The sequence below is a fragment of the Zalophus californianus genome, chromosome 8 (assembly GCF_009762305.2).
Source record: "Zalophus californianus isolate mZalCal1 chromosome 8, mZalCal1.pri.v2, whole genome shotgun sequence".
NCBI lineage: Eukaryota > Metazoa > Chordata > Mammalia > Carnivora > Otariidae > Zalophus > Zalophus californianus.
Window position 1 is genome coordinate 111,132,027 of NC_045602.1, and position 144,179 is coordinate 111,276,205.

The 144,179-nt window shown below is 48.0% G+C and overlaps 1 protein-coding gene and 1 long non-coding RNA gene across 2 annotated transcripts; one reads left to right on the forward strand and one right to left on the reverse strand.

Moving 5' to 3' along the window:
• Window positions 1-35,711: 35,711 nt before the first annotated feature.
• Window positions 35,712-75,311, reverse strand: TGM3 (transglutaminase 3). The gene is made up of 13 exons (XM_027620412.1): window positions 75,155-75,311; window positions 64,453-64,626; window positions 63,849-64,091; window positions 63,105-63,223; window positions 61,605-61,733; window positions 58,733-58,910; window positions 58,500-58,635; window positions 49,210-49,313; window positions 46,597-46,842; window positions 42,999-43,307; window positions 40,762-40,919; window positions 36,665-36,798; window positions 35,712-36,290 (listed from the first exon to the last, which is right to left on the reverse strand). The coding sequence occupies exons 1-13, from the start codon at window positions 75,309-75,311 to the stop codon at window positions 36,143-36,145; spliced, it is 2,235 nt and encodes a 744-aa protein (XP_027476213.1). The 3' UTR covers window positions 35,712-36,142.
• A 2,073-nt stretch (window positions 75,312-77,384) lies between these two features.
• Window positions 77,385-85,835, forward strand: LOC113936907. Its single transcript, XR_003524411.2, has 3 exons — window positions 77,385-77,854; window positions 83,463-83,708; window positions 84,067-85,835. It is a non-coding gene; the product is annotated as an uncharacterized LOC113936907 (long non-coding RNA).
• The last annotated feature ends 58,344 nt before the right edge of the window (window positions 85,836-144,179 follow it).

Consider the following 144,179-nt stretch of genomic DNA (forward strand, 5'->3'; position numbering starts at 1 on the left):
AATTGTCTTGCGTCTTTGGGGTGCGGGCTGGAGAAAACGCAGGATTTGGAGCCTGACCCTCGTTGGGTCAGCTCTCGTGCGCCCTTGGGCACATCACCTCACCTTTCTGAGTCTCAGTGTCCTGATCTAAAAAGTGGAGGCCATGATAGCACCTACCCCACAGGGTTCTGGGAAGGATTCAGCCAAAAAGACTGCCCCTGCAGGAAATCCAGTGGTGCGGCATTTTGCATATGGTAGGCACTCAGCAAATGTCATGTTCTTTCCTGGGGGGAAGGTGGGACCTGTACTCTGATACCACACCACAGGCTTCTGTCCCTTTTCCTGCTTAACCCTCTGCCTCCTCCCATGGCCAAGGCCAAGTCCAAGTCCTCTGTGCAGCCTGGGAGCCCTGAGGCAGGCCCTGTAAGTAATTCTTCCCATCTGTCCACCATAGCTGGAATGGGCCTGGTCCCAGGATTACCCTTCACCAGCATCTAACGACTGTGGACCAGTGACAGGCAGTTGTGAACGGTGCAGATGTAGGCACTCTGCCCCCGACTTCCACGACTTCTTGGGGTGCTTCTCCTTCCCCAAGGAAGAGTCTCAGCTCCTCAGCCTGGTTCTGGAGACCTCCACTTGGAGGCTATGAACATCTTTCTTGGCTAGACTGCAAAAGTCTTTCACCTAGTGTCCACTTACGAGGAGCCAGGCTGGTGCTCCAGTCTCGATACCCAGGCCTGAGATTCCTGGAAAAGGCTGGTTCTAGCTAGCTCGAACTCGGCCGGAAGCCCTCGCGGGGCATCGTGATTTGGGGATAATGATTGAACAGGTGAACGGGAACTTAACACAGCGGACACTGAGTCCCAAGCTCGGCAGCGGGGCGGTGGGTGAGCAAGGACTGGTTCCAACAGCGACCCCGTCTGGCGGTAGCCGGAACAGCAGAGCCAGGGACCCTGCCCCCTGCCCCCACCTCGCGCGCTAATTCTCCCGCCTGAGAGTAGAATGGAACCCACCACCCGTTCAGCCCCGGTAGTTCTCGGTCAGGAACCTTCCTCTCAGGTCCCAGGAGTCTGAGCTCAGGTGGCCTCTGTTTTGTCTGCACAGGCAGGGACCCCAGTTACCTTGTACGTATGGGATTGTCTGATAGCAGGAGAGCTGCAAGGGCCGTTCCAAGTCCAGGGCTGTATTTTACTGACAAAAACTGAGACCCATAGATGGAAAGAAAGGGACTTCCTGCCTGAGGACACCAATCCAGCCACACCCTGTGTGGGGACAGGCCAGAACAGGATGCAATTGTTTTTTTGTGTTTCGTTTCCTTTTGTTTTGTAGGGGATGAGCGAGGAGCAGGGGATAAGGTATTGGGTGGTAATTTTCTCAGGGCTGGCTCACCCCAGGGATTCTTGCGAGGGGGCTGGTGAGGAGGTAAAAAGGGTCCTTGGGCTCTGGGTCATGGGTTCAAGTCCCAAGTGTCCCATCTTGGCTTCGCCGTACCCTGTCACAGCCCAAACTAGCTCCCACCGCCCTCTGGGCATCTGGAGCCGCACCGTGGTGGGGCAGGGGGGATGGAATGAGTCACAACTGCCATTATTATCATTATCCCCAAATCTCAGAGACCATCTCTCTCACAACTTCCTGCTGGAGTCAAAGTCCCTCCTCCGAATTCTTGGTGACCACAGGGTCATAATTCCAGCCTGCATACCTCTGAGAGGCGGCTCATCCACCGTCCCGATGTTAAAAAAGTTCTTCCTTCCGCTAACCAAAGACTTTTTTCTTGCAAACCCCACCCCCCCACACCCCGCATTTGTCCCTGCCCGGCCTTTCCCTTACCCTCACAGAACACAGCTGTTCCTTTTGGCCCTTGCCGGCTTTGCAGAGCTGTTACTGAGAAATCCTGAGCTGCCACCCTCCCCACGCCATACCTGCCCTGACCCCAGAGTCACTGCTCTGGTCCCCGCGCCATCTGTATTCGTGAGCATCACACCCTCGTGACCGGGCATTTGCGGGCTGATTGTGAGCGCTGGGGGTGGGGGGCAGGATCCCACAGGGAGAAAGCCACTTTTCTGGTGATTACAGCCCAACTGGGCCCTAACTGGTGTCCTCCTCAGCCCTCATGGGGACCACTGGGCACAGAGTGGAGGGGGGGCCTTCGTATGGGGCAGCCCAAGGCCAGGAGATAGATGTGCAATGCAGGATGGCTTCCAGAACCCCTATCAAAATAAACCCGACGTCGCCTCCTCCCTGTGCTCAGCTCCAATTCTGCCGAGACTAAGGCTGTGTCTCTAATCAGTCATCGAGGAAGCCCAGACATAATTGTTTGCTTACATGTCTCTCTCCTCTGCTGTGAGCGCCGTGAAGGCAAGGCCCGGGTCTCATTCTGTCTGGGTTGTCTGAGCCCTGCTCAGGGCCCAGGGCCCAGTTAGAGGTTCAGTGAATGTTGGTTGGATGAATGGATGTCCCTCCCTGTCCCTCAGCTGGGACAAGGGTGTGAAAAGGGGAGCTCCCCAGCTTCCCGGCACACCCTTGGGGATCAACACTGGTGCCCTGTCAGCTGCCCACACCCTGTGCCCCCCACCCACCCATAATCCCCTCTGTCACGCCACCGCATTCCCAAACCGGCCCTTCCTTCCTGTCTTCCTTCCTTCTGCAGTCCTGGGCCTAGATGGGGGCACCTGCCGCTGGCTCCCCACGGGATAAGGGTCAAGTCGTTTCCTCTCTCTGGGCCTCAGTTTCCTTATCTGTGAAATGAGTCCAGAAGAGCTTTTCCGGTTTGGGTTGTTGGTGGTTTGCTGAATCAAGTGCTTCGGACACCCCCGGGGTTCCTCTCAGCCCCTGCCCACAATATGCCCCCCCACCCCCAAGCCTGCACTGATGGAGGCTTGTCACACCGGCCCCGGGTGGGCCCCAGGGAAGGGATGGGGGAGGGCCTCTCTGATCGACATTGCACCTGAGGCCCTGAGCACTGACTGGAGGACGTGCTGTCAGCTCCTGGCCCCTGCCCTGGGGATATGCGGGGCGAGCTCCAGCCCTGAGCTCAAGGCCCACGGACGGACGCCAAACCTGAGGCTGTGCCCACCAGACACGAGGGAAGAGGGGTGCCGTAAGAGCATTCTCTCCGCCTGTCCCGCCACCGCGAAGCCTCGTGGCCCCCCCCCCCCCCCCCCCGCTGCTGTCCTTTCCTTCTCCCACCCACCTTCCTCTCTTAGCCTTCCCTTCCACGGCGATTTCAGAGGCACACACTTTAATTCAAATGCAGGCTTCACCCATCACCGGCTGGGTGATCTGAGGCAAGTGACCGAGCCTCTCTGAACCCCAGTCTGCTGGTGAAAATGGGCATTGTGATAGGAGCCGCCCCCTCAGGTTGTAACCCTGAAGTGGAACAAGTCACGTGGAGTACTTAGAGCAGTGCCTGGCACCTATGAGGTGCTCGGTACGTGTGCTGCTATGAATCCGATTTTCGTCCGCCCTTGCCCAAGAGCTGCTCACTGCCTGTCCAGTGTTCTGAATCTTCTGCTTACTGGCTGTGTAGCCCTGGATAAGTGAATGGACCTCTCTGAGGTTCAGATTGCCTTCCCTGGAAAGTGGCAATCATAATAATACTTTGCTCATAGATTTTCGGGAAGACGAGGTAAGGACCGTAAGTAGGGCGAGGAGAAAATGCGTCTCCTAAGCCTGGAAATCCAGAGAATGAGAGGAGCCATTTAATAAACACTCTCAGGCAACGAGTGTCAACCAGGGTGAGCGGTCTTCCTCTGCATGTGGTACTTAGCCTGGTGCCGGGTCCACGGTTCACTGGGTCCGTGCGGGGGGCGGGGGGCTCCTCCTCTCCCCACGTGTCCCCCACCGCTTCGGTCCGCCCCTTCCCTATTCCCACACGCACTGGTTTTCTTTGTACTCTCCCCTCTTCACCTCTTGCTGAAATTACCGCACAGCTCCAACAGCCTCTCAGCGTTTTCCAGCTCACGCTGTTCAGTCCATTCCGTTACTATGGAGAAACCCAGCTTCTGCGAGGAGAAGGGACTCTCCTTACCGCACGAGGTCAGCGTGTCATTTCCCCTGCTCCACAGCCATCAGACCCACAGCTGGGATGCTGCCATTCAAGGTCCTTCACCATCTGCCCCTCCTGCCACTCCCCTCCTGGCCAAGCGCATCTTTTCTCCAGCTCCCTTGCTCACCTGCTGGCCCCAGACGTGAGCCTAAGAACGGGTCCTACTTGGAGGAAAAGTTTGCCTCCTGCCCCCTGTCCCCACTCTTCACCGCCAGCCCACCCCTAGCCTTAGCTCACCCCCCAGCTCTTTCTCCTCCAGCCCTGGGGTGACACCAGTCAGCTGGTGATGCTCTCCTCCCCAGATCTCTGTCCTAGCCCCAGGGCTGGCACCCAGTGGGGCTGAGCCCAGGAGGCTCTGCTGACACCAGCAATCTCTCCCAGACTCTGGACTCCGCATAATTGGTTTTTAATGGCCCCATTATGACCCTATCCTTAGTGTGCATCATGAGCACCTGACCTCCACAGCTAAATGATTAATTGGGGCATTGCCTGGGGCCACTGTCCAATCTCCCTTTCCTTTCTGGTCCTGTTGGAAGCTGCTGGCCTCTCTCACCACTAGGCAATAGTGAGAACGTCCTGGCCAGAACCAACCTCTGCCCAGAGTACGTCCTTCGATTCTTAGAATTTCCAAGCTGAAAGCTTATTATAATCCAATAATGTCAAAAGGGTTTCTTCATTTGCTGGCACCGATCGACTGGTAGGACTACTTGAAGAACTATGTTGAGGAGAATCCCCGGGCCACATCCAGGTCCCATGGAGGGGCGGGGGGAGGAGGGAGGGAGTTCGGGGCTCAACTCGTGATGTCTGCCATGGACAGTGGGGAGAGGAGAATCAGCACGCAGGCCACGCACTTTGCTCTCAGAATCCGATGTCTTGGTCATTCACGCACTGATTCCATGGTGGGCAGGTGCTTACTGCTCAGAGGAGTAAGTCCCCAAGAAGCCAGGAAGACCCAGATGACCAAGGAACTGAATTCGACCTATCTGTCCCTTCTACTTGCTAGGTGTGATGGGTCTCCCCATTATTTTACAGGAGGAGAAACTGAGTTTCAGAGAGAGGAATGGCCACCCAGCAAGTTAGTAACAGATCTGACACTGGAAACCCCTGTCCCTGACTCTGCTCCCAGAAGGGTCTTTTCTCAGCCATTAAACTTTGTCAACTTTAAGTCTGATAGTGTATCAGATAATTAGGGAAGAAGGACCTCTAGGTGTGCCCCGAAATGTAGATCCCAAAGGAAGCAGAGCCAGTCCCCTGGAACCCAGGGCTAACAGGGCAGAAGCAGCCCCAGCTCTTGAAACAACAATCTGGGAGTGAGCTGCAGGGGCAAGGCCCTCAGGGAGCAGACCCAGCCCAAAAGCCAGGGCCCAGGATGCCCATAAATATTAGCAACTGCCAGGGTGGGGTGAGAAGAAGTTCAAATATGACAAGGAAATTAAACTACCTGACTTTGAAAGTCAAAAAATAAACAAGAGTTGACTCATATGATTGTCACATGATCCTGGACAATAGAAGATAGGAGGCATAGAATTAGGAAATTCCTTTAAAGACCTAGGACCCTTGTGTGGGCTGACTTGCTCACCCCGTGGACCCCAGCACCAAGCCAGGGGAGGCAAAAAATATGTAATTGTGAGCTAGCGGATGAGTTCCTGGGGTGGAAGTGAGTTTGCCCCTCACTATATTGGGCCCACAGAGGGTGGTGCATTTTCTGAGTCTGCTGCCTATGAGGCCCCACATGAAATATTGTGGGGTGTTTGGCACACTCGGTCTCATCAGTTCCTCACAGCGGGCCTGTGAGAAGATTTGTAATAATTCCCATTTTACAGATGGGAAAATGGAGGCACGAAAGGCAAATTCTCCTGCTCAAGGTCACGTAGCTCTTTTTACCTCAGACAGAGCTGCTCTTGCCCTCGAGTCTTTGGGGTGGGAATTTGAAGAGGACACAGCCCATGGGGCCTCTCTCTGCCCGCGCCGGGCGGGGAAGGCCTGGCTTCAGGCCAGGAAGGGCTCTGTCACGGCCTTGCCCGGCCGTCTGGTGATGGCTCTTTCTATCTCTGGGCCTCCATGTTTTCGGGAGCATGAGGAAACAGTGCATGGATTGTGCAGTTTCCTGAAGCTCCCCTTGGAGGCCCTGTGCCCCGAGGCCCCCAGGCCCTGCCCACTCACCTGCCATGCCGGGGCAGCCTGCTCTTGCTTGCTCGGGGCGCAGTGTGCAGACCGTGTGGACGGCGTGTAGGAGCAGCCAGCCAGCCCCGAGTTCACACGGCGGATCTCGGGGCGCTGCCGGGCAGGACAGTCAGAATCCTAGAGGGGGCGTGGCCTTTCTTACCCTGGCAGTGACACCTGATCACCCACTAATTTTCCTGGTTTGCACCTCAAGGGTGTCCAGCGTGGGAGTGGCTTTAGCCAAGAGGCTTTCTGCACACAGATTTGGGAGCTGGTCTGTGGGAGAAACTGAGGCCCAGAAAGGTCACAAGCCTGGAAAGAACAGAGGAGAGGGAGAGGAAAGCCGACAGGAACTGGGCTCGTGGTCTCCTGTTCTCACCCTCCCAGCAGCCCTCCGATGAGAAAACGGAGGCTCAGAGAGGGTGCCCTCAAGGTACGTGGTAATAAGCTGCAGAGCTGGGGCTGGGACCCCGGGGCTCACTGCAACTGGTCTGGGGCTGGCTTCTCCTATCCTGGGTGAGGGCAGGAGCCTCCTGGGCCAAGGTGCTCTCTTCTGTGCCGGGCTCCCAGAGGCATCTACAGGGGTAAGGCCCGCAGTGCTCCCCCCAACCATGCCACACCCTCTGCCTCCCACAGGCCCCACCGGCAGGCTCGACCTCCAGGAAGGAGCCCTGAGTTTCAGAGGGAGAAACTTCAGACCCACGTAGGCCTGGGGTTGAAGGCCAGCTCATCTCCTGGTCACAGGAGCAGTAAAATGAAGACAGGGGCCTCTCCTTACAGGGCGACCCTGGGGGTGACTGAGATAACTCATGGACAGGGTCTGGATGGATGCCCAGGGACCCTGACTCACCTGTCCCTCGGCTCTGGCAGTCGCTCATCCTGTGCGGGTTGGACCATTCCTGAGCTTGTCCACCTCTTCAAAGTCTGTGAACTTTCCAGTTTGGGACTTCTGAGCTTTGGGGTGGGACAATGGAGTTGGCATGCTGCCCTGCCGCTCTGCCTGAGTGAAATTTAGCCTGGAAATTGGAAGGAGAAACTGGGGGAGAAACTGAGGCCCCGTTTCTGTCTAGGCCCAGACAGCCCAATTCCTTGGACTTCTTGCAGGGTCTCCCTGTCCGGGAGTGACATCAACCTAGGCTTTTGGGAGGAGGTCAGTAAGAAAGAGGGGAGTGGTTCTTGGGTTCAAAGCCAAGGCTAATTCACCTGACTTTGTGAGCTGGCTCCAGCCTGAAGCTTAGAGATCTGGCAGCCACCCGTGCTGATGACCTTGAGCAAGACCTCTTCATCTCAGAACCCTGGCTTCTCCACCTGTGACCTAAAAGGACTGGCCTAAAGCATGAAGCATCATCTTAGCTCAAAGGTTAAGATCCCAAGGCTCCAAGATTCCAAACCTCAAAGCTTGTGAAGTCTTATCTCATTGAATGAAATAGAAGGAATTTTATCTTCCTGGGAGCTGGGAGGGAAGATTCTCTCTGTTGGTAAGTGCCTTGAGCAGATGACTTGGGGCCCACAGAGGCTGGGTGGGGCTGGGTCAGGGAGGAAAGGGGGAGTGTGTGTGTGGGGGGACTCTGGAAGACGGGGGGTGGGGGGGCGGGCAAGAAGGGGCAAGGTCAGCAAGCGCTGTGCACCATGGCTCCCTGTGATCACCTGAGCATGCAGGAAAGTGTATAAAATCCCCAAGTGTTTGATGTGGAAAGTGGCAGAAGGGTTGAGTTTGATGCAGGGCAAACATCTTTAATGGGCTGTTTGCAGGCCTGCATTGCCTTTAATTACAGCCTCCTGGCCCCGGGCCAGGCTCTTCCTACCCTCCTGCCCTGCAGCAGCGGACCCAGGCCCTACTGAAGCTGCTTTTCTGCCTGTGCGGGTCAGGCTCCTCCCCACTAATCACTGTCTCATCCAGGGCCCTTTATCTTTCATCTTGGGTTTGCCTGGACTTGGGCTCCCAGAAAATGGGGCATTTAAAAAGCACCCCCCCACCCCCCCGGCCATCCAGCCCCAAACAACCCCAGACGACAATTCATAGTCAAGCTTAGAGGAGAGCAATGTACTCTGGGATGACAGCAAGGAGACGGGGCTCTGTTATCTCGGGGCCAAACTGGCTGTGTGACCCTCGGCCAGTCACTTACCTTCTCTGGGCCGTGATGCCTAATAAGATTGCAGACTAGGTCTTATGAGTTCTGACCTTGTCTGATTCTACACGATCAGGCAGGAACCAAAGACTGGGACAACCCCAATGTTGCTTCACAAAATAAATCTGTGCCTATGGAATAAACACATGCTTTAAAAATAGTTTGCTTTTCCAGGACACCTGGGTGGCTCAGTCGGTTAAGTGTCTGCCTTTGGCTCAGGTCATGATCCTAGGGTCCTGGGATCGAGTCCCACATCAGGCTCCCTGCTCCGTGGGGAGTCTGCTTCTCCCTCTCCCTCTGCCCTTCCCGCCGGCTTGTGCTTTTTCTCTCTCTCTCAAATAAATAAAAAAAATTTTTTTAAAGATTTTATTCTTTTATTTGCGAGAGAGAGCATGCACAAGCAGGGGGAACAGCAGGGCAGAGGGAGAGGGAGAAGAAGGCTCTCTGCAGAGCAGGGAGCCCAATGCAAGGCTCGAACTCAGGACCCTGGGATCATGAACTGAGCCAAAGGCAGACACTTAACCGACTGAGTCACCCAGGTACCCCAAATAAATAAAAATCTTTAAAAATAGTTTGCTTTTCTGACTAAAAATAATATATACTCTACTCAATCAACGTAGAGAAAGAAGAAGGTATACATGCATGTCACTGCAAACATATGTAAATAAATTCACACACATCCCGCTGTACCGAGACGTGGATTTAGAGCCTAACTTTTTCACTTAACTGTATGACCTGCTCATGTCATGCTCCCTTTCCAGATCACGAATACACACGTGCACACTCATCACTAGTGGCATTTCTAGTGCCAGTTTATATAATTTTGCTTACTTTCCCTGAATTGATGGGAATGTCATTTTTTCCCAGGTTTTCGCCCTTAGGAAGAAATGTCATGCTCTTTGCGGAGCTGTTCTGGCATCCTTGCGTTTCCGTTTCCTTGACGACAGACATCTGGAGAGCTTCTCTGTCCTCTCACCTGCTCCCAGCACCGAGCCCTCTATCTGGTGGAGAGGGGGGTCACGCTAACGTCCTCTGTCCTTTTGGTGGGGGGAATACAGAAAAACAGGGGCCTCCTCGTGGGCAGCGGAGCACAGGGGAGAGGCTTTCTCAGAGCAGCAGAGACCTAGGTGGGACCTCCGCCCTTTGAACCGTACTGGATTACTCATAGGCTTCACACCAGCAAAGGGTGCACACCAAAAACAAGTTTTAAAAATAATTAAAAAAAGAAAATGAAGTGATCACTTTGGGAAAAAGAAGGATTTGGGGGCTTTATTTAATTTCAAATTTACTCTTTTAATTCTTAATTACAAAAATTTTTTTTAATTATGTGGATTGGAGGACACCATGACTTTTCCAAGATGCAGGGCATCTCTGTGGCCCTGCCTTGGAGAGTGTCAGAGGCCGAGTAGTGCATCTGTGAGTGTGTGGTCCTAGGACCAGCAGCATCAGCATCCTCCCTGCCCCTTCCCCCAAGGAAGCTGGGAGCTGGTTAGAAATGTAGACTCCTGGGCCCTTCCCCACACCCTCTGAAGCATAATCTGCATTTTAACAGTTCCTCCCATGATTCATATGCATAATACAATTTGAGAAACTCTACTGAGAGCTGCCATTCTCAACGGGAGGCCCAGGGCCACCAAGGTTCTTTTAGGGAATCTGTGAAGTCAATCCTATTTGCATAGCACTATGAAGGGTTTTATTTTAAATTTCATTTTTATTCTCTCATGAGTGTACAGTGAAGCGTGTGGTACATGACATTGCAAAAAACTGAATGGAAAAGCAGATATGAGACTATAGCTGTTTTTCTGTGAAGCCCTCTATTTATTTTTCCAAAAAAAAAAAAAAAAAAGAAAGAATGTAAAACAATGCCACTCTTACTAATATTATTTTTTGGGTTTGGAAAATACAGTTATTTGTCATAAGCACATGTTCTTTGTGTTAAGATGCAGTGGGTTTGTTAGTGTTTAAATGAGTTAATGAATAAATATTTTGTAAGTTTCTCAGTGTTAATTTCTAAGTCAGCAGATATCCAGAGCTATGACCCACATAAGCAAAAGCGTTCTTGGGAATTTTTTCAGAGTAAAAAGGTCCTAAAACTGAAATGTTTGAGAAATGCTGGTCTAGGGTGTACTTACCTTCTACGGAGTGGGGAGTGGGCATGAGACTGTGGCCTCAGGTGAAGACGAGGCCATGGGCCCGAAAAATCCCAGGGCAGCTGTGTTCTGCAGGGGCGTCCCACTGAGCCCTCTGGTGCTGGGTACCCTGCTTTCTAGCAGCTGCAAGCCTGGTGCTGTCTGTGGGCGAATCCCAAGGTCTGAGCTGCCAGCTGGACACATGATCCTCCGTGCGCTCAGGCTGGGAGTCATCTACATTGTCTTGGGAATTCATCTTCACAGGACAGTGAGTTAGAAGGACCCAGCTCAGGTAGACCTGGACTGGTCTGGGAGCAGGCTCTCCTCTCCCCTCTCTGGGCCTCCGTCAATCTGAGCTGTGACATGGGAGATGATTCTATTCCCTGGGTGAAGTCATTGGGTAACTAATAAAAGACCGGGAATCTCTAACTCATCTCTACATCATTTCGTCCTGACAGTAATAACCGCGGTGATATGGCTAGCCAGCGTCCAGGCTCCATGCTACCATCTTCAGTTATTGCCCCCTGCGTGAGGGCCAGAAGCTGTGGGCAAGCCAGGAGATCACAGACAGCCTGTCCCTGGTACCCAAGTGTTGCCCTGTTCATCCACCTGCCCGTCTGTCAGACATCATCAGGACCTAGAAGCTGCTACTAAGTTATGGAGCGTTCACAGCTTACTCTGTTTTTGCGATGGGCGCTCATGATCCCTTCATGTACTTAGACATTCTTCCTCATTCATCACTCCTTTCGAAATTCATTTCTACATAGACTTCGGACACTTTTTTTTTTATTATCAGTGTTTATATATCAACCTATATTAGATCCTCCCCTCGGTTCATAGGTGGTTCCCTCATTCTTCATGGAGGATAATGTGTTTGAAGTATTTTCAGCTGTATGTCTTATAAATTATGTTTATAATTATGTCCCCACCCACTGAAGTGGAGAATAAATATCAGGCATTGGCTGCCTGATTCAGTGTTCTGGTTTCTGTTTGCTTTGATTGGTGTCTAACAAGACAATGATCTTTAAAGCTAGGCCTTGCTGAGAAAAGGCTTAGTAAAGGCTAAACCTCCACTAACAATCAGGAGCCAGGCCTAATAGATGAGACCCTCAAGGTTATTGTAAGCCAGGGCCAGAGATCTCTGGATATCCCATTTAAATCCTTTCCATCCGGGAAGTGAAGGAAGCCCCCCTCTGCTGACTGCAGGAAAGAGAAGGGAGACCAAGGGAGGGGAAGTAGGAAGATTTCTTGACCTGATTTCACCTCTCCTGACCAAATTTCCAGAGAGGTAGGAGGACAGGCAGGGAGGTATTTGTAGCTACATAGTTTGAGGGAAAAGCCGAAATTAAAAGGATTATTGCCAACTAAACTGAGCTGGGAGATCAGAACTGTGGTTGTCTTTGGGGATGAGTTGGGGACAGGGATTGACTGGGAAGGGACATGAAGGAACTTTCTGGGATGATGGTTTGATTGGGTTAGTTGATTGGGATGTTTGTTACACAGGCATTGGTAAACTTCAACAAATGTACACTTAACATTTGTATATTTCGCGGCTCAGTTGGTAGAGCATGTGACCTGTGATCTCGGGGTTGTGAGTTCGAGCCCCACTCGAAGTTGGGTGAGTTGGGTGTGGAGATTATTTAATAAAAATCTTTAAGAAAAAAAATATTTGCATATTTCATTGTGAATTTAACAGTTAAGAAAAGGTAAGCTGGAAGCAAATTTCAAACTCTATTCAATGAGAGTCGTGCTGAATTATTTAGAGGGAGGTGTACTGATGTTTGCAATTTAATGATGGTGCAGTTGAAATGCAACAAAAATGAGATAGATGGATGGATGGATGGATGGATGGATGGATGTGTGACAAACCAAGTAGAGTCACGTGTTAATGGTGAAATCTATATGATGTTCACTATAAAATTCTTTGACAAAATATTTTTAAAAGATTTTATTTATTCATTTGAGACACAGAGATACAGAGAGAGAGAGAGAGAGCACGAGCAGGGGGAGAGGCAGAGGGAGAAGCAGGCTCCCCGCTGAGCCAGGAGGCGGACGGACGTGGGGCTTGATCCCAAGACCCTGGGATCACGACCTGAGCTGAAGGCAGATGCTTAACCATCTGAGCCACCCAGGCGCCCCGGCAAAATTTTATAAAAGGTATGTTTGACCATTTTCATAATAAAATGAAAAAGGGTTTTCTTTCCATGTTGCATCATCTCGTCCAGCTGCCCAACCCCCTTTGAATGCCCTTGCTGTGTTTGATGAATTTCCAGTCTCGGGAGTCCTGATACCCGGCCTCCCTTGTAGCTAGGATGCAGGCCTGTGACGTACACTCATCAGATCACACCCACACGCCAGCTCAGAGTGCGCAGTCCTTGTACATCGGCGTTTGCTGGTGTGAGCGGGAGCTGAGAGCAGCTGCTACGGCAGTTACGTTTTCCCAGGCATCGCAAGAATGAGCTCCTACCCCATAGGTGGTATTGGCAAGGCAGGGGCAGGAGCATCAGCAAGACCTGCTGTTTCCTCTGCAGGCCAGTTGTGAGGTTCCAGATATCATTCCTAGAAGCTGAGTGCTCCTGATGATTCTGGGGGTCCTCCTCATCCTTTTAATAAGCTCTTTTTTTTTTTTTTCCCGGAAACAGCATTTGCCAAGGAGAAGGCCTGAGAGGCGGGCCTGAAACAAGCCTCTTGTATGTAACAGGTGGGGATCCAGATGTTCTCACGTGCCCCTGGGGAACAGATGCTGAAAGGGCTAGTGGAGGAGGCTTTCCAGTTCCCAGTCCTGCACGTGAGGAGCTTGGATGTCCTCATGCTGTTCCAACAACAAGTAAGCAACGGGAAATCAACAACTCTTCTTAGATCTGTCGAAGAAGTGAGGTCACAGGGCAAGCTACTGATGCCCAAATTGGAGAGATAGACAGACAGAGAGATTGGCAATTGACTGGAGCAGAAACCTCCATGGGAACCAGCCCTGGGATTGGAAAACCTAGTGTGTTATTGACAAATTGCTGGACAAGTCTGAGAGAGAAAAACTCCAGGGGGGGCCCGTCCTAGAGGGGACCCCGCACCTTTGTGAGTTTTGTCTCCAGGAGTCCTACCAGATTCTCACAGTGAAGATCAGAGAAAACGCCCCCCATGCTTCAGTCAGGGGCAGGTGAAAAGGAACCATTTAGAAATAAGCCAGAGCATTCTGTTCTTAACATGGCCTGCCCTTAAGTGAGACTAACCTCAGCTGGGGTTTCGTAGAAGCCTAGTGGACTTGGGGCAAGGAAAATACCCAACTCCGTCCCCCTTTAGCCATCCTGTCCCACTGACGGGGGCTGAGGGGCTGAGAAACATTTGTGAAGGTCACAGCCCAGAGGCTCAGGCTTACTAAAAAACTGCAACCTGATCATAGAACCACAGAATGCTCCCCGCGTCCACCCCCCCCATCTCACCACCACATCACTAAAGGTCTATTTACTGGAGTTATTTTACCCAGTACATCATGTCCAGCTTTCAACAAAAAAAATCACAAGGCATACTAGCAGGCAAAAACACAGTTTAAAGAGAGAGAGAAAACATCACAACTGGGCTCAGAGACAGCAGGGATGGTTGGAATTACCAGACCGGGAATTTAAAATAACTATGACTAATATGCTAAGAGCTCTAATGGAAAAAAACGGACAATATGCTTGGGGTGGGCAATGTAAGCAGGAAGAAGAACATTCTAAGAAAGAATCGAAAGAAATGCTAGAAACACTGTAACAGAAATGAAGAATGCTTTTGATGGGTTCATTAGTAGACTGGAAATGGCTAATGAAAGAATCAGTGGCCTTGAGGATATGTCCATAGATACTTTCAAAAAAGAAAAGCAAAGAGAAAAGAATGAAAACAAAAACAAGCCAAGACAAAACCATACAACCCCCCAAACCAGAACAGGATATCCAGAACCGTGGGACAGCTACAAACAGTGTAATGTCTGCATCATGGGACTGCCAGAGTACAAGAAAGAGAGAAAGAAACAGAAGAAATATTCAAAGCAATCATGAGTGAGAATTTCTCCAAGTTGATGTCAGACACCGGATCACAGATCTAGTAGGTCAGAGAGCACCAAGTAAAAAGTGAAAGCTTGCCGCCCTTGGAGCCAGCCCCATTTCCAGAGGGCCACACGGGATCGGGCATGCATCACCTGTCACCAGTCAAGGAGCAGACGGGTAGCCTCTCTGTGATCAGAGGGCTCCATCATAAAAGCCCCAGATGAGGTCCTGGAGAGAAACAGGGAGAGAAGGAGATTTGAGAGGCTGGGCATTCATCCACTAGGGGCTGGTTCATCACTATGGACCACTTGGACTAAAAAAATAAGGAATGACTGACCCACCTTTAAAATCTGTTGTTTCTGGGCAGGACCAGGGCTCACGAAGATGAGATCATGATAGAACATTGACAAGCCATATTTTCTTTACCTTTTTGAGAAATTGTAATGGTTACCATTTACTACGGTGCTTCCTAGGTTGCCTCTGCTCTAACCTGCTTCCCGTGTGTGATTAGTCACCAGTGTTGTCCCCACTTCTCAGCGGAGAAAACTGAGGCTCAGAAAGGATCCATGTATGTCTCAAGGTCACACATTTGAATACTGATAGAACCAAACTTGAACCCGTGCAGCCTGAATTTGGAGCCCATATTTTCAACCACAGGGTTATGCAGTGAATAGATGTTCAGCCCCAAGGCAATTTTTTGTTTCTTCATTTTTTCAGTAGATAGCTGGTGCTATTTATTGGGCTAGGTTAGACACGGCAGGAATACAGCAGGGACACAAGGAGATTGCCGCGCTCCCGCTTCTCTGGTCCAGTTATCACTGTTGAAGGCTCTGCATATCCTCTTGCCAGCCCCCGAACGCGTATTAGCACCTATATGGGGCATCTGGGTAAGGCACTGTGGAAGATTAAGGAGTTAGACACACTCCGGCTACCGGATGTTATTTTGTTCAGAATCCCTCGATTCATTCATTCATTCTCTCCATCATTTATAAAATGTTTATTAACACCTGCTCTGGCAAAGTGACAGTAGGGGATGGGGAGAGAAAATAAAATGAATAAGACCAAGTCTCTAGCCTTAAAGAAATTCAACGTTTATAAGAGAGATAAAACCCATACCCCAAATAATCACAATACATGGTAGAAATGGATGATTCCCAAGAAATGCATAAATAGAGAATGGATTCGCTCCAAGCTGGGAGAGACCATTCCAGTAAGTTTCCCGGGAAATGAATTAAAAGTGATTTCATTCTGTTGGGAGAAGGATGTTCTTCCTGTGAATTCTGAGTGCCTTTTTTTTTTTTTAAATTAAATCTCAAATGGAACCAGTTGGGAAAAATACTCTCACAACCTAATTCCCAATCCCCCCCCGCCCCAAAACATTCTTCAAACTCTCAAGGGAGATGAAACAAAGAAAAAGATGAACAATGTCAGGTTCTGGCTGTGTCCAGGCCAGCACCACCTAAGATGGTTCTCAGGCTAGTCACCCCACAAAGCCAGCAGGGAATGTTCCCCCACAACTTTACTGAGAGCTTCGCAGAACAAGGAGAGGTGGGAGAGGGCTTCCAGGAATGGTGCTGGTGCAGACATTTCCTGAGACCTCACCAAAATGGCAGGAAGGAATTTCTATGCAAAATGCATACATGCACAAGGATGAGAGAGCCAGGGAAAAGGTAACAGCTGCAAAACTTGGAAATACGGAGAGCAGGGGCAAGAGTGCCAAATCACTAGCAGATCTGAAAAACACTTCCCAACCTGGAATCACCAATGGGGAGAGCCAGGCAGTGATGAAAACCAACTTGTCATATGGCAGAGTCCCCCCAAAGGCTCTGGAACTGACAGCAGCAGACCCCTCCATAACCGGAGGGCGGGGTGGAGGGGCTAACGGTAATAAAATAGGAATTGGTTGGAAGTCTGTTTATGAAGCAGTACACCTCCCCGCACCCATGTGAGCTGAATGACTTCCCCTTCCCCGGCCCAATAAAGCCTGGACTTCTATTCTTTGGGGAGAACGCAACAGAGGCGGACGCACAGCATGCACAGTTGAGGGCTGGGGCACCACACTGAACACAGGTGCATCAAGGAGGCACTCGAATATCATATGCCGAGGCACTGGCCCACCCTGCCTCCACCTCCCTCTTGACCTTCCCACTCATGATGCTGGCAGCTGGCAGGATACACCTGTCAGAAGGCTGACGAGCTCTGAAAGAAAGGCTTTAAGATGCCGAGTTGGAGTTTCTTAGCTAAACAACCCCAAGCTGTCACCGCACCATGACACTCCTATCCCCAGGCATCCCCAGGCCTCCTACCAACGCTTTGGGGACCCATCCTTAACCCTGAGCAGACAAGAATCATCAGACAACTGTAGAAAACTTCTAATCATGAGAGAGGGAAAAGAAATAAACATACTAAAACAAGAACCTTGGACGAAATGCCTATTTGAGGAGAAACATTTCAGGAAAGTAAACCACGTTTGGTATCCTCAGAACCGTGAGAAGATACTGTAGCCATGGGACAAAAACAAGGTGTGATAAAAAAAAAAAAGGAACATTCAAAACAAAGAGTTCTAGGAAACTACAAATTTGATAGCAGGAATGAAAAATTAGAATATAGGTCTTGGAAAAGAAAGTTGAAGATATTGCTCAGCGAGTCGTGTAAAAAGAAAAACAAGGAAATATGCATGATAAAGAAAAGATAAGAAAATTTCTAGGCCAGTCCATATGGTCCAATATCTGAGCCATGGGAATTTCATAAAGATATAGATGGAGACAGACATGAATTATCAATGAAATATTTATTTATTTATTTATTTTAAAGATTTTGTTTATTCATCTGACAGAGAGAGACACAGCAAGAGAGGGAACACAAGCAGGGGGAGCGGGAGAGGGAGAAGCAAGCAGGCTTCCCGCGGAGCAGGGAGCCCGATGTGGGGCTCGATCCCAGGACCCCGGGATCATGACCCGAGCTGAAGGCAGACACCTAATGACTGAGCCACCCAGGCGCCCCTCAATGAAACATTTAAAGAGAATTTCTCAGAACCAGAGGACATGCCTTTCCAGGGCGAAAGGACTTTCTGAATGACAAATTGAATGGACTACAGGTGAATAGGGACACCACCAGGTCTTGTGAAATTACAGAATAGTGGGTACGAAGAGAAGATCCTACAAGCCCTCAGGGGAAAGCAACAGATCATATACAAAGAATTGGGAATGGAAGTGGCTTTCGTTTTCTCAGTAACACTAGGATGAAGAAAATTCTGAGGGAAAATAATTTCTGCTTCAGAATTCTTGATCCAGCCAAACTGGAAACCAAGTATGAGGGTAAAATAAAGACATTTGTAGACGTGTAAGGTCTCAAAAGTTTTACCTCCAAGGACCTTTTCTTGGGAAATTACTGGAGCATATCTTGCAACATAAAAGAGGAAATAAGCCAGGTAAGAGGAAATGATAGGTGATACAGGAAATAGGAGCCCCAACGGAGAGGGACAAATTCCAGAATGATCCAGAAGGGAGACCCTAGGACTCCAGCTGGTCACTGGGCATAGGGACCAGCCAAGTCCAGGGTCCAGCAGGTCAGAAGGCTCTGAGAAGCTTCTCTAGCATGTTAAAATGGATGGAGTAGCTGAGGTGTCCACAAATCTTGAGAGGCTATTTCAACAATTGCCAGAGTGTTTGATTTTTGAAATAGTAATAAGTACATAGAAAATGAAGCAAACATAAAGCCTAGATTTTAAATCATTAACTCCAGAAAAAACCTATTTTGTGCAGGAAAGGAAGAGTCAGCACAGTGCGGGCCGCATGGTTGTTATAGTAATGTACGCACCACATAATAATCCTACCAAAGTTATGACGTAACCACCCTGGGAAGAGGAGGATGGGAAGACTGCCTGGGGGGGGGATGGGGGGTGGGAATTAAGAGGACCTGACCCTCATTTTTCATGGTGGGAAGTCAAGGGAGAGTCGTCATTATATTTCTGAAAAATAAAGAAGCAGCAATTAAATTATCCAGAACATGTTATTTGAAGACATGGATGTAGACTTTTATTTATTTTATTTATTTTTTAAAAAGATTTTATTTATTTACTTGTCAGGGAGAGAGAGAGAGCGCGAGCGAGCACAAGCAGGGGGAGCGGCAGGCAGAGGGAGGAACAGACTCCCTGCCGAGCAGGGAGCCTGAAGCGGGACTGGATCCCAGGACCCCGGGATCATGACCTGAGCCGAAGGCAGATGCTTAACCGACTGAGCCACCCAGGTGTCGCTGGATATAGACTTTTAAAAATCCTGCATAATAAATTACCACAAATAGCAGCTAAAACAAACATATATGAAGAAATGTTTGGTGGCTCCTCAAAAAGTTAAACATAAAATCACCCTATAAGCCCGTAATTCTACTCCAAGGTGTATATTCAGAATAATTGGGAACAGGTCCTCAAACAAGTGCATGTATACCATGTTCATGGCAGCATGATCCACAATGGCCAAAAGGGGGAAACAACGGATGCATGAATGAACACATCGTAGGGTATGCTTACAGAGGAATATTATTCAGCCATGAAGAGAACGAAGTACTAATGCCTGATATAACGTGAATGAGCCTTGGAAACATGCTAAGTGAAAGAAGCCAGACACAAAGGGCCACACACTGTATGATTCTTTGTCTATGGAATATCCAGAGTAAGTAAGACCAGAGAGACACAACTGATTGGTGGTTGCCAAGGGCTGAGGGGAAGGGAAATGGGGAGTGACTGCTTCATGGGTATGGAGTTCTTGTTTGGGGGATGAAACGGTTTTAGAAATATATAGAGGTGGTGGTTGCACAACACTATGAATGTACTAAATGCCACTGAATTGTTCGCTTTAAAGTGGTTAATTTTATGTCATGTGAATTTCATCACATTGAAAAAAGAAAACCCTATATAATCTAATTGTATGGTGTCATTCTGGGTTAGTGTGTATAGCAGCCCACTAACCTGATGAAGGGAAGCTATCATGAGGTAGAGATAACCATCTCCTTCTCCTCCTCCTTCATCCGCTGTTCCATTCTGTTTTCCGGTCTAATTCTATTCCCCAAAATGGAGTAGTACACTTCCCTTTAAAGAATGGAGTGAGGGGTGTGCTTATTAGTGTCTTTTGAAAATGTTCTGAGCCTCTTAAACTTGAGTAGTAATCAAATATAGCAAGTCTCTATTCTCCAGCGTGGGGAGGAATATCCAGAAATTATGACCTGGCATATGTGAAATAACACTCTGGTTTTGTTTTTTGTGTTTTTTTAAGATTTATTTATTTACTTGAGAGAGAGAGAGAGCATGAGTGGAGGGAGGGGCAGAGGAAGAGAGAGAATCTACAGGCAGACTCCCTGCTGAGCACGGAGCTTGACACAAGGCTCGGACCCAGGACCCCGAGATCATGACCTGAACCAAAACCAAGAATTGACCGCTTAACTGACTGAGCCACGCAGGCGCCCTTAAAATTCTGTTTTAGAAAAACCAACCAAACCAAAAAACCCAGACAACATTAATTTCACAGTTTCTGTAGGTCTAGGCTTAGTTTAACTGGATTCTCTGCGGAGGGCCTTACCTGCCTGAAATCAAGTTGTTGGCCAGTGCTGTTCTCTCATTGGAGGCTTGAGCTTCTCTTCCAAACTCATTCAGGTTGTTGACAGACCCTGCAGATGTCAGATCGTGGTCCTTGTTGTCTTGCTAACTGTCAGCTGGGGACCGCTCTCAGCTACTAGGAGCCATCTGCAGCTACTTGCCAAGTGGCCGGCCCCACAGACAGTTTGCAGCATGGTTGTTTGCTTTCTTGCAGGCCAGCCAGAGCAGGTCTTTCTGATTTCCTCTTTTGCAACCAGGCAGAGAAAATTTGCTTTTGAAGGACTCACCTGATTAGGCCAGGCCCACTCAGCATAATCTCCCTTTTGCCATGTAATGTAACACAATCATGGGGGTGATTCATAGTTTCTATCCACACTCAAAGGAGAGGGGATTTTTAAAAGGGCAAGGGTTATTGGTGGTTGTAATAGTCAGGGTCCTCCAGAGAACCAATAAAATATATATAAAGATATTTATTACAAGGAATTGGCTCATGCAGTTATGGAGGCTGATGAATCCCAAGATCAGCAGAGTGAGTTGCAAAGCCAGAGACCCAGGGGAGCTGATGGTGTAATTCTAGTTCAAATTCAAAAGCTTGAGAACTGGGAGAGCCAATGTTGTCATTCCAATCTGAAAGTCAGTGGCTGGAGACGCTAGAAGAGCCAGTGTTTCAGTTTGAGTCTAAAAGCAGAAAAAAACAAACAAACCAGTGTCCCAGCTTGAAGGCACCCAGGCAGGAGGATTTCCCTCTCACTCGCAGGAGACTCTGCCTTTTTGTTTTAGTCAGGCCTTCAACTGATTGTATAAGACCCACCCACATGAAGGAGAGCAATCTGCTTTATTCTATCAATTTAAATGTTAATCTCATCCAAAAAGATTCACAGAAACACTCAGAATAATGTTTGACCAAGTATCTGAGCACCCTGTGGCCCAGTCAGGTTGACATAAAATTAACCAACACACAAAATCAACCAAGCTCATAGATACAGATATCAGATTGGTGGGTGCCAGGGGTGTGTGTGTGTGGGGAGGTTGGTGAAATGGATAAAGGGGGTCAAAAGTTACAAATTTCCAGTTACAAGATAAATAAGTCCTGGGAATATAATGTACAGCATAGTGACTACAGTTAAGAATATTGTTTTGCACATTGGAAACTTGCTAAGAGAGCAACTCTTCAAAGTTCTCACAAGAAAAACATTTTGTAACTATGTATGGTGACAGATGTTAATGACTTGCGGTGATCATTTCACAATATATACAAATATAAAATCATTTCACTGTATACCCTGAAACTAATAAAATGTGGTCTGTCAATTATACTTTAGTAAAAAGAAAAAAAATGAACTGTCACAGTGGCCATCTTAGAATTCTGTTTACCACAAAAAGGGAAAGAAGTTGCCACAGGAGAGAGAGTGGTTAGGGGAAAGGAAGTGGGTGATTGATGCTTTTCATACAAACGTTGTAGAGTTACTGGATTTGATTTGTCATGCACCGTGTTCCCTCCCCCATCGCCTCCATGGAGAGAATTCCGGGAAGTCAAGAGGTCATGACCACGGGGAGGTTATGACCACAGGGAGCATGTGACGCCATCTTTAGTCTTGATCGAACAGCTCCACGCCTGCATCTAACTCCTTCCCCACATTGGTCTCCAAGAGATCTATTCCCCAGGTTGGTCCTCTTGTTGGTGGATTGGACAGTGCTGTGTGTACCCCTAGATCTGAGAAGTGGACCAGGGCTGACTATTGGTGGATGGTGCCGTGACACTGGAACACGTTGGCCCAGATGTCGCTTTTCAGTGAAACTTTTAATTTTGAGATAATGGCAGAATCATATGCAGTTCTAAGACATAACACAGAGAGATCCGAGGTACCATTTTTCCAGTTTCTTCCAGCACTAACATCTTATAAAACCATTGTAAAATATTAGAATCAAGATGCTGACTTTAATACAGTCCATGTGCTTTGTTTAGATCTCCAATTTTACTCATATTGATGTGCGTGTATTTAGTTTCATGCAGGTTTTTATCACCTGTGTCAGTTTGCGCATCACCCCACAGCCAAGATACAGAGCAGTTCCATGACTACAAGGACCCCTCATGTTGCTCTTTTATAATCACACCCATCTCCCTCCCGCACGCCCCCTTCCCATCTCCAGCCACTGGAAACCAGTAATCTGTTCTCCGTTTCTATCATTTTTGACTCTTGAAGAATGTTAGGTAAATAGGATCATAGTATGTAATCTCCTGGGATTGGCTTTTCCTCTCTTCCACATGGCATAATCCCCATGAAGCTCATCTAAATTGTGTTTATCAATAGTTTGTTCCAAATGCTGGTGAGGATGTGGAGACCCGGAATGACTCATCCGTTCCTGATGGGAGTGTAAAATGGTACAGCCACTCTGGAAACAGTCTGGCAATTTCTTATAAAACCAGACATGTGATTCCCAGACGACCCAGCAACTGCATTCTTTGGCATTTATCCAGAGAAATGAAAACTTATGTTCACGTAAAAACTTGGACACCAACGTCCATAGCAGCTTTATTTGTAAAATTCCGAAAGCTGAAAACAGCCAGCCCCTTCCCCTAAACCATGGGTGAATTGTTTACAAATGGCGGAAGAGCCACACCATGGAATTCTGCTCAGCAATAAAGAGGAATGAAATATTGAGACACACAACAGCTTGGAGGTCAATCTCACCCTGAGACCAAAACCAGGTACAGGCAGGACAAAACAAAACAAAACAAAACAAAACATTGAGAAGTGTTCTTTTTTTCTGTTTTCTGTAAGAGATTGCACAAACTTCTTGTTAATTCTTCTTTCATGTTTGGTAGAATTCTCCATCTGGGCTTGGAGATTTCTTGGTGGTCCTTGTGGCAGGATCTCCCTTGCCAATGCTGCCCAGTACCTGGCATCTCCGGGTGGGGAGGGAAGCCCTGGCTGCCTGTGGGATTTAGATGGGTCCCCCTTGCCAGAGCTGGGGTCTGCTTGGTGGTGTCAGAGTGACACCTGTTTGATCCAGGGAAGGAATGAGCCTAACTGGACCACCTTCAGTTGCTATGTTGGGGGTTGGCTGTAGGCTGCCTTCTTCGGTAGTGTGGTGGGTGTTAGATGCCCTGCTGTTGTGTTACTCCCCTAGTCCTGGGGTCTCTAACCAGCTCACCTTCATCTTACCACCTTTCTTCTGGAAGGTTCTCTCGTGGTTGTTGTTTGGCAGAAGCAGTACTTGTCAGGAAAATGTGAAAGTCATGAACATGGTTCACAGTTGACCCAAGTTTGGGATCTAGGGATGGATGACCTCTGGGGCCATCAAATCCCTCTGTTTGGGGGCAGGAGAGTCCTGATGACAGCAGTCAGAGTAATAAAAACAGTCCCTTGTCAGCATGTTCGGCACATGACAATTGGAAAAAAAATTTTAAATTTATCGCCTCATGTAATTTTGCTCAAAGAGGCTGAAAATGTGTCACTATTTCCGTTTTGCAGATGAGGAACCCAGGGCTCAGAGAGAGGCGACTTTGGCCAAGGATCACACTGCTGTTGGTTGTGGTAAGACAGGCGCTGTGTCTGCCCCTCTCCCACGCTGCCCCTGCTCTCCCCCATCTCTGTGTTCCGTGGCTCCCCACCGGGACCACGGGGAGGCCTCTCTTCCTGGACTTGAGTTGTTCCTGAGGGACTGAGTCTTTGGTGGAGCTGGCATCTCATTCTGAGTTTTATAGGTGGCACTCTTCAGCAGGAGAGCAGGCCGGTGCCTATCTTGGGGAACTGCCCTCTGAAACAGCCCAGGGGCACTTGGCATCTGTCAGATCAGGTGACTAGACACAGCAAATAAACCCGCTTTGCCTCCCTTGAGCAAATCCCATGGCATGCAGTGTTTGGGGTGCTGGGCAGGGCTGGCATGGTTAACACGCAGAAGATGGAACAAGCCTGCCTACCGGGCTGGGGCCTGTGTTGAGAGCCGGACCCCCTCCTATAGGTGGGAAGATGAGGTCCGGAAAGGCCTCCAGCGGTTACAACATGGGGGTCTTCATGATTCTGTCTTTGGTTCTCTTCTCTCATCCTCACCTACTACAGATAGGGTTGTCTAAAATAACAAATCAAAAGTGTATTATTATTATTTTTTTTTAAAGGGAACTCATAGAGACAGAGAGTAGAAAGGTGGTTGCCAGGGGCTGGGGGTTGGGTGGGGGAAACTGGGAGGGGTTGGCAAAAGCGTACAAACTTTCAGCTATCGGATGAGTAGGGTCTGAGGATCCAATGTACAGCATGGTGATTACTGTTGATAAATACTGGATTGTGTAACCGAAATTTGCTAGGAGAGTGGCATGCAAGTGTTCTCACCCCCCCCCAAAAAAAAAAAAAGAAGATAAATCTGTGAGGGGATGGATGTGTTAATTAACTAGATGGGGGGGGAATCGTTTCACAACGTGTACGTATATCAAATCGTCAGGGTGTCCATTTTAAATATCTTACAATTTTATTTGTCAATTTTACCTCCATAAAGCTGCAAAAGAGAGGTGTCTAAAGTTAAAATAGAAGTTCTTTCATAAAGAACGGAAGTTCTATTCAATAGCAGTTCATTCATTACCCTTAAAACCCCACCATTCAGAAACCACTCCTAACTGGAAAACAGTGATTCTTAAGCTTCTTTTCTCCTCTAAACATTCACCTTCAGTGACCTTGTCCATACCCATGACTTTGAGCATCGCTTATAGCTTGAGGTCTTTTGAATCTCTGTCTCCGGTTTTGAGAATTCCAGAATTCTAGAATTCTAGAATTTAGAAACCGATAACCAATGTCTACTGGAACCTCCACCAGGATACCCCTCAGGCACCAAAAACTCATGTCCAAGACCAATCTTTTTATCTCCCCTCAATCTGTTCTGAAAGCTTCATTTCCCACCCTCTGACCCCTGACAGAAGCCCAGGCTCTCTCCTCTGCTCCTCCTGACTGCCAACTCCTTCTTCCCGTCACCATGGCCTGTCTCCCATGCTTCCATTTTACCTGAAGTATTTTCAGTGTTGTATGAAGTTGAGTGCATCAATCGTTTCCTTTTGGCTACTTTTTCTTGAGTCCAGAGGGCTCCTTGGAGGTGAAGAAGGCAAGGCCACAGTAGTCAAGGAGTCCAGGGTCTAGAGATGCTTAAGGCAACGGTGATCACCCACCCAGGAGGGGCCCTGGCATGTGTCTTGGGGAGTCATGTTGGGGGCAGTGATGAACGGGGTCTTAGTTTGGTCTCCTCTGAAAGCAGAATTTAAGACAAGGGCTTGGGTGCACGTAGCTGATTTGGGAAGTGATCCAAGGAAGCAGAAGTGAAGGAGCATTATGAGTGACGTGGAAGGGAGGAATGGCAATACAGTGTTAGCCTTAATAAGTGTCCCACCCAAAATTCGTATGTTGAAATCCTAACCCACCGATGTGATGGTAATTGGGAGGTGGAGCTTCTGGGAGATCATTAGCTCACGGAGACCTGAGACTTCGTGGATGGGATTAGCGCCCTTATAAAAAAAGAGACCCCTCGGGGCGCCTGAGTGGCTCAGTTGGTTAAGCGACTGCCTTCAGCTCAGGTCATGATCCTGGAGTCCTGGGATCGAGTCCCGCATCGGACTCCCTGCTCAACAGGGAGTCTGCTTCTCCCTCGGACCATCCCCCCTCTCATGCTCTCTCTCTATCTCATTCTCTCTCTTAAATAAATAAATAAAATCTTAAAAAAAAAAAGAGAGACCCCAGAAAGCCCCCTGGCCCCTCCTGCCACGTGAGGATGTAATGGGAAGTCAGTAGTCTGCAATCTGAAAGAGGGCCCTTACCCGAACCTGGGCATACTGGTACCCTGATCTCGGACTTCAGTCTCCAGAACCGTGAGAAATGAATTTCTGCTGTTTATAAATCACCTGGTCTCTGGTACTTTGCTAGAGCGGCCTGAATGGACTAAGACAATTACTAGGGGCAACTGGGGTTTAATCCTGCTGGGCACTTTCTGAAGAACTGTATGGAATACACCTGAGGACTGTCCCTCCAAAAGATGGTAGGGCTGATCCCAAAGTACGGGCCAAATTAAATCCTTTATAGGCCTACTACAGACACCGGTGGTTCTTAAATGTTAGTGTTCAAGAGAAACTTCTAGAGTGAAGGTAAGTAAGTATGTCTATTTCTAGGCTTTGTCTACACAGATCCTGCACCAGAAGCAGGCATTACTCTGTTTCTAGTAAGAATGTTTGTCTTAAAGTCTATTTTGTCTAGGGGGCGCCTGGGTGGCTCAGTCGTTAAGCGTCTGCCTTCAGGTCATGATCTCAGGGTCCTGGGATCGAGCCCCGCATCGGGCTCCCTGCTCGACGGGAAGCCTGCTTCTCCCTCTCCCACTCCCGCTGCTTGTGTTCCCTCTCTCGCTGTGTCTCTCTGTGTCAAATAAATAAAATAAAATAAAATACAATAAAATCTTTTAAAAAAAGTCTATTTCGTCTAACATTAGTATAGCCACTCCGGCTCTCTTTTGGTGGCTGTTTGCATGGTATGTATTTGAGCATCCTTTGACCTTCAACATTTTTGTGTCTTTGAAGCTGAAGTGGTCTCTTGTAGACAGCATAGAGTTTGGTCATGTTCTTTTATTTACTTATTTTTTATCCATTCTGCCAACCTCTGCCTTTCTGTGGGGGGAAAATCTCAGGGATGGACACAGAGAATTTACTGCAATTACCATTAAGATAGGATTCACATCTGCCATTTGGCTATTTGTTTTCTGTTTTGTGTCTTCCTTCCTGTATTACTGATTTCTTCTGTGTTGAATAGGTGTTTTCTAGTATACCATTTCCATTCCCTTGTTGTTTCTTTCACTGTAATTTTTAACTTATTTTCTTCATGATTGCCTGGGGGTTACAATTAGTGTCTTAAAACAATCCTGTTTGGATTAATACTGACTTACTGTGAACGGCATATGGAAACTTTACTCTAGGATAAATAGCTTTCTTTCCTGCTCAGTCCTTTGTGTCATTATTTTTATACATCATGACATTTTTATACATTATGAACACATCAACATAGTTTTATAATTCTCTTTCTTCATCAATTTGCTAAAGGTTTGTCAGTTTTATTAATTTTTTTCAATAAACCAATATTTTGCTTTGTTCAGTCTTTCTACTGAGCGTTTTCTGTTTCATTTATTTTTGCTCTTTTTATTCTGTCCTTTATTCTAGGCAGCCTGGTATTGTTTTATGCTGTTGTCTTTTTTAAGAATCCATACTGGATTAATACATGCAGCTATAACAAGCTCCCCTGGTGCTTTTTTTTTTTTTTTTTAAGATTTTATTTATTTTTATTTGACACAGAGACAGAGATAGTGAGAGAGAGAGAGCACAAGCAGGGGCAGCGGCAGGCAGAGGGAGAGGGAGAGGGAGAGGGAGAGGGAGAAGCAGACTCCCCGCTGAGCAGGGAGCCCGATGTTGGACTTGATCCCAGGACTCTGGGAACATGACCCGAGCCAAAGGCGGCCGCTTACCAGACTGAGCCACCCGGGCGCCCCCCGCTGGTGCGTTTGATGCACTCACTCTCTGTGGTGCTGATTCTGTCTTGCTGCCATTGAAGTCACCTGGTTTCCTGGGTCCCTCCTTTCCCAGTTGCCGAATTTTGGAGGCCAGTTCCAGTCTAGGGCTCCCTCTGTTGGTTATCCTTAAGATTGCAGCAACCCATCCCCAGCCGTCATCACGCTTGGGTCTCGCCTTACTATTCAGGGCCCAGCTCTCAGTGTCTACCCCTGTGATCCCCCAGAGAAAGTGGGTCTCTGCTCTATTCTAGGCAAACCCTCAGGCTCTGAGCTGAGCCTCAGCCTGGCCACTCGGCCCTGATTAGACCACCCTGACCGGAGGGGAGGTCAAATCTCCTCTGCTTCAAGAGCCCTTCCGCTTACCTCTAGGCAGAACGATTGTGTCCTCCCTGGTACTCTCAAACCCTAGTGCTCGGATAGGGGTAGTGAAGCTTAGGCAAGGACGATGCTTGGACCAATGCTTGGCTCTGGCAATAATAATTAAAGCTGCCCTTTCCTGAACATTTACTCTGCCCGGCACCGACAGTTCTAAGAGCTCAGCATGATTAACTCAGCTCTGTGAGGCGGGGGACCAATATCATCCTCATTGTACAAATGAAGAAACTGAAGCACAGAGAGTTTAAGTAATTTGCCAAAGTCATATAGTCAGTGAAGAGGCAGAACTGGGATTCCCTAGGCAGTCTGATGCAATAAATAATAGTATGTATTATTTTAAATAATTTAAATAATTTTATTCATTTAATAATTTAAATAATTGGCTTGATGATTAATTTATTATTAATCATTTATTTTGTTGTTTCTGTGTTCCGGGCACTGTGAATTGCTTGATATTCATGACCACATTTAGTTTTGCAGATGAAAAGTCGGAACTCAGAGTGGGAGCCAGAGAATGGAATGGACTTGCATTTCCTGCCCCGAAGCTCCTCTGAGCCGGGTGTCTGTGTGGGCAGAATTCATCAAGGACTCTCAGTGCAGCACCTAAATCAGATCCATCTGGATGGCACAAAATGTGTATGCCTAACGATTGTGAGCCAGTGAGTTTGGAGGTTGAGCTGTGAGAATCTGTGTTCAACAAGCACTCCTAGTTGATCCTGATTTATTATGAAATGTGAGAAACCTTACTGCCCTGCCTCTTCCACCCACTAGAGCACATCCGACCGGTCATCTTAGGTGCAAGTGACTTGAGCATGTGTCTCTTTCCCTCGACAACAGTTAAAAGTGCGTTTGATGCAAGTAGTAGAATCTCTGGTAACAGTGGCTCAAGTTCTAAAGACCTTTATTGTCTGTTTAATAAAATGTCCAGAATTAGACATTCTCAAGGCTGGTGTAGCAGTTCAGTCAAAGCTTTCTCCTACATTATCTTTGGCTATTGGCTTTTCTTCTTCTTCACACTTGTTGCTTCATAGTGACAACATGGCTGCTGCAGATCCAGGTATCTTGTCCAAAGTCCACAGACTTTGATGCAGCATGAGCACAGTCATATGACTTAGGCTCAGCCAAGCCCATGTTCTCACTTGGAATTTTTAATTGGGAGCTGATGACGAGAAGTGGGGACAATGAGGACTCCATTCTGGGGGACGATGGTGATCAAATGTGGTTCTGGTGGTCAAAAAATGGATTCTAGTGCTACCTTATTCTCAGGTCACCACTCGTGTGCTCACTCCACGGGTTATGTGATGCAATTTTGTCTGTGATGTTCCCCCTGCTTTCTAAGCCTGGTCCTCTGTCTTCTTCACCCAGGTCTGTGAGTTCCCTGACGTCCTTTCGAGATTTCCTTCTCTCCTTGATCCAGCCAGAGTCGGTTTCCATTGCGTGCAGATGGGGCTACCAAGCTTGGCTCCTTCCGGTCTTAGCTGAAAGACAACTCCTCAGAGAGAGCTTTTCTGGCGCAGGGAGAAGGTAGCTTGTTATTCCCCAGGACAACACCATGTCTTTCCTTCATCAGACTCATCACAAACTGTATTTTACTTGTTCGTTTGTTCTGTCTGGCTCCGCATGAGGATGTAAACTCCACGAGGTCACGGACCATTGTGTTCTGTGTTTGTGGTGCGGTGCCAGACACATAGCAGGTGTTCAAGGGGGTTGTGATGGGCTGAGCAGATGCAGAGATGACAGATGGATGGTATATTTGGGATGAGGCTGATGTGGGAGGCACCTGATGGGCAGAGAAGTCCCTTACCTCGGATCTCATCCTTCAGCCCCCCACATCTTCCCCTTCGTGAGGAGCAGGCACCTCGTCGACTCTGAGAGAGCATCATGAAGAGAAATCCCTGCTCTTCAACAGAATCACAAGGGCTGTCCCTGCCCTGGGTGGGAAGGGTGCCTGCCTCCCCAACAAACAGGTACCGGTCAAGCACAATGGGGAACAAAAATAAAATAATATTTAGATAAAAGTCTATAATTAGCCCTAATTCCTGTGCCTAATGCCTACTTAGACATGGATAACCCAGGAAATGATAGGGAGACATAAATGACACTAGGAAATCATTCACCGGGCTGACATGTGTTGGAGCTTGTTCCGGTTACTACTGATGAACAACAAACTACCCCCAAACTCAGTGGCGTAAAACATCCATTAATCATTCTTATGAACGAGGATTTCGGACAGGGCATCGGGGGGATGGCTTGCCTCTGCTCCATAATGTCTGCGGCCTCAACTGGAAGTCAAGAGAGAGGGGTAACTCAATGTCTGGGGCTGAAACCACCCGAGGGTTCCTTGCCTCATACGGTTGGTGGTTGACACCGGCTGGTGGTAGGAACCTTAGCTGGCCTTTCGGCTGGCCCGCCTCGGGGGGGCCCCTCTGTGTGGCCCTGCCTCACACCAGAGAGGCTGGGTTCCAAAGATGAGTGCCCTGAGCGAGTGAGCCAGGCAAAAGCCATGCTGTCTTGTATGATTTATTAGAAGTCAAATAGCATCACTTCTACTGCAATCTGTTCGTCAAGATAGTCTCAAAGGACAACCCTTTGAAAGGGAGGAAATTAGACTCCACGTTTTGATTGAGTCTGGAAGAGCATATGGAATTCTAATTAGTATGTGGCCCTTTTTGGAAAATGGAAAATTTAATCTGGCACAGGGTTCCTCCGCCTGCTCGGTCCCCACCAAACTGAAATTGACTCTGGCCAGTCAGGGTCAGGTTCTCCCCAGTCCTTGTCATTCTCACGTTTAGCAACACAACCTCCTTCTCTTGTTTCCCCCTGCCGGGATCCCAGGCCCCCTGTCTGAACAAGAGAGAGTCCTAACATCCTTCCAGGCGAGCTCTCCTCTGAGAAGTCCTCCCTGATTGCCCCAGCCTCCCAGCTGGACCTCAAGCCTTCTTCCACCACCCCCCTTGCCCCCAACCCTGCTCCTCCTTCCAGGACTGGCATGGAGCTCTCAGCACCCGGGACCTCGACTGAAGAAGATGCTTCTTGAGCTTAGGAGGGAGTCTCAGCACAGTGGTTAGGGGGTTGGATGCAGAAGGGTGGCCGATGGGGGGGCAGGAGTGAGCCTGGAGGGGGTGGTAAAGAGCCTCCCACTTCACAGTTTCCCAGGGCTCACGTGGCGGAGGAAGAGCAAAACATCTGTGCTCCAGGAGGGTTGGAATCATTGAAAGGTTCAGGCTACCAGAGAACGTTGTTCATGCCTCCTTTCTCCATAGCCCACATCCAATCCCTGGGGACATCTGGTGGGCTCTGCCTTCTTCACCACTTCTCACCCCAGAGCCAGAGGGTTTCTTTAAAAACACAAGTCAGATGCTGTCGTTTCTCTGCTCAAAACCATCCTGGGCTCCCCATTCAGTGTAGGAGCCGAAATCCTTACAGTGGCCTTACAGTGTTACCTCTCCCCGCTCCTCCACCGCTCAGTTTCTGTCCTGATTCCTCCCAGCCTCCACTGCTCACTGCAGGAACATTGTTTCTTCTGTGCTCCAGGGATACTCCCCCCTCGGGGTTTTGCCCCACTGTTCCTGGAACTCACTCCTTTAGATCTTCACACGGCTCTCCCTCATAGTCCATGCTGGGTTTCTACCCATATATCACCTGTCAGAGGGCCTCCCCTACCCACACCCTCCCCAACACATACCCACATCCTGGATTTTATTCATCCACTACACTTTGTGTTTATTTGATTATTCCTTTGAATACCTATCTCCCCACATTCACCCCTGTACCTCTGCCTCCCCATGATGACAAACTTCCAGAAAGTACAGATCATCTGTGCTGAATTCCTAGAACCTCGTCACAGGAGGGGCTCATTAATCATCTGTGATTTGGTGAGATCTTGGCCATGGAATTTTTAATGGCTTGGTGACCCTGAGAGGTCACATCTTCCGGGATCAAGTGAGTCAGATTGCCAGTGTCATACACAAAAATATCAAAATCTCTCTGTAGAGTGATGCCCCCAGTTCCCACAGGCATTTCAAATTTAAACAGACGGGGGCACCTGGGTGGCTCAGTCGTTAAGCGTCTGCCTTCGGCTCAGGTCATGATCCCAGGGTCCTGGGATCGGGCCCCGCATTGGGCTCCCTGCCCCGCGGGAAGCCTGCTTCTCCCTCTCCCACTCCCCCTGCTTGTGTTCCCTCTCTCGCTGTGTCTCTCTCTGTCAAATAAAATCTTTAAAAAAAAAAAAATTTAAACAGAAGTCTAGGCCTTCAGCCATCAGATGTTTTTTTACAAAAGCCTGCAATTACACAGTGGGACACTAGGAGGCACCCCAATCTCATCCCTCAAGGGCTGAGAAAAATCTGGAAGGGCGCACTCCAATCTCAAAACTTGCCTGTCCTCTGGGGGAAAAAGTGGACGAGGAGTGGGGAAAGGGAACTGTTTTTTCATTCTTCTGTGCTTTTGCATTTAGGCAATTTTTTGGTGACTATATTTGTATAAAAATATTTTAATAAATGTGTCTGTATATATTTTAAATTTTTTTATTTTACAAGAGAGAAAGCTAACTTACTACACAGTGGCCATAAACTCAGAAGACATAAGTAATATTATTTTATTTTGTTCCAGATTGAACCCCCTTGATTACATCTCCTGAAGCATGCTGTGTGGGTTTATCCCATGAAAATCAAAGACATAGATCATCCAAGGCAGCATGAAGGATTAATGGAATCACGGCGTTAACACTCCAATTTTGTCTCAGTTTTGCACAGCACAACAAATTATGCTGTGCAATAATTCAAACACCTTGGATTGATCAGGTAATGTCATTGAACGTATCGTATATTCTAATGTGATATCAATACATCATTTTTATGCACATTTGCCTATGTTTCCACCCTGTAGATCGGCAACCATTGACAGATAAATGATTGCAATAAAATATTGTAGGTGATCATAAAGGCATATGAAGGCTAGAATGAGAGCAGAGAATGGAGAGAACTTGCTCTGGCCTCTGTTGGTACACAAGGGTGGGTAAATCATGTCCCTTTTTGAAGGTTGCCAGGAGGAGAAACAACATAACGGGGGAACCCTTCCTACTGGGCAGGCTCCGGGAGATGCTGGTTGAATCCATTGATCTAAGTCTGACTTCTGAGGCATGTATGATCAAGGTCGGGAGGAAGAATGGCTGAGAACCAGAAGTAGGGCAGATGAAGAGGCTGCTTCCGGGAAAGGGGCTCTCGGGGCCCCTGCTGATGGCACCTCCTCAGTATGGGAATGCCAGAGCTGGTAAATAAGCAGTTGTGGGAAAGTAGGTTGGGAGGAGGCATCCAAGAATGCCTCCCCAGGGCTGGGTGCCACGGCAGAGACACGCTTCCTTGAGTTTCTGTATCATTTACCTCCCTGTCTCTTTGCAAACCCGTGATAGAATTTATTGCTGGATACCTTTCGAGAATTTGTGTAGGTAACACTGCATAACACAGGGGCTAGGCCCTGGAGCCAGCCTGCCTGGGTACTGCCTTTACTAACTCTCCCATGACCTAATTAACTGTCTGAGTCTTAGTTGTGTCATCTGTAAAATGAAGGCAATATTAGTCTTTTCCTCAAAAGATTGTTGGAAGGAGTAAATCCACAAATACCAAAAAATGCTTAGAACAGGTTTCTGGCTTCTGGTCTGGCAAGTACAAAGCTTGAACATCGTCACTCCATCCTAACAGGTACAAAGCTGAACAAACCAACTCTTTTTAGAACCATGAGAGAAATGAGGTCACCGTGCAAACACCAAAACTGGAGACATGATGGGTGAATATAGAGTCATAACTTACAGGAGCAGAAACCCCCCGAGCAGAATCTTCTGTGGGAGCCAGTGTTGGGGTAGGGAAACCTGAACTGTGGTTGATGAATTGCTGGAGGCTCAGTGTGGACAAGTCTGAGCGTTAAAAACTCCAAGGGGTCCTCCAAGGGCACTCCACACCTTTGTGACTTTTACCCCCAGGAGCCCTACTAGATTCTCCCAGTGAAGATCAGAGAAAAATCCCCTCATGCTGCAGGAGGAGGAAGGGAACATGAAGAAGGGTTTTGAAATATTTTGAAATATGCCAGAATATTCTGGCATACTCTTCATAAGAAGAACAGAATATTCTTCTTAACAAGGTCTGCCCTAGGAGAAACTATTTAACCAGAACCTGATCTGTTGGGGTTTTGTCAGCATCTAACTGAGACCCAGAGGAAGGGAAATACCCAACCTTGACCCCCTCTCACCTTCCACGTGGGTGAAGGGAAATACACATCTCCAGTACACTCTCGCCATACAGTCTCCCCTGTGGAGGAGGGGCAGGAACTGAGAAGCATGTGTAAAGTTCACAGTTCAGGGGCACAGACTCACAAAAAAGCAGACCTAATCATAGGACTATAGGACATATAGGACATAGGACTATCTCTTCTTCCCACACCTGATCACCACATTACTAAAGGTTATTTTCAGCAGCTCATTTTATCCAGTGCATCATGTTTGGCTCTCGAGAAAAAATTACAAGGCTTACTACAAGGCAAAAACACAGTTTAAAGAGACAGAGGAAGCACTGAAACCAGACCCAGATACAGCAGGGATGTTGGCATTATCAGACCAAGATTTTAAAATAACTATGATTAATATGCTAAGAGCGCTAATGGATAAAGTAGACAGCATGCAAAAGCAGGTGGGCAATGTAAGCAGAGAGATGGAAAGCCTAAGAAAAAACAAAAAAAGAAATGCAAGAGATCAGACACAATGTAACAGAAGTTAAGAATGTCTTTGATGGGCTTATTAGTAGACTGGACATGGCTGAGGAGACAACCTCTGAGCTTGAAATAGCTCAATAGAAACCTCCAAAAGTGAAAAGCAAAGATTAAAAAAAAAAAAAAAAAGACTGGGGGGAAAAAAGCAGAACAGAGTATGCAAGAACTGTGGGACAACTCCATATGATGTAACATAGATGTAATGGGAACAACAGAAGGAGAAGAAAGAGAAAGGAATAGAAGAAATATCTGAAACAATAATGACTAAGAATTTCCCCAAGTTAATGTCAGACCCCAAGTCACAGATTCAGGAAGTACAGAGAACACCAGGCAGGATAAATGCCAAAAAACCCCTACACCTAGACATATCATTCTCAAGCCTGGACCAGTCCCTTAGATTCAGAAAGCGAGGCATGATTGCTAAAATGGGATTCATCGGCACAAGTGACAGGAAAGCTATGGACTCTGCTTGGGGTCCTTTCAAAGGGCGAAGATTGAGGAGCCATCAGAGCACGTGGGAAGGCAGAGAAGTTTCCAGCTGAGTTAGCAGGGCCGTGGCCTCCTGGCAGCAGGAGGGGCAGTGTGGCTTCAGGAGAGAAGAGCCCTATGGGAGCAGATGTGAGGCCACCATGGGAGCCTGCTCCGCAAAAGCGTTCCAGAAAAAACTCTGACGTCCCTTCTTTGCTACCTGCAGAATTTGGCCGGCAGCCACACAGAGAGTGCTCGAAGCCTGCCTGGGACAAGATGCTCCCTCTCCAGGCACCCTCCTCATCTATGTTTGGACATCCTATTAGAAAGGTTTCCTAAATTCACCTGAACTGTCTCTCTAGTTCTGCCCCTGGAGAAAAAGCCCGCTCCCTTTGGACGTTGCCATGTGGGGAACAAGGCTCCTTTGGGGTCCCCCTTCTCCCGAAGAACATGGCCCCCACCCCTCTTTCTCCTCCACCTCCTTAGGCAAAGCAGCAGTCTTGGAGAGCCTGTGCTGATTTTGTTCTTTTTAACCTTTATTTTGAGTGTAAAGACGTGAGCGCCAACCATCCCCCTCCCCCCATGGTGGCCCGAGGGAGACGTAGGAATGTCCCAGCTGCAGGCTTGGAGTAAGAGTCTGTCTTCTCCCCCATATCCATTCAGAGAGTCGCTGGGTCAGGGGCCCCTCTGTCCTGCAGCGCTGATGGGCTTGAGGGCCGAGCAGGGCCATGGGGCTCCTGGGAATGTGCAAAAGTGAGCAAGTCCCAGGCCGGGGTCGGGCCAGCCCAGCCTGGGAGTGAGGGAGAGGGTGTGTGCCCGAGGCTGGGGGCCCAATCCAGGCTGTCTTGGGGGGCGCTGTGGGTTTCCCAGGCTGGACAGCGTGGGCAGGGGGCTCACTTCACAGGTGAGCCCTGCCTGCTCCGTGTTACCCAAGTTTGTATGGGAGCCCCTCGGGCCCTTCACTCGGCCACGTCGATGGACAGCATGGCCTTGATCGCCGGGAACTTGTTGCAGGAGAAATCGGCGAGCAACTGTTTGGTGCCGCTCCGGGTGGGCAGGATCTCAAAACGCACTCGGGACCGCTCCTTGGGGCGCAGGGTTGGCACGCTGGTGGGGGAGGGCATGGGTCAGTGTTGATGGGGAGGCTCACGGGACCTCAGGCAAGGTGGGCCCTCTATGGCCCTCAAGTCCTGTGCTGGTGAGGTGGCGCCTTCTGGCCGCCTCCCTGGGTCATGGACCCCGCGAGCCCTGGGGCCCCTCAGCGGGGGGGGAGGGAGTTCCGTGATCTCCCACAGACGCTGAGCCCTGAGCACCAGCCCCAAGCTCTGGTGATCTCAACTTCCTGGGAGTTCGAGTCTGGCAAACCCCCAAACCAGAGGCAAATGTACAACCCCACATGCAGGTTCTCCCCGGGGCTGTGGGGAGGCCCCCTCGAACCCCCTCCCGCCATCCCCCACTGGCCCCTCAGGCCTGGGACTCACTCGATCCGGAGGCTGCCCAGCAGCAGACCACTGCCCTCCACCATCAGCACGCAGTCTTTCACCGGCTCGTCCAGCGGGTTGGAGAAGAGCATCTGGACGTTCACGGGCTTCCGCACCCGGGCCTGCTCCAGCACCTGCGGGGAGAGGGGTGACCGGGTCGGTGAGAGCCCACCCGGCTGGGCGGGCGACTTGGGGATGGGGAGACATCATGCAGGGGGTTCCTGGGAAACTGCTATCATCTCCATGCTTCGGACGGGACCCCCGGGCTCAGAGGGAGAGGCGGCACATCGTAGTGGCTGAAAGCACTTTAGCTTCCCCGCCGGGTTCACGGTCGTCCTGGGAAGGGCAGCCCCGCTTCCCAGGACAGCCAAGCTCCATGTGGGCTGCTCAGAGGGCTGGGGACTATTTCATTCTGAACTTAGTGACAGTACTTTCCTTGAGGCTCCTACTCATGGGTCCTGTTCCTCCCCTTCTGGCCTGGAAGTGCCCTCCCCAGGAGGCCTGAGCCTGCTCAGACACCCCCGTCTCCTCAGAGCCTCATGCTCTTCTCCACAGGCCATGGCATTGGGCCCCCACCTCAGCTCAGGCCACTCTCCTCCGATGACATCCCAGTCTATCGCTGTCCTTCGAAACTTCTGGTGCCCAAAGCTTCCCTGTGTGCCCTGTGGGGTCTGGACAGGGCTCCTGCACCCCACTGTCCTTGGTCAGAGGCTGGAGAAGCCTTGGGTTTCCCGTCAGAAAAGCCACCTGGACTGTATGTTTGCCGTCGAAGGGAAAGCTGTGCTTCTGCCAGGAAACAGCCGTGACTGAGCAGACACGTCATCTCTCTGGGCCTCAACTCCCTCATCTGGTAAAGAGGGCTAATCGTCCTTCCCTGCCTTGCATGGAAGGAACTGAACGAGATCATGGATGCAGAAGAACACGTCTGGGAAATAGAACCTGGATCGGTGTGGCTGCTGGATTTCTTTTCTCTTTCTTTGAGGGATCATCTATTGTTAGCGTGGTTTTCCTTTTCTAGCCCCTCATCCACACAGCTACCATTTGGTAGCAATAAAGCTTCAGTTCAGATAAATTCAACAACCAAGGCCTCTCTGGTTCCAGAGCCTTTGCCCTTCTTACCAGGCCCTGGGATATCTACCAGTACTTTATGCACAGCATGATCTCTACTGTAATTCTTCCCATGGAACTCACTTACGGCTGGGACGTAATGTGCAGCGTGAAGCATAATTTTATGCCATTGGGATACAACATGGCTACATAAACAGTGCCATATTTTTCACATTGATATTCACTTTGAGATTTTCATGTATTTGTTCTTCTTTCCTTATTGTTGCTTACCACCGTGGCCCATTGACCCATATCTGTAAAGGCACCCAAAAGAGAGGATAAGAGCCACCAGAAATCTGTGTCTGATCATCAGTGGTTCATGGGCCAACATGAAGGACATCACCCTTTGGAACAAAGTTCAGATTTCATGGTCTGATTCCAATAGAACATCGTCAATGTCTGCTGTCAATCCGTGCCAGATAAGATCATGGGATTTCACCCAAATTATTATCTTTTCATAGAGATTACCCTCATGAGTTTAAAAATCTGTGCCTTGCTCTGAGTGAGCTATGTGCTGATTCTTTCATCAAGACAAGAATGTGTTGATGCTCTGAAGGCTGAAGTAAAGGTGAGGTTGTGTTAGGAGGAAATTCACACAAAGATGTCCAAAAGAAGAATGATCAGATGCCTTTTTTTTAGAGGCGGGGAGAGGGGCAGAGGGTGAGGGAGAGAGAGCATCTTAAGCAGGTTCCACGCCAGCATGGAGCCCAGTCTCACAACCCTGAGATCATGACCTGAGCCGAAATCAAGAGTTGGATGCTTAACCAACTGAGCCACCCAGGCGCCCTCAGATGCCCTTTTTTTTTTTTTTAAAGATTAAGTAAGAAAGTTCTTGGTGGCACCTTTTCAGCCTGTTTATATTCTGATCTCCTTTCTAAAGATATTATAGACTCTTTAAAGACAGAGTTGACTTGATATGGAAATGCGAAAGATGTAGAGCAAAAGTATTGAATAAAAGATAAAGCTATAAGAATGTTTGAGGATAAAGGAGTATAATGGGGAAAATCTACCTTCCCTTAAACACTCATCATTTTAGCATGGAATGTTTTCCTAACTGAACTGGCTGCTATCTAGGGTCACCTCCCAGCCTCAGGGGGGCATCAGCCCTCGGCTGTCCATCACGTCTGCAGGGATGAGGCACAGTTCTTGGAACTGTCTTAGGAATCAGGAGAGGCTTCAGCATGCAGAGGACAAGCGCAGACTGAAAATGAAGACTCTTGTGGGTGGGGCAGAATGCACAAGGGCTCAGCTCCAGTTCTGGTTATTTTACAAATTTGGATTAGTTTCCAAGATACTGTACCAGGGATGACAGTGATGGGCCCAGAACGGGGTAGTGCCTCCCCTGTTGGAGCCGACCGTCTGGTAGCAGACCAAGACCAAACAAGTAGACGAATAAAGGTATGACTTCAACTAGAACAAAGTGAGAGGACAGAAGGCTCTCAAGCGTGTGTAACTGGAGACCATGCCTGATTGGGAGAGGGTGTGGGAGGGGGCATGTAAGGGAAAGGCTTCTCTGAGGACAGGACACCTGCAAGGGAAGTATTTTATTATCCCCATAACAGCGTTGGGGCACCTGAGACACAGAGATCAAGGGCTACTCAGTGTGGCTGTTGATTCATGGTGGTGATTCAAGGGCTGAACTCGTGCCCCTCTCTGCTTCCCCCCAAACTGCCTGTCCGGTCACTGGCTCCCCCTCTGAGGTGGGGGACTGATTCCCATTCTGAAGCACAGTCTGGACCAACTGGAACAGCGAAAGAGCTCAGTCCCAGGCCAGCCGCAATGGGAGCGTGTGCCCTTGGTCTCTGCCCTCTGAGGTCAAGAATCCCTGCAGCTAGGGTGCAGCTTAGGGAGAGGTGGGACCAGGGCAGCCACAATTAGCTGGCTTCTCTAGAAATCTGGGGCTTGGAATGCTGGTGGCATTGTGATGGGATGGAAAAGGCAAGCATTGTCTTGGCAGCCAGGGCAGACAGGAGATACAGCAGGTGTGGGTGGACCTGATCGTGAGGCTCTCCGTGGGACCCCCGCAGGAAGATCCATCTCCTCTGCGCATCCATCCTCCCGCCCTTGCCTGCCAGCACCTCACCCCTCAGATCCGTGCTGTCTGCCTCTGGTGGCCTCCGCCCTGGACCGGCGGGAGGAAAGGGTGGGTAGGTCCCAGGTAGGCTGGACAGGAAGGGATGGGCTTGGAGTCAGCACAAGTACTGGCCTGGTGCTGAGGAAGGGACAGAGTGGTCCCAGGTGCCTCAGTACACCTGCAAGCCCCCCCCCCCACACACACCTGGGCTCCTGGGAAGGACCCTGGGAGCCAAGTCACAGCCAAAAGCAAGCCCTAAAAGCAGAGACAGAGACATCCTCATCCTCAACCCGTGAAGATGCTGTTGCTGGCTGTGGACACAGCCAGACACCTAGAAAGGGCCCTGGGCTGGGAGTCCAAGGGCCTGAGGTCCAGCCCTGGCTCTGGGCAGGGATGACAGTTCTCTTCTCTTCTCTGGGCCTCAGTTTACTCATGTGTGACGTGGCAGGGTATGGGAGCATGAGAGTGGGCTCCTAAGAGTCCACGATTCTGTAACTCTGGCATCTTGAATGTGGACAGAGGCAAGCGAGTGGTGCTCCATTCTCCACCAACATGGCCAGGGGCTGGGCCTTGGGCTCCCTGCGGGCAGGACCCTCCCCTTGTGACTCTTTGTGATTCCTGAGCCTGGCAGAGCCCAGAACACAGCAGGTGCTCAGAGCTGAGTGCACCAGGGAGCCGAGGAGTCCCTCTAGCTGCTTCTTGGCAGATACCCCCAGTGCATCTGGGACCAGAACCAAAGAAGCCCATGGGCCAATGTGCCTATTTATCACAAGGAACAAGGACGCTGGTCTGAGCAAGAACTCTGGCCAATTCATGTGGCAGAGGCTGGACCTGAGCTAGGCCCAGTTCCCTGCCCCTCTCAACAGGGAAGGAGTTTCCTGGTGGCTCGGGTGTGCACCCCTTCACCCCCCGTTACCTCCAGGGTCAGGCTGGGGTTGTCCAGGATGATGTCCCTTTCTACCAACACCTCAGCCTCGTCAGACACCTGGCACACAGCTGTGGTCCGGATCATGTTATCTGACTTCAGGTACTTCTCATACTGAGCATATGTAATCTTCACGGGATGCTGTATTTCTGGAAGGAGAAGCCAGGGAGGGCAGAGTGAGAGGGAGGGTGGGCTGACTTCTGGAACTTTCAGAGCTGAGGTCCAGCCAAGTTGGTGGGGATCTGGCCGGGAAGGTCTGCAGCCCCGGGCTTGACTGAACCCTCCCTGCCTGTTCTGTGGGAAACATTCCTCCGTTCTGTGCAGCCTCCAGAGCAGAGGCTGGGGAGGCCCTGGGCCTCTGACTGGCTGGGCAGCTTCCCAGGAGAATAGGATGGTAGGGACCAAAGCTTCCTCCCGTCCTGGACAATGTCAGAGGGCAGGAAGAATACAGAGGCTTACCGATTGCCTCATGATGACAACAAATAATAACTAGGAAGGGAAGCCGGGGATTGGCTCCATACGTGCTTAGGATCCTCCCAGGCCAACTAATAGTCTGGAATTCTGTTGTGACAACACCCCAAGCCGCCTCCCCCCTCTGGTCCCTCCCGCTTCCCAGTCACCCCCACACACCTGGCAGACGCGGCTTCAGAAGATTCCCCCCACCCCAACATCATGCTCTTCCTCTTCCTTGTCACTTGAAATTTTCCACGACCCCTCGCTGCCTCAGAAATAAAGGTCAGACCCCTCGATCTGGCCCTGCGTCACTGCAACCTAACTCCCCTCTCCCTTGAAGAAGTCCTTGGTGCTTCCCATCGGTCCTTTGCCAACACAGATATATGGTCACTTCCGTGCTTGGACATGCATGGTTCCCTCACGTGGAAATGCCTTCCCCGGCTTCTGTCCCTTTACTTGGCTCCCCCCAGGCCTCAGGGCCCCTCTCCCTCCTCTGTGGTCTGGGTAACTCCCACCTCTCTCTCTCGGTGGTGATGCTTGGTGGCCTGGGGTGCCCCGGCACCCACAGGGTCATCTGCTCTTTGAGGAGGAAGTAGCCTCTGACATTCCCACTCGAGAAATTAGCCTGGCCTGCCCTGAGTAGGCAGACGAATGTGCTGAATGGATTTTTAAAAAATTTTTTAACCATTTCCCTCATGTGAACTATTTTTGGCCTGCAAAAAATAGCTCTCCCCTTGGGTTTTGAAGGTAGCTAGCAGCCTGGCGGTTGCTTCTGGTGTGGGGAAGATTTCTGCTACAACTCCGCCAGAAGCCAGGTTGCTAGGGATGCTGCCTTCTGACAGGTGTAAAACATCTCAGTTTCCCTACAGACAGAGCTCTTTCAAGATGGGCTGTACAATTAATCAGTTTTTATTTATATGAAGCAAAGAGTCACCCCACCCTTGTTAATCTGCTTTGTAAGGCTCAATTTTTCATAACAGCGTGGAGGATTTTGCCAGTGTGAGCACACCTGCATGCTAATCCTCCCAGAGTGCCAGGCTTTTGCTGCTCCACCTCGCTCCTTTCCCAGCAGCCACGGGTCTCTGTTCCTCCCAAATTCTCAGGCATCACTGCCCTGGGGAATCAGGAGACTCCCCACCTGGCAGCTATGAGGGGACGAACACTGGACAAGGGTGTAAGACCTTGCTGTATGTTGCAGCCCTTCTGGGGTCAAACCTGAAAAGTGATTCATTGTGGGGTGGGGGTGGGGAGTCCCTGGGGCAGGGGTGGCAGAAGTAGAATCTAGAAGATGAGGGGTGGGCCTGGATTTAGCATTAGGAAACCCAGGACCAAGACCCTGCTTTCGCCACTTACTAGCTATGACACTTAATCTCTTAAACAAGTCACCATCTCTCCAAGCCTCAGTTTCTGCCTCTGTAAAAGGTGATACTGAAATCTGCCTTTTTTAGTAGGTCAAACGAGAGAGGATCTAAGGAAGCACCCTGCGTGCTGAGTGAAGTGGTATATACCTCTAAGGGATATCGCAGTGGGGCTATTAACTGCCAAAGCCTCCCTCCTTCCTCCCCCCTGGTGTGGAAGGATTCTGGTCGGCGCCACCCTGATTAGCACTGTTCGCCATGACAACTTTCAAGCCTTCAAAACCCATGGCTTAACCACAGCGATGGTGCGCTGCTCCTCTCTTATCTGAATCCGTTCCAACAGGAACTCTCCAACCCCAAAAGAACATCAGCCATCTTGGATGCGTGGCGTCCCCCACAAACCACGGGATGAGTTACCTTCTTTGGGATCCAGGGCTATTGTGACGGAGTCTTTCCACACCTCGTGTACCAGCGTGCCGTTGTAGACAATGGTCCAGGCCGTCATGTTCACGGTCACCGTCTTCATGTCGCTTGTCAGGTTTTTGAGCAACAAGGCCATGTTGACTTCTTTGCCCACCTCCAATATGCCAGTGACCTTGAACTTCCCCAAGATGCTGGGCTCCCTTTCCTCTCCTGCCAAGTGTCTCGCAGACGTGGCGCTAAAGGACCCGTGGGGTTTAAGTTTCCCCAAGGCCTTTTCAAACACTTGTCTCTCCTGGCTGGAACCTGCATGGTGGGAAAAGAGGGAAGCTTCTCAGGGACGGAGTGGCAGCCTGGGACTCGTTGGCTCTGCAAGGATTCTGATCCAAGCAAGTGTCCCTGCTCTCCGGGTCTCTCCATTTCATCCTCCTTAGTGCGAGGCGCACGGACCAGCTGGTCCGTGCGCTCTCGCTGACAGCTCTGCATGTCCAAACGAGCTGTGGGGAAAACTTTATCAGCACCTGTACGAAGTTACCATATGGCCTGATATTTGGCTCAGGCTAACTAGGTTAGATTTCCTCTTCCTTTTCTTCGTTTTATGTATTTCTTTATTTTTGGAGAAAAGGTCTCTTGTGAGAACAAACAGCTCCTTTAAACACAAGTAAAAAAACTGAGTGGAAAAAAGGTTAGAATGAAATTATAAGCAAAAAAAAAAAAACGAAAACAAAAAAAGGTTATGGTTTAGAATTGGCTTCATTAAAAAATTTTTTTTTTCAAACCACTTTTCCATGTTATTCTGCTTTGTTTCTAAAGGTCCTTCGAGGTCACAGAGTGGAGCTTCTGCCCTTGTCAAAAAAGAACTCCCCACTGTTCGTTTGGTCCCAGTTATGACTGGTTTAAGTTGTCGAGAGACTTTAGGTTTTAAAAACACAAAGGACCGATTTTCTGACTCTGACTCAGATTGTGAGGGCTGTGGAATGTGAGCACGGCCATGGTGTACCCTCAAAGTCATGGCTTTTGGGCACTAAGGTGAGTAACCACTTCCAAGCCTCTGGGCCCATGGTGGCCACATGGTTCACATAAGGCTCCCTGCCTTGACCTGAAGACAGATCTACTATTAAGGAGAAGGTGTGTTGACCTTCCAGGAACATGGGCAGACATACACAGAGAAGAATTACCATGTTTATACCTGCAGACCATACTTAGGGCCCCCATCTTCCCCAACCACCGTGAAGTTTTGAAGACACCAGATGACTTATTATAAGCACTTTAAAACTTAGCGAAGCCTTTCCAGTAAGTTCCATGTAACAACTGGCTGAGACCTCAGAGGCCAACTCATCCAAGCCCATCATGTTAAAAGTAAGGTCCTAACGACAAGAAGCAACTGGTCCAAGCAACTGGTCTAATCTTGGGGTTAGAGGCAGAGAGGGGGCAGCCCCCAGGTGTCTACACCCATAGTCCAAGGTTCCCCGCCCCCCCCCCCCCCAACATCCTCCTGAAAAAGATGCAGGCAGCCAGATTACCCAAGCTGATAGCTCCTGGTGGGCTGGGTTCTTTTTGGTGCCTTCCCATCCTGCAGCAGAGTTGTAAGTCCACACCCAGGGCTGATGTCTGTGCAGGGAGCTGAGCCTTCTGTGCCCGGGAGAACTCAAAGTGGGCGTGTTTGCACAATGAGGCTCAGAGCCTAGATACCTATATAGGTCACCTGATGGGTTGACTCAAGACTAAGCTTCCTGCTGCTGTTTTCTCCTTTGGTGTTGCCATTGCGCAAATGCTTAGCAACCCACTTTATGAGCTTTTCCTCCCTGGGGCCCTCGCAGACAAGCTGGCATCACTAGGTAAGGAGAACGGGCAACAACAGGCAGGGTGACCAGCTCTGCTGTCATGCAGAGAGAGACTGGGGCATCGCCAAGAGTCCTGCCGGAACCACCCCCAACCTGGCCATGGCCTGGCCCCGCTCCGTGGCTTAGGAGATTTGCCTGGGACAGACAGAGCCCCTCAATAAGCACAATCAAGGTATATCACTAAGGGAAGGACCCCCACAAGACATCTATCCCAGTAAGCAGTGCACTTCAAAAGGCACCTCGGGAGGTCATTATTCCAGTGATGCCGCAGATGTCCGAGTTGATAAGCATCACCACTATTTCAGAAGTCCTCTCTCGGTGCCAGGCCCTGCACTTGGCACTCTCTGTACACCAGCTCATTTAAATCCTACTGAAGACAGGCATTGCTATTGTCATTTTACAGGTGAGGAAGCAAGGGGTCCGAGATCCTAAGACTCCTCCTTGGGGTCTCCTGATCAGTGTAGGACTGGAGTTGACTTCCAGCCCCTGGTTATTTGTTCCCTGGCTCCTACACTTGTTTCTCTATCGCAACAGTGTTGAAAATACTTCTCCTACATCTGTGAGCTTGGGGGGTGGGGCGGGCAGGGGACCCATCTGCTACGTCCCTCATTGCCTCCCCAGAGCTGAGCATGGAGTGGGCACTTGGGTGGGTCTCAGTATGTGTGTATTGACCTAGAGAAGGGCTGTCTGACCCTAGCCATGGGAGGGCCTACAGAGGCAGATTGGGGGCCACCCTGAAGCCACCAATCTCATGACCCTAGGCCCATGCCTCCAAATGTCCACATGTACCACTACCCGGAGGGGTTACCCACCTGGACCTGGAGTCAGACCTCATCTCCTGAGCTCTTTCTCCAGCTTTTCTCTTTCATGAACTGCAGCTGACACCAACAACCAGCAGTAGTGAGAGCTTTGGGGTTCACTTTAGGGTGTGTTCTGGGTGCCTTTAGGAGAGCACTTTGCTTGGCCCCTCAGAACCTGTGTTGTGTGAGGATCAACCAAAGTGTCTATTTCTAAATACACTAGAAAGAGACATGGGATGCGTTACGGAGTGACTGGCTTGCTAGAGCCAGTGTTCATTCACTTTTGGCTGTTTCTACAAATGGACGTCACCTTCATACGTGGAACTTTGTCATTCTGGAGAGTCCCCAGCGAGACAGGCTGCTGACTCTGAGAGCAGCTTCCAAACTAGAGTAGCTAATGTAATTTGCAGAGAGGCAGCTTTGTAGAAAAATGAGCCTTCCCGGTGACTCATGTGGGTGCTTCAGGCTTCTTGGGGAGCCTCTGATGCATGCAAGGCATGGGCCCACCTCTTCAGGGTCTTTGTCCATTTCTTTGTTCAGATAGTATTTCCTGCCTGTCTTCCTTGGAGGCTCAGAGAGCAGGACGACTGAGAAATTTCTCCTAGAGCCCTGGGCAGTCTCTCATGGGGGCCGTGTTTCTCCCTTTGATGTCCAATCACAGAGCTGTCATCCCAGTTGTGGGAAAGGGACACAGCTGGAGAAGAGCTGGGCTGACAGCTGCTGGGTCCTGTGGCAAAATTCCACTGGCACTGCATCTGCCTGTGACAGTTCTGTCCCCACTGGAAATAGTCTGCAGAGCTGGACGTTAGGTGCCAGGGAGCAGTCCTACCATTCAGGCAGAACGCGCAGAGAACACAGAAGGAGTATGAAGGATTTTCCCTTCTCCACCCTCAAAGCTGTCTTCCCATCATCAAGCCCCGGGTAGCACAGCCCCACCAGTGCCCTCCCTACCTTCTGGATACTTGTACTTCTCCGTGATGTCCATGCGAGAGTTGCTGCCCACCGCCTTGGTGCTGATGTACCTGCCAATGCTGTGAGTGTCCGAGGCATTCTGCTTCTGAGTGTTGTTGTAGACGTCATAGATCCAGGTGATGCGGTCGGCGTTTACCTCCGCAAAGATGAAGGGCATGTCGAAGTCCAGGTTCACATCGCCCTCTCGGACGGCAGCAACAGAAGCGGGGCCGCACTGGAACACCCCTGGTAGTGAGGTACAGAGACTGCGTGCATGCCAAAGCCAGGTGCCACAGCCCACCCTGGCACCTGTCCTCTAGGAGCCACCCCAGCGACACCACTTCCCTGCCTCTCCCCCCAGTACCCCTTCAGCCCCGGCTGCCTGCCCCCCTCATATGGCACTCAGCATGGACCCTCCTGTTATCTTCTGCATGGCACCCCGCACAGAGTGTTCTTCTGCAGAAGACTGGCCCCGTCCTGCCCTCCGCGGGTGCGTGGTGGATGCTGATCCACCACCCTTGGGCTGTCTCCTTTCTTACCTCTTGTGCTCATGGCTGCCTCTTTTCTACCCCTACAAATCATCCTTCCAAATCCCTCATTCCTTATTCCTGGAAGTATTCCCTAAACCCAGCCCATAGGAGTCTTGCTCCTCTGAGCTCCCAAGCCCTGTCTATCACCTTCCTCTTCTAGCACTTGGCACAGGTAGGTCAGATAGATGCATAGACATGTAGACAGATGTATAGATGTAGAAATAGATAGAGTTTCATTCACGAAGTGCCCAGCTGAAAAAAGTAAGGTGCAGCAGAATAGAAAGAAGGGGGTTATTCTGTTTGTGTTTACAAGACAAATAGACAAAAAAGACACATATGGGGCACCTGGGTGGCTCAGTCAGTTAAGCGTCCAACTCTTGATTTTGGTTTAGGTCATGATCTCGGGGTTGTGAGATCAAGCCTCATGTCAGGCTCCGCGCTGAACATAGAGCCTGCTTAAGATTCTCCCTTCCCCCTCCCCTAAAAACAAAACAAAACAAAACCCCAGAAAAACCCAAAAAACCACATACGTGCACTTTTATATGCCTGGAAGAGTGACTTTCAACCTTTTTTTTTTTTGCCACGATCTCTATATTATGGCACATAGATAGTCCTAAGACAAAAGTTTTACAGGACAATACTTGTTCTTATTGTGTCCAGTGCACCCTGAGATTTTTTCTTTTCCTCTAACCCCACTTTCCATGCCATTTCGCTTCATTTCTTTCTTTTGTTTCTAAAAGATTTATTTTTAAGTAATTTCCACACCCACTGTGGGGCTCAAACTCACAATCCCGAGATCAAGAGTCACACGCTCTATCGACAGAGCCAGTCAGGCACCCCATTCTACTTCTTTTTTTTTTTAAGATTTTATTTATCTGACAGAGAGGGACACAGCGAGAGAGGGAACACGAGCAGGGGGAGTGGGAGAGGGAGAAGCAGGCTTCCCGCTGAGCGGGGAGCCCGATGCGGGACTCGATCCCAGGACCCTGGGATCATGACCTGAGCCGAAGGCAGACCTTAATGACTGAGCCACCCAGGCACCCCTCTACTTCATTTCTTAAAATGTTAGTCACAACTCACTAACTTGATTTTATAACCATTAATGGGTTGCAGTGAAAAGTGTGAAATCCAGAGGCCTGGAAAATATTTGGAAGGTTACCCCCCACCCCAAATCCAGTAATGCTTATTGCTTCTGGTAGAGGGGTGGGGTTAGGGTAGGGAGGTATGACTTAGCTTTTATTGTGAATCTTTTTAGAATGGTTTGAAATTTTTTTAACCATGTGCACATATTACTTTTATAATTAATTTTTTTTTTTAAAGTAGGCCCCTCACCCAGTGTGGAGCCCAACACTGGGCTCGAACTCATGGCCCTGAGATCAAGACCTGAGCTGAAATCAAAAGTTGGACGCCTCACTGACTGAGCCACCTAGGTGCCCCATAATTTTTTTTTTTTTTTAAGTTTGAGAGAAACAATTCAAAATGAAGGTAGCAAACAAGTTACTCCCTGGAGGTCATAAGAGGGGAAAGAAAACTTCCTGGAGTGTCTGGGACCCAAGCTCGGAAGGGAGTGGCCAGAAGTGGGAGCAGAAGCCCTGGGCACAGGGAGAGGGAGGGGGCCAGACTGCACGAAGGAGAGTTTGGTTTGGCAGAAGGATGCCGTGGATGGGACAGAGGTGCCGGGGGTCATGATCAGAGACCTCCAGCCGAGCGAGGGAATTTGGGCTAAATCCCTGGGCAACGGGGACCAGATGGTGTCTGTGCTGGGAGACACAGGCTACCAGAGGCGGTGTGGGGAAATCACTGTTGGCAGATCGCGGTTTCCTTCCCTTGTTGCCTGGCACGTGCCAGGGTCGCCACAGCAGGGACAACAGTCATGTGGGCGCGGGGAAGCCACTCACTTAGATAGCAGCCTGAGCCAGGCAAAATTAGGATGAGAAGTCTACTCTGAAAATATTTTTGGCTTAATTCTGTCGTGACTTCCAGAGATGGAGAGCCGCTGTCCGCTACCGTAAAGGATCGAGAGGCCAGGACAGAGAGTGAAACCCAGAGAAGGGGGTGGTCAGCGGGGCCAGTAGAGGGTTACCTTGGCTCCTCTCCTGGGGGGTGGCGTCCAGAACCTGCCATCCGTTGTACGAGGGGTCCAGGTCAGTCCGCACAAACCAGCCTTCATTCCAGACGTGGAAATTCCTGCAGACAGAACCAGACTGCAGAGCTTGCCCAGGGCCACACAGCCGTAGGTGACAAAATACCACGTCTCTGGCTGAACAGTGCAGCACCCCCCACTCATCATCGAGTGAGGCTATCCTGCCCGAGCTACAGTGCTAAACCTTGCCAAGCTCTGTCTCTCGCAAGTCCTCAAAGCACTATGAAACAGGTACCATTTTTCTGCCGATCTCATAAAAAGGGAAACTGAGGCTCAGAGAAGTTAAGCAGCTTGCGATGGCAGAGTCAAAGTTTGGACCCAGGTAGGCCTAACCCCCAAACCTGGGTCCTTGACCATGACGGTTCTACTGCCTTTCTGAGGAGAAGAACGGCTCCAGGTGAGAGCCGGCAACCAAGCTGGCAAACAAACCCACACGGCTTTCTCATGTGCGTCCTGCTGGGGTACACCTCTGTGTCTCCCATCGACTGAGAATGGATGGAGCTACAGCGAGGAGGACCTGGCTCTGGCTAAGAGCCACCTGCTTCTGGGCTGAGGTGTGGATCGAAGAATGACATACACCAGTCCTAAAATGTTCTTCATCAAAGGCGTCCCCTGGTCTCCCAATCTGCACGTCTCAGTCACATCTCCAGGGATAGCCGATTAGCTGGTCTTAGTCATTCCGTCCTGTGGTTCTGTGCTCTCGATCTGGTCCTCCTTTGCACACCCCGTGCAACTGCATTAGCCCTGGTTCTGGCGGCTTTGATCCAACCAGAAGCTGTGAGTCCGACGTGAACCCAAGTTCCATCCAACGTGAAAACAAATTTTTTTTTTATACTCAGGAGGTGGAGAAGATAGTTTAACGCAGAGTACCAACTCAGAAACCATAAAGAAAATGACTGATAAATTTGGCTAGGTGAAAATATTAAACTTGCATATACCAACCAACCAACCAGACTGTAATTCTGTTTCCTCTATGGAAGAGTAAGCTCATAAGAGATGGTCCCTTCTGCAGATAACAATCAACTCCAAAACAAAACAAAACAAAACAAAAAACAAACAAACAAAAACATAAGACAACTACTTGAGAGTGAACAAAACAGAAGGATTTTGGAAAGGAGTCAAAACTTGGAGGAAGGAGCCAGCATGGGGCAAATTGCACTTTTGGTCACTTGGCCCTAAGGACAGGCCACAGTTGGGGTGAGGTGCAGGGCAGTAGAAACTGTAACAGACAACTCACATTTTTCTGACCTGAGGAGCCAAGAAACAGCCCAGGTCAACCGGGGCCACTAGAGCATGAAGGGGAGGCTCTGGAAAGGAAGGAGTCAGAGAAAGAAGATCCCAGATTAGTTCATAAACTCTGCCTGAGTCTCTGAGCGACTCTGACCCATGCACGTATACAGACAAGCAGTCTGGCTGACGATAAAAGAAGCTGAGCTGAGATTTGAGTTGTTGCCGGCTCTCAGTCCGGGTCCACCGCAGGCAGCCTGTTGAAATAAACTAATAGAATCCCGACATACCCAATGCCCAGGATACGGACCCAAATGACTCAATGTACGGAGAACCAGAAAAACGGGATCTATCCTTCAAGGGAAAAGACAACCAACAGGGTAACCTTAAAATAGTCCAGATACTGGAATGATTGAACAAGGTCTTTAGAGCAGCTGTTATAACTAAGCTCAATGAAATAAGGGAAAACAGGGCAACAACAAGTGAAAAGAGAGGAACTCTTAGCAGAGCAAGAGAAAAGATGAAAGAAGAACCAAATGGAAATTTGCAACTGGAAAAAAAAAACACACCCTTATCTTAAATGAAATAATTCAGTGGATGGGCTTAGAATCAAGAGGAGGGAGGAAAAGTTCTGTCAACTTGAAGACAGACCAGGAGGAATTGCCCAAGCTGAAGAAGGAAGAGAAAAATGATTGGAAAAAAATCAATAAAATAGAGAAGATATATATAACATATGTATAGGCAGAGATTTATTGTAATTAATATTATAAAGTACTTACAAGTCAATAAGAACGACACACAAAAGAACAAGTGAAACACACCAGTAAAGGACGGGGGCAGGCAATTTTTATAAGAAATACAAGTGATCACTGACCGCATGAAAATAGTTTTGATCTCACTACCATGAAAAGGAAATTAAAGTGACAAAGAGATACTATTACACTCATAAGATGACAAAGATGAAAGCCCAGGATGATACACAGAATTGTGTGATACTCATTTCCAGGTGCAGGAAAACAAGCACAGTCAGAGCCCACTGGTAGGAGTTGAAACTGGTGTGATATTTAGGGAGGGCCATTTGGCAATGGGTATGAAAAACCTTTAAAAATCTACGTACCCACTGAGCCAGTGATTTCACTTCTAGGCATTTCTCCTATAAAATAATCCACGTGAGTGTACACAGGTATACATGGGAAGATGTTCATGGTAGCATTGTTTGTAAGAGCAAAAATAATGGGGGAAAAATCCACCAACAGGGAAATTGTCAGGAAATTGTGGTACAGCCTTGCAACAGCATCACGGAGCTGTCCAGAAGAAAGAGCAAAATCAATCTAGCACCTACATGGCAGGATGTCTAAAGCATATCAAGTAAGAAATGGTGCAGGGTCCATGATTTTAACCACCAAACGATACTGTCTCTCTAAATTTTTATTTATCGGCATTGAAAGATTTAAGAAATCATAAAATAGACTGTTTAACTTGATCCTATTTGGGTAATTAAAACACAACACACATACATCGAATATGTGTGACTATAAACGGAATGAAATGTCTGGGAGGATCTATCTCAAAATGTTATTTGCATTTTCCTTTGGATAGTTATATTATTAATGACTCTTCTTACTTATTTATTGCTATTATTATTTTAAAAGATTAGAGAGAGCACGCGCATGCACGCGAGTGGGTAGGGGAGGGGCAGAGGAAGAGACTCTTCAAGCAGACTCCCCCTGCTGAGTATGGAGGCCGCTGTGGGTCTTGATCCCAGGACCCCGAGATCACGACCCGAGCTGAAACCAAGAGTTGGATGCTTAACCGACTGCGCCACCCAGGCGCTCCTACTTTTTATTATTTTATAATCAGGAAAGAAGTGTTTTCATTTTGCATGTTTGGAAGAAGCTTCATGTGGGGCCAGATGGGATCTATGTACATGGGGGAGTTGTAAACTCTACAGCTACTGGAGGGTTGGAAGTGCCCCCTAAGTACTTATGGGGTACAACCTGACCCTGCTAGTCCTTCAGGGAACAAGGGGAGATATAAAAAAGTCGGCTCCGAAACAAGGCAGAAGGGGACTAGGCCCTAAGAGGTGAATAGATGATTAAGAATAATACCAACCAACGATATGAATAGAGAAAAAGAGTACTCTTATTTACTACTAAAATGAAACACAGGTGATCACAATCTTTCTGGAAGGCAACAGTGACAGCTGTCATAAGCCTTTAAAATGCTCATTCCCTTTAACCCAGGACATACCATTTCTAGGAATCTTTCTTACAGGACTAATGGCAGATGTGTTCAAGATTTGCATATACAAATGCCCATGACTGTGTTATATATAACAGGGAAAAGAAGGGGAATAGGGAATGGTAATAGTCACAGTAGGAAAAGAAATAATGGTTCAACCATACAAGGGAATACGATGCACTTAAAATCTTATTTTTGATGATTATTTAATGACATAGGGAAAATGCTCAAAATATAGCGTTTTGGCAAAAACACATGATTTAAAACTGCAAAGTTGGTTTCCAGGTGTGGGAAGAGGTAGGATGCACCTATTATATACTTTGTCTTGTACCCATGCCTTGTAAAATGTGTAATCCCAATTCCATAAATGACAGCAACTGATGGAGAAAAGATTGACTGGAAAACTATCAAATATTAAAAGTATGTGAACAATAGGATTACAGATGATTTTATTCCCTATAGTTGTGAGGGGGGAGGTCATCATAAAAAATTATCGCTAGGCGGGGTGCCTAGGTGGCTCAGTCGGTTAAGCATCGGACTCTTGATTTTGGCTCAGATTTCGGGGTCGTGAGATGGAGCCTGGTGTCGGGGGCTCTCTCTCTCCCTCGCCCTCTGCCCCTCCCCCACAACCCCCACTTGTGCACACTCTCTTTAGAACTATCCCTAGGAAGACCCACAAAATGTCTTTTTGAGTGGGTCTTCATGATCAGTGAGAATTCGCCCAGGAGAAAGCATGGAGTGTGAGAACGTGATCAAGAGACAAGACAGGGACGAGAGCAGTTTCACGTTCATCTAGTTCCTGGCAGAGAACCCTAGGGGAAGGGTGGATTGGTAACAAAATTGGTAAGTAGCTGTGTTTTCATACTTACTTGCAAGGCGGGAATTTAAGACGGAGTAGATAACAGATACTCTTGGTCCCTCCCTCATTTGGAAGTCAGCTTTACTCACAGTTACTTGAGATGCACGTGCTTTTCCAAATGTCCAAGGGCACCATCATGGAAATTCTGGTTGTTTCTGATTGTATGCATGCTCTCTCCCACCTCCCAACCTTGGGCTCTGTTTTGTCTTGAGCGGTTTCAGGAGGCGGAGCTCAACAAAAGGACGCACTGTAGGTATCAGAACTACCTGAGGCATTTACTAAAAGATGTGGATTCCCCTATCTCCCTCCACCTAAGTCAATTCTAATGTAATTTTGGAAGTTTATAAGCCACTGCCCTAAAGACACCATCTGAGTTATGCTTACCTGTGAATTCATGGGGTCAGGAGGCCCTGTCTAGAAAGTGACCTCCAAACTCCTACCCCTTCCACTGGCAAACTATTTGTCCTTCCAAATGCAGCCCAGATACTGCCTCCTCCAAAAAGTCTTTTCCTGCTGGAAGAGTGCCAACCATATGTTTGTGCTATCTCAGAATCTTGCACATAACTCAGTTATTTCACTTTTTCTACTCCATAATTGCCTGTCTTCTTATGCAGCTGTGAGCTCCTCTGGCCTAGTTCCTGCATCTCCCCCACCCTTGGTGCCCAGTGCCCAGGGCAGGGTCTAGCACACGGTACATACTTAATCATGTTTTCTGGAGCCCGACCCACTCTTGGAGCTGGCTTCCTTGCTGCAGGTCTGAGCGAGGTACACTGGGGCGGCTAAGTACTAGTGGGGGCTGGTTGCCATGGAGAGATTGCATCAGGAGCCAGGAGCACCCGCTGGGGTGTGGTTGCCAACAGCTCTTCCCCAGAACTAGCCAACTCCACCTCTCTGTGACAGGGCAGGGCAATCTCCACGTGCCTGCTAGGACTATAGAAAGTCTACAAGTAGTCAGCTCTGTGACTCTAGAAATCGGGGAATCAAGTGAAACGAATTAAGTAAAAAACAAGCCAGGGACGCCTGGATGGCTCGGTCGTTAAGCGTCTGCCTTCGGCTCGGGTCATGATCCCGGGGTCCTGGGATCGAGCCCCGCATTGGGCTCCCTGCTCCGCCGGAAGCCCGTTTCTCCCTCTCCCACTCTCCCTGCTTGTGTTCCCTCTCTCGCTGTGTCTCTCCCTGTCAAATAAATAAATAAAATCTTAAAAAAAAAAAAAAAAGAAAAAAACAAGCCAGAAATGTCAAGGTAAAGATAACCGTGGTCCTACTGTTCCAAATCATTTTGCCTACTGCTTAGTGACTGATCAAGGTCCCAGAGTCCTCCTTTACAGTGACTCAGAAGGGAACCGTGGAGAAGCAGCATCCCAAACTAAGGTCCCCGCCCACACCCCAAAGCAACCTGATTCTCAAGAAGCGAACACTCCAGAGGCTTGTGCCTCTTAAGCCAAACCACTGGCATGAGCTGAATGGTTAAGAAGAAAATGTGCTCCAGGGGATGCAGTGAATGTGATTTAAGGAAAGGAGATCTAGAAGAAATTGCTGAGGTCCCCTGATCTAGTCCTTCATTTTACAGATGGGAAACCGAGGCACAAAAAAGTTAAGAAACTTATATAAAGTCATACACTTATTAGAGAGCCAAAATATCTCTCTAATTTCTCTCCGGGGCTTCGTTTTCTAAATTCATGAAATCAGCAGGTCCCTCCCCAAGTCCTAAGGTTGTCTGACTTGGGAGAGTCCTGTTGGCAAGACTCTGCATTTTACCCCTAGCTTGGACACGAATTCACAGTTTGACTTTGGTAAGTCATTTCTCCTCACTGAGCCTGTGAGGTAGCGTTTAGTTTTACAGAGAAGTGACATCTGCTGCCGAGGTGTGAACCAAAGAGCCCAGCTTCTCCATCTGCACGGGCTGGACAGCACCCAACCTCACCACAGCTCTGGTTGGTGTCCAGCCAACCAGGAAAATCTCAAGGTGAGCAATGTTCGGTTGCTCAAGGTAACATTAATCAGGAGTAATAACAAGGTTCTCTGGCATCTCTCTGGTGCTTTATAGTTTACAAAACTGCCTGGGTTCAAATCCCATCTCCACCATTTGCTGGCTGTGTGCCCTTGGGTGAGTGACTCTGGGCATCAATTTCCTCAAGTGTAAAATGGGATGATGATAATAGTGCCTACCTCATTGTTTCTGAAGAGTAAGTGCCTGGTACACAGCAATTGCTCAGCAAACTATTTGCTCCTGCCGTTATTATCAAGAACTTTCAGAGGCTTACTCTCACTTGATCCCTACTTTCTATTACTTTAGGCAAATCTGGGCAAGCTTCTAAAAGCTTCCAACATGTGCAACACACAGAGATTCAGATCGAAGTGTTTCTGTCCAAACCCAAATTGTCCTTTAATAATAGGCTGGGGAAGTCACTCCAGGCAGAGAGTGACTCGTGGTTTATCTCCGCCTGGGTGGGATCTATGCAGAAGGGTCTCTATCGGTCCCCTGGGAAGGGTAGCTCTCATACAAAGAGGAGGGTGGGGATCAAAAAAATTAAAGCCAGTAAGAGACTGAAGTGAACACCTAGTTCTGGGCCAACCCTTATATTTCCCTGAGGAGAAACTTGGAACCAGAAAGATGAGGTGGCTTACACAAGCCCTGGAGCAAGATGGTGGTGGGGCTGGAACCAGGACTCAGGGCTCCCTGACCTCATTCCATCCAGTGCTGGTTCTCCAGCTGCAGCTGGTAGGCAGCAGCTTGGGGAGGGACCACTGGTTGCCACTGATTTCACCAGAAAGCCTGGTGGCGGGGGGGAGGTGGGGGGGAGAGGGTAAGAGAGGAGGAGACCCCCAGCAAAAATCAGAGCTTTGGGGCCTGACATCCTCCAACGAAGCCAAAAAAATGACAGTGGAGACACTGCGGGCCCATACTTGTCCCAAGATAATTATATTTGGAATGAATTATGAAGCTAATGTGGGGTGGTAGTGTGAACCAGTAACCAAGAGATCTGAGTCCTAATTCCAAATTCAGCTTAAAAGCCCCGCATTTCTGCTCCCAGGAAGCCTTCCTTGGTGACTCCTTCCCTGAGCTCCCATGGGGCTTACCGTCTGATGCACCTCCCGAGGTTGCTAAACATCCTCGACTAATGGCTCCTCCATCCCCTGTCTTCCAACAGCACCAGAATGCTTTCAGTAGAGGACTGACTCTCCAGCTTTCTGGTCCCTCTGCGCATCCTAGCACGGAGGATAATCCCAGAAGGGGTACGCCCAAAGGGATTTCCCTTCCCAGATGATGTTGGACAAATCATCTCCTCTTGTGAAGGAAACCAAGGCCAGGAATGGCATTTTACACCCAGCGGTGTAAAACAGGTTGCAGCGATTTGGGACACAACAACAAAAGAAAAAAACAGGGAGGAGGAAAAAAAAAAAACTCATTTATGAGTAGTTGGGAAACAACATCTTGCTAACGCAGCAATGTCATTAGACAGAAAGTTGTATGTGTGCAGATCTGGAAAGAACATCCTGAAATGAGCCTTCTCTTCCTCATTACAGCCTAGAAGCCACGTGACCTCGGGTGAATTACGTAAGCCTTACTCTCCTTCGGAGGTGAGGGGATATTTATCTTACTCAGTTCCAATGTTAGTGTGGGGTTGTTGTTGACTTGTTTTAACACCTTTTTCCGTTCATATTTCTTTGACTTTATTCAACTGGTTACAGTAAGCACATTTCAGAAAAGTTGGACCTCCTTATTCTGGGAATATGAAGTAATAGGAGCTCTCTTCTACAGACTATCTCAGAATTGAACACCTGGAAATAAGATGGCAACAGCTATCAGGTTATTTAGCCCTATATGCGTGTGAGTGATTGTGTGTTTGTGTGTGTGTGTGTGTGAGAGAGGGGGTGTCCTTGGAAATGGATTAAAAATAATAGATTGTTGGCATATATGCACGTGCTTCTTTGCATATATAGGCACATAGATATCTATATGTACATGCAGAGATAGACAGAATCATTGTCAGTTACCACTTGGTAATAACTTGGCATATAGTATGATCTCAAATAGCTGTAATAATATTTATTTTAGGGCGCCTGGGTGGCTCAGTCGGTTAAGTGTCTGCCTTCAGCTCAGGTCATGATCCTGGAGTCCCAGGATCGAGTCCCGCATCGGGCTCCCTGCTCAGCGGGAAGTCTGCTTCTCCCTCTGCCCTTCACCCTGCTCTCTCTCTCTCAAATAAATAAATAAAATCTTAAAAAAATATTTATTTTATGTATATATACTACTATATGAAGTTATAGATACATGTCTATAAATTTTATACGACTTCCAGGTGCCACCCATTAGACATTACATGTATATATGTGCATAAAGATACATGTGCACGTGGCATATTTACGGTTAGACATATATATGTTCAATTACACACACGGCTTCCTCTTTTCAGTTGAAATCCAGCATAAACTGACTTTTTATTCTATCAATCAAGGTGCATAAAAGGTCCACATGCATAAGAGAAAATGCACCGCTTTCCTTTAAGTCAGCCTATAAGTCATATGGGTTGCCTGAAACAAGATAAATTTATATTTGGTACCGGAAAGTCAAGATTCTAAAGTAGCTTAGGGTCTAGCGGACCCTCTAAATTCAGAGCAGTTGCCCAGAGCCCGTGAGTCACTGGTATTGGACCCTTCATTCAAAGGTGAGACAGTGGACACCCAGACTTCGCAGAGCCCAGGGAAGCATTGTTTTTGGTTTTGGGTCTTACGAGAGGTCACATCAGCATGGGCAACATTCCCATTCTAAAGCTTGCGCTCACGTGTTACTTGCCTCCCAGCTCCTGTTTGGACCAGGGTCCCAGGACCTGGGGGACGGGGGGAGGGGGGGAGTAAGAAGCCGCTCAGGTTCGGTGCTCAGAAAGGGTCAGCTACTCACCACACGCTATCACTGCCTTTGTCTATGGGCCTCCCGTAGGGGTCATAGTACACGTCCACACTGAGGTTGCGGTCTGTGTCATGAGCTGAGTTGAAGTTGGTGACCACCCGGGAGGGAATCCCGAAACACCTCAGCACTGCAAGTCAAGGAGCAGAATGAGGACCCAGGCTGCAGCGGAAATGGCACCTTGGGCCCACCCCCACCCCCCATGGTTGCCCACCGTCCCCGAGTACCTGTGTTGAGGGTCCCAGCAAAGACCCAGCACTGGCCATATCGGACTGGCCGGAAGCCCGATTTTTTCCATTCCTTGAGGATCTCCACGCTGCCATTCCAGTTCCGTGGGTCCAGTCCACCCGTGTAGTTGCCACTCCAATTCCCAGAGATCACGCCATTGTCATCATTGCCATTGACCTGAGCAGAGGGAGCCCCAGATCAGCGGAGAGTTCAGGGGACAAGGTGGGGAGATGAGGAGGGAAACCAGGGAGATGTCAAGTGGATTTTCCGTGTCTGCCTGGGTGATTTGGGGATGATAATGGTAATAATGATCCTCTAGGGGTCTTGAACAGTTTATTAATTTAAAACTGTTTTGCTTAATGGGCCATTATCGATTGCCCCTAACCCATCTATCAATCCCGTGAGCAGGCTCACAGGGTAACCTGAGGCTCCATGGCTTGTCAGGGGCAAGGCAGGGTCCGTAGGCCAGCCTGACGGTGATTTCTTGCCAGGACTCATGGGCTGTCGTTGATGTCTGACTTGGGAGTCCATGTTTTGAAACTCAATTTGGGGATACTGATCTTCTGAAAGGGTGCCTTAGAACTTTAGCAGCTAACTTCTTAGAATGCATGAAGATGGAATATTGCTATTCATTCATTCATTCATTCACTCACTCACTCATTCTTTCAAATGAAGGCCTGATTCTTGTATAAGCAGCACAGGCAGGATGCAGTGTGAACAGGCACCGGATTAGGAATCAGGAGACCTGAGTTTCATTGTCTTTTAGAGACACATATTGTAATATTTACAGATGAAGTGATATAATGTCTGTGATTTATCGAATACTCTGTAAAGGAGGGGGTCAGCCCTGAAACCAGACTGGCCTTGAGAAGGGGACCATAAAAGCTGGTGGTGGGTACCTGGGAGATCGTTTTACTGTTTCCTCTATTTTTGTGAAGGTCTGAGCTTTGTCACAATTAAAAGTTAGAAGAGAAAGAAAGGAGAAACTAGGTTCTAAGCCTAACGTTGCCACTTGTCAGCTGGGTGACGGTGGGCCGGTCAGCTCACCTCTCTGGGCCTTTGTTCTTCACCTTCCTTCCCAAATAGGGAAAGTTAGAAACAAATGGGCTTCCAGGAGCCGAGTGTTCAGAGTTCATGAAACTTGGACCAGCATTGATTGACCCCAACCGCCCGGTGAGAGGCCCTGAGCCCTGCTCCCTGTCTTTGTGGGGCCAATGAGAACAGAGTCTGGACACAGAAGGATCCTTGCCCAGCACAGGCCAGGCCAGTCTTCCCCAGCCCCTCCGCAGGAAGGGTGCGCTCCTCCCCCCACTTCCAGCAAGGCCTGGGCTATAATCACAGAATCAGGCAAGACGGGCCTTCTCCACAATGGAAGATTATGTAGCCCATCCCATCTCCTGAGTCAGAGGTGCTCCAGCCACCAAAGTGGTAATCAGCGGGGTCATCTCTGGCTGAAAGCTGAGCATTTCAAAGCCCCATCCATACAGGCCGTAATTAGCTCAAGGCCCGGCCCGATCAGGAGGCCTGGAGAGAGCGCAGGGAGGTGCAGCTGAGGAACTTGGCACTGAGATAACCTGGTTTGTCCCCAGGGTCAAAGTGAGTCAGCAGCTGCTGGAGCCGGCTGGCCTCCCCCACCCTCTCCTGGGCCTATGAGGCTCAGTCTTCCTTGACCTCGGCCTCAGCTCCAACCCACCTCTCCCAGGCCACTCCATTTGCAAGGGTCAGCCCAGACCCCGCTTCCCGGGTTCTTATCCGCTGCCTCTGTGGCCCCCACACCCCCTGGGCCTCACCCTCACTCCGTTTCCTGCCAGCCCGGTGTCAGCCTCCCCTCTTGCAGGAAGCCCTCTGGTTATTCAGCAGTCAGAAGATTGCTCCCATGTCTAGCAACCTAACTAGCTCGTTAACTCAGATATGCTAAAAGGAAAGAGAGGGAGAAAGGCCTAAGCCATTAATAATAACAAAAAAGTTAGACACTTCTGGGCCATGAGTTTCAGAGGCTTAAATTTCAAGAACTCTTCAGCTTTCCGCTTTTTAATTTATAACTTTTGAGCAGGTGGCGACCATGTTTGGACACTTTCTGAGGGAGGCCTTGTCAACACACTCAGTAGTGAGAGATAGACTCCTCCAGGACCCAGGGTGTGTGTGTGTGTGTGTGTGTGTGTGTGTGTGTGTGTGTGTGTGTGTGTGTGTGTGTGTGTGTGTGTGTGTGTGTGTGTGTGTGTGTGTGTGTGTGTGTGTGTGTGTGTGTTGGGGGAGGGGGCAGGTCTCACGTGAAAGGACTGAGTGACTGCAAGAGGCCCTGGGCAGGCATTTGGAGGACTTGTTCTGGTTTGACTCAGAGGCCGTGTGTTGTGAGCCAGTCCCTTCAGCTGCTCGGGGTTCCCCATCTAGATGCTGAGTGGGCCGGCCTGCTGTGGCCCAGGCTGACATCTGAACACTCTGCTGTGGAGGGCAGGGATCAAAGCAAAGGAGGTTAATACCTCAGGCTCACTTGGGAACTTACCGTTTTCCCCAGGAGGCCCAGTGATGGAGCAGAGTTTCAGCTTTGTATCCTCCTAGCCTGGGAGACACCAAAAGGGCAAGTTCCCTTATCATCTGAGAAAGGCCTCAAGATAGAGGGGACAGGGCCTTGAAGCCGGGCAGACCTGGGTCCAGTTCGGCCTCTGCCGTTCACTCACCAGGGGTCTGAGGCAAGTGCTTTAATTTAGAGGAGTCTCATGTTCTGTGTGTGCAAAGTGGGATGGTCATAACCACCAACCATATTTTGTGAGGCTTCCATGAGATGACATATGTAAGGAACACATGTACCTAACCCGTGGTTGAGTTCGATCTACGGTAACAACTGGTTATTATGGTTTTCCTGTCACTCACCATTGCACTGAGCACTCGGCCGACGTATTTGGGGTCATTTCTGCGGGCCACATCAGTAGTAGGGTCACGGCGGAAATACAGGCTGTGATCCAGGATCGAGAGGCAAATGTTCAGAATGCCTTGTTCGAACTGTTCAGAATGGGACCATAGGTGATGGTGAAAGAAATGACATGGAGTGTTGGCTAATTAAGGGTACAGGAGCTACGCGGCCGAGAACCACAGGAACGACCTGGGGCCTTCCACTCTGTGGCCCCCAGGACAGAGAGCTCCCGAGGAGTAGCGGCCCAGCCTCTAACCCGCAAACTCAGCCAGAGCCCTGGCTACCCACCAGGCCCTTTGTCAGGGTCCCTAAACTGAAGGAGACTCCCTCACTGTCGTGGCCTTGGGAGCAAATCTCTTAGCCTGCCTGGTCCTTGATTTCTCTGTCTGTATAAACAGGGGATCAGGTCAAGCTCATCTCAAAGTTTCCATCTGACTCTATGGTCTTGAGCATATTATTTAGACTTCTGGGAAACCAATCATAAAGATAAAATATCCCACTAAAAGAAGATTTTGAAGCCATTTTCCCAAAATAAGTCTTATTTTTAGTCACCTCTTCTCAAATGGAGAAGGCTCCGCTTTCTCTTGCCTTAGGGTCTTTGCACGTGCTGTTCCTTCTGCCTCCGATGCTTTTCCCCAAGACATCTATTTAACACCCTTGCCCTCCCTCAGGTTTCTGATTAAAAGTTCTGACTAAAAGAGAGGCTTTTCCAGACCACGCCATCAAAATTAGCCTCCCTTCCACCTTGAGGTGCACTGCATGCCCTTACACATTTTTTTTTTTCTTTTTTCTTCCTTCCAGTGAAACTTGGCCGAAAAATTCCAACATATAAAATATATAGCTGACTTGCTCTGGTTGACTACAGATCGGGATCTGGAGGCCCATGCTCTGCCCATCCCCTCCTGGATATCCAAGGCACCCCACCCACCCTAATATCTTCACTTATATGCTGGAAAGAAGGAGAGGTAGAGGGAATCCCCGAATGTTTCCTAGGAGCTCTGTGGACTCAGATGGGGAGGTCACAGTAATGAAGGACCGGGAAGCTATGGCTTTGAGAGGCCAAATGCTCCTACCAGGGAAGTTCTGTCATATTCTTACATGGAAAGAATAACAGAAAGTACACTATTGTCCCAAGTGGCTCTTCTAGGCCTTATCCTCATCTGTGTATCATGGTACCAGTAAAAACCCCATTGTATTGATTTAGTTATATATTTGTTTTGTCCACTAGAGGGTGAGCCCCTCAAAGATAGAAAATGTGTCTTATCTCTCTTCTGGGTGCAGAAGTGTGCAGCTGGGGCCTGGCACATAGTAGGTGGTCAGTAAATATCTTCGGAATGAGTAAGTGAATGAATAGAAGGGCAGGCAAATAGAGTTGGGAACTTCCACCTCTCTGCAGGGCCAGCCACAGAGCTTCTTGGGTAATAAGAACAGTATCCCCAGCCTCCTTATGACCCTTGTACCTGTCCGAAGTTCCAGCCAACCATGCCAATTCGATTCATGTTCCCCACATAGATGATGCCAGCATCTTCCTGAATGTACTCCTCTCTCTCAGCGTGGTTACTCATAAAGACAACATCCTCTGTTTGATACAAAAATCAGATGTCATGAACTAGAATCTTACAGAGGACTATAGAAACCAGTCTTCCTCCCATTCCTGAGTACCAGCTTAGTGGCTGGAGCAAACCATACCTGCAGCCCTTCCCTCAACCTCCACTAAGGAATGAAGCCTTGAAATCTAATGCTTCCAACTCATATTGTGGCAACTATGAACTTGAAGAAGCCGGGATGACCTGAGGGTCTGAAAATGAGACCCTAGGAATGAAATACTTTCTCCTTCAGGCGCGAAGCTGTCTCCATGCTATAGAATTGTACTGTGGTCATTGTCCCTTATAGTTATACCATATTGTGCACTTTGTAAAAGCTCATGAGATCCCCACAATAGCCCCAGAGGAAATAGCAGGGTTTCCATTTAATGGTAAAGAATTTGAAGCTCAGAAGGATAGACTGCCCGGACTTACAGAGCTGGTTAGTTGGTAGAGCTGGACTCAGATCTATGGCTTCTGACTCCTAGCCTCTATACTCTTTCCATAGGCCACAAACTTTCCCTAATCAAACTTGAGCCTGTAAAAGTCATTCCCTCAGCTCCTTTCCATCGTCGGTACTGCTTAGCTGTTGGCCGCGAGTGTGGTTGGTTAGGTGCCTACCTGGCAACCAGGGGTTAAAGAGCAATATGAACATCCCAAGTTTCAGAATGAAGTCTTTGCCCTGGGAGGAGATCTGAGTGCTCAGGGTGTACCATCCTATAGGTGCACTGACAGGACTAGAGATGGCGATGGTCAGAATATTGTCCTGTTTGGACACGATCTGGGCACTCCAGCCCCCACGACTTGTCCCATTGGAGAGTGGAAACACAGCCTTTGTCCTGGCCGACTCTGAGGGGTACGGCCCTGTAAAAGAAGACAGAGGACAATGGGAACCAAGGAGTGCCAGCCAGACTGTGGGGAGAGATCCAATCCTGGTACAACCGCAGGGGTGCTTTGGGGGGACATCAACCACAGAAGCACCACATGATGACACTGGAAGCAACCAGAGAGACCAGGTAGGCCAAATCTCTCTGGACTTGATTAGTAGGACTCTTGGGCTTATAGATAGGCAGGAACTAGCCCAAGGTCACATCAAGTCAACGGCAGGGCTGGGTTGGAGCCCAGCGCCTAGTGACCCCAATGTCACACCACCACCCCTTGGGTGGACAGCCCCAAGGGCTGCTTAGGTGTGTGTGTTTGTTGGGGGGAAGTGGTGAGCAAGTACCTGTGGAGACGACGAAACCCAGGCTTTCTCCATTGCCAAGACTTCGGTTCAAGCTCAATGAGAAATTGAAGGATTGGCCTCTCCGCAAGATGAGCTCCTGGCTGGAGAACCTGTCTGTGTGATGTGCCTGCCGGTTGGAGGTCGCCTGCCAGTTAATGTTCTGAGGTTCTAAAGCTGTAAGACAGAGGGGGGACCTGAGGTCCTGGAAGGCAAGGGATGGTGGCGTGGGGCAATTACCAAAAGGACAGCTTTTGGGTGGGGCTGGTTGGGGAAGAGCCAGACTTCTAGGAAGAAGCACATTAAAATGCAGAGACCTTGACTGAGCATAACAAACACTTCATAACCTGTTTCCCATGCTGCCCGTCCAGGCAGCCGAACCTCTGTGCACACTACCCCTGAGACTATCTTCCCCTCTACTTGGTCACCTGTCACTCAGCTTTAAGGCCCCAAGGCCACGTGCTCAGCGTAGCTTCACCCAACCAGCCAGGAGAACCATGCAACCAGTTCTGTGTAAGCATATTCTGTCGCTTCAGCAACATTACTTTGGTGGGGGGGGGGGGCATCAGACTGACCCGGGAGGAGGCTGTGTGTCTCAAATCCACCACCCACCAAGGGAAAATCTTGCTTGCTTTTTCCCTTTGCACCTTCCCAGACACCAGGTGCTTTTTACCTACTCCAGGATCCAGCAAGTGCTTATTCGTATATTTACTTTCTCTATCTGTGCACCCCCTGGGTGTGGGATGCGCCTCTCCTACTGGCTGGGGTGGGGGTGGCATGACACTGAGAAGCATTTCTAGGCCAAGAGATGGGGCGGTCACTGACCTGGAGGAGATTTTCAGATGCTCACTTGCAAGAACGGTATATAGGGATCAGTCAAAGCCCCATGAGACCTCTGGATAAGACCCTGAGGACAAATACCTCGAACCCCCCTTCCCCGGTCCCAGATTCTTCTTATGTGATTGTGGAGCTAAACTGAGAAGGGTTTATGATGATTGCCATGATGTATAGGGAGGGTAGCCTAGCTCAACCTTCTGAGAAATGTTATTCCTTCAAGTTGCTTTTGAGATGTTCTATCATCCTTCTTCTGCAAACCCAATTGGTTTCTGGTTTTATGATGGGAGTGTGGTGACACGTCCCAGTGCTGGGCACAACTTTTTTTTTTTATATGTGTCTGCTTCTCTCCATCAGAATGTGCATTCTTGATCTTCATATTTTGATCCCTAGCACATTGCTTGATTGTGTTAGGACAAACAGATAGACAAATGGATGAAGGAATAAATGAACAAACAGAGACTCATCATGCAATTACCATCATGACTATAGCTCAAAATTTTGTCCATAAGGAAAGGTGAGTATGGGGCATTCATTCAATAAACATGCATAGAGCATTTTTTATTTGTAGGACATTACATTAGGTACAATGTTGGAGGCGTAAAAATGCATGAAAAGTGGTTTTAACCCTCAAAGAGCTTCAGCCATGGGTAAGACAAGTGGGAATGAATGATGTAATGGGGTAAGTCCACTGTCCAGAGTAAAAGGTGCCTAGGAGATGCAGGCAGAAAAGAATCCCTCTCAGTTGTAGGGATCAGAAAAAGTTTCATTGAAAATGTCGGGTCTTGAAGAGAATTTTGTTAGATGCAGAGGCAGCAGGCTGCATCCCAGAAGATTCCCAAGGCAGGGCAAGCAGGTGTGTTGTTTGGCTAGCCCAGTGGCTCTGCACGCAAGAGAAAGGTGAGGTGGGAGAGAGTGGGGCTCCAGGGCAGGCCCAGGGCTGGGAGCTCCCACCCAAGCAGCAGGGGAGATGGGCAGAGGCTCCTCATAGATTCTCTCTCAGGAGAAATGCAGACTGTTTGGGGTGGCGAGCCAAAGACTGCTGCTGGAGAAGGGGTTCAGGAAGTGATCTTGCCACCGGCTCAGGGTCCGAAAGATTCATTCATTGACATCTGCCATTCACTCACTCATTCATTCATTCATTCATTCATTCACTCATTCATTCAACAGAGAAGTATTGAAAGAATAAAGTGATAAGTTTTGCACAAACTCAGGGAAATGAAAGCATTCAGGCGATCAACAAGTATCTACTGAATAAAGGGACAGCGGAAAGAAGATGAACGTTCCTGTACATAAATACTGAATGACAGCCCAGATCTGAGACACTCTATACACCCCCGTATAACTGGGCAAACACTGAGCTCTATAACACTTGTATAGAGCTAGCTTGTTAGTTGCTTGGTCTTTCTAGGGCAATGGTCCCATCGTTTTAAACGCGTTTCCTACCAACTTGCTTACTACCTACCGCGCATCCCTGCCAGTTGCTATCTCGTAGAGCTTTACTCTCTGTCTTGTTTTAGAGAAAAGAAGAGCCCTAAGGAACATGTAGCTTCAGATCATATGAGTCTCCAGAGATTCCTCACCCCCCGCTTCCAAACCCAAAAGGAAGCATGCCTTTCTCCTCCAGGTGAAGCTCACTACTTTAGACCATGACCTTTTTGAGAGCAGAACGTATGTCCCCAGACAGCCCTCTACCAAGCACAGGGGTAAGGAACGAGGGGTTCCTTGTCTGTAGCTTGCATCTGCCTCCCCTCCTTCTTTGCACCACCAGGGGTTATACACTATTTGCTGAGTCCCTAGCAGGGGCTTCTCCCTTTCATCCCAGAAACCAATGGCTTGTTTGTAGGAAACACGACAAAGAAAAGGCTGAGCTGCAGGTACTTGGGTGCAGAGATCCTGGAAGGAGATGAGGAACTCTGTGCATGCCCCAGGAGGTGAGGCTTCGCTCAGAGTGACTGTGATGGTCATCTCTGCATTTCCTGACCCCAAGCATGAGCCATGGCACAAAGGAGCCAAGCTCCCCATGAGGGGCTTCTCTGAGCTGGAAGGTGAGGGGAAGTAGGCCTCACATTTGACATCAGTCTACTGCATGTCAACTGCTGTTAACAATACACAGAGCACTTTGCATACATCGTGGCTGGAATCCTTATACAAATTGGAAACTGATGCTCAAGGAGATAAATGTCTTATTTGAGGTCTACTTAGTAACTGGCAGAGCCAGGTTCTGAACCCAGGGCTTACTGGCACTCTCCTGCTGCCGTGGTCCCCAGTTCTCTGCCTGGAAGGGGGACCCATGTAGGACCTTCAGTCCGTAAGTTACCCAGGTGGTGAGGGGACCTCACTATACATTATCCTTCCTGCTGCCGTTTGTATTCTGACAAAGAGGCGAGAGGGAGCGTCTGGAAGAGAAGCGTGTTCCAAAAGGGCGTTCATTCTACGTGGGAGGTGGATAAAAGGGGAGCAGCCTGTCTCCGCATTCCCGAGAGGACTGGCAGGTTGAGTGCATGCTCGTAAAGCCTCTGGTGTGGTTTTGGAGAACTTTCTCCTTCCACAGCTGTCTCCCTCAGTCACTGTCCTGTCTCTGAACCCTAGGATCGGCTTTGCCAGCCCTCAAATCAGGGGTCTGATGATCCTGTCTGTGGATTTCCTAGTTTCCTTTGCCCCCCCCCCCCCCCCCCCCCCCCCCCCCGCTGCCAGAACATTAATCCCAGCCCCCTCTGCCTGAGTAGAAGGGAAGGGAAGGGTAGGGAAGGGCAGGGGGAGGACAGGAGAAGTAAGGTTCTTCTAGAGTTTACAACCTCATGGACATTTATGAGGCTCAGGGCTGTATTCTGCCCCAGTCTGGAAGGAAGGAAGGGGGGAAGGGAGAGTTGCATGACTCCTACACTTGACTTATGAACATACATCTTAAAAAACATCAGAGGGAAAGAAACCATGGAGAACAGATCATAAACTCACACCCTGATTCTGGATGTGAGCACCTGGAGGCCCAGAGGGTGGCTTGCCCGCAGTGGGACATCTCTGGACTCTCTTCCCAGTGTTCTCACGTTTCCATGCCACCTCCTTGAGTTACTGCTTAACTCCAGGGTCAGGCCTGGGGCAATTTCCCCAAATCTTCTATTCTGAGAATATCAGTGCCACCAGCAGTCCCAACGTGGCAGAGACTACTAAGCGTCTATCTCGATATTCCCTCGCCCCTTCTTTCTTGGTAATAAAAGCCCCCATATAACTGGGCACTACATTTTCCAGGCTCCTCTGCAGCTGGTGTGTGTGGGGGGGTGTCACGTGAATGAGTTCCGGCCAATGGCCTGTAGGCAGAAGTTATATAGCTGCCAGGAAACCTCTTCTTTTTCCCCCTTAATTGAGCTAAAATTCACAGAACATACAATTTACCATTCTAGCCATTTTAAAGTGTACAATTCAGTGGTGTGTAGTATGTTCACAGTGTTGGGAAACTATCACCATGGTCCGATTTCAGATCTGCTCATCACGCCCTTTAGCAGTCATTCCCCATTCCCCCTTGGCAACCTCCAACCTGCTTTCTGTTGCCATGGATTTGCCTATTCTGGACATTTCATATGGAAGGAATCACACAGCTCTGTGGCCTTCAAGGTTGGTTTCTTTCACTTAGCATAATGTTTTCAAGGTTCATCCATGTGACAGCATTTATCAGGAGTTCATTCCTGCTTATGGCTGCATAATATTCTGTTGCATGGCTGTAGCCTATTTTGCTTACCCATTCATCCACTGAGAGCCATTTGGGTTGTTTCTACCTTTTGGCTCTGTGAAGAGTGTCGCTAGGAATGTGCTTATGCCAGTATTTGTTTGAATACCTGTTTTCAATTCTTTTGAGGAAACCTCTTTTTGAAAATGGTTGGCCAACCATTAAGAATCTGCTTACCTCCCTCTTCTTCCATCCTGCTGCCTGGAGTGTGGGTGTGATGTGGACAGAGCCCATCTGAGACCATGCAGGGCCATCCCCTGGGGATGGCAGAGCGGGAGCCTGGACAGAGTCAGGCCGCTGGGGACCGTGCCGCTGCCTTACCCGCCCAGAAGGGCCCACATCTAGACCTGTCGTTTAAGAAAGAAACCAGCTTCTGTCTTGTTTCTCTAAGCCATTGCTATTTGGGAGTTCACTGTCATTCATAACCAAGCCCAATCCCATATTTCTGAAATGTAACTCCCACCCACTCATTCTGTGGTCCACGTTTGTCAGAGATAACATGAGAAGCATAGAACAGATCCCAGCTCTCTCAATCTTCATCAGCCTGGCTCTATAACTGAATCACTGGCCGCAGACAGGGGTTGCCCGGTGTGTGCCTGGGGTTTGCATGTGGTCCTATTTCCAGGAGGACCGCACCATCCGGTGCCGGCAGGTGGGCCAGCATGACAACTGATACTCCGGTGGCTGGGTCTTCCCCACCTGCCCAGACCCTAGACCCATCTCCCCTCCCTAGACAGATTCTTATCTTACAGGTTTCTAGAGCTATTTGGGGCTGATAGATATACTAAAAATCGTCTAGCCAAGTGTCTTCAAGCATTTTGTTAGAAACCACATTAAAAAATTAGAGAGTGTTTAAATACATGGGTCTATAACAGATAGAGTTTCACTGATATTTTGTCTTCTTCTTCTTCTTCTTTTTTTTGATTGCTGGTCAGAATCCACTGAACTGATTTTACAATCTAATGAGTGACAACTGGCAGCTTGAAAAACAGCGATGTAATCCAATATTCCCATACTATAGGAAGAACACTGAACCTCCAAAAGGTTACAGAGTAGTTTGGAAGCAGAGTATGGCCCAGAAACTAGGTCTGGAATCCTGGTCACTGAGGGGCTGTGAGCCATTCCCAATTCGCCCTCCTCTCCCTGCTGCTCCCCTCCGGGCACCTGGGACCCCTAGCTGCTGGCCAACCCCGCACCGGCCCCAGGCACACAGGGCTTTCCTCTCAGATCTCAACTCTCTTGAGCCTGGGCAGTTTCCCTTTGTCCTTCCCCCACATTCAGACATATTTGATCCCCGTGCAGCACGGGGAGGGGGGTAGAGTTTCTTGGCACCCAGGTGGTGGGGAAGACGGGGTTCCATTGGTAGCTGAGTGAGAGGCTAGCAAGGCCCCCTGGGGTCATGTGGAATGAACCCTGGACTGTTGGGCTGAAGGGGTGAGAGGTCTCGGGCGAGCTCTCCACATCTGTGGACGATGCTTTCTCCATCTGTAGAAGGGGACAGTGAGACAGGAACGTCCTCTCTGGTAGGGTTATTATCGGGATCCCATCACTAACGCCCGGGCCCCCAGAGGTGAGGGTGCAGAGGACAAATCCCTTGGGATCCCACACATAACACCAATAGCAGCACAGGATAGAGGAGGGTTTGAGCTTCTTTATTGGCTGCCATTGAGGACCTCAGACGCACTAGGCACGGTGCATCTTACCTGCATTATGTCCCTCAATAGTGACAAAAACCCCACGATGTCATTATCCCCATGTCACGGATGAATGATTTGAAAGTCCGGTTAGGTGATGTCACTTGCCAAATAGCACATGCTCAGGCAGAGCCTGGACCCAAGCCCAGGCTGGAAGCCAGTTTTGCCTGACCACACATGACTCCAAGCTGCCACCCTGTAGCCAACCAAGGGGACTGTGGAGTCAATGACTTGGGCACAGTTCCAGGAAGCTGTCACAGAGAAGGGGCCACCCGTAGCCTACTCCCTGCCTTGATGTTACGTGGTCAGGGGGAGGGGAAGGAAGAAGGACTCCGTGGCCCCTTCACTTCCAAAGAGAGGTCAGAAGCTCCTGAACCAGGGGTTCTCCACCCTGGCTACACATAAGAATCGCCTGCAGAGTGTTCTATTGGCCTAAGCCCCTTCCTAGACTGACTCAATTAGCGTCTCAGGCATAGGGTCAGCATTGGTGGTTTGGTTTTTTTTGTTTTATGTTTTTTTTTTTTTCTGTTGTTTTAAACTTGCCTGGTGATTCTAATAGGCAGGCAGGACTGAGAATCCCTCCCTTAGGCCTATTCACCATTTACCACACATCAGCACCCTCTCCCACCAACTGTCTCGCCTGAGCCACACGGCCGCTCTGGGAGGGAGGTGGGGGAAATCACAGGCTCCTGTTCACAGAGGAGGAAACTAAGCTAAGAGCAGGGAAGGCAGGTGCCTTCTGAACCCATCCCTCAGCCTCTATCAGAAACCCTGGGGCCTTGTTCCCTCCACTCCTAAGCGATAGGGAAAAGAATTTCCTACTTTGGCTCACACCCCAGGCCAGCATGTGGGCCCTGGGGAGTGTGGAGTGCAGCCCAGGAAGGTGGAGACGGATGGAGAGATTACGGGAGGTGAAGAAAAACAGCACACAGACAAGAACTGGGGACTTGAGAGGGGCTGGTGAGGGGGCCGGAGCGGGGGAGGGTCCTGGGAATTCCTCCTTGATTAAAAAATGGACTTCATCTCATGGGGTTTTCTTCAGACCCCAAGGCAATGAGAGAAGAGGCTCATGAAAGAAGTTTCCAAGTAATAATAAAATATGTGGCCTGAGCACCTATGAAGCAGATACCAAAAGAGCCCCATTTTATTTTACTTTAGACTTATTTATTTTTTTGAGAGAGATTGAGAAATAGCACGAGTGAGAGGAGGGGCAGAGGGAGAGAGAGGATCTTGAAGCAGATGCCCCACTAAGGGTGAAGCCCGACGCAGGGCTCGGTCCCACGACCCTGAGATCACGACCTGAGCCGAAATCGAGACACTTAACTGCCCGAGCCACCCAGGTGCCCCTAAAGCAGCCCCATTTTAGAGATGAGGAGCCTGAGACACGGGGTTAAGTAGCCTGCCCACGGTCACTCAGCTGGTAGGGACAGAGCCAAGATTCAGCCCCGGGCACATCTGTGGATGTGCACTTGTAACCCTGGGGCTGTTCTACCTCCGCATGGAATCCTAGGCGGCAAAAGTGGAACCCTGGGCAGCCCTCACCGCAGGGGGATGCAGCTGCTGGCCGGTCTGGGTCCGGGTTACAGGGAGCAGGGGCTGCCCCAGGTGACAGGAAGCTGGGCGGGGAGCTGAGCCAGAGAAGGGGCAGCTTATTGTCATTGATCCGCTGAGCGGCTACAGCGCTGAGCCCCTGAGCCCCTGAGCCCCTGAGCCCCTGAGCCCCTGAGCCCCTGAGCCCGCAGGGGCGATGTGCCTGCAGAGGAGCCTAGGTGTCGCTCTGGTCCAGGGGGCTGAGACAGGAAGCCAGCGCCACCCCCCCACGCCCCCCCCTGCCTCGCCACTGCAAGGCGAGCCCTGCACACTCCTGAGTTTACAGAAGGGGGGCAGGACCCCAGGAGGAATTCCTGGCTGCTTCTATAGCAGAAAGAGCCACCGGTGTCCCAGCTCCAAGGAAAAATGTGTTGGGGCCGACCCACAGCCCAGAATGGCACAGGTCCTCGGCAGATGGGGCACGAGTCCAGGGAAGGTCTGTGCTTTGCCCGGAAAAGTAGCTGGCAAGAAAAGCTCACCGGCCCAGGGGGACCGAGGGTTAGTCCCCAGAACAGAGGTCCTGGCCACCCGCAGGTGTGGACCCTGAGGACTCTGCCTCTGACCCAGGGCCCCCAAGTGGCTTTGGAGGTGGGGAACAAGGCTCCCCCTCCAGGTGGGCTCTGCACCACTTTGTGCACTGCACAGCCAGCCAGGCCTTCCTCTGCCACTGTCGTCCCCACCACCGTCCCCACCACCGTCCAGGCTCCTCCCTCCAGCGGGAGTGGAATACCTGAGTCCCTGCTGATTCCAATTAGAACCTTAAGTTAGGAGCCGGACGCGCACCTGGAACCCTGGCTCACACCTGCCGACCCACCCACATTCATTTTCCTGTTCCCTGTGCCCAAAGCACTCCTCACCCCACAAGGCTCCTGACCACGCCTAACTCACTGTCTGTGACCAAATGCCATCTGCTTCCGGGGCCTCCCCTAGCCCAAACCCTGGCTGAGCTTAATTGTCCTCCTCCCGCCAGCCCCCTCAGTGCTGGATTTGGATTTGCAATGCAGCCTAATGACACTCTGCCTTGCGGGTCGCTTGCCTATGAACTGGTATTTCCAAGCACGGTCCGGCTGTGAGCTCACTGAGGGCAGAGACTCCAGCTCCTGTGTCTGGGTCCCCCACTGCACCTGCCGTGGCTCCTTTCCCTGGCTGTCCTACGCGTAAAATTCATTTATTCAAGAAACTTCTTCTGAGCACTGCCTGGCTGAGTGACTTGGTGCTGAGCTAGGAACTGCATGCGTGACAACGTGACAAACCCAAGGGAATGAAGGTATCCACCTGTGTCTCCCCTGCCTTTTGAAAAATTGAATTTTTTTCCTAACTGGCTAGTGTCTACATTCTGTCGTGACCTTAGGACATCTCTGGTTGATTTAGATGTTGAGTTCTTAGAGCTCAGAGTCTTCACGAGTCACGGGCACTGACAGGCTGCATGCGGCTGTGGGGTGGTCTCACGGCGGGCAGGCTATGGGGGGGGGGGTCCCTGCAGGGCCTGCGGAGTGATGGCCGTGCGCTCGCCCCCTGGGGTGAGCATGTGCCGGGGCCCAGGCTCCCTGCCCCCGGTTTTCTCTCATGGTGAGAGTGGTCAATAACAGAAGGAGCCCGGAGTCTGTCTACTCCAGGCCTTGCATCTTACAAACGGGAACCTGGGGCGTGGTGATGTCAAGAAACACAAAGGCAGTTGGGAAGAGAGCTCAAAGGAGAAACCAAGGTCAGTACTGTTTTCCCGCATCCCAGATGCCACACGTGCTCATCTCTGAGCTCAGCTCTGGTAACAGGACAGAGTGGAAAGGGCACTGCTAGGACCTCATCTGGGCTCTGCTCCCAGCTTCCTACGTGACCCCGGCAAGCCTGCCCACCTGGAGGAAGGGAGATGGCCTAGGTCACGCTGACATCCCCTCGTGCTACAGTCTGTATGGTCCAGAGCTCTTGTTAGCAACCTGGCGCGAATGCATGTTCACAGGAGGAAATGGGGGACAGGGGAGGGGCTCGTGTTCGCAGCCACCCTGCCCTGGGATTTGGGATTACCCAAGTAACCAGCATTCGCCTTTTGCATCACGCTGAAGGGTTTCTTTGGCAAACCTTCCCGAGGTCCTAACGACCATTCGCGGTATTTTACAGGTTTGACTCATGCCCTGTTTGGGTTTGGCGTTGCAGTCAACCCACGAGGCTGAGCACCCCTGACAGGCAATAATTAGCACGCTGCCCGGCAGGGGCACCGACTAACGAGAGCCCAGATCCTCAGCAGTGACCACAGGGCCAAAGAACCTGTACTCCCCGTAGCTCTTTCTCACCCCCTTCCCCGGTGCTGCTCGAAGGGACAGCTTCATGGCACACCTACTCCTTCTGCCACGGGAGGTTTCAGCTCATCAAGTCGCTTTCAAAGAGCCTGCGGTGCTTCCGGATGTGTGGTTTACTTAGGAGCATTCCAGCTGTGCTAATGATTTTTTTTTTTAAATAAACTTACATGCTGTCACTCTCGCTCTCCCTTGCGCTGAGATGTGCTTTCCTTTGCCTACGTTCCTGACAGCTGTAACAATTGCACTGAGAAATAGGGGAAGCAGGGCTCAGCCGGCTTGAAAAGGCCAGGCATGTCCATCTGTCTAAGGGATGTGACGTCCAGCTGGGTGGAATACCCAGCCATTACTCAGGACTACATTTCAAACATGTCCTACCCCTGGAATCACGCTGGAGGGACGAGGCAGCCCCTGAGAAAGAGGCGCCCGTGAATACCATCCTTCAGTACTAAGATCTCACCTTCAGAGCCCCCCAGGGCAGTTGTCCCGAGCCAAACACGGGCCTCTCAGGCTGGCCCGGGAGAAGCCTGGGCTTCCAGCAAGGACCTGGAGGGAAGATGCCATGCACTCACCCGTCATGTTTGCCTTCCTCTGCCTCTTCTGTGGGAATGGCACGGACAGACGGACGGAAGGTGTGGGGAGACGGCTGGGGATGTCCTTACCATTTATAGCAGCCTCTCCTACACATCTAATTAGAATTCTAATGAGGTGGGCGAGGCACCAGGTCATTCCTGTAGTGCCTGTAAACGTTTCCCTTACAACATACTTGTCACCCAATGGAAGGTCATCCTGCTTGTGCAAGACCAGCTTGGGCAGAAGAAGGGAGATAAGAAATGCCAGGGGTTCGCTTTTGTGATTTTTTTTTCGAAGACGATCTTCCCGGATTGCAGAGTTTAGGAAATGATGTCATGCTTTTCTCAAAGGACCTTGTCCAGAGGTGGTGCTAAGAAGTCCTCGGGGGGGGGGGGGGGGTTGGGCGGCAGATGGATGTTTCTACAGAACCCAGGAGCAGAAAACGGGCATGGTCCTTTCTCCATGTACACAGTGTTGGTGTTTTCTGCTTGCACAAGAGGTAGGAGACACTCATCACGGCCGGCTTATTGAGGCTGCAGTGCTGCAGAAAGAGCGCTTGGTTTGGAGCTTGAAGCAGTGGGTTCTGACGCACGCAGGGCCCTGGGCCATCACTGAACCTCAAAGCCTTGGAAGCCCTGTCTGTGACTGGGGGGTCATTGTGTCCACCCTTCTCCGCTCCTTAAGTGCTGGGAACAATCAAATGAGGTGGTACAAGTGTGAAGTGCACGGATGTGGACTGTCATGGAGTAAATGCAGACCGAGGGGAGACTGTTCTTTCTAAAGAGGCAGCAGGGACAGCCACAGAGCTAGTCGTGGTGACATGGTTTCATCCCGGTTCTGCCCCACGGTCTCTGCAGGAGGGAGGGTAAGTCATGGTCTCTCTCTGAGCCCACATTCTACAAGGGTTTGAAAAGGATCGGGGGGCGGGGGATGACTCTGACTGTCTGCATTTTGCGTTCGCTGGCTTGTCATTTACACATTTTTCAAGAAATCCTAGTGTGGATATTTACAAGTACCGGCGTTTCCTGGGATCAACAAAGGAGTTTAAAAACATCATAATGCTTCAAGGAGTCATGAGAGAGCAGAGATTGCTCGAGGCCTCCCCCAGGGGTAGAGTGGGAATGAAGACGGAGCACCACCATAACAAGATCGGGTCTCTAGGGAGAAGGTGGCAAGACTGGACCTCAAGGAAGGTGAGACCGGACAGACAGGTGGGAGGGAAAAGAGGAATCAGCATCCTCTGTCTGTTCTCTCGGCTCCCACGGCATTTGGTACCTGGCGCACTTTGGGCCCCAGATGGCCATATGCATCTCACTGCGCTGGTTCATCTGCTTAGGTCTGCCCCCATCCCTAGACTGAGCTGTTGAATATACAGGCTGTGTACTATTCGCATCTTCTCTGAGCCGAGCGGAGGGCTTGGCGCACGGCAGGAGCCACATATTTTTGAATAAGTGAATCAACCCATCACCATAAACATGGAAATATTAACTACCATCAATTTAGTGCTCCCCGTGGGCAGGTCAAACACTTCACATCTATTACCTTTTTTCATCTTGAGAGCAATCCCATGACATAGGTACAATTATTGCTATCTTGCAGTGGGGAGAAACGGGTGAACTTGAATCTCTGCAGCCTGGAGATTCACACCCATATGTGAGCGACTCCAGAGCCTATTTGAAGTCGGCTGGCCAAGTGAGGTGGGAAAGACTGAGTTCTCTGGAGGGTCCAAGTAAGGTGGCACTGTGCCCATGCCAAGCAGAATGCAACCCCCTCTTGGCTCCGGCAGATGACCATGAAGAGAGAAGAGGGCAGAGGGGTGTCTGGCACGGAGTTTGGGCCCCAATTGTGGGTCTTGGCCCTTGCTATGACACTGGCTCTGTGACTCTGAGCAAAGCCCTCCTTATGCTGGGTCAGTCCTGCAGAAACCCGTAGAACGGTGCATTGTTTTGGCTGAGGGTCTGAAAGTGCGCTGTACACTCTCGAGTGTGGCATCAAGAGGGGTTTGTTTATTATTACTTCTGTTGTTGTTGTTGGCTAGGAGCTGAGAAGAATTGGACCCTGGGCATTCCTTTCAGAACAAGTTGCCCTAAGATGTGCTATTTTGGCATGTGGATCATTTTGAACTGAAAGCAATCAAGGCCCACAAGACTTAGGAAGAAACGTCGACTTCCCCACTTCCCCAACTGCCTACAATGTTTTTTTAGAGAGGACCTGCTCCAGGAAGGGAGCTGTCACCATAGATAATGGCAGTATGACATGAACCAGGTTCGGTGGACAGGGAGGAGGCCGGCAAGGCCCGTCTGATCCAAGCCCTCCCTTTGTCCCATTGTTCCTGGGATCTGCTGAGCCAAGATCTGCTCAGCAAACCTTTACCCTTCCTGTTCTTCCTGTGCCTGGCCTTCCTTCCCTCTGAGGCCCCAGACCCTTTCGTCCTTAGCCCAGAATGACATAGATACCTCATCTTGCCTGACTGTCTTTGGAATCTCTCACATTTATGTGGGTTCTCTGCATGGATGTAATTAAATTTGATTTTCTCTTATTAATCTGTCTCGTATCAATTAATTTGCAGAGCAGCCAGAAGAACCTCGAGGGGCAGAGGAAGATTTTTCCTCCTCAGTAGTTGGCCTAACTGGCAGAATAGACTTCCCTGGCCAGAGACGCTGCAGAGGAGAGATCCTAGGACGAACCGCCCAGCAGAGGTAAGAATTCTTACCCTGTCAACAGCCCGGACTCTCTTTCTGTGGGGTCTGGTGGAGCCAAAGTGGGGAGAGTCCTTTTTCTATCTCTAAATTGAGATGAGCAGGAAAATGTTTGGGGAAGTAGTTCCTTGGGTTTAGTGACTCTGGTAAATTTGGGTTTTATGGATCCATTTCCTCTCAGAGAGAGTCACTGCTTTTCTCTGTGTCTTTCGTGTCATTTGTCGTAAGAAGGAAAAACTATAGGGTATGAACGCAGGTGTAGGTCCTCTAAGTCTGCAGCTGGAGTGGCCTTAGACTCGGGGAGCTCATGGTTCTCACCAGACCAGTGTCTGTTTAGACAGCTGTGCTGTGGGTCAACGTGCACATGAGGTAAAGGCTGTTGCTAAGGGACCTCTTGGAAGCCAAAGTCACAAAATTGGTGGGCACAGATGAGCACTTACGAACTGTTAGAGCACTTGCCACCTAACCCCGAGACTCCCTTTTTCAGATAAGTGGGCCACAGAATGGGTTAAGGGGACACTAGGTCACCTGACAACCTCAAGGACACTTCCGTGGGTCCAGGTGCTCTGTAAGACAGCACACAGTCCCCCACCCTGTAGCGCATGCCTCCGAGGGACCGAAGGTTTAGCTAAAGCTGTTAATGTGCATATTAAAAAAAAACCGGGTGAGGTTTTTCCTTTCATCTTGTTCTGGGTTCTGAGAGCTTCACTTTACGACCAGCAAGAATACTCTCTCTGGTCTCCATCATCGAGAGGAGCACTTATTAGAAGTGGAAGAGGCTGGTGCTCCAAGATCTCCTCTTTGCCCAGCTGTGCCAGCTCTCGGGGGGGAAAAAAAGATTTTAGGGGTGCCCGGCTGGCTCCATCGATAGAGCATGTGACTTCTGATCTCGGCATTATGAGTTAGAGCCCCACGTTGGGTGTAGAGATGACTTAAAAATAAAATCTTAAAAAAAAAAGACCTTAAAGCCACAATTCTTGCTTTTGCAACCTGAATCTTCGGAAAGGCAAAAGCTTGACTCTGAGAGAATGCAAAGCCCATTCCCTATCTTCCTCCAGACGATTGCAGATGTTGCAAGAACCTAGAACATTAAAAGAAAAATTGTGCTGGACTTAAGAAAAAAGGAGAGTTTGGGGCGCCTGGGTGGCTCAGTCACTGAGTGTCTGCCTTCGGCTCAGGTCATGATCCCGGGGTCCTGGGATCGAGCCCCGCATCGGGCTCCCTGCTCTGCGGGAAGCCTGCTTCTCCCTCTCCCGCTCCCCCTGCTTGTGTTCCCTCTCTCGCTGTGTCTCTGTCAAATAAATAAAATCTTGAAAAAAAGAGAGAGAAAGAAAAAAGGAGAGTTTAAGAAGCAATTTCCCTAAACTGTATCACCCTCAGAAAGTTCATTTTTCTCCTCCTGAGAGACAATTTCCCCTCAAATGACAGGTCAGCTGAACTTCAGCCACACCCCAGAGCCCACCATTAAGCCTAAGATAGAGGATGGGGAACAGGATTTCTTAATTGACACTGGCGTGGTTTTCTCCATTATCTGCTCAGAGGATTTCCCTCCAGCCATCCTCTCTGATTCCATCCAGGTTGTCCGAGTCTCCGGGCAGCCCGTTTCACTGCCCACATCCCAGACCGCCCCAATATCTTAGGCTCTCTTAACACCATTCATGCCTTTCTAGTTTCTTTTTTTTTTTTAATTTTATTTATTTGACACAGAGAGAAAGCACAAGCAGGGGGAGCAGCAGAGGGGGAGGGAGAAGCAGACTCCCTGCTGAGCAGGGAGCCCGACGTGGGGCTCGAACTCAGGACCCTGAGATCATGACCTGAGCCGACTAAGCTACCCAGGCGCCCCAGGCCTTGCTCACCAGCAAGCCTTTTTGGTAGAGATGTGTTATGTAAATTTTTTTGTGTGTTATGTAAATTTAATGCCACTTTAAAATGTAGTGAAAAGGGCATTTTTAGCTCCCTTCCCTCAGACCAAGCCCCAAATCTCCTACTTCCTTTGCTAGAAACTGATTCTGATTTTAATTCCTCTGAAAATATCTTTTTTTAAAAGATTTTATTTATTTATTTGAGAGAGAGAAAGAGCATGAGCAATGGGGAAGGGGGCAGGAGGAGAAGCAGGCTTCCTGCTGAGTGAAGAGCCCAATGCGGGGCTTGATCCCAGGACCGTGAGATCAGGACCTGAGCTGAAGTCAGACGCTTAACTGACTGAGCCACCCAGGCGCCCCTCAAGAGGAGGTGTTTAAAAGATGTTCTAATTAGTCCCTGGGCTACACACGCAAATGGAGTTGGATTGAGTGCCAAGCCTGTGTGCATTGCATTAACTTGGAGAAGGAAAAAACGAATTCCATCAGTAGCTCAATACGGGTTCCCGCCACTATAGATAAGTAGAGTGTCCCTATGAAATCTTTCGCAAGCCAAAGTGGCAGAAAATGAAGAAAGCAATTGCTATCAGTTTATGTGGAAAAATATTTTTGAGTGTTCCCAGACCCCAAATTAACCTCTCTTTAGCTTTGATGATACCTTAGGACACATCTTGCTAACACATGCACACAGAATAAATCAAGACAAAGCACGGATGCTCACAGACACACTTCGAAGCTATGGTGTCTTGGTGCTGAGATGCTTTGTGTAGGTCCCTGGGAAGGAGCTGGGCGGGGCCGCTCTCAGTGCTGGGGGCGTGTGCAGCCTCTATAAGGGCTCACTGCGCAACAAACGCTGAATGCTATTTTTGCTTCTCGCCTTTTTTCTGTAAAAACGAAAATCCTCTTAGGATTTCTTTCAGTTAGCAAAAGCAGGGACCAATATAGGTCTTTCATAAACGCCAAGTGGTGTAACGCAGACTTTTGAAAAGCGGGGGCCACTTGGATCCTCTGTCCAGCCTGACTGAGTGAGGAGTTGAATCTATAATAGACTTTCTCTTGTAGCAGGGTGTAGTTTTCCTTACTTCTTCACCCTGGAACACTCCAATCTTGCCAGTAAAGAAAGAAGGTAAATTTGACGGAGACTGGAATCAGATCCATCTATTTGTGCAAGACCTAAGGGCCAGAAACCTTTGTTCTTCCTCTGCATCTTGTAGTCCCAGATTTGGCTATTATTCTTAGTTCGATTCCTGCTGAGGCAGCCTGGTTTACAGTAATTGATCTCTGCTCAGCTTTCTTTTCTATCCCATTGCACCCTGACTCACAAATTTCTTTTTGCATCTACATTCAGAGGGAGACAATTAACATGGACTCGCATACCTCAGGAATATTGTGAGTCTCCCTCAGTATTTTCCAAGTAATTAAAGCAGACTTGGATTCTATAGCCTTTACCCAAGGCTCCAAGCTTGTTCACTCTCTTGATGATCTTTTACTTTGTGATCAAACTAAGGTCTTACAGACCCTCATTCTGCTAAAGGCACTAGCTGAACCAGGCCAGAGAGCCTCCAGTCCCTCTTCAACGGGTGCAAACAACTATTACCTACTTAGGACATGAGATAATCTTGGGGCATTTGAAAGCTCACCCTAAAACGCCTTGAGTCAATTTTATCCATCTCTTTTCCCAAAACGAGAAAGCAGTTACACAAATTTTTAGGGGCAGCTGGCTATTGCTGCCTGTGGATCCCTAATTCTGCAACCCTTGCTAATCGTCTGTATGCCCTTCTCCTAGATACCATATACCCTGGCCCTCGGAGACATGGACCTCCTTTGAAGCCTTGGAACTAACATGTCAGCACCCCCAGCTCTTGGCTTGCCGACTTTTAACAAATCTTTTCATCTACACTGCCATAAAAATCGTGGGATTCCTACTGGCATTTTAGGACAATCTTGTGCCTCTCAGGCATATCTTATGGCATATTTCTCGTGCCAGTTAGACCTTGCGGCATCAGGGATGGTCCCATGCTTGCATGCAGCAGTGGCTTCTGCCAGTTTGATTGACAAAGCCAATGCACTTACATTAGGTTTCCACATCCATCTCTGTGTTCCCCATGCTGTGTCTGCTCTCTTAAAAGTTCATAAAACCCAGCACCTCTCTACACAGTGACAGACCCCTTGTGAACAAGCTCTTGACTAACCTTTCCATCATCTTAGATGTTGTCACACTTGAAATCCAGCTACCTTACTGCCCCCCGATGATGGAGAGCCCACTCTATTCCCCATGATTGCCTTACAAGTATAGAAATGGCCTCAAAGACACAAGAGGATCTCTCAGACATCCCTTGAAACACCCAGACTGACTTCTATTTTGTGATGGCTCCTAGAAATGGTATTTCTGGAGAAACATAATAACTGGGTATGCGATAGTCTCCCCACGTGAACAGTGGCGGCATATTCTTTGCCCGTTAAAATCAGCCCACGTGGCTGAACTCCTAGCTCTTACTAGAGCTTGCATGTTGGCAGGAGGGAAACCTGCCACTATTTACGCAGCCTGCAAATATGCTTTTGGAGGCTGCCATGCTGTTGGCACACCATTGCTGGTACTCCAGTTGCTAATGGGCATATAATTGTTGACCTATTACAAGCTATTCACTTCCCTTCTAAAGTCACCGTGGTTCATTTGTTCATTGTTCCCAAATTAAGGAAACGGATGCTATATCTTTAGGAAAGGATAGGACTAACAGAGCTGCTAAATATGCAGCCCCAAATGGCCCCCCTTATCTTCTCTCCACCCAATTTGCAAACCTGCCTTTGTCCTTGACCAATATGATTAACTCGCAGGCAGATGCCCCACAATCTGAAAAAGACAGTAGCATACAAATGGGTGCCAAACAATTATCAGATGGATTATATATTTGTCGGGCCAAATGGACTTTCTATAGCCCCCCCCCCTTTTTTTTCAACCCTTTGGCTTGTACTTTTCTTCCACCAAATGGGACATATGGGCAGTAGGGGATAGTTAAGGAACTAAAAGCCAATTGGTTTTGCCTCAGCATCCACAAAATTTCTGACCAAATTATTTTCCTGTGTACTACTTGTGAATCTCACCAAATTTCTGGAAGAAATCGATATGCCCCAGGACGCCCTCCTAGGTCCATGCTGCCCTTTGCGGTACTTCCGATGGATTTTGTACATTTGCCCTCAGCCTTGGGCTATTCTCACTGTTTGGTTATTCTCTGCACATTTAGTAGATGGACTGATGCCATCCGACTAGACCAGCTCATGCCACAACAGTGGTAAAGAAATTAATAATTGAGATTGTTTCTCATTTTGGCATCCCTTTAGGGACTGAATCAGATCAAGGAACTCATTTTACAGCAGAGATAAACCACTTGCTTGCAAAAACTCTGGGGTACTCATTAAGATTTCATACCCTGTATCATCCTTGATCATCAGGGTAAGTGGGACATAACAATCTAGACGGAGAAAGGACTTCAGGAAACATCTGTCAAGAAACCAGACTTAAATGTCCAGAAGCATTGTCCTTGGCTCTTATAAAGATCCAGAATGCTCCAAAGAGGGGCATGGATCAACTCCTTTTGAAGTAGCATTTGGGCACCCAATGCTTACCCAATGGGCATCTCTCAAACTTCTGTGGGTTAAGTGAACATTACAAGGACTGAAGTGAACAATTTCATGCCATGACTAGCCATCTGGGGGAACTAACTCGTATACTAGAAGCATATCACCAACAGGTGAAAGAAGCATGGCACACACTGACGGACGAGCCTTGCCATCCCTTCCGACCGGGAGACTGGGCGTGCATCAAGGTCTTTAGAAGCAAGCATGTGCTGTCACCTTGCTGGGACAGACCTTATGAGGTACAGCTAACCACCCACACTGCTATCAAAATAAAAGAAAAATCCTCCTGGGTTCACGCAAACCATGCCAAAGCAGACCCAGATCACCGCTCTCAAGACCACTGGAGACAAGCCTTACAGGTAACCTTAATGTGAGGCTTTCCGGGGCCAGTTCCCAGGCACCAGAAACGGTCAGCATCACAAAGTAGACAGCTTTTCCTAAGATCACGGAGCAGGCAACTTTCCTGTCACCCATCCCTCCTTTAAAACAAACAAGCAAGCGAACAAACAAAAGCACCCTACATTCACACTACAACCCAACAACAACGACAAAACCAAACACTCCTTTTCTTATTAAGGCTTTTCCGTATTCATGAATCAGAAAGTTGGCTGGAGAGCACGGGTCTCGATCTGTTCCATTTCCTGTCTCTAAGTGTCCACTCTGGGCGCCTTTTCAATCTGTGTCTTGCCCTTATTAATAAGCGCTCCTTTTCAACAGGTCGCATGCAGAGTGCACATCCCCTGGGCCAGGTGACCGCACCCAGCCCCAATACCGGATGGCCCTGCTCCTGGGACTGGGAAGCTGCTCTAAGGAGCCGCGGGGACATGTGTTTCCACTTGTTCTTTCCTGTTTGTCCTCGTTATAATCCTTGTCTTCCCTCCCATGGTGGCTCCCTCGCCACTCAGCGACTAGCCCATTTTCCCTCTCCACAGTCACAGGCTCAGCTTTTAAGATGTGAAACTTCCAGGGGGAGTTTCAGAGGCGGGAACCCTGGAGGTTCAGAACGAGTTGCCCTAAGATGTGCTACTTTGGCATGTGAATTATTTCGAACTGAAAACAACCAAGGCCCACAAGACTCAGGAAGAAACGTCAACTTCCCCACTTCCCCAACTGCCTACAATGTTGTTTTAGAGAGGACCTGCTCCAGGAAGGGAGCTGTCACCATAGATAATGGCAGTATGACATGAACCAGGTTCGGTGGACAGGGAGGAGGCCGGCAAGGCCCGTCTGATCCAAGCCCTCCCTTTGTCCCATTGTTCCTGGGATCTGCTGAGCCAAGATCTGCTCAGCAAACCTTTACCCTTCCTGTTCTTCCTGTGCCTGGCCTTCCTTCCCTCTGAGGCCCCAGACCCTTTCGTCCTTAGCCCAGAATGACATAGATACCTCATCTTGCCTGACTGTCTTTGGAATCTCTCACATTTATGTGGGTTCTCTGCATGGATGTAATTAAATTTGATTTTCTCTTATTAATCTGTCTCGTATCAATTAATTTGCAGAGCAGCCAGAAGAACCTCGAGGGGCAGAGGACATTTTTCTTCCCCAGCACTTTCAATGACCTGGCGAGGCCACTTGCAGAGGTGACAGGGAGGCGGTGCCACAGAGGTCACATAGATGTGGGTCCAAATTCTGGTTCTGCCAAGTCGTCTCACTTCTCAGAGCCTCCATTTCCTCATCTGTAAAGTTGAGGTTGAGATGCAGCAAGAATCAAAATAGACAATCAATAGAAAGTGCTTAACACAGTGTCTGCCTGGCATAGCCCGGTGCAATCCGTTAGTGTGGGCATTATTAGTCTTCTTATTAGCCTTATAGAACCCTCCAGTCCTGAGTGGTGCAGATTTTGCCCTGGGACCCACAAGCATGGACAGAGGTGCCTGCCCACTTGGTCTGCCTTTGCAAAGGTCTATGGCTGATCAGTCTTAACCCCGGTGTGGTAGAAAGAAGCCCAGGTTGGACTCAGAAGACCCGATGGAAAGCCGGGCTCTGTGGTGTGCCCACCGTGGGACCTTGATGGAATTCTTTTACTTCTCTGAGCCTCAGTTCCCTCACTGGCCTATCTACACACCTTTCAGGGCTGTAGCAAGGCTCAATGCCATGAAATCCTGAGTATGACACTCCTCTGTAGATAAGGTGGTATTGCAAAGATGTCAGGGCTGGGCTTCCTTCCTCCTCTCCCTGATGCCCTGGCCAGCTCCCTTGCAACCTGCTGACTGACCAGCAGCAGGGCCCTGCCTGTGCCACCCCAGAGTCTGCCTTGAGTCGGCCTAATGTTAGCTGCTGGAGGATTGCACCATGGCTGTAGCCATAGCCCCAGTAATTTGCATGTTTATGTCACAATTTTAGCTAAATGACTTTCAGTTCATAGGTGGAGTCACCCAGCTACATGCAGGATGAAATTCCTGCTTGGCCACACTCTGCACCTTGGACTCCAGTTAAGATGGAACATGCACATATGGGCTTTACTTTTTTTTTAAGATTTATTTATTTATTCGAGGGGGGCAGGGGCAGAGGGTGAGGGAGAGAATCTCAAGCAGACTACCTGCTAAGCGTGGAGCCAGACATGGGGCTCGATCCCACGACCCTGAGATCATGACCTGAGCCAAACCAAGAGTCAGATGCTCAACTGACTGTGCCACTCAGACACCCCCAAATACGGGCTTTTTAAAAAAAGACAATGCTGGGTGATGGGAATTAAAGAGGGCATGTGATATTATGAGCACTGGGTGTTATATTCAACTAATGAATCAATCATTAAACATTATATCAAAAACTAAAGATGTACTGTACCTTAGCTAATTGAATTTAAATAAAAAAATAAAAACAAAATGAAAATAAAACAGGCAATGTTAATCATTTGCCTTTTTCCTCCCTCCAGTTAAGGGATTTAGGGCAGCTGGAGATTTGCAACCTGTGGAGAGGCACAGAATCTTATGAGATGTCATTGACCCAGCCTTTCTCCAAGCCCAAGGATCCCCTTTCCTGACAAATTTCTCTTGAAAACTCCAGTGGTGGGGAACTTGCCACTCTCAAAGAGCCCAGCCTCACACTAGCCAGGTCGGCCTGTAACAGTCATTTCTGGGGTGCTTCTTCTGTTCAAGGAGTATCTTCCCCCATTTCATAGGAACTGCATGAGGGCAGGAACTGTCTGCATCCATCACTGGCATCCATCAGTGCATGCCTGTGCCTGGGGCATGCCGTGAGCTCTCACTAAACTGGGGTTCAAGTGCGTTGAAAGGACCAGAAAGTTCTTCCTCATTTGAACTGAGAATTTGTCCTCCTAGAGCATCTACCCGGTGATCCTCATTGCTTCCCCTGCAACCCCTCATTGAGCCCACGTGAAATAAGTCCGTTCTCCCTTCACCCAGCCATGACCATGTTCTCCCCCAGCATGGGGGCAAGTCTGGCAAACACCTCCCCCACACCCCGCAATAAGTTTTCTCTTTTCCAGGTTCAACGTCCGTTTCTTCAACCATTCCTGATGAGTCCTGATTTAGAGATCGCTCCCCATCTTGGTGAGATCACGTTACTCGCCTCCTCTGAAACCTTCAGTGGCTCTTCACGGGCTCCTGCAGTCCAAATTCCCTAGTCTGGCATTCAGGGCCCTTCAGTGTAAATTCAACCTTAATTCCGTTGTTTTCTCCTCCTCAGCAAAACACATCGAATCCTTTTTCCTAGAACCCGACCTGCTTGTCCTTGCCTCTACACGAAAATGCCCTTGCCGGCAACACCTTCCCCATTCCTTCTGGCTAGAGGTCTCTTCATTACCAAGGCCCCAAGCAAGTCCCTCCCTCCGTCCCCATCCTGCCAGTGTATTGTGGAAAGAGGGTTTGCAATGAAACAAGCAAATCTAGGTGTCAGTCTCAAGAGACACATTTTCACTGATCACGAGCATGAGCGTGTATTTTTATAATCACACTGACCCTGGGCAAACCACTTAAACTCTCTGAATCTAAGGCTTCTCCTTTGAAAAATGTAATGATCCCCGCACCCCTCACCCTTTAGAGCAGTCTGAAGAATCGTGAGATGACCTACGGAAAGCCCTTTGTAAATGACCAGACGCGTCGACTCCCCCCTACCTCGGCGCCTCTTGGACATGCTCTGTGCCATTCACCAGGCACTATCAACACACCATCTAGACGTGTCTGTGATGCTTCCTCGGGAGGGGAGTCGGCCAGCCCACATGGCTGGCTGCCATTTCCTCATGCCAGTCTCCGTGCTAAGAGTTTCATAGCAGTTACCGTTTAAGCCTCCTGACAACAAGGAGATATTCCTATTCCATTGCTTAGATCAGAAACCAGAGGCTGGGAGAAGCTACAGAACTTACCAAGCTTCCACAGTTAACCAGTCGCAGCATCAGGGTCTGAGTTCAGGTCTGCCTGGCAGCTGAGACCCCGTCTCTACCACCCTGTCTCTGACAAATTCTCCAGTTCAGTGAAACCGGGGTCTTGCATTCAGGAGACTATCCCTGATCTTGGTGATGATGGCATTAATAACCCAGGGCTGAACAGGAAGGCGAGCCCATTTCCAGGACTAATATCAAAGCTTCCACTTTAATAAGTTTATGCCCAAATTTTCCAATCCCGCCCAAACAAAACCTTGAAGGAAGAGATCTGTAAAAGTCCTTCTAACTCCTGTTGTGCTCATCTCATCAAATGCCTGCTCACATGAGGTGCAGAGTCAGCCAAGGGACGCCCAGCCCCCCACCCCCCCAGAAGATAGACGGGGAGCAATGGGACTTGTTTTTTAAAAGACAGAAACTGATAAGAACTAAAAAGGTGTGCATACTGCTGATGGAGAGGGTTCAGAAGGAATGATTTATATCATCGTGGAGATAAGAGTTATTTATCGAGGAGGATGCCTTTGGGGCATACCCTGAAGGTCAAGATCACAGGGAGACATTCCGGGCGGGAGGAAAGTGACTGGAGGACAGCACACAGCTCTGCCCAGGAAGTCTGCGAATGCGTTTATCGGAGCGCTCGGCGCCCAAGCACAGTGGGAAGGGGCCAGAGAGGCCCCCGCTGCACGGGGAAACAGAAGGAAGGCGTGGGGAAGGTAGAAAGGTGGGCAGCCTCGGTTTGCCATGTGTCGGAGGCCTCCCGAGGGACGCGTGGTTTCCTCTGCCCCGCTGTGGCTCGGCTTTGTCTGCGAGCCAGCCACGGAGAAGCCAGACAGCAGGGAGAGGAGAAGCCACAGCCCATCCTGTGTGGGCTCCCAAGCCCTGACCGGGAAGGCCACGTGGTGGTTTGCATCGGAGCGGAGAGCACGCTGGAGGACAGGGCGGTCAGAGAGCAGGTCACTGGGGTTGTGCAAAATCCCAAAAAGGAAATGATCTGGGAGGTCATCCAGCCTGACCCGGCCATTTTAGAGATGAGGAAACAGGCCTTCAGAGAAAAGACCTGCCCAAGGTCACAAAATTACCGCCTGACCTGCGTCTCAGAGCCAGAAGAGCATTTAGGGGTCAAGTTGTCCACCTTGTCCACTTTTACCGATGAGGACACCGAAGGCCGAATCACCTGGGACTAGCGCACGGCCTTTCTGGCCCTCTGTACCTGCTTTCCTCTGCGCAGGCTCAGTCCGTCCCTTCCTTTCCGCTGAGAGACCCGCCGCAGAAAGGCCTACGGGGTAGCCTGCAAAAGTAGCGGAGGGTTTGTCCGTGTTATCAATAGCGGCAAATATTATTAACATCGCTAAACACTCGTACAACGGCCACAAAATTTGCTCTGATAGTCACCCTCTCCCCTGATCCTTACCCAGCTCCTAGGAAGCAGCCGTGTTCCGGGGGAGCAAGTGAATGCCCCGGGGGGACCACAGCATCTTAGAAGAAGCCAGACTCAAATGGGAGACTCTGGATCCCAAATTCCGTACTCTCTCCCCACTTTATGTTAGGGCTAATAATAAGTGGGTTGCAGAAAAATGTAGTTTTGGATCACACCTGTGCTGGCTTGCCGTATGACAGAGCATAAGCCGCTTGGGTATAAATGTGATTTACGAAGAAGCCTAAAGGCTTGGGAAGGGGGTGCAGGGCTGTCCGGGGGAGTGTGGTCAGAGGGGAGGCACAGGCCAAGCTGGGGGTCCGCTGGTGCAGGGAGCCCGCTCTGGCTCCGGCCCTGAAGCTCCCCTACAGGCAGACTGGAGACCAGGCACCCCCTCTCAGGACCCATCTCTGAGGCTACCACCACTGAGATTAAAGAATTGAGGTGGCTCCTTTATGCACACCCTGCCTTAATCTGGGTCCTTCCCAGTGGGACTGAAGAATCCGTAGATCTTCCTCTGAGGTCTCAAAAGAAAAGAAAAAAGATCTGAGGGAGGGGCAAACAATCGCTTCTGGATTCTAGTCCTTCATACCCCCCCAACACTTATTTACGTCCATTGTGCACAGGGCTCTCTTTTGACATTTTGGGAGATTAAAGAATGAACATGTTTTCTGGAGGGCAATGCCTACCAAAACCTGGAAAAGGGTACATATACAAATACATATAAAACAACAGTTGATAACATTTGTTAATAAAAGGAAATATTTTGGAAAAAAATGTGTTCGGTAACAGGAAGCTTATTAAATCATGGCAGAGCCATACATGCAGATATTAGAAAGGATGATGTAGATATTTATGTACTTGACATTGAAGGATGTCCATGATATGTTCAGTAAAAACCAAAATTATGTGCATGAATGAACATAAACAACTGTATACGAATGTGATACATATATACATACTTGCTCTCACAGAAAAAAATCTAGTATGTCTAGTATACAGAAGACCGTGCTACAACATAAACAGTCGTCCCTGTGGTGTTATTAAAAAATGATCTTGATACTTTATAAAATTCTATATATTCTCAATTTTTATAAATCATATTATAAATCATATCACACCTCTTTAAAATCAGAGAAACAAATTTCCATTTAAAAAAATGACCAGGGGTGCCTGGGTGGCTCAGGTGGTTAAGTGTCTGCCTTCAGCTCAGGTCATGATCCCGGAGTCCTGGGATCGAGCCCCATGTCGGGCTCCCTGCTCAGCGAGGAGTCTGCTTCTCCCTCTCCCCCTGCTTGTGCTGTCTCTCTGTCAAATATATAAATAAAATCTTTAAAAAAATGACCAGATAACCACAGATGTTAATGATTTATAGAAATACAAAGTAGATTCAAAAACTATGTACGAGATGATCCAATTTTGATGCATCTTTATAACGAATGTAGGAATTTTAAAAACCTAGTATGTCATTCAATAAAATGCAAATGATTTGTATTCTTGATTTTGCTTCGCTGTATTGTCCGGTGTCTATAATGAATATGCATAAACTAGGTAGCAAGAAAGAAAAAGAAGTTTTTATTTTTTGAAGAAAGTATTAATAAAATAGAGTTCCTGCCTTTAAGAGCTGATAATTTAACAGAGGAGGTGAGAGCAGAATACACCTGACTGAAGTAGGGGCTAGGGTTCCATAGGTTCACCTTCTGTAGGAGGTGAATAACCACAATGGAGTAAGGGCTCAAGAAAAGATTTATGGAAGAGAGAACATTTGGGCCCTGGCTTCAAAGGTAGATATGAAGAAACAAAAATTGGAAGAAAGGCCTTCTCAGCCAAGAAAAGGCTGGGGAGTGGCACACTGGATCAACTCTTCCTTATGAGCCACCTGCCAGGCCCACCTGAGCATCATGCTTCATCATCAAGCTAGCTCGTGTCTTTTCAAAGGAGGCAGCTAGGAATGAGCAGTGCCAACGGTCCACTTTCCACTCTGATCTGATCTTGTTACATCGAACAGCTAAGTAAAAATGGGTTCAGCACTAGATGACTTACTAATGAATTATTTCACAGTTTGAGCTAGATTTGAATGGCAGTTTTGGTCTTCATCAAATTTATCCAACACTGGGACTTCTTGAATGCTCAAAGACAAGTAGGAAGAACCCATGCAGCAGATTTAGATCTTGGTTTCATGAACCTATAAAAAAAAGCTATAAGGCTTGTCCTGGCATAGCATGGGCCTTCATAGCAAGGAAGTTAGTAACTTTGCACTGGCAGAGTGACTTGCAAATGATGCTAGAATGCTCTCTCCCGGAAACGAGTCGAGATAACCAGAAGGGTGGGGGTAAGTTTTGAGAATCGCTTTGTTCACCTCTCTGGAATGTGAAGGTCTGGAAAGTCCAAATAAGTCTGGCTCTTAGAGATGTAGGAATATTCTGCTAAATCTCAGTAGGAACAGTAGAGCTTGTGATGTTTGAGCCACGACCCTCTCCCCTCTGGCTCTGTGTGATGAGGGCTCTACTCTCCGGCAGGTGATTCTTCCTCCGTGCCTGTCCACCTGTGCCATGGAACAACTGGGCCCTTGACCTTCGAGAGTCTGGATTTTAGAGGTATTCAGTCCCACAGCTTTTGGTTTTGTTTTGTCCTTTATAGCAGAACCCATTTTTAAAGGCAAACTTTCGTTCTTCCAGGACTGTAAAGCCCAGATTCCCCAGTATGGCAGAAAGCAAGGAAACAGGACTAAGAATCAAGATATTTAGAGTCAGGTACTTACTGTTTTCTTGGGCAAGTCACTTCCCCTTTCTGGGCTTCCACTCCTGAGAGAGAGAGAGAGAGAGAGAGAGAGAAAGCCCATTTAGGAAGACAACTCAGTACTATCCCAAAGACTCAAAAGTCATGATCAGACTCTACTGTCCCCACAACCTGCCCTTCCTAAGTTGTTCTTCTCTCCTCCATAAGTAACTCTCATGCACTCTGTGTCTCTCTGTTTCTGTCTCTGTTTCTCTCATGTCTGTTACAATGTTTATCTCCTGAAAAGCTCTGGGAGACGTTTTGGAGTGTGTTAGAGATGAGTACTGAGTATAGGTGGTTAGAGCTTCTGATACCTGAAGATATCCAAAGGCTTAAGGCAAAAACAATGTCCTGACGGGAGAGCTGAGAGCTGGGTCTGGGAGGAGGAGGAAACACAGGTAAGGGAAGCAATTGGTATGTAAAGGGAATCTTGGAGCAGAGAAGAGTAGGGCTGAAGTAGACTTACAAGTCAAGTAGGCAGGTAAGTAAGTAGGTTTGCTTCCCCCCTCATTCCTCCCTTCCTTTCCTAGTCTCTTTCCCTTCCACTCCCGAAAAAGAAAGGATGAAATGACCCTCAGCGCTTGCCACGTGCCAGCCGCCATATTTGGTCCTGTATCAACTCCGAGTTTCCCATGCTTCAGCCATTCAGGTAACATGTTCATGGGTTTTGCTATATCTACACACCAGCTATACCAACATTTACTTAATATTTTTTTTAAATTAACTCTCTTTTCTTTTTTTCTTTGCCTTACATACCTACTTTAGCCTTGTACCAATCAATAACATCTCTAAAAGGGTTTGGTATGTTAGTTACTTTTCTAATGTACATCTAAACCAACATATAACTATTAGAATTTAAAGATGTTTGTCTCCATGTCAGAGTTATATATGCCCCACTTCAGGGTACATCTAGATTAGCTCATTTGGTCTTCCCAACTACCCTAGGAAGTAGGGATGATTGCTTATCCTACACATGAGGAAACTCATATCCAGAAGGATCAAATCACACACCCAATGTCATGAAACTAGCAAAGACAAAGTAAGACTGGAAGCTACTTATGTCTCTAAGGCCCGTGATCCTTCTCTGAACACTGCCCAACAGTGGGCAGGGAGGAAGAAAAGAGCTGTACAGAAACAAGATCAGTCCAAAGAGATTCCAATGCATTTGATACAACCAGCTTGTTCAGTCTCCATAGAGCCAAGCCCCATCGCCCGTTCTTGCCTCCCTGGCAGACTCCTGGTTTCCTTCTCCACAATTAAGCCCCGTGTCTGGCACAAACCTAGTGCTTGATTCGTGTTTGTCAAGTGGTGGCTTCTTTCCAAGGGCAGATCCCACAATGAGGTCCTGGTGCCAAAGCTCCTAGAAGCCATCCTGAACCCTGCTCTTTGTGCTTGCCATCACTCAGATCATGACTTTTGCTTCAGTTTCTTGCCCAGGCAAACAAGCCAAGGCTCTGCCCTCAAGTTGGGGCTTGGGAAGAGTTTGCTATTTTAGGAAGTCCATTTATGACAGTGGGTGTTCATTCTGGAACAGTTTGAAAGCGTTCTTTCATCTTCTCTTTTTACTGACAGCATCTAGCTGCCTAGCACAAACACCTTGTTTGGCAAAGAAGGGCAAGATTCTCTGCCACCTCCCCCTTAGCCCCTTCACCTTGGTCCTTTTGGGGTGTAGTTCTTCCGCGAAACTAAGAGAACATGGTCAGGGTCATGTGAGGAAGATCTGGACTCGACATACCCTTCTGCTACATTCTCCGCCCTGCCAATGGCTGGCTCTGGTTTGGGGGGCATGGGGGAAAGAGGCAGAAGAAGAGTGTCAAGGATAACAGAGCAAAGGAACTGGTATTTCTTACAGGCCTATTATGTCTCAAACACTGTACTAGATACTTGATATCTGTTAACTCATTTGATAGTTTTAACAGCCGACAAGCTTAACAAATGGGGTTATCATGCTCATTTTACAGATGAGGAAATCCAAGTCTGGAAGATTAAGTAACTTGCTTATAGGCCATGCAGCTATTAAAAGGCAGAGCCAAAATTTGAACCCAGGTCTTTCTACCTCCAAGGCCCGCAGTCTTTTCACTACACCAGGCTACCTTGTCTCTAGATGAAATATAGTTTACAGCGGACGGGGAAATCTTTCAGTGCAGGATTGCCCAGGCTGTTTGCTTCACAACACCAGTTCCTTAGATAGGAGGAGGCCAGAGTATTTTGGAGAAAGTTGGTTTAAATAAAATTAAATAAATGTCTTTAGGACTTTTAGAGTCTTCAATATTGTGTGCATGAATCTCCAAGAGGGAGCTATAGTGCGCAACAAATCACCCAAGGAGACTCTTTATTTTCTTACCAAATACCCAAGAAACCAGTATTTTACTGGTCTCCTAGTCATTGGGTCCAGCATGGTGCGCCCACTCGCTTTGTGAGCTCATGATTTCTGTGCAATATGATACCTAAGCTCTTTGAGATGGGAAATCAGAACATAGTGCTTGTGAGCCTGCATTCCATCTATGCAAAATGGGTGAAGGAAGGGAAACACTCACATCAAGTGCCCTCCTGCAAGGGAGCCTTCATGGTCGATCCTAGAAGACAAGAGTGGCTGCTCTAGGGTCTAGGAGGTGGGTTTTGGGTCCAGCCTCTGCCTCTGCATCACTGTTTGCCCTTGGGTGGGTATCACTTCCCCTCTCTGGAGCTGTTTCCTCATCTACGAGAAGGAAGAAGTTGGGTTTGTGATGTTTCTTTTAGCTCTATTGTTCTGTGACTGTTCCACGGGAAGGAGCTTCATGTCAAAGGCCAAAGCATGGCTGACACCTGATTGCCTCTCAGTGTCCCTGCTCTATGGTCTCACCCCTTTAATCTCTGGACATTTACTGGGCACATTTTCTCTCTTGAGATTATAGAACCTGTGTATGAGAGACACAAGGCCTGAGATAGGCAGGCTGTGCGGCGGGCAGAATATAAATGACAAGTAACTTGCCGTGGCAAGAGTGGCCTGATAAGCCTGCTGCCTGAGCTGCAGGGAGGGAGGGTCCACCTGCCCCTGAGGGATCTTCTGGAGAATGCGGTCCCACCCCTCTGCTGGGCCCACAGCCACAGGCTTCAGCCAAGGCCAAGCCTTGATACAGTGCTGAGCTATTGACATGGTGCTGCCCGTTGCCTTGGCAACCCAGAACAGTCCTGGGCTATGGACCCCATTAGTTCTAAAGCTTCCAGCTCTGAAATCAGAGATCATCCTTTCCATCCTGCATTGTCTCCCTGCCTAGAGGGCATTTTTCTGAGGTCAGAGGTAGATGTCAAGTAATTATCCTAGAGGAAGTACCCTCTGAATTCAGGCTATCTCTGGTATCCAGCTGTCAATGCTGACGTTTGGCCGGGACGATGGCCAAGATGATAATGGGTCTGGGAAGCCAGTTCTTCTTGGAATGTTTTAAGGGACTACCCTCTAACTGGAGATATTTAGCTTAGAGACTTTAAGCTGCGTGAGACAGAAGCATCATGATTATGGTCTTCAGAACAGATGGGCTGTCACATTGAAAGAGGGATTGGCTTTGTTTGGAATGGGCTCTGATGTAGAAGTACCTGGTTGGCAGGTTGAAGTTCAACATAAGGACAACACTTTCCAGAACTCAGGTAAAGAGAAACAGTACGTCAAGGGATGGTGGATTTGTCCATCACTGAGGGATGAATGGAGGCTTGATGATCATGACAGAAATGTTTTGGAGGCAGTTGGCAGATCAGCCAGGGTCAAGGGCATTACACTAGACGGTCAACTTAAGGTCCCTTTCAATTTGGAGGGGTGATTTCTGGAAAAATCCTGATAAGAAGACGTTTGCCCTTCTGGGTAGAGGTTGCCCAGTAGTGCCTGAATCCTTCCTGAAAGAATACGATTTGTACATTTCTCCAAATACCTCTGGATTTGTAGAAATCATATCCTCTCTCACCAATAACTCTATCATTCTTCATTTTAGAGTAGGTAATAAACACCCGGAGTTCTAAACTTGTAAGATTTCTCTCTTCTATCTTGAAATTCTTGGAGAATAAAGAAGCATTCTTTTCTCTGTTGAGACATCTATCCCATAAACTGGGATTTCAGTACCCTGTGCTGCGTGTGTGTGTGTGTGTGTGTGTGTGTGTGTGTGTGTGTATTTTTCCACTTTCTTTGCCAAACTGGCATTATTCTATACTTGTGGTTGATGGCTCCTAAATTAACCGTTCTACTTTGGTTTCTTGATGAGATGATTAGAAATTTGGTTGCAGTTCACTGCCATCTTCTCTCTGCCTTGGGCTGTTTGGGAGGTGGAATGTCAATTAGGTCTTTTCACTGCTGTTGCAGAGAGAGTGAATGGTGATTTAATTTATATAAATATAAGTGATTAGGAATGGTTGGAGAGACCAATCCTGACTTCACGAAAAGTATGACTATTTCCCCTAGTGATAGTCCATGATACGTGTTTGGAAACCAGATCTCAAGGGAGAATCCATGTAAGAACATGATCAGACTTGAACTCAGAAGATGTGGGTTTTAGTTACGGTTCCCTCACTGGGACAAACTGCTCAACGTCTTTGGATCTGCGTTTTCTCATCTATAAAATGGAGATTCATCCATTCATTCACTCAACAAAGCACTGGGTGCAAGAGATAATAACTGCTCTCTACTTGTGGAATTGCTACACATAAGAATTGATGGAAATCTGTCTGGAAAAGTTTCATAAACTATAAAGTGCACGTAGAAGAGAAGGGGTTGTATCTTATATATAAGATGGGATCTGGAATATTTTTTCCTTCCCAATAAAGCCCATTATGTTTGGTTCTAAGAAAGTGTTTCTTAGCAGCGATCCTACTTCTTTTGTGGCTGATACCACTGGAAATATAATAGATGAGAACAGGTATTTTCCTTTCTTTCCACCCTGTCCAAAGTGAAAAGTCTATGCACTTATAAAAGAATGGAGGTCATCCTCCTCCTATGCTTGAATTCTCTTTAGTTAGCTGAAAAGTCTGCTCAACTGTTACGACCTCTCTAGATGTGCATTCTTCTACAAAGTTCTGCACATGCCCTAAGTTGCATAAGGCACCAGGGCCACTTTTCAGTTCTGGAGAAGCTTAGGAAGGCAGTGATGAAAAACAAAAACAAAACGAATAACCCCCTACTCTTACGGACATCTTGACCATTCGCTATAAGCCTCTGTCTCCTTATCTGTAAAATAAGGATTATAACACACAGCCTACCTCCCAGGCAGAGCAGAATTGTGATTCTCCAATGGGACAGTGCTGTGAAAGCACTTTGCAAACTTAAAAGACCACGTACCAACGTCAGGGATGACTTTTCGGGGCTTACCACCTGAACGTGCGTTAACAGTGCAGGCTCAGGCTGCAGCCACAAGTGATGGTGTCTGATTTTATGATCATTATCTATTCAATGAGTTTCCAACACTTGCGTTTTCTAGGAGTCATTCTCTCTCTCTCTCAATGTACCTGTGTAGAATCATTCTCCCAAAACAGAAGTGGAAACCTGACTTTACCCAGTAGTCCAGCTGTATGGCTACCACCAACCTGTTTCCAGGAAGTAGAACTCCATTTCCTTTTTCTGTTTAGGTTGCAGTCACTCCAAAGTCATGGCCACCTACGAGTTAGTGAAGGTGACTTTATTTCCAAGACTTCAGGTCAGTCCCAGCATACTCCTTGCAACACCTCCTATCTATCTTCCCACAGTTAAATCTACTGGTAGACAGGAATGATTGCTTAGCATTTATAAAGCACTTGGTGTCACAGAGGAATTTATGACTTGTTTTATTAGTTCTCCCTTAGAAACTCCCTAAAAGGATGGTCAATAAGACTGATGAAGAAATTGGGGTCAGTATGCCAAACTGTTTCCACAGATAAGACTTATGTGATTAATTCTTCCAGTAAAATCCTATGGGGTTGATCAAGTTTTGACATTAATAATAAAGGGATTGTGAAAGCTCCAGCAATACCATCAAGGAAAGTGATTGGTTCTGATGGCCTTGCAAAACTCCACCAGTAAGCTAATGATTTCTAGGTGCATATTCCCCCCAGCTAGCACAAATATTTCTCTCTTTCCTATATGGGTATCTCAATTTTCTTAGACATGGAACAGGGAGTCTGAGGCCCTGAGAAGTGACTTGCCCAAAGTCACCGAGTGAATTGGCTGCAGAGCCAAGACCACAACACTTGGCACAAAGTAGGTGCTCAATAAACACTTGATGAATGAGTGACTGAAAGAACCCAAATCGAGTACTCATTTTTATCCCTCCACTATACAAGGAGCTAGTTGGAGTCCTGTCATATTTTCTATTTTTCAGAACTGAAGTTAGTTTCCTCAAGCTTACGTAAATTCTAGTTCTTATCCTGTACTGTCCAATGCCACAGCCACAGGCCACGTGTGGCTACTGAGCACTTGAAATGTGGTGGACAAGGGCTATGAATAAATCTCAAATTCTGAAGGATTTGTGTGAAGAAAATATTATAAAATATCTCACTAGTAATTTTTCATATTGATTACATGTTGAAATGATAATAGTTGGGATATGCTGGTTTAAAAAAAGTATTACAATTACACTTTAAAAAAATAAAATTACACTTGTTTCTTTTTACTTTTTTAATGCAGCTACTAAAATTTTTTAAATTCTGCTCATGGCTTGCATTTGTGGCCTGCATGATAGTTCTATTGGATAACACTGTAGTCTATAGAAGTTTTAGAAAAGTAATTATATATGAATTTTTAATCTTTCAATAAAAATGATCTCTCTTTTCTAAAAGATTTATTTATTTATTTGAGAGAGAGAGTGAGAACACAAGTGGGGAGGGGCAGAGGGAAAGGGAGAAGTAGATTTCCCGCTAAGCAGGGAGTCTAACATGGGGCTTGATCCCCAGGACTCCAGGACCATGACCTGAGCTGAAGGCAGATGCTTAACCAACTGAGTCACCCAGGCACAACCCCCCCCACCCATATAAATGATTTCTTCAGGCTAACCAAGAACTTAGGAAACAAACAGGAGGTTAATTAACTTTCTTTTGCAACAAAAAAGAAACATTACTCCATCTTTTTTTTTTTTTTTTCCCTGCCTAAATCCTTCCCCTGAAGTTTCTACTGCATTCTGCTAAACCATACACCTGAAAACCTGGGAGAGTCGTGGAAGCCGGGAGCTGGCTGGTGCTAATCAAAAGAGCATTTACCCCCATCCCAACCGCCATAAGGCACAGAAAGTCGTCCCAGAGACCGGGGACGTGTTTTTGGAGCAAACTCTTGGTGAACAAGTTTTGATAAAAACAATTACCATAATAATTGACATTTTTACAGCACTTTGCCATTCATAAAATACTTTCACATCTACCATCCCATTTGACTCTCCTAACAGATCCATAATATGGACATGATTAGGATCCCATTTAACAGATAAAGGTGCAAACTTTGAAGAGGTTAAGAGACTTGTTCACAATCCCACAGCTAGAAAGTGGTAGATGTGGTTTTAAACCCTGGTCTCCTAAGAGAGGGGTGTTGATTTTATCTGAGGGCACTCCAGAATCCGGCGTGTGAGCTCTGACGGCCCGACCCAGGGCTTGGCGGCCCGGAGGTCTTGTGCAGTGCCTTGCTAACACAGACCAACAGGGCAGGAGGAAAAGGGAGATGTGAGAAGCCATAGAGAAGAAAGTAATCCAGGTAAAGGGATTACCTGTGTAATATCTTGAAGAGAAACTGCCCTAATGACACACCATAATCCCCACTGTAATTAACTTTTATGCAGATACATAAAAGGAAGCTCTGTACTGGCCAAATCCTTATTGGCAGAAGTCCTACCTACTGTTGGGCAGAGGAGAGCATTATTATTTCCATTGGAGAGATGAGGAAACTGAGGCTCAAAGGTCCAATGTCCGTTCCACTGTCCTAAGTTGGTTTGTGCATCAATATGTAAATCACACGGGGGCGCCCGGCTGGCTCAGTCGGTAGAGCGAGCGACTCTTGATCTCAGGGTCGTGAGTGCAAGCCCTGCGTTGGGCGTGGAGCTTACTTAAAAAAATAAAAAATTATATTTAAAAATATACAAATCATATGTATTTTTATTCTTGCCATTTATTTTTTGTCTTTATTCATTAATTGTTCAATAATTATCTTGATTATTTATATCGTAGTTTCTTTGAGTTTATTTTGTTTTCTTTTCCTGGCTTTTAAAACAGAACACTTTAGGTTCTTAAAAAAAAAAATCTTTGTTTTCTAGTAAATGCATTTAAGATTATGAATTTTCCTCCAAAAACCTCTCTCATTGCATATGTGGGTTTTGTTTACTTCCATTATGTATCAAAACCCATTTCATTACTGTTATTTCATTAATAATTTCATTATTATTCAGATCTAAACATTTTATAATTTTCTTTGGGTTCCTCTTTAACCTATGGATTATTGGAAGTGTTTACTTTGTATATCTCTTTTTTTTAAAATAGATACAAAGATCTTATCTATTTTTTGAAAAGATAATATATACAGATGGCACAAAATTTAGGGGATACAAGAAGTGTACAGTGAAAAGTCTCTCAAAAGCTACATCTGTATGATTCCATTATGTGACATAACAAAAAGGCAATTATAGGGACAGAAAACAGATCAGGAGTTGTCAGGGGCTGAGGGTGGTCAGAGGGGTTGACTCTGCAGGGACAGGAGAAAATCTGGAGGGTGATGGGGTGGTGTTATACCTGCATTGTGGTGGCATTTACATGGCTGTGTGCATTTGTCAAAATGTCTACTGAAAAGAGGAAATTCACTGAATGTAAATGTAAATTATACCTTAATTTTTAAAAAAAATTAAAATCTCTTTCCCCTCTCCAGAACTTAATGGCAGTTTTCTCATTCATCAATTCATCAGTTCAAAATTTGCAGCCATGGTTTTTCTCTTTATACCACAGCAACCTTGATTTTAATTACAAAGAAACTTCTAAAATTAAGTTTTCAAAAGTTGCTTGACAGAATGATACTCTGAGCTAGGACATATGCTTCACAGATCTTCCTTCATGGATCTCTGCATTTTACCGGGATTCACTGGGAATAAGTCATCTTGAACGCACAAACCCCTATACCTGGGAGCTACCGTAGCTGTTAGAATCTACTAGAACTGTCTGGAAAACGCAGGGATGCCGGCAAAATTCAGCACCCATCCATCTGGGTTACTGCTTGAAATCCCAGCTGAAAAGTCAAGTTGACATTGTACTTAAAGCCTGGATGTCATTGGCTCTGCTCTCACATCTGAGTTACCATTAGGTGGCCATGGGAGAAGCTTGCTAAGATGGCATGTTATAATTATTCATAGCCAAACTAAAACAATCTAATTGTCATTAAAATATTGCTGGCTTGTGATAGTCAGACATCTAGGATTAAGCAGGGAGTAGGTAAGGTAAATCATCATCATGAATAATAATAATCATCCCTCCCTGAAGTCTGTATGTAGCCGGCAGATGGGGTAAAAGAAAGCCCTACTCTAGAAGGACTATTTATTGATGTATTCTTTACCTGAAGCCACAAAGTATTTAAGGATGCTGAGTCCTTACTTAGCCTTTAAGTACAAGAGTGTTGACGGAGCAGTCAAACTCTCTAAGCCTCGGCTTTCTCCTCTATAAAATAGAGAACATTCCACCCATTTCATCAGTTACCAGAGAGACCGAGGGAGATAATGGGCAGAGAGACCAGCCACTGAGAAGATTCCTCCCTCGGTAACCACCACGTTTGTCAAAGAAACCCTCCGATCCGCCTTGTGATGATGAGGATAGCCTTCCCTCCTCGTCCCTCGAGGCAGGGGAAATGCCCAAGAGAAAGTATCAGTCTGTGAAGTTCCCAACCAGAGTCATGTTAACACCAAATGAAATAATAAATGGATAAGGGCTTTAGATTTGATAAAACACTATAAATGGCATCACTACCTCCTTTACACATCCACACGTCCCTTTCTACCTGGATAATTCAAGCCCATCCTTCAAAACTCAGCTCAAGGGCCAACTCCTCCAGGAAGTTTTCCTGATTGCTTGTTGTGAGCATTAATGACCCTCCTCTGGGCTCCCAGAGTCTCTCACACTGCAGCACGATTGCATGTATGTTTGTTTGTCTGTCACCTCCGCTGATCTGGAGGCTAAAGATCAAAGTGCCCCTCCTTGTTTGCATCTCGTGGGACGTTTGGTGCCTGGCACAGGGTGGGCGTGCAGAGGTGTTGGCTGGCAGATTCCCACTGATGAAATGTAAGGCGTTATTAAGGCTTATCTCATGAAGTCCTGCTTTCCCAAAGTCTCCCCCATCTCTCGATGAGGCATAATCTCGCTTTATTCAGAATGACCCAGAGTATCTTGTGTCTTCTTTCTTCACAGGACTTGTGGCGAGTCACCTGGCGAGTCAAATCCGGGTCAGACAAAAGCAACCGGACCCACGCTGACCGACTGCTGTGAGGAGCAGGCTGATGGGAAGCTGCTCTGAAGGGGAGATGAGCTATGGGCAAGAGGCTAACTCCTGCTTCATGTCCCCTCCCTGTCCTTTCTCTGAGGCACCAGGAACACATTTTAGAGCCTGAGTCAGGATTAACTCTCAGCCGTGCATTCACTTCCCTCCCTGCTCAGGAATGCCTGACTCCTCTGATTTCTCTTCTGTGGAGGCCACTGACTCTTCCCACTGGCTTCCTGTGGGTGACACAGACCTTGGTGATTGCCCAGAGTCCTCAAGACAGTGGTTCCCAGTCCTGGCTACCCACGGGGAATGCTAGAGAGCATTCGGAGGTCCTTCTCTGCAGCCCCACTCTGTAGAGTCTGAGGGGACCCCTGTGCCATGGGGCCTGCGCACGCCCAGCTTACCTGGGTCCCAGCTGGGACCCCTGTGGAGAATAACGTATCATGTAGAAAGTCGGACTCCGTGGTCTCCAGAATGCCTCTAGCTTATGACCCTCCGTGTTTACGCACATTCCTGCACCCCAGACACGTAGAACCCCAGAAGTCGACGGGCCCAGCCCCCCTCATTCTCAGATCGGGAAGTTGAGGCCCAGAGAAGGTATGTGAGGTGGGAGGCCCCGGACCTGAAGCCACCTGTCCTAACCCAGGCTAGTGATTCTTCCATGACCTGGGCTGCCTTCTGAGACAGTGACTGGCTCTCTGCACCAGGGGATTGGGTGGGGAGGTTCTTAACGCTTCTTTCAAATGACCTGCTAAGGCTCAAAATAAATCTACACTAACCCCTGAAGAAGCCTACCTCTTTTGTGCTGTCTGGCCAAAGCAGCTAGTGGCTGTTGTCCAGACACTCACGAACAGGAAAATTCTGAAGTCAAGGCCATCAGGAAGGTATGAAACAGGGATGGGTTGAGCCCAGCCCTGCCATGTAGGAGCTGACTGATCTTGGACAAGTTCCTTCTGTGGGCCTTGGTTGGTTCCCTCACATGGGCGGCTGGGCAGACAGACAGTGCTGGCTGGGATGCCCGGGACAAAACCTGAGAGTCATGCTACATTCCTCCAGCTCCTTACCCCGAACACCCATCAGGCATCAAGTCCTGGCCATCCCTAAAATCTGGTTCTTTAATTCATCTGTTTCTCTTGATCTGCTGACGCTATCCCAGTTCAGGCTACTGTCCTTGCTGCTGTGCATCTCACCATGGCCCCTAGCTGACCTCCCTGCTTCTTGTCACAGCACCTCCAGGAAGCCCTCCCTGACTTCCCCAAGTCTCATTAGGAACCGTCTATGTGCTCCCCCACACTCTGAACCTGCTCTGTTATAGCCACAGCCTGCGCCGTGACCTCCCCTTTACCTGACGCTCCTCCACAGCAGGGGTGGGGCCGTGCCCACCCTGGTCTTCACTGCATCCCCAGTGTCCGGGGCTGTGCCCGGCACTCTGGGAGGCTCTTCAGCTTTTATTTTTGGAAGTGTGACTAGATGTGTAAAACGATGTGATATTGATCTAACAGGATTGTCACGCAGAGTAAAACAAGGTAACACAGGCACGAAACCTGCACGGCATCTGACGTCACGCAGCGTCACCGCGCCCCAGAGCAGTGATGAATAATCTGTTTCCCCTCCCCCTGAAACCCTTCCAGTTTTTATATCTCATGTTCTGGGCTCTAGTCTAAGTTTTGCCTCTAACCAGTGACTTGGCTTCTCTGGTTCTTTGTTTTCTTTCCATTAATGTGACAGTATGGCTCTAATGAGCTAAACAAAACAAAACAAAACAAAAAAAAAAGGAAGAAAGAAAAAGAGAATTCTAGGAGTCTGTGAGCCCTCTTTCCTTCCGCCTTCCGGCTCACCCTCTCTCCCTCCAGGAATCAGAAGTGGGGAAGGACACAGTCCAGGCTCTTCCCCAGCCCTTCTGTGTCTACTGGAGGGACTATTTATCAGGCTGTTACAAAAGATTCTATTCTCGCAAGTTCAAAGAAATTCCTTCTGAGGCCAGGCCTGCTCCCTTAATGGGCATACGATGGACATCTCCTGAATCTTGGCACTTGGCAGCCCTGGGGACTCCAAGTACCGTTTTGTTCCAAGGCTGAGCCCTGCCTGAGTGATGACAGGTCAAGTTTCCCCCACACCCTGAGTGTCAGGAGGGTGGGGGGTAGAGAGTGGGCAGGGCAGGATAGTCCCTGTGACAAGGGAACCTGAAGAAAGATGCCTGCACACACCCTTGCCGTTACTGTCATGCTTCTGAGGCTGCCACCTAAGGACCTGGAGCCCTCGGGCAAGAAGCAGGAAGGAAGGAGGCAGGAACGGGACCTCCCCTCTCCACAGTGTACTCACTCTCCCAGTTAAACTTTGTTCACCTGCCCTCAAGTAACCTAAGGGTTCCAAGGCTTTCTTCTACAACCCTGGCCTCACCACAGCTCTTGCGTCTATGCTACCAACAAACTGGAGCAGGAGCAGGAAAGGGGTCAACCACCAGCTCCTGCAAAGCAGTTCTCATGCCCCTGGGCGCCCCACCAAAGAAAGTCCATTCTGGGGTCTCCTCCTCTGTCTATGACAACTCTGGGGCTCATGAGCCCACTCTCAAAAGTGCAGGAGTCACTAGTCCAAAAGAGAGACATCTATCAATTCCATATGAATACGCTTGCCAACTGGTTCGTGGAACACACAGCCTCTGGAGTCCTTTCTCCTTAGAGGCAATGCAATTTCATTCACACTTTGACTGAGCAAACCCACCATCTGCAACAGAAAGAGACAAGCCAAGCCAGCCTTCTCAGCACCCTGCCACGTAGCACAGGAAACAAGACAAATATACCAACAGCCCAAGAGAGAACTGGGTAAATACTGCAACCCAGTCCATGGACCAAAAGATTGATTCCGGCTGGAAAGATCAGAAATTTTTTCACCAAAGAAGCCCACATTTGAGCTAGACCCTGAAGGAAGAGTTGACAAATTCTCAAGACCAAAGACTTTCTCATTGGCTCTGTTGAGTCAGGCTGGGTTAGCTTGACTTGGAAAAAAAATCTCTGGGTTCCAGTAAAGTGTGTTCCTAATCTCTATTGCCATGTTGGATACTTTAGTAAAAGGACCTCTGTGCCATGTGTGCTGAGACAGACACCTTATCTCCGTGAGCCTCAGGTTCGTCCTCGGTTCGTAAGATCTGGTTCAGCTGGGTGCCTGCTCCTCTTTTCTTCCCTCTTGTCCTCGTTAGAGGCAGACACCCACCCCAAAGCTGGAGACACAGTCTGTACCCCACAAAAGTATTCTAAAGAGAATTTATAATTGGGGTGTTGGGTTCCTTCTAGGGTTTACACTGCACCATCTCCTAAGACTCCTTAAAAATATTAAAATTAAAATTAAAAAAATAATAAAGAAGCTGTGGATTTATAACTGGAAAAATGTTTGTTACAAAAATAGCTACTACATTACCATGTTGGAGAAAATTACTATTTTTTTTTTTTTTTGAGAGAGAGTGCAGGGGGAGGGGGAGGAGGGGCAGAGGGAGAGATAGAGAGAGAGAGAGAATCTTAAGCAGGCTCCCTCCCCGGCATGGAGCCTGACTCGGGGCTCAATCTCATAACCCTGAGATCATGACCTGAGCTGAAATCAAGAGTCGGCCGCTTAACCAACTGAGCCTCCCAGGCGCCCCAGAAAATTACTATTTTAAAAGCAGATCAAAAAGGCAGACAACCCAACAGAGAAATGGGGAAAAGACTTGAACAAACCCTTCATAAAAGAGGATATCCAAATGGCAAATAGCATCTCACAAGGTGCTCTATTTCATTAGTCACCAGGAAATGTAAACTAAAACCACAGTGTAATACCACTGCCACCACCCAGAACGGCTACAGTGAAAAGGACTCTAGCAGATTGTTAACAAGGATGTGCGGCTACTAAAGCTCTCACACGTTGCTTGTGGGTGCGTAAAACAGACCAGCTACTTTGGAATAATGTTTGGCAGCATCTAGTAAAATGAATACGTGCATACCCAAAGACGTAGCAATTCCACTCCCAGATGTGTACCCAACAGAATGATATACCTGTGTTCAGCAAAAATACACTAGAATGTTCCCAGCCAAAACTGAAAACAACCCAGATTTCCATCAACATCAGAATGCATAAAGAAGTTATTCTTTATCTACACAACTAGAATTCTGCGTAACACACTATGCACGAATCATGGATGAATTTCACATGCATCATGATGAATGAAGGGTTCCAGACACAAGAGAGAACACACAGCATAATTCCATTTACGTAAAGTTGAAGGACAAAACAAATTATGGTGTTAGGAGTCACAAGAGGGGCCCTAGGTGGCTCAGTCGGATAAGCAACCAACTTGATTTCAGCTCAAGTTGTGATCTCTGGGTCATGGGATTGAGCCCGGAATCATGGGGCTCTGCGCTCAGCAGGGAGTCTGCTTGAGATTCTCTCTCCCTCTCCCTCTGCTCCTCCCCTGCTCACTCTCTCTCTCTTTCTAAAATAAATAAATGAATGAATAAATAAAATCTTAAAAAAATTAAATTAAATTAAAGAAAGAAGTCACAGGAATGTTTGTCCTTGGGGAAATGGATCGATGACTGGAAGGGGGTGCAAGTGGGGCTTTTGGAATTCTGCAAAATTTTTTTCTTCTTCTTTTCTTTTTTATTTTTATTGAATATAGTTGACACACAAGGTTACATGAGTTTCAGGTGTACAACATAGGGATTCGACAAGTCTATGCATTATGCTGTGCTCACCACGAGTGTAGCTCCCACCAGTCAGCACACTAGGCTACGACAGTACAGTTGGACTATATTCCATACACTGTAGCTTTCATCCCCATGACTTATCATTCCCTAACCGGAAGTCTGTCCCTCTCACTCCCCTTCACTCATTTTGCCCATCCCCCTACACCCCTCCCGTGGCAATTTCTTTTCTTGATCTAGATGGTGGTTACATAGGTGTGTTCACTTTGTGAAAATTCATTGAGCTGTACACTAATGATCGTGCACTCTTCTGGATGTATGTTAAACCTCAATAAAATTTATATTGAAAAGAAAACAGGTCAGAACCTGCTTTGGTTCCGTAACTACACTTCAGACAACAGAAAATAATTTATGACGGGATAGAGAAGGTGATGTTCTAGTTCTCTCTCTCTCTCTCAGTAAGTCGTATTACTTATTGAGCTACAATTCACATGCAATAAAATTCACCAAATCTGTGTACAATTTGATGAGTTTTGAAAAATGTACAGTGGCATACCCACCGCCACAATGATGATCTAGAAGATTTCCATTACCCCAAAGGGTTTCCTTGTTTTCTACAGCTGATCCCTTCTCCTTACGCCTGGCCACCACCGATTGGCCTTTCTTTTTAAAAATTAATTGACTTTTTTAAGTAATCTTCACATCCAACCTGGGGCTTAAACTCATGACCCTGAGGTCAGGAAGCTCATGCTCCACCAACTGAGCCGGCCAGGCGCCCCATGCTTTTGAAACTTCACTGTAGTCTTTCCTGTTCTAGAATTTCATATTAACAGAGTGTTAGGATATTCTCTTGAAAACTATTTCCTTTAAACACGACAACATACAGTAGGTTACAATTAGGTTGAACTGAATGTGTCACACTGCATTTGTCCCATAATACCAGTCTATCTACCCTGACAAAATGCACAAGGTCCTTCATGAATGTTCTATGTGAAAATGTAACTGGCTGGTTGAAGGCTGCCTACCCTAAACTCAAAGAAGGATTACGTGCGAGGTGACAGATATCCCAGGGAGCCCCAGAGGTCCAAGCCAAGATCCGGGGGGCAGTGGCATGGGAGTCTGTAGTCGGCAGCTTAACAAAAGGAAGGTTTCTCCAAAAGCTGAAGTTTCTCAAACCCTGGAATGTGCTGAACCCAAGGCAAGTCAACTCCCTGTCCAGAATGGACAGAAAGGCAAGATGGGTAACCATCAAGGTATCAGAGAGAGGATTCAGGCAGGCCATTGGACTCAGTGGCTTCTAATGCCTCTTCCAAGTCTTATAATTCCATTACAGTTAATTGGGCTCTAAAGCAAATCACAAATTTTTTTAAAAATATTTTATTTATTTATTTGACAGAGACACAGAGAGAGGGGGAACACAAGCAGGGGGAGTGGGAGAGGGAGAAGTAGGCTTCCTCCTGAGCAGGGAGCCCGATGTGGGACTCAATCCCAGGACCCTGAGATCATGACCTGAGCCAAAGGCAGATGCTTAACAACTGAGCCACCCAGGCACCCCGCAAATCACAAATATTTTTGACCTCAAGTAGGATAAAGCAAAAAACTGCATTTGTCAAGCATACATTTTATAGCAAGACTGGAATCTCCAGCTACGGAGAGGGGCCATAACTCAAGCTTAGAGAAGCTTATTGGGAGGAACAAAAACACACGAAACATGTATAATTAGAAGATAATGAGCCTCCATTTTTTTCCTTCATCAATTTTATGAACGGCTTCCAGGCTGTGAAATGAAGGAGGAAGTAGAAGAGATATTTTTTAAGGCAATGCCTCAATGTTTGCTAAGACTCTAACCTCCTCTGGGCAATTAGCACAGTGGACTTGGTGAGCCCCATGGAGTTCCATATAAACCAGAGAACATTAGCTGGGCCTCCGAGGTGCTCAGCTGAGCACTACACAGGACAGGGCATGAATGAGCTACCATCGTTGCCTTCAAAGTAAAAGAAGCCTGTGTACAACGCCAGTCCGGGCCAGCCCAGGACGCTATAATGGAGGAACAGCACTAATTCCCATGAAAGAAGAAGACAAGTTAAGGCTTGAAGGAGAATGGGTTGCTTACCCTGGACCCGAAGAACAGGCTGATGGTCCACGATGAGATGCAACATCATGGCATGCTTGGGAGAATTTCCCAAAAGCCGGAGCATTTGTTTATTTATTTTTTTATCCGTCTTGAGAATTGAGTCTTGAGAATCTGGAGACATTACTAGGAAATGTTGGCTTTAATCCCATTTTGTTCAAGAGGCACTTAGTAGAGTTTACCAAAAACAATAATATTAGTAACAAAATGAGCTGGGACTCCAAATAAATGGGTTCTGTATCTAAGATTGTAAGACCTTAGCTGAGCCTTACTCTCACCATCTGGAAAATAAATGAGATGGTCCGGAATCGATGGTTCCCCACCCCCACCTCCCGTCCCGGTGCTCTGTGGAAAGGCAGGAGTGAGAGGGAGCCGGGTGGTGACCCCCACACTCACCCCGCCCACACTGCCTCTACTTCTGTGCCTTGGTTGGGCTTCCTTTGAATAAAGAGCTGTGCTACTCTAAAAAGTTAAAATATAGCGTTCACTAAATAAGTCGATGGGACTGTTCGGCATCTGGAGTCTGGGCCTTGAATGAATGATGTCCTCCAAGTACAAGTTCAGGACATTCTGTGATTTCTTTCTTTCTATTCATTATGATATATTTTAAAAAATATTTTATTTATTTATTTGACAGAGAGAGAGAGAGAGAGAGAGAGAGCGCGCGCGCGCGTGAGCGGGGGGAGGGGCAGAGGGAGAGGGAGAAGCAGGCTTCCCGCTGAGCAGGGAGCTCCATGCGGGGCTTGATCCCAGATCCTGGGATCATGACCTGAGCTGAAGGCACTCTCTTCTCATGTCATACTATTTTTCTCCTTTGTCTCCAATATTTTCCCATTCACTTTCCTTCCCTTTTAGATAAAAAGGAGTGAACATAGCAGGCCTGAGACCATCGTCAGAAAAACCTACTTGCTGATTTGGCCCTTGGCTGATGTCTGGGACCTTAGACCTGGGGAGGGTTCCCACCATTCCCTAAAATGAGGGGCTCACTGCTCTAAACTGTATAAACCATGTGGTTAAAACTTTCCCTTTATGGGGCACCTGGGTGGCTCAGTCATTAAGCATCTGCCTTCGGCTCAGGTCATGATCCCAGGGTCCTGGGATCGAGCCCTGCATCAGGGTCTCTGCTCGGCGGGAAGCCTGCTTCTCCCTCTCCCACTTACCCCTGCTTGTGTTCCCTCTCTCGCTGTCTCTCTCTCTCTGTCAAATAAATAAAATCTTTAAAACAAAACAAAACAAAAAACTTTCCTTTTGGGACTCTGGAGTTAAGGCCCATGCTAGGGGAGGCTGCCTGCGTCACACTGTGGGGTCGTGGATGCAGGTCAGCTCCCCTCTAGACAACATTTCAGATCTGCTGTCACAGTTCCTTGTTGGGGGGATTAAGCATGACCTGCACGACTTCACTGCGAGACTCAGAGACTGGCACAGGTGTCCTTTGCACTTTGCCCCCCTCCCCCGCACCCCTTTTCCGTTCACGGATTTTGCTCCGTGTCCTTTGACAGCTATGCATCCCCACTGTGAGCGCAACCATCTGCAGCCTGCGAGGAGTCCCACTGGTCAGGCAGGGAACTCGGGCCGAGGGGTCTTTGGGACCCTGACTGAAGTCCCTTCTGGGAAAAGGAAAGACACAAGGGCAGGAGATGTGGAGCACTTGGGGTCAGGGTGGCTGTGGGGATGTGGCTGGTGCACAACAGCTCCTGAGCCACTGCTTGTCATCAGGAGTCACCTAGGAATCTGCAAAGGACAGCTCCCACTCTGGAAGAAGGGGAGAACGGGCTTGGGGCCCCCCTGGCTGCTTTTGGTAGTGCGGGCTAAAAACGAGGGCCAAACATCTAGCCTGGGTGATCCCTTCGGGTCAAAAGACGCCTAGCTATTTTAAAAGGTGAGCTGGGGGCGGAGGGGCGGGCAAAAACTTGCCTTGTTCTTTCCTCCAAGGTGGAGGGACAAAGGAGTTCCCAGGAGCAAAACTTTAAACCAGAGGAGAGGAAAATAAAAGAGGAGGGGGTCAGGGGCCAGGCAACATTTTCTTCAGACCCAAACCCACTTCACCTTCCTGCCAAGATCCCCAGCAGCTGTAATGTTAACCCTGTAAATCCTGGATTCACTGCTTAGGGTCAGAGTCTATTTGTAATGAGAAAAACAATAGCAACCCGGTTTTAGAATGGCTTTGTATTTTGTGGCTCTGGCATCTGGATGTGTGGGGAAACGTGTTATAGGCTTGTAATTTCATAAATGCTAGAGGGATCGTCCCAATCAGGGAAACTGGGTGGGCGGTGGAGTATTTAGTAAGACAAAAGTCCTTGATTTTTGGTCACCGATGAGCAAATTAGAATTTAAACTCCTTGGGTATTAAAACAGCATAAGTATCCATACTGATGATTTTTACTATGATTTTTGCCTGTTGGAGCCTCTGGGGAAAAGCAACTGATATGAAGAGGCACTCACCAGTTGAACACACACTTGGGAGTTTTAAACAAGCCGTTTTTAGTAACTAATGACCTCCTGTGAATCATATCCGATCTTGTAAACGCTGACCCTCACAGGCTGGTGATTTTCCTGCCAGGTGTGCGTGTTTTTGAGTGGGTCAACTTGAGCTCTACGATGATCAGAAAGAAAGCCCTGCTTGTCACCTGGGCTGGGAATCCAGCCCTCCGGCCCTCCAGCGTCTGCCTTTTTCCCTTGTCCAAGAAATGCCTCAGACCTGCTTGGAAGTCCTGAATTCACTGATCCTAATTGCCTGGCCCAGACTCTGAGCTGAAATCTGATTCTGTCTGCTCTGGGCCATTTCAGCCTCAGCTGAGCTGAACTAAAAAGCTGCCACAGGCCCAGATAAAGCAGAACCTCAATGCCAGGGCTGGTGTGGGTATAGGATATTCCTTTGGCATATCCTAAACTATGAGGACATCCTGGATCTGGCTGGGCTGTCTGGGCCACACACAGATGTCCCCGGGAAATGATTTAGGCTCTGATGGGACATCTGAAATGGAGCTCCTGATAGGATCTGTAAGTCTGATACAGGACGGGCTGCATTCTAACGTGAGATTATTGCCGGAAGCTGCAAGTCTGGGGAGGGCACATCACAGGGCCTGTGAACCCTTTGCCCTCTTCTGACAGTTGGGACACTGAACGGCGTCTGGGACCTGCCTTGCTGCCCTGGCTGGTCAGGCTCAGCTTGCAACCACGCACCCTGCGGCCTGGCTCCTGGAGCTCACACCTTGTGAGGCATTTTTGACTATTAGTTGCTCCAGAAAAGGCTGTTCTCTGGATAGAAGATTAGGAGAAAAGGGATGGGGGGCGGGTGGTTACATAAAACCCATTTAGAACCAGGGATTTCATCCCGACCAGTTCTGAACAGGATGATCTTTCTGGTTCAGGTGCAAGAAAACATTTTTCTATGAGAATGCTTTTGTCCCTCCTGCATGCAACCCTCCCAGGTGAAGTTTTGGATGCTAGTTTAGGGAATGATTTTTAAAATGTAAAGTTAGGATTGCTAAATGGGACACGCTGAGTTTGAAACAGCAGCAGAAAAAAACAAAAAAACAAAAAACAATAAAACCAAAGCACCAGCATCCAGAGAGGCGCAGGGAGCCCTAATGCTCTGTTTTTCAGAACTGTCTCTGGAAGCTTCCCTCTTTTCCTGAAGGAAACCCCCCTGAGTTGCCTTTGCTGGGAAGCTTTCAACTCACACCGCCCGCTGAGCTCATCACAGCTGACAGCCTGACGGGGACAGCAGCAGGTTGCCCGCCAAGCGCTGAACACTTCCAGATGCCTCTACGCTCCAACTCCAGTCACAGACAGCAAACCTTGGGTAACTGACAGCCTCAGGCAGTCCCTCTGAATCCGGGGACTGAACTGAATTAATGGGATGGGGTTGGGAGCCTATGGCCAGAGTTCCCAGGATAGGAGGACCTCCCCCACCCCTGGGGTCCCTGTTAACCTGGCCTGTGTTCCATAACTATCGGCTCTTTGTTTCCAGGGGCACGACGTGTGACCTCTGGGCTGCACTGCCTGTGTGCCCGCCTCCCATCACCACATTGGCCCTGGAAAGCCTTCAGGTGAGCTTCCACGGGCTGGCCAGAGCCGTGCTGTACCTCAGGCCAGTCCAAAAAGCATAAGGAGGAGGCCACCTGGTTTTCAAAGACAGACCCTTTGATTCCCGAGTTTTGTCTTAACTGGCAAAGTCTAGAACCCCAAGCCCTAGAACCCCCAAGTCCAGAACCCATGACTGAGTTCAGTACTGCAGGGTGCTCTCTCCCCGCTGCCTGGGTGATCATAATTTTGCTGTAAAGATGCTTGGCCGAGGGCAGAGGTGGGGGGGTGTGGTGCAGAACAGAGTGAACAGAGCCGACCTGAGGCTGCCATTTTTAGAACGGCTTTGCAAGTTTGGGCCTTGGCTGGCGTGGGTGATATGGATTTGGGGAGGGTTCTCGCTATTCCAGAGATGAGGAGTGGCTCCCTGTGCTAGCTATTTGTACCAACAATGTGGTTTCTGCTGAACATCTTTCCTTCTGGGAGACTAGAACTTGGGTACATGCCAGGCAGAGGGTACCTCCGTGACTGACCCCCGATAAAACACCTTGCACCCTGAGGATCAGGTGAGTCTCCCTGGTAGGCAACGTTTCACACGTGTTGCGTGAGGGCGGAATTAAACGCATCCCATGTGTCTCCCCTGGGAGAGAGCCACATCACAGTCCTGAAAGCCCCTGCCGACTCTCCTCTGCAGGGGAGACTTGGCCCACTGCACCCCCCGCCCCCCGCCCCTGCGCTGTCCTGGCTCTGTGGCCTGTGGCTGTAGTAAGTCACACCTGTGGCCACAGCTGTATACGAGTCCTGCTAACAAGTCACGGACCCCCAGGTGGCCTTGCGCACACCAACACAGTATGGAAAAAGAACAGGAGGGATGCCCTGGTGGCTCAGTCTGTTAAGTATCTGCCTTCGGCTCAGGTCATGATCCCAGGGTCTTGGGATGGAGCCCCGCATCGGGCTCCACGCTCAGCGGGGAGCCTGCTTCTTCCTCTTGTGCCGCTCCCCCTACTTGGGCGCACGCTCTCTCTCTCTTTCTGACAAATAAATAAATAAAAAAAAATCTTAAAAAAAAAAAAGGAACAAGAACGGGAAGGCTGAAAGAGATTCATTGGAAAGAAAAAGAGAGCCCAGTACCAGAAGATGGGGAAAGGGACAAAGAAAGGAAGTGAGGGCAAGGATCAATACAGCAGTGGCACGGAATTTAGCGGCCGCTGGGGTTACACACCCATTGGGAGTGCCAGGGCCGTAGAAGTGTTCAGAGGACAGTCCTTGGTTGACCCCGGCCCAGCACGACTGCCCCAGGGGAACAGAATGACCAGCACCCTCAGCTCTACCTGGACGCATGGGCAGAAAGGATCATCCTTTACAGGGACAGATGGGATCCGAGAGCTCCTGCGCCGTTTGCTGAACTTCTGTAACCCCTTTGCGGGGCAGACGGACCAGGATTATTGCTCCCTAACTCACAGTGCGGAAAGGCTTCCCGCTCCTAGCACCAAGACTGTCCCCTCTGTGTGTACTTCCTGGATAAGACTTTCTGTGATCGGCTGTGTATGTTGGTATCCTGTGCACGCTTGTCTTTTCTCCTGGACTTTGAAGTCCTTTAAAAGGGGCATGGTCTGACTGTTTCTCTCCTCTTGTCATTTTTTTGAATGGGGGAGGGGATAATCTCATCTCAGGATAAATGTATTGCAGGGAGATAATGAAAATAAAACAACAAAAACCACGTGCCATCCCTGTTTTAGTCATCTCCTTGTCCTACCCAGGTTTAAGAATAACCTGGCATGAAGAGGTGTTCGATCGAGAAGTCACTGATCTGTTGTCAGCTGCGAGTGCGAGTCATGGCAACACCTGCCCCACCCCCGCAGGGTTGTCTGCAGAATTACATGAGCTAATGGAGGGAAGTGAACTTTATAAATGGCAAAGCACTTTGGCGATCTAAACTATTATTAGATCTAATAATAATTATGCATAATCAACTTTATATTCATTTTTAAAAATCTTGGAGAAGAGGACTGCATGTTCCCAGCAAGCTGATGTTCTGCTTACAGGGAACCTGATTCTCCCGTTCATAGATAGGGACCTGAGGAGTGGAGGGTTCTAAAGACTTACACAAGGTCATGCGTTTGTACCTGTGTCAATCTGTGGTTTCCCCTCAGAAATGAGATCTGACTTTATAGTTTGTTCTCACTTGACTTCCAAGTGACATCATTAGAGTTTCAACATTATGAGCTTTTTCTCTGCTCTTTTCCCTTTTTCCTTTTGCTTATCAAAATTGTCACAAAGCTTTAATAACCCAGAAACGGCATGCTATCTCTTTATGGGGAGGTGGACAGAATGTGAGTATTGGAATAGATAGACTTTGGCTTGAAACTAGGGCTCTACTTCTTCCTAGCCTGGCAACTTTGAACAAATGACCTAATTTCCACGAGATTTACTCATCTGCAAAATGGGACACTAAAAGCTACTTTCTAAAGTTAGGAAGACTAAAGATAAGGCATGTGGAGCCTCTAGCCCAGGCACCTCATAGACACTGCAAATAATAATAGTTGAGTACCTGTGTCATTGTCACTGTTATTATTAATAAGCTGAAACAGGACAAAGAAGAATGACAAATTTTGGCTTGGAGAACCCTAGTGAAACTGGTCTAGCAGGTCCCTTGTGAAACCAGCCTCAAAAGGTCTCCCCTCCCCCCCCCCCGCCCCAGAGAGACCACAAAAATAAGACCTTCAAGTCAGCAATTTCCACCTCTGAGATGAGGCACCAACTAGAAGCAATAGTCTCACCCGGGTGCAAGATTTCTTTCCAACGTCAGCTCCACCACCTCCCCTTGAGTCACCCCCCAGAGGAGGCAAGGGCAGAAACGGTGGAATTTATCACTGCTTCTCATGAGTGAGTGTCTGTGGCCACGACAAAGGGATGATCAGGGTGGGGAAGGGCAAATAAAAACTTTAATGAAGAGAACGAGGACTGGGCAGGAACAAGGGGGGAGCAGAGGTGGAACGTGTCAGCCTGACATCGCACGTCATGATGATGGCTTCTTAACTCAATGATCTCTTTGTAAAGATACCAGTTGTTGGGGTCAAACTACAGTAGATGGAAAATGGTGGTTTGGGCGGGGGGGGGGGGGGGCGGCGCGGTACGGGGCGTTGCTGGGGCTGTCACCAAAATCAGAAAAAAGCATAGGGTCAGTGAGCAGGGAGGGAGCTCAAGGGTCACCTAGTCCGGTGATTTTCCCTGTGTCCACGGGAGTCTTCAGAGATACTTCAGGGTGCTGACAAATCATGAAGCCTTTCTTGCCCAGAGGATGGCTCGCTGCTTGAGAAACCTCTTCGAGCTTTTAATCTGTTTTTGTTCTGGTCCTAACGATCTGAAAATTAGTGTTGTAGGCCAGTGCCTATCTTTTACAGATAGAATCTAAAGCCCAGAGAGAACAATTAACTTGCTCAAAGAAACACGAGGGCAGACCTGGGTCTTCAACCTGTCCGTCTGGCTTCCCTAGCCCCTGTAGGAATTGTAGACAGACACAATGGTGACCCATTCCGGTTGACATATGATGCCAGCCATGAGACTCCCTTCTTTCCCCAAACCTAAAAGAGGTCTTCATGAGAACCCTCCTCTTGTCATCAAGACTTGAGGTTCTGAGGCCTTCAAGATTTGGGGATTGGAGTTTCCAGCTTCCTGGAACATGGCCTCCCCAGATTGCTCTTAACTGACTTCTTGTCCCAGCTTCTTCATCTAGTCTCTTTCACATGTTGTCCCCTCACCCTCCTGCCCCTTGGGGTTGGCCTATGCCCACACACTGTGAACTGAGTGACAGATGCTGGACTTCTTTGCTCCCTCTTCTATTGGCTCTCACTGGGCCTGGGTGGGCTCCCTGCAGTGCCCTAGGGCAGCTAATCAATTCCATCTTTGAGTCCTTGAGTTCTGAAAACTGGAAAAACCTTGGAGACCATCTAAATCAATCCCCTCATCTTGCAGATGAAGAAACTGAGGTGCAGAAGGCCTGAGACTCCTACAAAGTCACACAGTAGAAGCAAGATTCAAATTCAGGCCACTTAATCCAACACCCAAGTTCAACACCTTTCCAATAACCACACCACTATTCTCCCTTTGAATTTAACTCAGTTTATTTTTTTTAAGATTTTATTTATTTGAGAGAGAGAGCGAACATGAGTGTGCATGAGTGGGGGGAGAAACAGACGGCAAGGGAGAGAGAATCCCAAGCAGACTCCACGCTGAGCATGGAGCCCATCGTGGGGCTCAGGTCCACGACCCTGAGATCGTGACCTAAGCCTAAACCAAGAGTCGGATGCCTAACTGACTGAGCCACCCAGGTGCCCCTAATTCAACTCAGTTTAAATCAACACACACTGATGGACTGTCTAATGTGTATTTAAGGAAAGGGGGAGAAAGAGGAAGGACACATGAAAAAGGGGCAGAAATCATGGATTGATCCAAAAGCAGCTGCAAGGGAGACCAGGATGTGAAGGGTGCATTCATCATCCTTAAGCTTATAATCCAGAAGAAAAGGTAAGGCAAGTACCTAACACCAAGCAAAATATGAGGGCTCTAAAAAAGGTTCATACATGCTAGATAAAGCACAGGAAGTTTAAGATGCTTACAAAAGGCTTCAGGGAGAGGGTAATATTTAAAACAGGTTAAATCATTTGACAGCCATTCGAACTTCCTTCTAGCTGGCCCTTGGAGGCTAGAGAGCTAAAAAGCTTCCTTGCCTTCCTTGCAGTTGGGGGTGGCTAGGTGACTCCTAACCAGCCAAGGAGATAGAAACAGGTTGCTTCGAGGGGAGCTTCCACCTCTTCTTTCTTCCTGCCTGGAACTTGGGAAATGGCCAGACGATAGCCCCTCTCGAGACAGCAGGTGGAGAAGGGCCAATAGAAAGAGCTTAAGGGCCTACCCCTTAACTTCTGGTTGCTTGAGATTAATCCCATTTAATTCGGCCAGTGGAGCAGAACTTCTCCTACATGGGAAGGGAGGAGCTGAACCCAAACCTGGGAGGTTCACAGGCCTTGGAAAAGTCATCAGATTTCATCAAGCAGAGGCAGAGAGGGCAAGACAGGTGTAGACCGACGCTCCAGGATGGGGAAAGCACGGGACATGTCCTTGGCAAGGCGGGCGCGAGGACAGAGGGAGGTCAGAAGAGCAGCAGAGAAAGGCAGCTGGTGGGGGTGAGAGAACCCCCATGGGGCTCCTGGCGTGCATGGGGACCTCATTCGGAAAGCCAAGAGGAGGAGTTGAGGGAAGGGAGGTCTTGGGGAGTTGATGTTGGTTCTTGGCACTAAACGCCAGGGCCCCGGTTGAGCAGGCTGGGTGGCTGGGGAGGAGCCCTGGGCGAGAGTGGGTGGCCTATTCATTCTAATGTGCAGTACACGTGCTACATTCCTCTGTGCTTAGTGTTTCCGTGGAACACCAGGAACCACAGTACCGCAAACTCACTCCCATTCTGCAGGCACTACCCTCGCCTGGCCACTTTCCTCCCACAGCCAAATGTCAGGCTGGCCAAACCTGAGCTAGGGCCCTCTGGTTGCTCTGTGCCCTGCCACAAACATCGTCACGGAGAATGCTCGAAGCTGGAAGCAGTAAGAAGGCAAATATACAGTTGACCCTCGAATGATGCAGGGGTGAGGAGCGCTGACCCGTGTGCAGTCAAAAATCTGCATGTAACTTTTGACTCCTCAAAAACATAACTACTGTTAGCCTACCTTTGACCAGAAGCCTTACCGATAACATAAAAAGTCAATTGGCATCTATTTTGTATGTGATATGTATTATATACTGTATTCTTCCAGTAAAGTAGGCTAGAGAAAATACAGCATTCAGAAAATCATAAGGAAGAGAAAATACATTTTCAGTGCTGTACTGTTTTACTGGGGAAAAAAAAATCCGCATATAAGCAGCCTCAGGCAGTTCAAGCCTGTGCTATTTAAGGGTCAAATGCCTACGTCCAAATAAATAGGATCTGGGATCGTGTATAAGCAAATGGAAGTGGGAAAGATATCCAATCTGATGGCCCAGAACAATTGTAAGAACCTCCGGGCAACTACATGAAATAAATTCTTGCCAGGATGCTCTCGTCTGTGTGTATGTTTCTCTGATTCAGACACTTGAGCTTCAGAGGCGGTGAGATGCAGTGGAAAAATACTGCTTCCAGGCTGCTTCCAACTAGCTGTTTGAACTTAAAAGAATTTTTTATATTACCTCTCCCTAGACTTCAATCTCCCCCTCCATCACCCTATATATACCCTGAGAAGTCTGGACCAGAGACGCTGGTTTCCTCCGCCGAGCTCCCAGTGCAGCCAGCAGAGGGCGCCACTCTCCCCCATCCTCATACCAGGCCTCGGGGCTGAGCCCCCAGATAGCTCCCTGGCGGCAAGAGTCCTGTTTCCTTCAAGGTCAGTGCACGTAGCAGAAGCTCGGTAAATCTGTCCCGAATGGATAACACAGTTACTCTTTGATAAAGGTTCCAGGAGAGAGGTACAGATGCTCTACAGGCCTGGGACCACAGACGGCAGTTAAATGGCCCCATAATCGCAGCGGCCAAGCCCCAGGCTAGTGCGCGTGCGGAGAGAATGAGGCTAAGTTGGTGCAGTTTTTCATCAACCACATTCCACAGAACTAGTCCCACTAGCTGTCGATATGGTTCTGAGAAAAAGTCCTCTGGTCAAAAAGAGTTAAGAAATTTGCTAATTTTATCCCACATTTCTCTCCCTTCACCCTTAATTAGCCTAGTAAAAGATCTGAGAAGAACTATGGTCATGGTATCTGGTTAATTTTGTGCAAGCTAGCGTTTCTCAAACATTGGCGGAACCTGTTTTTGGAGAATAACTATGAGCATAAACATGGTTGGAGAAACACCGGTTCAATGTAAATGGTTTCCACAATGAAGTTTTCACGTACAAACCCTCCTGAGGATGTGAAAAGCCCCTTTAGGACAAAAACTCATCCATTGCTACATAAACAAATTGACAGGACAAGGAGATGAAAGCAGATATAAGAATTCAGACCATTATTATTATAATTATGCTCTCATTCAGTGAATATCTATACAACATCAACAGATTATCTACCGTGTGTCAAAGAGGGGTTGTAAAGATAAATAAGGCAGGGTCCCATCTCTCCATGGGAGCATTGCCTAAAGGGAAGAGTAAGTCGAGTAATGTGCAAGTACCTACGAAGAAGGAACCTAGAGGAATCATGGAAACTAGACCTTGAATAATAAAAATAATAATAACATTAGTAGCAATACCTTTATATAATACTTACTGTGTACCAAGTGCTGTTCTAAGTAAGCACTTATCCTGTATGAACCCGCTTAAACCTCACAACAATTTTACCAGGTACTTTGAGTACTTGCTTTTTACCAGTCAGTTCAGTGAAGCTCAGAGAGGTTAAGTGACTTGCCCAAAATCACACAGCTAGAAATGTGGCATAGCCAGGGGGCCTGGCTCCACAGCGCTAGGCTACAGTGCTTCTCTTGGGAAGGACAGTACACCAGATGGAGAAGGGCAGAAACCTTCCCCGCAAGGGGAATAGAGGATGGCAAGTAGTTCTGTGTGTATGAAACAAAGAGTGCCTGGGGAGAAACAACAGGCACACCTGTGTCAGGAAGTTCCGACTGGGTCCTGCGGACTTGGGTCCTAGACCATTCCATGAATGACCTTTAAGCAAGAAAGGAGAACATGTGCCTTAGGGGGTCTGGGAGTGTAGCTTGAGGAAGCCTCCCCAAATTTTGTTTGAAGTCTTCCACCACCATCTGCAAAATTCATGACGATTCTACATCTTACACCATAATAGAACTGTTGTCTTAATATAGATTGTAATCACTTATCAGTTCCATTATCATCCTTCTACACGGAACCCCAAGCCAATGTGTCTGCATCTCTGGTTCCCAGCTAGGGGCACAGCTGGAAACGGTGGAAATCATGTGACTGGCCTGAGCTCGGAAAGGGCAGGAGATAAGATCTGTGTCTTCGAGGATAACTCTTTAGAGTAGCAAGAGCCTAGAAATAACACAAATATCCATCAAGAGATAACTGGTTAAATAAATCACACTCATACGCTAGAACGTTCTGGAACCTTGAAGAAATGCGAAAGGTCAGCACATAAGGAAAGGTTTCTAAGGTAACATATGAAGCAAAAAGAGCAAAGCACAGACCCGTGTGTACAGCGTATTCCCACTCATGTGGGAGGTATACAGAGCCTGCGTGTTTCAAGGATGTACACACACACATGCTTGTCCAGGCAGAGAACATTCTGGAAGGGTACGCAACAAAATGTCAGCCCCCAGGGAAGGACACTGGGAATACCAAGTGAGAGAGCTTGCTGTTCGAAAACTGCATACCCTTCGGTACTCCCTGACTTTTTACCAGGTGCCTATGTTGCTTCTCCAAATAAAAGAAACAGTTTAGTGAGTCAGACTGCTTCAAACAAAGAGTGGGAAAAAAGTGGTTTTGATGAAAAAGAAAAACCAAGGAGAACTCTGGCTGCAGCATGCTCTGGACGGTGGCTGGGAACAAGAGAGAGTGGTTACAGGGAAAGATCTCGTGAAAAAATGACTGCCCTCGAGTAAGACAACCAAAGCTGGACAAAGGAGTGGCAGGAGGGATGAGGAGAAGTTTCGGGATGCATAAGCAATCTGAACGGGAGGACGTGGCGCCTAGTTAGCTGTGGAGGGTAGAACGGAGGTGGAAGTCACCGGGGGGGAGACGCGAGGAGCGGTTCACTACCAGAATGTGCGGGGTGATGAGCTTAGTCTGGGACACACCGGGTTTGAGGCATCCGAGGACATTAGAGTAGAGACGCCTATTAGAAATGCGAGTCTGGCACGGATGATGACAAACGATTGCCATACTGACAGCAACACTAGGTTCTCACAGAATAAAGAACGAAACGTGATTTCCTTTCTGCCCAGAGAAGTGTTGATACAGCAGGTCCGAGATTGCTTGTCCTCAGAAAGGCCCGCTCTGCGAGGCTGGCCCTTGGCTGGCATCTGGGAACTTGACTGGCAAACAGTTCCCAGCACTGGCAGGGACCTTCCCCGAGAGGACCAAGGGGGCTTGTTGTGCCTAGACTCTGTGCCAACAACGTGGTCTGTGCTTCACGCCTGTCTTTGGAATTTTGGTATATACTAGGCAGAGGGGGTCTATGTGACCGGCCTCCAGGACAAACCTTAGACACTAAGTCTCAGGTGAGTTTCCCCGGCAGCCAGCATCTGACATGGGTAGTCACAGTTGGCTGCTGGAGGAATTAAGCTGGTCCTGTGTAAGGCTGGTGGGGAGAGGACTCTTGGAAGCTGGCTCCTGGTTTCCTCTGGACTTCGCCCCACGTACCTTTTCCCTTCGTTAACTCAATCAATCTTAGCCATGAATACAACTCTATGTTGAATCCTGTGAGTCCTTCTGGCACGCCTCTGGGTCCTCTGGGAACCCTGAGACACCTTCCCACCCATGGAGGTGGGGGGTAGGTTGGGAGGTACACTCTAAATCTTCATGGCCTCTCTGTCCTCCTTGCCAACCTCCAATCTCTGTCTGTCACAGTTCCAAATAAAGATATAACCTTAAGTAAATGTTCAAAGAAAGCCTAGAGCTTCTCCGCAAAAAGAAAAAAAAAAAAACGGTGTAGTCCAGGTAAGGTGTGCCTACAGCCAAACTCCCCATCTATCGGAGCTTTAACAACAAGCTTGGAGATGACCGCATGATCTCTAAATGCCTATTCTTTCTGATGGCCTCTGACTCCATGGCTGTGCCGTATTGAAATGGTTTGGGATTTCCCCGAGACAAATCCCAAGAGAAGAAACAAAGGCTGATGGTCACAAAGCCCGTAAAAAGAAACGCAGGGTGAATCTTCCAACCCTGGCCAGAATCCAGAGCAGCCCCAATTAACATGTGATGAGTGGAGTGATGCACCAGGGACTTTTGATCTTTATTAGCCCCAAGCTGTCCGGTCCAGGAATCTGCTCCTTCTCCCAGCCAGTCCCTGGCTCCAGGGGTCTCAGTCATAAAGGCATGTCTTAGGGAGGAGCTGTTAGCACAAAGCAATGGTTCCTCCAAACTGGCTCTGCTTTGGAAACTGCCAAGAACCCAAAGTACTAAGCCGTGCTTCTCTGAGAAGTGGGCATGGAGGGTGGGGGGTTTGATGGCTTTTTTTTTTGCTACAAGTCATAGTTTTTATTGCTGCCACACCTTACAGGATAGTATCATGAGCTAGAATGAAGACACGACGCCCAGCAAAGCCCTTCATTGTCAAATTCCCCAACATCTGAGAGACTGACTTCTGTCTTAGAGCTAAATTGAACATTGGCCAAGAAAGACTTTTTTTCTTTTTAGTCTTTCCAGAAAACTCCTCACTCCTCCCAGGAAAACATAACAACATCACCAGTTTTTCTCAGCTGCAGATGCGAGAGTTGATTTGGTTACAGAGGGCAAGGAAAGAGGGCTGCCCACATGCATTTTCATACCTGGATGTGCAATCCTATACAATTTCCTATACAATCATAAAGACCATCCAAGTCTTTGTAAGACTTACTTTGCTTATTTTTTTTTTTTTTTTTAAAGAGAATCTTCAGTCTTAATTCTTTGATATAGGTACCTGAGTTTAGCCTTGCCTAATGTGGGTCTTTTTCTTGGCAGTTTACTAAGAAACCTCTATTTTCTTCTTAGTTCCACCCAAATTCCATTTATACCCAAACTTGACTAGTTTGTCATCCACTACCTTGTGAAAACACCCAGAATTCTGAGTAGTTAAGATCCAGAAAGGCTTAGTTTCATATGCCACGTATGGACTTTAGACAGGTTACACAATCTCTCTTGGCCTCATTTTACTCACCTGTAAAATGCGGAAGGGGGGGTATGAGGAGTAAATGAAATAATCTGTGTGACACGCTTAGTCTTATGCCTGTCACACAGCAAGCAAGGAATTGCCCCAGCGAATGCATTCTCTGGTTCTCCTTCAACTCAGACTATAGAGGGCCCAATGCTGACAAAAGTACTAACTTCTCCCATTTCTCTCTCTTATCAGCTTGTATTTCTTTTCTCTTTTCGTTCCCCTTGTATGTTATTCTTTTAGACTTGCGAGTCTTACAGGTCCTGTCCCCTGGGCTCAGGAATCTTTATCCTAAGCTCACTTTTGGTGCTTCCTCCTCACTCATCCACTGGGAACACTTCCAACTTAATCAGCCTGTGAGAACTTTCCAGACCACAGGCAGCATTTTTATGTCAGCTAAGACACATTAAATTTTTCTTCATATGAGGGGCTTCTGGGTGACTCAGTCGGTTGAGCGTCGGACTCCTGGTTTCAGTCCAGGTCATGATCTCAGGGTTGTGAGATGGAGCCCTGTGTCGGGCTCCATGCTCAGTGGGGAGTCTGCTTAAGATTCTCTCTTCCTCTCCCTTTCCCCCACCCGCTCTCTCTCTCTCTCAAATAAAATAAATAAAATCTTAAAATTTTTTTTCTTCCTATGAGGCACATAAGGAGTTAATAATTAATGAGGGCTTCTAAAAAAAGTTCATTTCTTGATTTAGTTCTGAGTGTTGTAATATCTGTGACAAGGATATATGGTTGATTGAGATATCTAAATAACCACTTTTCTTTTTTGGTCACGAGCCACATGCATTCTAGATGCTTCTTTCCTCTTGAGTTTCTATTCAAGTCCCACCCTTTATGCCAGAATAACAATGGTCATACAGCACATTGTCTAGTTGTGTGGGTTTCTGGAATCTGCAGGGAAAAAATAAGCATGAATCCCCATCACAAATATAGCCAGGTAGCCCCAAGGAAAGACAAGATAACATTTAAATACCACATTCAGGTAGCAGTATAGTTTTAGATGTCAGGGAAATGCAATTCAAAACCATGATGAAATATGGCTTCCCACTCACCATTATAGGATGCCTATAATAAAAAAGAGAGATAATAACAAGTGTTGGCAAGGAACCCTCATACAATGCTGGTGGGAATGTAAATGGTACAGTGGCTTTGGAAAATTGTTTGGCAGTTCCTTAAAAGGATAAACAGTTATCATATATATGATCCAGCAATTACACTCCTAGATCCAGCAAATACACTCAATACCCAAGAGAAATGAAAACATATATCCATATAAAAACTTGTCCATGAACATTCATCGTAGTGTTATCCATAAGCCAAAAAATAGAAATAAGCCAGATGTCCATGAACTCATGAATGAGTCAATAAAATGTGGTAAATCCACACAATGGAATATTATTTGGCAATAAAAAGGAATGAAGTACTGATAGATGCTACAACATGGATGAACCTTGAAAGCATCATGTTAAGTGAAAGAAGTTACTCACCGAAGACCACATATTGTAGGATTCCTTTTATACAGAATGTGCTGAATAGGCATGTGTATAGAGACAAAGTAGGTTAGTTGTTGCTTGGGGCTGGGGAGGGTTACAGGGAGATGGAAATGACTGCTAATAGGTACAAGATTTCTTTTTAGTGGGATGAAAATGTTCTAAAATTGATGGTGATGGTGATGGTGATGGTCACTCCACTCTGTGAATATACTACAAAAACCACTGATTGAATTGTATACTTTAACTGGGCAAATTGTATGGTATGTCAATTATAACTCAATAAAAGGGTTATATCAATTGGTAGAGAAGGAAGGAAAGAAGGAAGGAAGGGAGGAAGGAAGGAAGGAAGGAAGGAAGGAAGGAAGGAAGGAAGGAAGAGAAGGGAAGAAAGAAGTGGTATAGGATCCTACCTTGATTTTAGAGACTGAAAACTGAAGGTCAAAGGATCCTTGAAGATCCTTTTGCAGGAGGAACTGGAAACCCCTAGGCAAACCTTATCACCAGTGCAAACCTGGTAAGACATGGTAAGGAAAGCACTCCAAGAAAATGCAGAAACAGATAAGAGTTGATCGGCTAGAAAGATACTTCAATATCACCTTCCCTTGGTTACTTTAAATGATTCTGTAAGCCAATTTGGATTGCTCAGGAATACTATTTATGAGGTAAAAGGTGAACCCTTGAGTATTCAAAGCTATATGGCAACCAAACCAAGTAAAGACATTATTGACCAGCTGTGTACTCCATGCCCTGCAAGGACTGCTGGCTTATTCTAATCCCTGCCAGGGAGCTGTTTACAGTGTCTGATTTAGCACTGTGCCTGTAACGTGGCAACTAAAATCAGCTTAGCCCTCTGTCTTACAAGTTCTCAGTTCACCTCTTACCATGAGGCACCAACTGAAAAAATATGAGAAATAAAGCCCTACTGACAAAGGCAACAACGGGATACAAACTGTGTGAGACCTTTACAGAGGAACTACGAAATCTTACTAAAGAACATAAAAGACTTGAATAAAAGGAACAATATTCCATGTTCTAGAAGGGGAAGACTCCGTATTGAAATTGAACCCCTCCAAGTTCTTCCATAGGTTCAATATAATCCCAGTGAAATTTCCAGTGGAAGCACACGTATGTGAGAATGTGTACATTGGGTGTGCACTAGCAGGTGTGTGTACACATGTGTATAGACAAATACTTTGCAGGCGTTGGGGCACAATTTAGATAACCTGACTCTCAACTTTTCTTGGATGAGACTATAGCCAAGAATTTTTTGAGAAACAAGAACCATGGCAGTGGAATGAAGGAACAGCTACAGAACTGGATGGAGAAACAGACCCTTGTATAAGAAATGGTGTTGGGATAACTGGCTAGTGTGAGAAGCCATGGCGTGGCCTGCTGCTGGGGAGGCGCTGGGCTGGAAATCTTCTCCACTGCAGGGAAAGCTCTTGTGTTATATTGAAAAGTCCTAGGTCTGGGGCACCTGGGTGGCTCAGTCGTTAAACGTCTGCCTTCGGCTCAGGTCATGATCCCAGGGTTCTGGGATCGAGCCCCGCATCAGGCTCTCTGCTCAGCGGGAAGCCTGCCTCTCCCTCTCCCACTCCCCCTGCTTGTGTTCCCTCTCTCGCTGTCTCTCTCTCTGTCAAATAAATAAATACAATCTTTAAAAAAAGAAAAAAAAAAGTCCCAGGTCTAAGACACAGCTGATCTCATGACAAAAACCCAGACATAAGACACCTAGACAATGAGTCTAGATTGGCAGTTAGAGAGTGGTTAATTGTCGTGTAGGGCAGGGTTGGGAGCTGTTGTTTTACTGTCATGACTTCCCACAGTACCCAGAATGAAAGCTCAAGCACAGAAGATACAGAAGATTCCCCTAATCCTAATCTCTGCAACCCTCGGGGAGCCTCAGAGGGATAAGGGAGACCAAAGGGTGTAGTGAAAACTATCCATCAAGGTATCCTACCTGAGTTAAGTAAATACTGGTCCTCTCTGATCCCCTCTCTGAAGGTCTGATTTCTGCTGACCCTGAAACTCACAGGGGCGTTGGTCTCCCATGACTCTCCATTTGGAAAAGTGCAAAATTAGATCTCTCTCTTACTCTATACACCAAAATAAAAAGAAATTAACCTTCTGATGCAACAATTCAACTTCTAGGAGTCTCACCTATTACAATACTCGTAAAAAAGTGTATCAAGATATATGTAAAAGGATATTCATTATAGCAATACTTCTACTGGCCAAAAGAGTAGGATAGTAGTCATGATAATGGCTAATGTATGTTGACGACTTACTATGAGTGTGGCTTTGCTTGAAGGCTTTACATAGAGTCCCTCATTGGAGCTTCACAACAACGCCATGAGAGAAGTGGTATTTTTAAAAAATACTTTATTTATTTATCTGACAGAGAGAGATAGCACAAGCAGGCGGAGCGGCAGCAGGAGGAGAAGCAGGCTCCCCGCTGAGCGAGGAGCCAGATGTGGGACTTGATCCCAGGGCCCCTGGGATCATGACCTGAGCCGGAGGCCAACGCTTAACTGACTGAGCCACCCAGTTGCCCGAGACAGGTGGTATTATTAGTTCCATTTTACAGACAGGGAAATGGTGGCACAGAGAGGTTATGGCACTATCCAAGGCCACACAGCTGGGTTTGAGTCCAAATATCTGGCTCCAATGCTCACCCTCATAACCAGTACTCTTTACTGCCTCAACCCAAATGTCCCTCATTCATTCATTCATTTAAAAACATTCATTGAGCGCCATCATGTTCTAGGCACAGTGAACAAAAGTGGACACGGTCCCTACCCTCACTGAGCTTACAGTCCAGTGGGGGGGCGGCAAGACCTACAAAAACAATGTGTAGCTATTAACTATGATGAGTGCAAGAAAAGAAGGATATACAGTGCTTTGCTATGAGACCATGTCATTGGTCATGTGATGGAACCCAGGGTGCAGGGAAGGCTTCCTGGAGGAAGTAACTTTGGAGCTGAGATCTGATGTGGGTGTAGGTTGGGGGCAGGCAGGTGTATGTGTGTGTAGAGCAACTTGTGTAAGGATCCTGTGGCCAGAGGGAGTGTGGTGAAATCACTTGTCCCAGTAACTTGGGGACCCCATTGTAGAGCCTTGGCCTCTGACAAACCCATGCAGCTCACCCTTTCTGCAAACTCCCAACCAGAGGATCCTGGGCCTTGGTAGGGTGGAGGGTAGTGGCAGTTTGGGCCTTGTCTGGAGTGTATGCCTCCAGGGGTTGGGAGGGAAGGAGGTGCCCATACATTTTAGTTGCTGGGCTGGGGTTTCGCATTCTTTGCGTGCAAAGAGCACTTTGGGTAATGCATGTCTGCGGGATGCAACGAGTCTCATCTGGTCCAGAGGGAGGCCACTCCTTATGACCAGGCCTTCAGACATGTTCTTCGCCAGAAAAGAGATGCAAACACAGACGGGGACAACAAATTGTCAGGGACAGAACTCAGCATCAAAGGCTCTACGCCATGGCAGAACTGGGAGGCACTGGGCGCTTCCTGGAGTCAGATACAATCATGCATCTGCTCTCCACTGGGAAGCAAGCTGCCCCAGACACGCTCATTCGCTCCATAAACACTTAGTAGGATTAAGGCACAGCTTGCCTCCTGCAGGCAATACTAGGAAATCCTGTATTTATAGATCTCATATGGCCTCAAATCCATTTTGGAATAAGGAGCAGTAAAAAATAAGTAAATATGACATAACAGTTAGAAAAAGCAAGGCGAACACACGTAAAAAGATCGAGTTCCACCACAAAATATATTGTGAATATAACCATAGAAAACAAAGCAACCAAAATACCATAAATAGTAAAAGGATTGGGACGAAATATTTTATTTTAAAGAGTGTAAATTATGTTTTGCCTCTCAAATGTGGAATTATGTAAAGGTTTCCTACATTTTTATATTTCCTAACGTTCTCACATAAACACGGACTACATTTTTCGTGACAAGATAGTAAACTTTATTTAAAGTCACCCATTAATTAATTCAATAGCTATTCATTGCATGTCTCTTGCACCAGGCACAGCAGTAGGCACTGAGGATTCAACAGTGTATGCATTTGACATCTCAAGGGTCAGGAAGGACAGTGTGACTGAGACAGAGGGAAGAGGCGGGAGTGAGGAGCTTGCACGGTAGCAGGATCATGGGGACCCTTGTAGAGCATGATAAGATTTTGGATTTGACTCTAAGTTGTATTAAATAAAACATTAAGCTAGAGTTAAATGCCTTGGCAGGAGAAATAGTAACACAGGACATAATTGCATGGGTCTGATATTACAGTAAGGACTTCCGGGTAGAGTTAGATCTCTGGGCAGAGCAGTGCAGGAAGGTTCCCCAGGACCAGGACGCAGCCAGCTGGGACTGATTCACAAACACATAAGGAAGACCACACTGGGCAGAGGACACCTATTGTGACACGGCCCTTTCTTTAACAAAATCAAAACTAAAAGCTTACCTTGACAAGGAAATATTTAAAAGGTAGGAAGCTCTGGTGTTGATAATGGACAACTAGACCTTTTGAGAGAAAAATATGCCAAAAATGAGGGTAGGAGATTGTCAAGATGTTGTCTGATATACTCCTATTTGTTTCCATAAGACCTCCTGACTCTTATGAACTATTCATACTAGACAGAAAAAGGAAATTCTACTCAGATTGCAGCCCAGAACTTTTGTGAACCTATGGAACAATGAGGGCAAGCTTTCAATTCCTTTCCCCCCCCCCTCTGCTTTCTTGGTACCTGCTAAGTGGACATGCCTAGCCATCAAATACAGGCATTTGACTGAACAAGACAACCATCAGCCACGTGTTCTGCAAAGATGAGTGGGACTTGGCTCCCCAAGTCATTATACAAGGGTATAATTTCAGAGTGCTTTGGAGACAGGTAGAGTGCCAGGCACGATATCCAGTCAACCATGAGGGTCACTCAACAAGCAATTATTGCACAAAGAGCAAGGGAAGAAGGGAAGTGGGGGGAGGAGGCCAGGGCACTCTCATAAAAGTCACTGATGAGTTCTTGTTTTACATCCTCCCACCAAAAGTAAGGTGACCTAGGCCCAAACTTTCCCGGCAACAGAAGGCAGCCCAGGTTGGTCTCACTTTGGGTTCATTTCTTCCCCAGATCTAACAAGTATCTCCCCTACACACCAGGTGAGCGACAGTACTGGCAAGTGGGATCGAATGGGAGACCCATTGGAAAAAAATGTGCAACTCTGCCTCTCCATTGCACCCAAGACTTCCGTCTCTACCAAGAGATACTGGGGTGGTGGGTGGGAGTGGCACGGGTGAGGGGACATCATAAGCAGCCTGGCCCAGGAAGCATATTTGTCCCCACGGGCCTGAAACTCCATTGCCCCACCCAGAGATGGAGGTAGCCAGGTGACATCAACAAGAGGGATTCTGCCACAGCAAGTGCCCGGCCAAAGAAACCTCTTTGTCGCCATGGGCCGGAGACTCCCCTCCCTGACTAAGGGATACCCATGGGCTCCAGTCTGGGGAAACCCCTTCCACCCCTTTCTACAGTGCTGGGAACACCAGCAGGGGCCTATGGGAGTCCCAGCAGCACCAGATAAACAAACAGATCCAAATAACATTGCAAAGGCTCTGAAAATTAAACTGTCATTGAAACCACAGCCCACCAAAGTAGGCCAGGACTTAGGTGCTAAACCTAAGCATAGTGAATGCCTGCTAAAATGAAATAAAAAATAGGACCCCCACTATCCTAACATAATGGACAACATGTCCAGGAAACAACAAAAAAATAACCCACTGGGGCGACTGGGTGGTTTAGTCAGTTAAGCAGTTGACTCTTGATTTCAGCTCAGGTCATGATCTCAGGGTTGTGAGATTAAACCCCACATTGGGCTCTTTGCTGGGCATGGAGCTTGCTTATGATCCTCTCTCTCCCTCTCCCTCTGCCCCTACCTGCACTCCCCTGTACCTCCCAATGCATGCCCACATGTGCTCTCTCTCTCAAAAAAATAAATAAAACAAAAATTTTTAAAAATGACCCTTTATATGGAGGACCAAGAAAATCACAACTCGGAAGAGAAAGGATAATCAATTGACTGATGCCAAGATGTCGGAATTATCAGACAAGAATTTTAAAGCAGTTGTCATAAAAATGCTTCAACAACCAATTACAAATTCTCTTCAAACAAATGAAAAGATAGAAAATCTTGGCAAGAAATAGAAATTATAAAAAAGAACCAATGCAAATGGTAGAACTGAAAAATGTGTTAATGAAAATAAAAATCTCACTGGATGGTCTGCATGTTGGGGAGGAGATGAAAGAACAGAATCAGTGAACTTGAGGGCAGACCAGTAGACTTTAACCAGTGTGATCAAAAGAGAGGAACTAGACTGGGAAAAAAACAAAAAAGAAGAACAGAGTTCAGGGGCTGGTGGGACAATAACAGAAAGAGCTAACATTCATCACTGGAGTCCCAGAAAGAGAGGGGCTAAAAGAGTCCTCCAAAAAACAACGGCTGAAAACTTTCCAAATTTTATAGACACAAAGCTGCAGACTCAAGACGTTGAGTGAATCACAAAGAGAGTGAATCTAAAGAAATCCACACTAAGACACATGATAATTAAACTTCTAAAAACTAAAGGCAAATACAGCATTTTGGAAGCAGCCAGGGAGGAATGATGCATCACCTATGGGAGAACATCAATTTGAATGACAGATTCTCATGAAGCCATGGAGGCCAGCTAGAACAGAAAAGCTGTCAACTGTGAATTCTATGTCTAGCCAAATTATCCTTTGTGAATAAAGGGGAAATAAAGCCATTCTCAGACAAAGGAAAGCTAAAAGACTTTGACACCAGCAGATGTACCTTAAAAACTGCCTACAGGAAGTTCTTTAAGCAGAAAGGAAACGATAAAAGAAAGTATCCTGGAACATCAGGAAGGAAGAAGGAACAATGGAAAAAACAGAAATATGGGCACATACAATAGACTCTTCTACTCATGAGTTTTACAAAGCACATTTGATGACTGAAACCAAAATAAAACACCATCTGATACTCGTGTAAAATATATTTAAAAGCAGGGAAGTTAAAGGGACCCAAATGAAAGTAAGGTTTCCACACTTTACTCGAAGTGGTGAAGTCACATATGTATAATGTAATACTGACAGCAACCACTAAGAAAATCACACAAAGAGATATACTCAAAAACATTATAAATAAATCAAGATGAAATCCTTAAAAATTTCAGGAATCCATAAGAAGGCAAGAAAGGAGAAACAGGAATGAGAACCTGAGGAAACAAATAGGCAATGAATAATAAAATGGCAAGCCTAACCTCTAATACATCAATAATTACCTTACATGTAAATAGTCTAAATAGAGCAATCAAAGGACAGAAATTAACAGAGTGGATTTTTTAAAATGATCAAAATATATGCTGCTTATAAGAATCTTACTTCAAATTCAAAACACAGGTAATTTGACCCATAGGTAGGGTATAAGAAGATACAACATGCAAACATTAAAAATTTAAAAAACCAGGAGTAGCTATATTAATATCTGATAAAGTAGACTTCAGAGCAAAGAAAATTACTAGAGACAAAGAAGGACATTACATACTGAAAAAAGAATCAACCCACAAAGACATAAGAATTCTAAATATGTATGCACCAAACAATAGGGCATCAAAATACAAGAAGCAAAAACTGAGAGAGCCAAAATGAGAAACAGACAAATCCACTGGTTACAGTTGGATTCAACACCCCCCCTCAGCAACTAACAGAACTACTAGACAGAAGATCAGGATATATAAGAGCCAAACAACAGAATGCTGATTTTAGGACACACTTTCCATCTTCTGGGAGAATCTCCCCTACCTCAAAAAGATTCATAATTTGGGAAAGCCTTCGAGGAGATCACTAGATCCCTGCTTCCTGAGGGCACAGAGGAACAACATACAGATCAGCACAGAAACTTCACATGGACAACTGGTCAGAAAAATATAAGCATTGTACATAGATCATTCAGGTTGGAAGGACCCTTAAAGGTCATTTACCCTAGCTCTGGCCCCAATATAGCATTTCTTTCTACAGTATTTTCTCCAGCAAACTATCTATCTTGCCTCAAGGAGGGGGCAAGAGAAAGGGACTTGCTCCTTTTAGAAGCTGTCACAGTTGAGGCTCAGTAGTAGGAAAAAGGATTTTAGCCTACGTTCCAACAGTCTTCATGCCAGAGAACTCACTGCCTCTCATGCTTTCTTTGGCAACACTGTTAGAAAGTTCTTCCTCATAAAATGAGCATTGTCCTTCAATGCTGTCAGGAGTCCCAATTAGTACAAAGTCTCAGGATGTTAACATGCATGAATCGCCTTAAAATATTCATAACCCCTCGGCCAGAAAACCAGAAATGTGCACCAAGATTTATGTACAGATATTTATAGCAATATTATGCAGGCAAACCTTGCCTACAACCTAAATGTCCAAGACGAGACTGGTTAAATTAAATTATAGTACACCTATACAATGGAATACTACACATTTATAATTATTAAAATTCTATTTTAAAAGAATACTTAGTGACACAGAAAAAGATTCGGAATGCCTTTTTAAAATGAAAAAACAGGTTATAAAATGTTACAAAAATCTTTATTTCAACTTTTTAAAATACACAAAAATGTGTATAAGTATATATATATATACATCATAAGTATAAAAAATTAATAGGGACGCCTGGGTGGCTCAGTCTGACTCTTGATTTTGGCCCAGATCATGACCTCAGGGTCCTGGGATGGGCCCTGTCCGGCTCCGTGCTGGGTGTGAAGCCTGCTTCAGGTTCTCTCTCTCCCTCTCCCCCTGCCCCGCCCACCTGCTCGTGCGCATGCGCACACGCGCTCTCTTAATTTTTTTACTTAAAAAAATAGAATAAAATATGCTATTAACAGGGACTATATCTTGCATTATAGTACTTTTATTGACACTTTTGTTTTCCTCATGGTCTACAAAACATTTGCCTCTGTCACCAGCTATATTTTGATGTTGACAAGAATGTTCCTTTTTTACCACTACAGTAACCAGCCTCCCTCTCGTTGTTCCCTTCCTCCCGCCCATCAATGATGCCAAAGTCTAAATTCCACTGCCCTTCCCTGTGTTACTTGAGTCCTAACACAAACCCAAATCCCCCTTTCTTCTTTTTCTTCAGCAGGCGGAGACCAAGTGACATTTTCCAAATTCCATTGGGAGAATTAAAAGGAAAATAATTACAGAAAACACTAGTAGGAACAAAACAGATATGGCAAACATGTTGCTGCATTGTCCCCTCAGCATGCTGTCTGTGCCCGGCCGCTAGGTAGCCACCAGTCACACGTGGCTAGTGGTCACTTGGCTCGTGGCTTGTCCAAATTGGGATGCGCGGTATGTGTCAAATATACATCACGTTTCAAAGACTTCACACAAACAAACCAAAAAAACCTCCAAAATATCTCATTAGTAACGTTTTATATTGATTACATGCTGAAATTGATTTTGGGGTATATTGCATCAAATGAAACCTGTTTTGGACATTGATTTCAGCTGGGGTCGTTTGGTAACGCCTGGCTTTAAATGTGGCTACTGCAACATTTTCAATTCCAGCCATGGCTCGTGGGATGGTTCCGCGAGACACTGCAGCCCCCGACCCATCTCTCCCTTGTCGGCCTTTACAAGAAAGTTCTCTTCTCAAAGCTGCACACCCACAGGCCAGCGGCTCTTTCAGCCACAGGCAGCTCCGAGATGGGGTCTGGCCCCGCGAAGGCTGCTGGCCCCGGGGTGCGGATGCGGCTCTGAGATCGCTCTTGCTTTCCTGATTAAAAGAACCCAGCTGGCAAGGCCCTTTTCCCATTTCTTCCTGCCTTGAGGGAAGATTTAATGCCAGGAGCGAGGGCAGACGATTTGTGGCCATGACAACAAAAGCCAACCTGCCAAGGAAGAGAGGAGGGAGAGGATATACAAGCCTGAGTTTCTGAGAGCAACGTTTAGCCGCTGAACCAATGCCAGCAAGGACCCAGTTCAGATCTCTTGTAACAACAACAACACAACAACAACAACAAAACCCCTTTTCCCCCCAAGGCACTTTAGGTGGTATGCTGTTACTGGTATAGGTTCCTAACTGATGGAACAGTTCCGTTTCTAGAGCACAGACCTCTGGCCTCAGCCGACAGCATGCGGCCTCCACAGCGCGCCTAACCTCTCTGGGCTACATCCGGGTTCTCTTCTCCTTGGCTTCTCTCCAGCTCAGGAGGGGCCCCCTAACGTATTTCATGCCCATTACGGAATAATCTTCTCTCCCTGTTGGTCTAAACCCAAAAGACCCAAGTTAAAACTTTAGACCCCCTCCCCCCGCCCCCCGCCAGGGCTAAATTAATCCCAATGGTTAAAATCCCATTTTATTTTATTTCTTTATTTTTTAAGATTTTATTTATTTATTTGACAGAGAGAGAGACACACACAGGGAGAGAGGGAACACAAGCAGGGGGAGTGGGAGAGGGAGAAGCAGGCTTCCCGCTGAGCAGGGAGCCCGATGAGGGGCTCGATCCCAGGACCCCGGGGTCATGACCTGAGCCGAAGGCAGATGCTTAACGACTGAGCCACCCAGGCGCCCTAAAATCCCATTTTAAAAGAACATTTAATGGCGCAGGAAAAGGTTCATGATATACTTTCAAGTGAAAAAAGAAAAACAGGTTATAAGATGTTACACAAATCTTTATTTCAGTTTGCTTCAAAATTTTCCAGTCTGGGGAACACACATCAGTTAGATGCTGGCGAAACCGTGGTGACAAGGAATGCTGACCTCATCTTCAGGCCGCACGCCTCCCTCTCCAAGGGGAAGTAGTCAAACCCGTCAAGAGTACAAAGGATGAAAGTTTCATTATATGAAAACCACAAATGATATATAATCGGGCATCTGGGCATCCAAGCCCACTTCATGCCTCTCTCTGGTCACAGTTGCCTGAACCCAGAGTGGGGCCAGCAGAAATGAAATTCTTTTGACCCTACTTGGCACCAGGAAGCCTTAGCCCTGGAATCTGTTGATCTAGCCCCTAGATCGGGCTTGTGCGACCTTGGACAAATCACCATAATGGGAAAACCTCGTTCGCAGGAGATGGCACCTTTCACGCAGGGACCCAGGCCCGAGCCCTGGGGTCAGGCTGGACTCTGCTTTCATCATGCCCAACATGGAACCCATTGGCAGAACTTTTAAGCTCTGCCTTCAAAATGCATCCCAAATCCAAGTGCCTTTCCCCTTTTTATAGTCTACCACCCCAGTCAACGCTATTGTCCCCTCACTCTGCGCGCTTTGGAGAGCCTCCCAGCTGCCGTTCTTGCTCGCCACCCAGTAGCCAGAACAGCCCCATCCAGGAGGGCATGTCGCTCCTCCACTCTCACTGCCCTGATGTATTTCCATTTCCCTCAGAAGCCAATCTGAAGCCCATTCCAAGGTCCCTGAGTCCCGGTAGTCCAGACCCCGCCTCTCTTGTCTCCCCTCCCCCCCCAGCCCCGCCCTGCCCCAGTTCCAGCTCAGAGACCGCACAGCCATCCCCTCTGCCTGGACCGCTCTGCCACCATTTATCAATCTGTACTTCCTTCACGTCAGCTCCCTTGTCACCTGCTCGGACAGGAACTACATGGCATATATTGAACATAAGCTACTTAATGGCAGGAACTTCCTTTCTCCATTGCTGTGTCCCCAGCACCCCAGTATAGTATCCTGGGAATGTGCCGAATGACCAAATCAGTGCATAAATACCTGGCTCAAAGCCTCTGCCTGATGATTGTGCTGATTTGCTGTCAACGTTTCTATTGAAGAATGAAAAGAAACTTGTTCCTCAAAAGAGGAACATCCAGATATGTCACAAACTCACTCTGATTTAACCAGAGGAGGGATGACACAAGCTCTGCCTGTTCAGATAGTACTTCTTCCCAAAAAGCAATTTCTGCTTTTGGTGGTGGTGGTGGTGGGTCTTTTGAACCCTAAAACCTCCACAGAAGAGTATCAAAAGCCCTGGATTGGACGATTCCTAAAAGCTTCTCTAACCCAAAAGTCAAATACAGTGAGGGGATCAGAAGAAGCAAAAATACCTTCCCCGGTCTATGCTTCCCTTGGACCCAGAGCTGCTGCTCTGAAAGTGGCCAGAGAGGTAGAAGGAAAAACCTGATGCTAAGTGACATTATCACCCCGATAACTAAGGCTGTTGCAATCGGTGGGGCTGCAGTGATAAATTCGCATTGAGCCCTGCTGTCTCAGGAGTGTAATGTCAAGCAATCCACTAACAGAGGAGGAAATTTCATCAAGAAAGCCAGCTCATCCTTGGGGGAAATGGGAACACAGGCCCTGACGTCAGCACGACACCAGCATCCTCTATTAGCAGAGGCTACATTGTTACCGAAATGCTGGGGCTGTCGGCCTCATTATGGAAACGATATAGGAATCTACAGCAGATGTCATTGCCAGCTTCTGGACTGTGAATCAATGACACCAACGCTTCAGGAGTCCAATGAGAAGGCTAGACAAGGTCATTGAACTTGAGTATTAAACGAGGTAATGGGATGTAATACAGTTTCTAGAACGAGTGTTCAATAAACGCTAGCTGCTGTTAGGGCGATGTGAAATTGACTGTTACTAGTTTCCTGGGTGGATTCACTCATTCATTCAGCAACATCTGCGGGGCCCCTACTACGTGCTAGGCAATAAAGAGGGAAAAGGCTCTAAATGATGACCCTGCCTTTTGTAAGCGAACAAGAGAAATCACAATGCTGATGCTGACAAAGAGTCCGGCACTGGGGACTGCTGGACCCCTTTTATTATTATTATTATTATTAAAGATTTTATTTAGAGAGGGAGGAAGAGCAAGGGGAGGGACAGACGGAGAGAGAGAATCTCAAGCAGACTCCCCGCTGAGCTCAGAGCCTGGGGTGGGGAGGCTTGATCTCAAGACTCTGAGATCATGACCTGAAGTGAAACCAAGAGTCAGACGCTTAACCGACTGAGCCACCCAGTCGTCCCTGCTGGACCCTTTAAGTGCAACATCCTATATAATCCTCACAACAGCCGTGGGTGTTACTACCCTTGTTCCAAAGATGAGGAAACTGAGGCTTAGAGACTTAACCAAGGTCACATGGGGAGGGGCTCAAATCCCCTCTGACTTTCAAAGCCAATGCCCCATAACCTCCACAAAAAGGCTTATCATTTTACCTAGGATATGAGGGCAATCTGGCTGTGACATCTGTCACCCCATTGATCGCCAGGGTTGATTCGGCTGATCTGGCTGGCTAGGCGGGTGTCCCCTTCCTCCCTCACCGCTCCATGTTCCTTTGAAAGCTGTGCGCGCTCGAAGAGGACAACCTTCCCCAGTAGAGGAGGACCATTCTTCGGTCAAGTGTATACGGGCAGCTGCGCTCCCCTGCTATAGCCTCCAAACAAGCTCTCAAGGTCCATTTTACCTAGTGGGTTATCACTTAAGGAGGATAAATAGAAGCCTCACCTTCTGGCGAGTTAAAGGAGGGGTTCTGTAAACAAAACAAGAAAACTACTATTAGGAGGTGCTCCTGCTTCAGCTGGTGGAGGAGGTGGGGGGGCAGGGGGAGTCCAAATCCGGGACTCCGTAGCAGCTGCTCGATCAGACTGGCAGGCAGGAGTGCATTTAGCTGCATTCCTGCTGTCTAAGAAATGGGCGGGGGGAGTTCTTCCCAGATCTTTTGTTGGAGGGAGGGATGGAACCATCCTCATTTTACCCCCAAACTTCTTGGCATTTGTACCTATGAGAATCACAAAGTATAAACTGAGACATTTACTCCCCACAGCATCTCATCAGGCACTTGCCACTTTCTGCCTTACTATTCTAAAGACTCCCTGGCATAGAAGGGGCTAATTTTTACTGAATATATTACCAGAAAAGGCTAAACACATATAAATAAATAATACCAGCCACCCTTCGTGGAAAGAGCCTTCAAGGCAGTTGAGGAAACTGTACATGATCTGCCCAAGGTCACGCAAAGAACCAGGAGCATACCAAACACTAAAATCCAGCAGAATCACCATCCCATGGTCTTTTCAGGACACCACATTGCCTCTTCTAACCATGTCAAAGGCTGAAACACTGAGAGGAAAAAGAAAGGCAGGCAAATATATCTGTAATGCAGCCAGAGACTAACGGTCTTTGTGGCAGCAGGACAAAATCAGTTCCTCTTCAACTCCCAAGCCACCACGGGCAACCCAATGATAATAGTGATAACAAATATAATCATGGTAATAATGGAGAGCATTTACATAGCATTTACTATGTGCCTGGCACCATTCTAGGGGCTTTACAAATATTAACTCTTATCATCCTTACAATTGTGTTAGATGGGTTCCATTACTATCTCCATTTTTCAGTGAGGTCAAGTACAGAAAGGTTAAGTCATTTGCCCAAGTTAGCAAGCATTTATTGCTAATAGAAATGAACATTTATTGAGCATTTGCCATGTGCCAGAACCTGAGCCCAGAAACTGTACAAGTCCCATTAGCTCGTTGAACACTGAAAGCATCCCTAAGATAAATACTATCATGATCACCACTGTCAGATGACTCCCGGGGGCTCCGGAGGGTAACGTGTCCCGGCTAACTGAGCTCAGAGCCCGTGCTCTTAGCCACTAGCTCCGACGCCACGCGCAGGGCGAGCTGCTACAGCCTGGGTGCGAGGGGACCGGGCACTGGGCAGAGAGGCCTGTTCGCTCCCGGACGTGGAGCGTCACGCGGAATCCCGGGCCAGGGCGGCACCGGGGGTCGGATCCGAGGGTGAGGAAGGCCCTCTGCCTCTCGAAGCTCGGCGCCCAGTCCAGAGAAGGCCGCGCCCAATCCCCCGCGCACGGCGAGCCGCTGCTGCCCCCTGCTGCCCGCCCGCCCGCCCGGACCCCAGGCCCCCGCCCGCCTCGGCCCTCCGGGGAGTCCTGCCTGCGGCCCCGGCCCCCTCGCAGCAAGACCCCCGCACCCTTGCGGCCACCAGTTCGCCACCTCGCACCCAGAGAAAACCCAAGTCCACTGCCCTGCACTCCCTGCATTCTTCCCTCCGCCCTTCCTTCACCGCCCGCAGCCCACCACTCCCCTCCCATCCCTTCCCCCGCGGGAGGTAACGCCAGTCCCACCGCCCTGACCCGGGGTTGCTATGGTGATGCGGGACCCAGGAGACGCGCCGGAAGGGGCGGGGTCGCGGGCGCGCGCCCAGGTTCGGGAACGCGGGCCGGGCGCCCCCGGTTGCCATGGTGATGCGGGCCGGGAGACGCGCCGGGCGGAGTCGGGTCGGCGGGCTGGGGGCGCGCTCCCGGGCTCGAGGAGGCGCGCGGGAACGGCGGACGCGCGCGTTCTTCCTCGACCCCCGCCAAAGCACTTTGGGGCTCAGAGGAGTCTAAAAAGCTCCAAGTAGCCCTCGCCGCCAGGTCTCAGAGACTCGCCGGGCTCTCTGAATTCTAGGGGTGATGGGGCCTCGTTTTCCCGCCGTCAGTGCCCTCAGTTGCCGTGGTGATGCGGGCCGCGGGGGTCGGCTGGGTCGCGCGTGGCTCGGGGTCCGCCTCCCGCTCCCCCCCCCAACCTCCGGCTGTGGGTAGCAGACGGCGGCGAGAATCACACGGAAGCCCTACCTGGATTCTTAGGACGGTCGGGGAGGGGGGCACTCAGGCCTGGGGCCCCTGATGACTCCACCCTGTTGGCTTCCCTTAGCGGCGCGAGGGTTGAACGGGGGGGGGGGGGGGGGTTGGGGGGTGGGTCAGGTCCCTGTCGCTGCAAGACCCGTTGACCTTTTCGAGGCCGCCTCATTTTCCTAGCATCGGATGTGCCATAATGTATTTAACCATTCTCCTTCTGGAGGACACTAATTTTTTATCCAATCTTTTGTTACTACAAACAATGCTATATTAACATCCTTGCGTATATACCTCTGTGTATGTGTGCAGTTTTCTCTGTAGAATTTCCAAAAGTCAAATTGCTGTCAAAAGCCAAATGCAATTTTAATTTCCATGGATATGGCCAAATTGCTCTCCAAAGACACTAGCAAATTTACAACCTCACCAAAACTGGAATCCAATAATTTTAATTAGAATTATATCAACTGTGATGAACTGTTGTGAAAGAACTTTTCCAGAGCCAATGCCATTAAGCCAATTTAATCCTTTAAAAAAAAATTTTTTTTTAAGTAATCTCTACACCCAACCTGTGACTGGAACTCATGACTCTGAGATCCCCGAGATCCCTGAGATCAAGAGTTGCATGCTCTACTGGCTGAGCCAGCCAGGTGTCCCACCAATTTAATTCTTTGATCAGTTTTTTTATCCAATATAGTCAAACGGTATCCATTCCCATTTTTATTTCATGGAAATTATCGTCTCTGAACGACTTTTACATGTAAACTTCTTTTCTTTTTAATGTTTTATTTATTTATTCATGAGAGTCAGAGAGAGAGAGGCAGAGGCAGAGGCAGAGGGAGAAGCAGGCTCCCCGCCCAGCAGGAAGCCCGACGCAGGACTCGATCCCAGGACCCTGGGATCATGATCTGAGCAGAAGGCAGACGCCTAACCATCTGAGCCACCCAGGCGCCCCTACATGTAAACTTCTTAATAAACATTTTACGTATTTAATAATTTGTATATCAAGTTTTACTTTCATTTATACTATTGTGAAGTACCTTATGCCAACATCATTTTACTGAAAAAGAACAACTCCTGACATTCAGAAGCTGGCCTGACCCTCTGGCTTGGCCATATTATTCTCCTATTGGACATAAGCAAATCACAGAATATCAGCCTCAAACAAGGTTACTCTGATAGCATAATAAAATGAGACAGAGTAAGGCTACTTTATAACTTTGTCTAAGCACAGACAAAAACGTGGTCACTATCACACAAAATACCAAACATCCATCTCTTGGCTGGAATGAGTGACTGCTACTTCCTTACCTATTAGTTTTACCCTCTTTATAGTTTGCATTCCTTAGAAGTTAGACTAAGTGAGGGGGCACCTGAGTGGCTCAGTTGGTCAAGTGTCTGCCTTCAGCTCAAGTCATGATCTCAGGGTCCTGGGATCGAGCCCCACATCGGGCTCCCTGCTGGGTGGGAAGACTGCTTCTCCCTCTCCCACTCCCCGACTTGTGCGTGCGCTCTCTCTGTCAAATAAATGGATAAATAAAATCTTTAAAAAAAAAGTTAAGATTTATTGAGATACCCAATCGTAGAATTTCCCTTGCTTTCCAAAAGTGTCCAATCTAGAGCGAACACTGCTTTCATACACATTCCCCGAATCACCCAACCAAAGCTTAAATGGGGTTAACTTTCTTTCTAACCCTATTACTGAGATGTCCCATGGTTCCCCCTGGGGTGTGTGTTCTCCCTCCTGCAACTTGTTCAAGGACAGGTGTGTTCCTGGTGTCTTTGGCTAGAGGGCATCGTCGCTAGCAAGTTCAAATTTTCTTTGGTACAATTTTGCGAGTCTAAAATTTCTCAGTGGAAGTCCTTCATAAATGTTCAGTAAAGAACAAACTGTACACGGACAGTCTATTTCAGTTTGATTATTTCAACCTGTTTAAAAACAAAATTCAACCTAGTGAACTTTAAGATCTAACCGCTTTATTAAGTGACTCAAGAATCCCAGAGCATCCCGTCTAACAAGTAGAGGGGAGCCCCAAAGAGTTGTACAAGATGGAAGATTTTTATAAGAAAGAAGGGAGGGACAAGAAGTTATTAGCAAAAGAAAATAAAGGATTGTTTCAGGCAAGGTTATTGGACCCTTAGAGGGGACAAGCAGGGGGTCTGATTAGGTGGATTACCTGACCAGAAAAAAATTCCAGATTGATTGGTTTAAAATTCCACTCCTGGAGAGTTTGAAACTGCAATTAAGTCTCGGTTTGCTGTCCTGGGGGCAAACGACTCCTCCTTGGGCCCTGTGGCTTTCTTTTCAACAAACCGGATCCGAGTTTTTCATCTTTCCAGTTTTCAATGTTACCCTCAAGATCTGAGTCTTCTGAGTTTGTTTATTTTTAATAACATCTTTAGCAGGTGCCTCTTAACCGTTGTCAGTTTTATTTTGTATTATTTATTTTTACCGTGATAGTCATGATGAATTGGATAGAAGATTGATAATGCTTATCTACATAGGACCTGGCTACAAAGCAAAGATGCTGTGCTTCAACTGGCAGGCTTACCGTGGGCTGCCATACCCTCACGAGGCACAGGGAACACAGACCCTGCTGTGAAGGAATTTACAGTCTAATCAGAAAGAGGTAGGAACTGACTGGCCCCAATTTGCCCATTGGACAGGAATGAAAAAGGCCTTCCAGATGGAGGGAACAGCCATTTATACAAGGTGTTTGGATATTCAGGACATATTCATTGAGTGGGACTCTATGCCAGGAATTGTACTTGGCATTGGGATGCCAGGATGAACAAGTTCCACGGGGCCCCTGCCCTCGCAGAGCTCTCAGGCCAAGTGGGAGAGATGCAGGTTAAGTCGGCACACCAATGATTACCATGTATGATGACTGCTGCAAAGAAAACCCCAGGATTCTGTGGAAACCGGGATAATGGCAACCTTACCATTCAGGTCAAGGAAATGGGGGTTCAAGGAAGGCTTCTTTGAGATAGTGACTTTTAATGTGAGATGTGAAGGATGATTTGGAAGAGCGTTGCTGGCAGAGGGAACAACCCATAGCCTCCAATGAGAGCCG

Coding starts and splice junctions, on each gene's coding strand:
- TGM3 (XM_027620412.1), bottom strand. CDS start 75,311: ATGACCTGGTGCCTCGCCCACCTCATTAGAATTCTAATTAGATGTGTA. Junction 58,911..61,604: donor GCCGAGTGCTCAGTGCAATG/GTGAGTGACAGG, acceptor CCCTCTGCTCAG/GTCAATGGCAATGATGACAA. Junction 46,843..49,209: donor CCCCCAGGAGAGGAGCCAAG/GTAACCCTCTAC, acceptor CCTCACTACCAG/GGGTGTTCCAGTGCGGCCCC.